Consider the following 144179-nt stretch of genomic DNA (forward strand, 5'->3'; position numbering starts at 1 on the left):
GGTGAGTCTGCCTGTTGATTTGAAAGACATTCCACAATAGCGTCACACTGTGACCACTATTGCATTGACTTTAACATGTTTAAAGATGTGTGTTCCAACAAACATGACCAGGGCCCACTTGCACAAAGCGATCTTAGCGCTACAACTATTGTAAGCCTATGTTAAAGTATGGGATTTACGATCATCTTAGCGCTAAGATTGCTTTGTGCAAGTGGGCCAAGGATTGGGCCTAAAGTGATTCACCTTCACTTTGGTTATGGTGGTGGATCGGGATGCTTTTTGTGCCACAATCTGTCATGAAGTCAGGTATCAATGCAAAATGGTTCATGAATATTCATGCGACATGTATAAAAATAAAGGGTGAAATAAAAAAATTTGAATGTGTTTACAAGGTCTTATGCTAGTTATTGCTACTTTACACTTAAAGGTAGCCAACGGGCAGATATTTGGGTTAGGCAATACAATGTTTACTCAATAATTGTTTTGCGAGATTCGTTTTATCAAGATGTTATATAGCTTATACAGATGATGAGTGCAGAAAGGGATTCCTACATGATGTACTTAGGTCATGTGTTACTTTAGGTCTTCCAGCCTTTTGAAACGGCTTGGTGGCTATCTCTTACTCATGTTTTGGGTTTTCCTGTATCATATCATGTATGTTATCATGCCATTGCTGTAGAAGTCCCCAGCAACCTATGCACGTCGTAAGATTGGGTGGCCGGGCTTAATGACTGGGTTGATGACATGTCATAGCCCAATTGCGTGGATCGATGCTCATGATTTTATCACAGGATTGCCTGGTCCATTATTATTTACAGATTGCTGTCATATAGCTGGAATATTGCTGAGTGCAGCCTTAAAAATCACACAAATCTACGGATATATACAAAGTGTACAAGGTACAAACTTTGTTGTGACAACACCAGCCCTATATGCATGCTGACATTCACTTGTTTGTATACTCCCTTCAGGGACACACAAAGACATTGAATTTCTTCCAAGTCGGGAAATCCTTTTCCTTGGTGGATATGCCTGGTTATGGCTACAACATGCCTGACCACTTCCAGGAGTCGGTGGAGAAGTATCTTCAGACTAGACGCAGGTAGGGCCATCAATATGCTGTTATTCTGCAACTTGCCAGTACCTTTTGTACCTATTTCATGATCCCACCACAATAGGGATTGGATGGCAGGGGCTGTGACTTGGCTGATGAAGTAACATCAGCACCCAACGATGTGGTTCATTGCTCATGATTTCAGTCACTGGTTTGCCTGATCCAGATTTGATTGTTTATGCCATGACGTAGCTGGATCATTGCTGACTGCAGTGTGAAATAATATTCACTCACCCACTCTCTTGTTCTTCAGTTGATAACCTATGAAGATCCGGGTTAGAATGTCTTCAGCAATCCATGGTTCTCAGAAGAGGCAGCCCCGTGAAGATTCCGGGGTAGAATAGGTCTTCAGCAACCCATGCTTGCCGTTGAAGGCGACTCTGCTTGTCGAAAGAGGCGACTAACTGGATCGGGTGATCAGGCTCACTGACTTGGTTGATACATGTCATCGATCCCAATTGCGTAGATCGATGCTCATATCAATAACTGGATTGTCTGGTCCAGACTCGATTATTTACAGACCGCCGTCATATAGCTAAAATATTGCTGAGTGCGGCGTTAAACAACCAACCATCCAAAAACCATCCAACCATCCAGAAGAGGCAGCTTATCTGAGGCTAACAGGATCAAGTGGTCAGACTCACTGACTTGGTTGATGCATGTCATTGTATCCCAAGTGCGTAGATTGATGTCATGATGTCAAAGACTGGATTGTCTGGTCCAGACATGGTTATTTACGGACCACCGTCTTATTGCTGCAATATTGCTGAGTGTTGCGTTAAACTACAAAACATCCAAACAATCAATCAATCTTCAGGTATTATCTGTTTAACATCTGGGGGTTGGCATGTCAACTTGTGAAAGGTAAACAGTATTTGGAGAAAAAGTATGAAGTTTGAAAATGTAGCTTGTCTGTTAAATATTATGGTGTTTTCAGATTGTGTCGAACATTTATATTGATTGACGGTCAGGTTGGTTTGACCAAAACTGATGAAGTTGGACTGAAAATGATGGAGGAGTTCAAGATTCCATATGTGGTGAGTTTTTATATGCTGAAGCCGTATCTGATGACAGGTGGGTGTGGCCTTATCTGATGACAGGAGGGTGTGGCCTTGTCTGATGACAGGTGGGTGGGGCCTTATCTGATGACAGGTGGGTGTGGCCTTGTCTGATGACAGGTGTGTGGGGCCTTATCTGATGACAAGTGGGTGGGGCCTTATCTGATGACAGGTGGGTGTGGCCTTGTCTGATGACAGGTGTGTGGGGCCTTATCTGATGACAGGTGTGTGGGGCCTTATCTGATGACAAGTGGGTGGGGCCTTATCTGATGACAGGTGGGTGTGGCCGTATCTGATGACAGGTGTGTGTGGCCTTGTCTGATGACAGGTGTGTGGGGCCTTATCTGATGACAAGTGGGTGGGGCCTTATCTGATGACTGGTAGGTGTGGCTTATCTGATGACAGGTGTGTGTGGTCTTATCTGATGACAGGTGGGTGTGGCTTTATCTGATGATGGGTGGGTGTGGCCTTGTCTGATGACGGGTGGGTGTGGCTGTATCTGATGACAGGTAGTTGTGGATATCTGATGATGGGTGGGTGTGGCTTATCTGATGACAGGTGGGTGTGGCATCACATCTAATGACATGCAGGTTTGGGGGGCTCATTTGATGACAGGTGGGTGTGGCATCATCTGATGACAGGTGGGTGTGGCTTTATCTGATGATGGGTGGGTGTGGCCTTGTCTGATGACGGGTGGGTGTGGCCGTATCTGATGACAGGTAGGTGTGGCTTATCTGATGATGGGTGGGTGTGGCTTATCTGATGACAGGTGGGTGTGGCATCACATCTAATCACATGCGGGTTTGAGGGGCTCATTTGATGACAGGTGGGTGTGGCATCATCTGATGACAGATGGTTGAGGCCTCATCTGTGGGGTCACATCAGATGATGGGTAGTGGGGGGGTTCTAGATATTATAACTGTATTATTCTTATAAATAGAAATGTTGTACTGTTGTTAATCACAAGACATGGCTGACTTAGATGATGTGACATTCCAGGTGGTGATGACAAAGATCGACAAGGCTGGGCGCCATACTTTAGTGTCAAACTTGCTCTCCTTCCTCGAGGTCAGAAATAACAGCACCGGTCACTGCTGCTTCCCACAGCCATTTCTAGTCAGGTAATGGGCAATTCTTGCAAGTTTCCAGTGTACATCGATCAATAGTTTCCATCACATCTAGCATGTCTAGTCTTCATGATAGTTACAGTATTTTAGGTTTTCCCTTCATGTTTATTTATGCTTGTTTCAGTTCCAAGAGCGGAGAAGGTCTTGCCTTACTACAGACGTTTATAGCATATATCACTGGTTGTATCCATGTTGAGGGCTTGTGATGAATACCCACACCCCTACAGATGTATTCTGCAGTGCTGATGTGTCGACAGTGACACTGTGACTGAAATAACATCAAAAGTAAATATCCATGTTGAGGGCTTGTGATGAATACCCACACCCCTACAGATGTATTCTGCAGTGCTGATGTGTCGACAGTGACACTGTGACTGAAATAACATCAAAAGTAAATATCATTGTTGAGGGCTTGTGATGAATACCTACTCCCCAACAGGTCCACATTGCTGTGTTTGCTTGAAGACAAGACATTTTGTGACAGACACCAGAAAAGATGCAAAGTATATCCATGTTATTGGCTTCTGGTGGACACAGTTTAGCCATATTTTTGGTACATAAATCAACAACAACAACAACAACAACAACAACAACAACAACAACAACAACAATAATAATAATAATAATAATAATAATAAACATGATAAAGCTTCTTATGTAACAAAACTCCATACTCGTGTATGCTGAAAACACTACGTTATTACCCCGTCAATGGATCTCAGCTCCCTGGGGAATATACCGTAATACAACACAAGCTGCCTGTGAGGTGCTTGAAGGTTAACAGTCACAGAACCATCTCAGCCTACTGTGTACCCATTCACTGCTTGGAGAACAGAGGAACTGTCACTTGCCTTAGGAGACACCTCATGTAACGTGAAGTGCAGACCGAAGTCCTAAAAGATCTCGGGAATCAGTCACAGTCACCCATCCACCTACTCACTGTGGCCGACATTGCGACTACGCTTTATATTTTACATGCTCTAAACAGACCGACACGCCAGCTCATGTACAGATATCATCTTGATTAGTTGCAGACCACCATCATATACCTGGAATCCTGCTGAGTGTGACATTAAACATCAGAAAGACGCCCACACACACACCTTTCTCAGCCATCCCTCTTGAATTATACTGAACATAATTTGCCATGGTAACAGTCTGTCGACTGTAGCATTGGATACTTTTTTTTTCGTTATTTGGTATTAGAAAAAAAATCATCAAATTCTAATGTATACAAAAAACAACAACAATGTATATCATTGTTTATTGGTTTATTAAAAACTTGAGACATGACAATTAGCTGTTTGCATTGATTTACAGATATTGACGGATATTGGACGAACAAGTGATTCTATGCAGTTTGAGTTCATTCGTATATAACTGACATCTGTATAACAAAACTAAATTGGTCCCAATATAGTAAACATGGTAAAATGCCATTTTACATCGTGAATAAAAAACACAGGACGGAATATGGTAATATATATGCACATGGTATAGCAAGCCTCCTGCTAGAGGATGTTAAACTTGTTGTTATGTCTTTACCTTTTAGAGTGAGTGAGTGAGTATGGTTTATTGTCGCTTTTAACAATATTCCAGCAAGATCACCAGAAATTGGCTGAGCGTGTACAGAAAGATCGTGAGAGTTATTAAAATGCAGTATAAGATTTAATTTTTTTGTAATTGACATTTCTTAACTTGTCCAGTGAAGCAGGGCTTCAATCGGCCAGCAATAAATTCACAGGGATGTCATGTCCGATTAGTAGTCAATTTCATTAAAATCAGATCTGAGTTCTCGCTGCTGCTAAACAAAGATCTGATTTTAATGAGATTGGATCAGTGGTATGCACCAATAACTAAACGTAGCATGGTTTAGCAATAAATAATAATATTTAATAATCTTAAAGGAACTACAGCACGACAACACAGCTACCTCAATATGAAAACAAATAAGCAATAAGACAAACCGTATTTGCCGTATTAAATGCCCCTGACCAACTTCTAGACCAATCTGTAAGTATTCTTTATAAGTGCCTCTGTATAACACCAAAATTTACATGACAGTAAATATTTTCTTGTGTACATAACACATTGTTTAGAGACAGCAGCTGTGTGGAAGGGGTGTAGAATTTCCTTTGGACTATTATTGAAAATGGTTTTAGTTTCAGAACTAAGATGGTTCACAACACAAACAGAATTATATCATTGTGTATGGTGTTAATAAGCGCTCCTCCTCGTCAATTTTCTAAACGCCTGGGATGCTTATTACGGCAAAAATGGTAAGTCTACGTTTGCCCCCTTAAATGCTATGACCTAAGGTTAAGTTATGTCTCAATGTAAATTACAAACCGACAACATATCCTAAGCTGACAAGAAGATTTATTAGGCATAGAAAATTCCATTATTAACTTACCTGATCTACAGTAGAATCAGTATCCCCTTTATTGTACTTTGTATAGAGAGAGTGAGTATTATTTTACGCTGCTTTTAGCAATATTCTAGCAATATCATGGCAGGGGGCACTAGAAATGAGCTTCACACAATGTACCCACGTGGCAATTGGACCCAAGTCTTCCGTGTGACGAGCGAAGGCGCTAACAACTAGGCTACTGTATAGAGACACATACAGCTAACTGAAGTATTTCGAAATGACATGCCATAATTTCCAATTAGCTGTGTTTTTAAGTGTATAAATGTTCCACATAATTAGGAGAACTTTGAGAATGATTGATCTGCCTCCAACACTATGATTATGATGCATCACAAAAGCCATATGAACTATTTCAAAATATTGAAATGTAACGTAAGTAAGAACTAAAAGAAAAACCTTTAAACTTGAATATTTATGATGGGGAAGCTCCAAACACAGGATCCACGAAATGATGATTGAGAATCTACACAAGCACAATTATACACTTAGAAGAGTAACAAGTGATTCTGTATAGTGCTTCACTATAAAAAATAAATAGTATAAGACTAGAGTTTGGTTAAAACAACCTTATAAATACACGTACAACAGTCTTAACAGAAGACTACACAACAAACATAAAATGCATAGGATTAACAGGTGCTTTTAACAAGAAAAACCTTTTCAATTTCAACTCTCATGTGATATACCAAACAAAAAACATTAGGGATCACCAATGTTTTCGGGGCAATTTATTACAAATTGTGTGCTCCGTCCTCATTACAAAAGAATATCCCCCCAAATATTCACAATCCTAAAGATTTTTGGTTCCATTTTGTCATCTTAAAACTCATATCTATCTTGCTGTTCAACATGTTCTGAAACTCCAGATAAGCTGTGATTTGTGTAACCACGCAGACTAAACCAACATGACCCAAATAATGTTGAGCTTATGGCATATAAACGCATAAATTATGTACGCATAAAGAAATTCGATAACCCAGTAGTGTAACAACACTTCATAATTACCCGATGTAGCTTTTTCAGGTTGTGTACATAGTGTCTTTAAAGATTATTTTTTTACTGACTGATTGCAGGCATCTGTGCACAAATGTGCAACATCTTGCTTTTTGTAACTTGGACATTTATCGCTGTTATGTTATGCAACATGTGACTCTTGAGACAGCACAAGCTGACTCGCTGATTAGACGCTACCTGAAACAGCATAGACGTAGAATAAACTTCGAAATGTCTACGGTTTACCAACCAAATAGACAGGACTCACCCAGGTAGAACTCACTGAGAACTGTCAATACCTTCCCAATGTGAATGATAAATGATAATAATGCTCAAAAACTGATCTGGAGCCCTGATGTTCAAGACTTCTGTAGAATACAGAAAAATAGGGCATTATAAGGTGATCCAAGAGATTATAAGATTCATGAGAGCATTTTTTAATTTCTAATTAGATAAAAGTCAAATACTAGCGACTTCAACTATTTTAAGATTGAGTTCACTCTCACTCTTCAAAATATTAAATCCACAACAATCATAATGGAAGCCCTGTGCACTAACGTAGAACACACCACCACAATAATCATTGGACACAGTCTTCAGAAGTGAACCTCAACATTTGAATCATTTCACATCAACTATAGCAGTATGAAAGAAAGTTCTATCATGGCATGACAAGTTAACTTTAGTAACATGACAGAATCGGCAATCCTTAACTTTTTTTGAGTAGTATAGCATACTGTCACTTGTCCTGTAGCTATCATGTCCATGATACAAGCAGTACTTCTTTCAGCATTTCTACACTCCCAGGCATTAGCAATGAAATAATTATGGTACAAGCCATTAACAACACTTACACATAGGCTAAAAAAATAATAGTATTGGTTCTCGAGCACCGCAATCATCATCATAAAGTTCGCCACACATTTCGTTTTTATTTCCATTTAAAAAAAACAAAAACGTCCTTAAATATTTCAAGTCAAACTGTAACCAAATACTGTATTCCAGTGTTTTACTCATCAAGGGATACATTTATGTAGGGAGGCCCTTTCCCACGTTGATGTACGCAACTATTTATTTGCTTACACAACATTTTATTTGGTTACATGCTATATTTTCAAAAGCCATTGACTGAAAACCAATTCTTTTACTTTTTTAAGCCATAGCACATAAACAACACTTTCACAAGATATACATTTACTTATATTGGAATTATGAGTCTCAGAAAAGAAGGACATTGCCGGGACAACATCATGAGACCTTGTGGATAGTACTGCAAGTTAGGCAAGATAAGCGCTCTATCAAAACCATCTAACCTGCTACAGATTGTGACGACACAAGTCATGCCGGAGATTCTAGCAAGTCACTGTGGAGAAACCATAGTCATCATGGCTGGTTATAGTGCTTCAAATAAATAATAATATAGAGAAACATTTGTCCATTTTCACAACCTGAAGCTCTGCCATAACTGTTCCTGCTAGCAGAACATCCAGAGTGGAGTCGGGATGAAACCTGTTTATGCACCAGCTGGTAAACATGTTTATCAACACTTATCCAGATGTGTATCAGCAGAACCAATCCTATTATTGTCAACTGGGACTACCATACCTCGTTCTGCGTAGATTAAAACATAAAACAATTGGATGTCTCATATGTGGCCCAATCTTTAACATTCTGAAAAGCGGTTCGTGACACACTAGTATCTATCTAGTACTGGGCAATCCAATCCAGCCAAAACACCATGATCACTTGTTTTTACTCTATCCTCCAGGAACAGATTGCTAAGGTACATGTTGGCATAGTATTGACACTCCCATTCAAATCCAAATGATGACAAGGACTGGATGGAACTGTCTAACATTTTTACATCTCTTGGGAAAGAGTTAAAAAACTGTTGGTTTGCACGTTGAGTTGTCTCCGTTTCCTGTACCAGTGAACAAGCACCTGTTTTCCTGTGTTGTCATGCTGGTATTTGCTGGCACATGGCTTAGAGGAATACACCTTGCTCCTGCAATATTATCACCATATCTCAAACAAAATAAGAATAAGAAGAGGAACCACACATTGTCTTGGATGTCAAGCATGACAATACCCATTCCACTGCCACAGTTACACTTATCATGCCAGAGTGTGCAAGAATTGTCTTCACATTGTACCCATGGAGAAATAGGAATGGTAGCCATGTAATGCTCTGATTTTATTATCTAGCATCTACTGTTACTCAGCTACAACCGATTTGGAAGTACCAATATGTCCGAGCTTGTGAGGCCGTTGCAGTATCAGCACTGGACTTGGGGAGGGAGTTATGATGACGTGACACGTAGCAATGTGGATGTGGGACAGTAAAAGCATAGCAGTAAATGGTTACGTTCTCGCATACTGTTGTCATGGTGATGAGGCAGGGCGTGGCCCATCATGAGGTGCACTGATCTGTAAGGGGCATTATGTTGTCCAGGACATCAAGTAATGGCACATTATGAAATGCAACAATAGTCCAAGGATAAGCCGCAGTGTTGCATGTTACCATGGTTACCTCAGTCATCTTGCGTGGACCAACTCAAGTCGGAATGGGCGTGGTCACAACTTGCTGAGAGATCCTCACCCATTGCAAACCTTCGTTCCGACATGGCCTGAAATCATAACAGAATAACTGACTTAATAAATATACAGTTTGCAATTTATTTCGTAAGAATGTTATTGTAAGTTCTGCCCATATACCATGATGGATCCAGGGTTTTTAATCAACATAAATTGGAGACGTATACCCTGGATTATCAAGGATGGATGAGGCCATATTAAGGCATCTGAGGCAAGGGAATTAACTGAATATAAAAGTCAAGTTTCCACCCTTGCCAAACTAGGCTGGAATTTCCAGGCTCGATTGTAGTGCCACCAATGGCTATTATGAGTTATGTCCCTTCTATGTTGCTCCTAATGACCAATCAGATTACATCTCTCATATCACTTGTATTTGCTTCAAACGAATTGGCATCGCACAGTCAAGACGATCTGATCGATAATCAAGATCTATATTGTAACAAAACAGGTCTTACCCTGCAAAATGCATCAAATCATGTGAGCACCTTGATTAAAAACATGAAAGAATTTGCAAAATATCTGTCGGAGGCCGGTTGGCAGAACACATGCTTTGCGAATCCTACAGTCGACCAAATTATGCATGTTGAAATCCATGTTGTTTACAAACCGGATGTCTAGTTTGTTACACACTTTTGATTGGACTATGCATGGCTCGTAAGTCCATCCAAAATGTAACTCCATAATTGCAACCTAGTTTGGCAAGGGTGGAAACTGGACTTCAGTTGACTCTCTTGCCTCAGGAAGATTCAGGTAATAAGACATCGAGTTTACTTACACCTCTGAGTATCTCGGCTATGGAGGACAGGGTTTTGCCATTCACTTGGGCCAGGTCCTCCAGCTGGTTAGGGTGGGGCTGTTGTGTTGGCTTCAGTTTGCCTCGTTGTTTCTGTAGATCTGATGCACCCACGACAAACAAAGCACTCCTCACCGGCTTCGGGGTGATTCTGGGCCTAGTTGCCCCCTTCTTTTGATCTCGATCTCTCTTTAAAGGTTTCAGTTTCTGAGTCCGTGCTTCCAGTATTTGAGGAGTAAGGACAACATTTTGATGTTTCTTACGCTGAGGCTCTACCTTTCCGGATTTGACTTTGACCGGATTTGGCGGTGGTGGGAGTGGTGGTGGGGGTGGAGGAGGGGGGGCAGGGGGAGGGGGGATGTGGTTGTGGGGGAAGTCTGGGGAAGTCGGACATGCTGGAATGTTCTCGGAAATCCATGCCTCTCTACTCCTCCTGGGGGTGGGTAGTTCAGAAAATTTGGACACAGCGCTTTCTGGCGATGATGATTGTCTTCCTCTCCTAGCACTGCCTTTGTCCTTGTCTCTTCTCCTCTGCCTTGGGGAATCTGATGCTGATGTTTTACATGTTTCTTGCAGCAGAGCTGCTTTTAACTGAGACTGGCTATTTTTCCTCTCCGATGAAGCTGGTATTTTGTCATCACCATCAGTATCATTCACATTTTGTTCATCTTCAACACTTTCTAGACTGAGTTTCTCAATTTTCCTTGTCAAACTAGAACTTGAGACAGAAGCCATTTCTTGACCTGACAACGTTATATCCTGTTTGTGTTCCCGGAGGGAACGAGCAGATGTTGTTCTTGAACGCACTGGAGAATCATCAGAGTTGTCTTTCTCCTCACTCTCCAAACTGTCATCACTCATATCAGACGACTCGTCAATATCTTCATCAATATCTCCGTCCATCTCAGATGATCCAGATTCTGAGACATCACTCAATTCGCACATCTCTTGATCTTGACCTTGACCTTGACCTGTTGCATCCAGGAGGCTGGCCAGCTTGGATGACTCCAGAGTTGATGTGACGAGTGAGATGATGTTGCGTGTAGAATGGACATCTTCCAGAGCTTCCTGGGGAACCCCAGCTTGCTGGAACAGAGCTCTCCAGTCAGGGGGGAAGGAAAGGCTCTCCAGTGTGGACAACACCTCCTGGAGAAACAAGAAAGATTTATCTTTAACTTCTGTTTTAGAGAGGCATCGAAACAAATTATGGTGGCCGGTAAATGATTGTGGCTGGACAAACCAGTGATTAACATTATGAGCAACGATCCACACCATGTGGGTATGATGAAACACAATTAAGTCACCAAGTCACTAAGCTTGACGGCCTGAACAATATGGTCGCCACCTTCCGACCAGCAACCAAGTTGCTGGGGACATACTGTAAATCATGAAATTAATGCGTCTCCAAAAGAATGTGACCGCTGGACCCTAGCCAAAAATGCAACTCAATATGAATGCGACACCCCCTCCTCTCAAGCATTATTGGATCTAAAGATGCCCCCAGCCTCTGCTCTACTTTGTTTTTGTTGAGTTTTAGCAGTCAAGTGAGGTTAATTATTTTTGTGATGTCAGAAAATTCATTCTAATTTTTGTTCAAAGGCAAAACAATTTAACACAATTTAAAATTTTATTATAAGAATTATGTCAATTTAAATTATGAGTAGTCTTAATGTACAGTACATATATTTGACAAAATATTTTTTTTCCAGTTTGTGCAGGAAGGCTTTTCACATGACACATAAATTCATCCCCATTTATTTAATGGTCAGTGCACTTGTTTGCCCTTGACAAATCCACAATAAAAAGGATTGTTGCAGTACCAGGAGTTAACATTTATATCTCAACATATACTGATGGAAATAAATAAGGGAACACGTACATTTAGACACAGTAAAATGATATGATATCATTGGTTCACAGCCATGCCTACCAAACAGGCGTTGGAAACAATGCACACAAACACATCTCAACATTGGATGTGACGTGTTTAATTCGTATGAGTAATTTCAGAAGTACTGACAGTTACGATTATTTCCTTATATTTTTCATTGTTCCCTTATTAATTTCCATCAGGAAGTAATCATGATAATAGATCCAAACTGCCTTTTCTTGGGATGATTTCTGTTGCATCACAAACCGTAATGGAACCTCCTAAGTGTATCCGTTGTGATGAAAGGTTCACCGTCAAGCATATTTTGTTTGACTGTGAGGACTTTGCATTTGCAAGGGATTCACATTATCAAACAGTAAATATGAAAGATATCTTTTCCCGTGTAAGCGGGCATCTCTTTCTAAGCTACTTGAAAGAAACTGGCCTGTATCATTATTTTTAACTAATTGCTTGTTTTTAAATTTGGTGTGATGCTTTTACAAATAAAAATTATAGAAAGCTCTGCCCAGGAGGTTCAAACAGTGTTTTAAGCCAACGTATTGCTGAGTATTTTTTAATATTGGCTAGTATTGAGCACAACACCAGCCAGACATGAATCCTGCTGGGGTAGCGTGCAGGAAGCTGAGGCACTGTAAGTCCTCATGACCCCCAGCGAGGTGGCCCACCCTTGGTTACTGGTGTTTTAAACTGTATAAATAATATTGTTATGCCCAAATATGTTTGACAAACTTGTTTTCAAATTTTACTTTGTATTCAAGACTCACTTCTTCTTCAACTTCTTCTCGTTGCTATATGGCTGAAGTAATGCCGATGCAACGTTAAATGTTAACTCCCTCCCCCCAAACCGTAATGATGCACCAAGTGGCACCCACCTTGAAGACCGGTCGCCGTGCAGGGTTGTTGTCCCAACATCTGGATATAAACCCGGCCAGCTCTACAGGACACTCACTTGGAATCTCAGGACGCTTGTTCAATCTCACCTTCTCCAGGATCTACAAACAAATCATCCACAGTAAAATATCACCCAGCTTCCTATTTCATCATTGAGTGAGTATGGTCTTGTGCTGTTTCATACAGAATTGCAGCACCTGATCACAACAGGAAACACCAAGAAAAGCTAAACAAATTGTACCTGTGCTGGGAATCAAACCGGGTGTTTGCTGTGAAAAGTCGACTCCTTAACCACTGGACCACCCCACTCACCCTTTCATTAGTCTTTTGATTATCATCTCCGCCTGTTTACCAACCAGTCCACCTCACATAAGTTTATTCTACCTGAAGTACACACAGACGAGTGCGTCCCCATCTTTCTTTACTTGATGAAATACTTATGAGTCGCCCTCCAAACATTCAAGTTTCATGTGAATCACATCTATCAATAGGTGATGCCCATAGATGTCTTGAACAGTTTGTTAAGATAATATAAGATACACAACAACAAAATGTATCAAATGTTTAGTGAGTGAGTATGGTTTTACGATGCTTTTAACAATATTCCAGCAATATCATGGCGGGGGACACCAGAAATGGGCTTCAAACATTGTACCCATGTCGGGAATCGATCCCAGGTCTTCGGAGTGATGAGCAAACGCTTTAACCACTAGGCTACCCGACTGCCCCGTATCAAATTTTTGAAATAATTAGATGGAAATATAATAATTGATTAATAGTTGCCTATAAGCACCTGGAACATGGAGCTCCCCTCATACGGGATCTTCCTGGTCAGCATCTCCCACAGGATGAGGCCAAAACTGTACACGTCTGCTTTGAGAGTTACCTCCCCTGCCTGGAGTAGTTCTGGTGCCATCCAAGCTGGAGACCCTTGAATCTGCTCCTTGACCTTGCTGGCCTTGGCGGCATTCTGATCAGCTTCATGTCTGCATACAGAAACACACATAAGAGTGAGTGAGTGAGTAGTTGGCTGTAGGTATTTCCCCTCCTCGCCACCTCAAGTCAGACTGTCAAACACTCCTTCATGCTGTCCCACCTACCGGTAGACATTTCCAGTCTCAGCTGACCTGTTCACATGAGGCAAGCATGAGACAGGGGTCACATTCTGCTCTGGAATTCCCATGATGGAGGATTAAGCATACTTTTAAGCAGTTTGTCAGGGTATAAAAATGTTAAGACATTGTTGAAAGGAGAAAAATTCAGTTTACATTTTGTTTTGGTTGAGAAATGACATATTAAGTTTTAGGCTGAATTTTTACAAATAGGAGTGACTATGCAAAAGGATCCATATCATATGTCTAAACAGTGGAATAGTATGAAAACTACATACTTGAGCTTCGAGAAGCCAAAGTCAGCAATCTTAGCTCGATCTCCTGTCCCAATGAGAACGTTCATGGACTTGAGATCAAGATGGAGGACTGACGGTCGATGGTTGTGAAGATACACCATCCCAGCAGCGATGTCTCGGGCTATCTGGTAGTATTCTGCATGGTCTAGAGACTCTCTTGGGATGGAATATTGAGGTCATGGTCACAATACATAGATACGGTATAGAAATAGGCACGACATGGCAATGTCAAGGTCACAAAATTTGGCAGGACATCAAAATTTCAATGTCGCTGCTGAATTTGGCAGGACATGTCAAGGTCAAAATATCGAATTTGGAGGGACACGACAATTTCGCAACATCTGGCAGGACGTGGGAATTTCAAGGTCACAGTCTAGAATTTGGCAAGATATAGCAATTTAAGAGGACACAATAGAGCACATGGCAAGGTATATCAAACAGTAGAATTCAAATGCGATGTGAATCAGTTTGTCACTCAGGGAGTCGTTGAGACAGTGCAGCATGTACCTGTTAGGATTATGCAGCAAGGCAAAGAGGTTTCCTTTAGACATGTACTCCAACACCATGAGCGGCAAACGTTGTGACGTGCAGACGCCAATCAGCATGACGACCCGTGGATGGCGAAGGTCACGCAGTAGGCATACCTACAAAAATAAGACAAGTCTTAATAGTTGTAAAGACTTCTATTGCCTCCAACTAATTTGACCACTAGATTGTAAGACTCATGGTCACCGATGGGCAGGGGATGTTCATTCTGGATAGACTCACTCACCCTATGGTGATTGGGTAGAATGTGTCCCAAGCACCTGTATGCTGGTAGCAAGAAGGGACTAAACTGAATCAGGTGATCAGGCTCTTTGTCTGGTATCATGGAGTCCAATGGTGTCAATCCTTGCTCATGTTTTAAGTCACTGGTTTGACTGGTGGATTATTTACAGGCTGTCATGACATACCTGGAATATCACTGAGTGCTGCATTAAAGACATTCACTCACTCACTCACTCACTCACTCACTCACTTACTTAACACAAACCTGATGTCTTGTGTCTCTTTGAATTTGTCATTTCATTTTTTTATTTTGATTCTGTAGCATTTTTTATGTACTTTTTGATTGTTAAATTACATAAACAAAAGTGGTGTAAATCCAATGGTTGAAATACCTAGTACACATGCCATGAAGATAGCAGCTGACCTGACGATGCCACAATGGAAATTCCATTTGGGACACTACACCATGTTTATTAAATGCATCATGCAAAACGGTAAAACTTTCAAGTAAGTAAAGGATTGTGTTACCTCTGCAGCGAAATAGTTCTTGTTCTGAGATGACAGCGGCACCTTGAGACATTTGACTGCCACGTCAGCTCCCTGATAGCGGGCTCGGTAAACATGGGAGAATGTTCCCTCGCCAATCAGATCTGAGAAAACAAATTTCATTAACATCAATGGGGCTGCATCTTCCCGAGGCAAGGGAAAATAAATATGTTAAACAGTCACCACAATATGATTTGAATTAACTTGAAAACTTTAATTTCCCTTATCATACAAAACCAGCCCTCCTCTTACCTGTCTCCTGGTACTGAAGGTCCTTGTAGTCCAGTTCCGACTTACGGACCGGGTCCTTGTGCTGCAGACGGGTCAGCTCAGACTGTAGGTGCCTAGGTGGGGAATAACAATAGCAGCATGAAGGAGTGGGTGACAGGGCTGTTGTGATACACATTGGTCTCAGACAGGAGGTGGAATTGGTCATAGGGCACCCTTGACTATCTCAGCCTTAGAACATCCTTTGCTATCTTAGTCCTAGCACCATTTACAAACATTTTACTCCCTTTTGGCTGTAGAAGCCATTGAACGCAGAGATGACAGGGTGTATAAAATGTTCACAACAACATAATGGTGCTGCATTCATTATGTGCAGTCGGGTAATTTTGTTTAAGGTCGTTCAGAGATACAGAAATCAGATATCCTGGTCTGAATGTTTCGCTCACTCACACCAAGAATTTAGAAGCCTTGAGGATCATTGGCTTATCAGAAAGTTCACCTGAAGCCACCTCCTATGGATGTGTCCTCAGATGTTCAAGCAGGGGGGTTTCAGAGTAACAGATCTGAATTTATTGAGTTTTAGAATTCACCATGAATCTCAGTCCTACCATGGATGTGATATATTCTACCATAGTCTGTCCCAGCTATCAGTCAACATATCTCATGGACACATATTGACATGTGTTATTGGCAATTCTGTAGACAAAGAGTCAGAGCCCTTCAAAACAGATGTTCACAAGTCAACATTTCTTAAGCACTAATGTGAACTTAAATCTCTTCTTCAACTTGAAATGCATAGAACACGTCTACATGATCGAATTAGAATTGGCATTAGAATTTCACTACCTAATTCTAAGATTTATAATTACCGCTTTCATTTACAGTATGTGAATCATGTAAGCATGCATTGAAGAATAATTGCATTAGTAAAATGTTTGTGAAAAATATAATAGTAACAGCCTTTGCTTAAGATATGTTCCTGTTCAGATAAACATGTATAGTGTGTAGTCTTCTAAATGCTACAAATGTTGCTGTAATGTTAATATAAATGCTTTATTTAACACTATCATGTGACATTTTATAATGTTCTACTACAATTGTACTGCAGGTCATAGGGCTCAAAATACTGAAATAAATTCTTGCTCAATTCTGATATGGACACTTTGATATCACTTCACATCTTACCTGATCTGCTTCCGGTGATCATCTTTCTCTTTTCGGATCTCATCTAGCAGTTCCCTCTTGCTCATCGACAAGGATGCCACTCCAGACGGCTGATGCACTTTTGACCTTGAACTCTGACCTTGCTTACTGACACTTGCACTGGTCAACAGATGCACTGCATCTTCTTTCCCTTTACATTTCCTGGGCACAAGGTCATTCACAAGGTCATGTAAGACATCACCAGAAGGTTCTTTAAGTGAAGTTTTCTTACTAGAAGTCATTTTTATATGTTTGGCACTTCTGTCTGAGGCAGGATTGTCTCTGGGACTAGACTGTTCGGGCAGTGTTTTGAGTCTCTGTGATTCCGTGTCAGACTTTGGACTAGAAACCTCCTCTGGTACCAGCTGCAACTCTTCATTAGTTCTTGAAGCCAGACCTTTTTCTATCTCCTCCAACTGTTTTTGAAGGTCGCGTACAATGTCAAGGGTAAGTTTTTGTTTATCCACAGATTTTCTTTGTAGATCCCTTACCTGAAAACATTTCAATTAAACATGTGACTAGTACTAGATATACTAGGACCAACACAAACTGCTAAGTTGTCTCTAAAAAACATTTTTTTACTTAGAAGTTAATATTAAACAACAAGCATATGAGTGTAAACTCCTTTCTAGTATGAACAATGTTTCTTTAATTAACTTGACACTACTAACAGTCTTTTAAAGCTGTTTAGATTTTCATGTGTTTCAATTTTCGTAAAAAAAATAACGAATGGCTCCAAGCCATTAGAACCACCATTGGTTGAACATGCATGCTTAAAGTTTCACCATCCAGCAGGTTGGTTGGTTGTTTTCGTTTAACGCCGCACTCGGCAATATTCCAGCTATATGACGGCAGTCTGTAAATAATCAAGTTTGGACCAGACAATCCAGCGATTGACATCATGAGCATCAATCCACGCAATTGGGATTGATGACGTGCATCAACCAAGTCAGTGAGTCTGACCACCCGATCCCTTTAGTCGCCTTTTACGACAAGCATAGTGGCCTTTTACAGCAAGCATGGGTTGCTGAAGACCTATTCTACCCCGGAATCCCATCCAGCAGGTGTGAGATAAAAAGATTTGTAGACAGCGACAAACAAACTGATCATCCAAAACAATGTCAAACTCACTTGTTCTTAAGGAGTACATCTTTATGGATTGTCTGGTCCAGACTTGAATATTTACAGACCGCCGTCATATACAGTAAACTACGGTTAAAACGAACTGAAAGGGACGACTGATTTTAGTTCATAATAACCGCAGTTCTTTATAAGTATATATACAGCATATATACAGCAAATGGCAGGGACCAAAAAATAAATTTGTTATATTCGTCAGTTCGTTATAAACCTGTTCGTTATAATAGTTTACTGTATACATAGTTTACTGTAGCTGGAATACTGCTGAGCGAGGCGTTAAACAACAAAGAAACAAAGAAACAAACACATCTTTATGAATAAATGAACAAGAGGGCTGGTGAATGTTAACTGATAACAACCCTCACCATTAAGTCCACATTTCTTATTTTCTCTCTCGCACTAAGAGACGTTTCAGTTGTTGAGTTGTCTCCCTTCCTTGGAGAGAGCGAAGCAGGAATTGGTGTCGAGAGAACTGTTTCCACTCTGATGGGGAAGTTATCGTTGATGGTGTCTCGGGGTGAGATCTGACTGGTCTCCTTGTTGCCTGGGTCTGCTGGCAAGGAGAAGAACTCGAGTGGGTCCTGGTCTGCCCCTTGAGGCCGGTGTGACAACTGGAATTGAAAAACGCATTTGATACTGTAATACATAGTTGATCACTGACTGGTTTCTGTTAGTTTGTTGTTTAACGCCACACTCAACAATATTCCAGGTATATCATGGCTCTCTGTAAAAAGGTTTCGAATCGTGTCTGGACCAGATGATACAATGACGTCATGAGCATCGATCTATGCAATTGAGAAAAGTTGACATGTATTAACCAAGTCAGCAAATCTGATGATCCAATTAGTCGTCTCTTATGACAAGCACGGGTAGCTGAAGACTAACTGGATCTTCACAGGGAAGTTGGTTCCTAGACTTTTGTATTGTTATGAAGATGGAGAGTGCGTGTCTGAAAGCATGTTTCCCAGGTATTTTGTGATTGTGTATCTCTATCATGTCTCTTGCACCGACTCATACTCAACATTGGTTTAAATAAATATAGAAGACTTTTAGCACATCTGAAACATCCTGCCTTGATCATATCTCAGGAAAATCAATTGTACAATACAATTGCAGAAAGTGAAACTGGACCACATCATTTTTCCATCTTCTACCCAGCTTGCTACTCCTCTTTATTATGACTCGAGAATAAATATATGCAACTAAACAATTTTCAATTTGAATACGAGATTAAATTGACTATATACCTGCACGGATCCCTTGCTGTCCAGTCTCCCTCTCCCAGTGTGCTTGGCAGCCATCTTGTCTCTCCTCTGACGTCTGCTCTCTTCCATTCGCTGCAGCTGCATCGTCTCCTTCTTTGTTTTAGTCTGAATGTCTTCTCGCTTCTGAGCTGCAGCAGAAATCCCTGCTTCTGCATGTTTCTTAATAACCTCCAAAGATCTTATCTTACTAGACTTTGCCTTACTGACTTTAGCCCTGCCATCAGCACTGTCATCTCTTGCAGCCATCTTCTTACCACTTGGTAACCGCTTAGGCACTGACTGCACTGACTTTTGGCGTGTGAGTTGTCTCCCCCTGGTTGAACCATCACTACTTAAACTCCTTTCCCTGTCAGATTGTACACGTGATGCTGAGGAGCTTCTTTGAAGCGGCGTCCTCTGTTTACGAGTCACTGCTTTTGATTCATCTAATGGCTGTTTTGTATCTTTCTGAGAGTCAAAAGAAGACTTTCTGTCTACTGGTGGTCTCCTATCCAACTCATGTTTTTCAACTACAAGATCAGTTCCTTTTTTCTCTGATGCTAAGAAAACTTCCTTTTCTAACCGTTCTGAAGTCAATGTCTTTGTATTCTGTTCCCTTAGTTTATTCTTTATCTCATCCTTTCCTTCCTCCCCAGCGAATACGGAAAAATCAAATTCATCCTTTGCCACCTTTCCTCGTAATCTCCCTCTTCTTTCATCAGTTCTAGACACCTCTGAGGTGTTTTGTTTCAGACTCGATCCTACAGCAGCCAGCAACTCATCTACTGTCATATTAGCCGAGGGAGGAGATGACTTGAGGGCTGACACTGCTCGGAGAATCTTGTTGACTGGTCCGACAGCTGTGATGCCCATCTGGTTCAGCTGGTCAGCTGTTAAATCCTTCACCGTCTCCATATCAATTTCATTCTCAGCAAACACCTCGATATACCGACTACACTCCCTCAGTCCTAGATCTTGTAGCCAGGAGACAACACCTGGGTCACATACCATCTTGTTCCCTGCCGAAGAGTCTCCAGATCCATTGGCAACATTTGGTTCCAGAAGAGAAACAGTGACACCTCTAGACCTCAAGTCCATCATCATTCCTCCTAGAACAGGTGTGTCCGAGACATCATCCGATGGTGGAGGACAGCGAGGTCGTCCCCCAGCATCACCAGCTTTGTGCAGTGAGGCCAACCATGCTTCCCGCTCAAAACATGCTCCTCCAAACTGAGGATCGTCCCAACGGTCAGGCGAGGTCTCCAGATCTGAGCTGTAATCACTTGTCAGAACCTCCCGTGATGGTTTAAACGATTTTGGATTGGAGGATACCGAATTATCCTCTACATTCACTCTTTCCACTTCATTAATAGCAAGCTTCACCTCATCAAATTTGGACCTATTCACAACCTTTGTTACTTTGGACTCATCGACTTTACCACCCACACCGTGCTTCAAGTTTTGTTTATTCTTCCTCATCTCCTTCTGGTCTGTATTATTTCTAACTTGTGCCCTTTTCGTCTTTTTAGCAGGAGTCTCACAAGACTTCGAATCATTGCCTGCAACCATATTGATATAATCTTCTACAGGAGCTCGAGCAGCTTTTCTAGAATCTTGTGTACGTCTACTGGCCTGTTCTGGTGGATTCACGTCACTCTGTCTCTTATCAGAGGCCATAACTTTAGGTTCAGTCACCTTCTCCCTGTTACCAGGAGTCCGGGATGGAAGGTGGTCCACAAGCACCTGCTCTACCATGACATCATCCTGAGGGTCCGGAGGGGGAGGCCTGCGGATGACGTTAGCACTGACTTTCTGAAGAACTTTATGTTTGAGACTATCAATCTTCAGAGGATCTGTAGGAAAGAGTTCTCCATCTAAATTTGCAGAGCCATCCTGAGACAGCTTTCCTTTTAAGACAGCATCTGTTGCTCTGGAACCACTGGGCTGTTTTGTGACAACAGTAGAGACAGACTCCTTGGTAGAGTTCCCCCTGACGGGTTGATGATTAGATGATGCTTTCCCGGAGGAAGGTCTCGATGAAGTCTTTTGTTGATCTGAAAGTAGGATGGATATATTTGAATTTCTGCAAAGCTTTGTTTGAATATGTCATGTATATATAAAGTGAAACCTCATTGATCTGGAACTTGTAAATCCAAAACCCACTTTCCGGATGATTGTTCTTATTACTCCGTAATCATGGTAATGATGATTCCTTCTTTAATCTGGAAATTGTAGGGTCCTGGCAGAATCTGCATTAGCACTGTACACTAACAATGGTACTTGTCTTGACCTACAGGTAAGACCAGACATTATTACATGGTTTACTAATCTGCCTATTCCAAAAATTGAAATGTGAAAAAAATAATTGCAAATAAAACCTCATTTACTGTCACTATCAATATAAATTAAATATTAAAATGCTATAATTACAACTAGTTGAAAAGTTACCTTAAAAAGTTGAAAACACAACAAGAATTATGATCAAAATATCACCGCAATATATATAGTCATGTCAGCCAAAAGAAAGCCTAATTCTCCCTCATGCATTACACCACATGACCACCCTAGAGTGGAGAAGTCTCCAATATATTACAATACAATAATACTTTTTAAGTTATACTACCCAAGGGAAGTTAAGAAGCACCTAATATGAAAGAATTGGGTGGTCCTTAACTTGTTTAATGTTTCTTCAAGTCACCTGACCTACCCCTCTGTCTTCGGTTATCTCTCCGTAGCCTGGCTGATGACCTCACTCGATCGACACTGCCGACTTTCACCAACTGTGGATCCTTCTCCTCCAGTGTATCCGGAGCTCCTCGCCTCCCCCCCACCCCTGCTGACATATCCCCTGGCTCAGCAGACACCTCCCCCAGGCTGTACCTCTCCTCCAGGTCCTTGCTGGATTTGTACGTCCTCAGCCTGCCCTGTCCACCGTGCTCCCACCTCGACCCGCCATCCTCCTTCCTGTAGGGAAAAGACGAAGAATCTCACCTCAGTAGCTTTGAATATTAAATATATCCACATGAGTTCTTCAAGAGAAAATGACAACTGTTTTCCCAATTAGCCTGCCAAGGACACATTGTTTGAAATCCTACATATAGCCCTGCTTGTTTCCTACTTGTCCAGCCAAGGACACAATGTTTGACATCCTAGATATAGCCCTGCTTGTTTCCGGTATGTCCAGCAAAGGACACATTGTTTGAAATCCTACATATAGCCCTGCTTGTTTCTGGTATGTCCAGCCAAGGACACAATGTTTGAAATCCTACATATAGCCCTGCTTGTTTCCTACTTGTCCAGCCAAGGACACAATGTTTGACATCCTAGATATAGCCCTGCTTGTTTCCTGTATGTCCAGCCAAGGACACATTGTTTGAAATCCTACATATAGCCCTGCTTGTTTCTGGTATGTCCAGCCAAGGACACATTGTTTGAAATCCTACATATAGCCCTGCTTGTTTCCTACTTGTCCAGCCAAGGACACAATGTTTGACATCCTAGATATAGCCCTGCTTGTTTCCACCATGTCCTGCCAAGGACACATTGTTTGAAATCCTACATATAGCCCTGCTTGTTTCCGGTATGTCCTGCCAAGGACACATTGTTTGAAATCCTAGATATAGCCCTGCCTGTTTCAACCATGTCCTGCCAAGGACACAATGTTTGAAATCCTAGATATAGCCCTGCCTGTTTCAACCATGTCCTGCCAAGGACACAATGTTTGAAATCCTAGATATAGCCCTGCTTGTTTCCACCTTGTTCTGCCAAGGACAAATTGTTTGAAATCCTAGATACCATAATTAGAAAACCTGGTAACCCCAACAAATTGAAGGGATTAAGATTCTTATATATATCAGACATCTGACTTCTCTGTTAAGCATTTTATGTGTTGAACACTTAAACAGACATGGCCACTGAACCCACCTGAGAGTGGAACGGATGCTGGCCTGGTCCGAGTTGTGGATGTGTTTGTGTAGCAGTAGAGCATCTTCCAGCTCCTCTATCTCACGCTCCAGCTTCTTGTTCTCACATTGGAGGCCAGTTCGTCTGTAAAAAACAATATTGGTATAACCACCTAGTGGCCCAGCAATATGTAAGGCCACAGTACTGGTCCAGCAATATGTATGGCAACAGTATTACAGCTGGTGGTCCAGAAATACATATGGCAACAGTATCACCAGCTGGTGGACCAGGAATAAGTATGGCAACAGTATTACCAGCTAGTGGCCCAGAAATACATATAGCAACAGTATTGGCCCAGGAATTGTACGGCAACAGTATTACCATCTATCGGCCCTGAAATATGTATGGCAACAGTGAACATGAGTGTGAATGAGTGTGAAATTGGTTTCACACCAATTTCAGCAATTTTCCAGCAATATCAAGGTGATGAACATCATAAATGGTCTTCACGAATTGTAACGAGAAATGGGCTTCAGACATGGTAACCATGTTGGGAATCAAACCCAGGCCTTTGGCATGAAAGGCAAAAACTTTAACCACTAGGCTACACCGCTGTGATAATAATGATTATCACCCAGAAGGTGATTGCAGTATCAAATAACAAGATCCACTAAATAAAATATAGGGTTTATCACAGCACCAATAACCCTCTGTCTGTTTACATTTTGGACAGATCAATCAATTACAAAGTTGAATCACTCCAATTTGATCATGTCTGATACCTCTCTCCACGAAGATCTTAGGACACTGCCACAGGAGGTCATGCCTAGTGAACCCTGAGCGAACTTTGACCCAATCAAAATGAAAGATGCATGAGGTTTATGCAATCTCATTAAAATCAGACCTTAGTTCTCACTACTGATAAACAAAGATCTGAAGACATTCTTTCATCCAACCAATCAGAGCGTCGCTAACCAGATTATGAAAGTGACAGACGAAATGTGATTTCTAATCATGCAACCTCGAAAACTTAAACACAGGGTATTCCGAACGATAGTAACAGGTTTAATGACTGAATCCATACAATCTAGACCATCTATAAGCCATTCCAGAATGTTCTTTTGTTCAGGTTTCAAATTTGTAATCAAGAATTGGTCAAAATATTTTTCGAATATTTATTAGTCAAAGAATATACTTACCTCTTGTCAGTCTTCCTCGACATTGTACATCACATCAGGACTGACAGGTGACCATGGTGACATTCAAATGTGTTTATCAAACCACCAGCGATCTGTGAATGAAATAAGTAAACGTTTTAGGTACCAGTGATTTTCTGAATATTTTGTTTTTACCTCAAAGTAAGATTTCCAAACCATTTTTTCATCAGTTCAATTTAACATAGGAAATCAAAAAAATCGCAAACCATGGTATTCATTACCCATCTCTGTACGAAGATATCGTTTGTGTGGAAACAAAAGGGGTCTCTCAACAGAGGAGTTGGCTTAAAATAGATTTATAAAAAACAACAACATAAATCTGTAAGAACACATAATAGTGAGTTAGTTGGGTTTAACGCCACACTTCTACATAATGTGAAAGGAAATCCCTTAATGATGCAGGTTTCAGATGTTCACCACAAGCATGGGTATGGCGTTGACAAACCTAGAAACACAATCAGGGCAACCAGGATTCGATCCCACGATCACAGGTTTGCACAGCAAGCTGCGGCACCTTAGATGACTTGGGCACTTGTGCCCCAGTTCATATAATAAACATATTCCACCACATACACTGCCAAGAACTAGGCTGTGTGAATGAATAGTGTAGGAAAAGTTTCACTAATATTAAAACTATTCTGACAATAATTCACATAGGCGGATCCAGAGGGGGGTCCAGACCCTAACCCCCTTTGAAAACCTAATGTAGTATGTTGTAGGCAGAGAGGGACGGTCAGGTAGCCTAGTAGCCACTGAAATGACCAACATGGAGTCGACATCAGCCAATTAAAAAGCAGCTTTCTCGAGCTTTACGGCACTCGTTTCAACCTGGCGACTTCCATTTCAGACTACGTTTGAAACTTATGTTGACACAGTTCTCAATTAAAATTTTGAAAACTGAACAAAACAACACTCCGGAATGTCTTATATATGGTTAAGATTGTATGGCAGTGCTTCCAACGTACTGTGCAACACCTCCTCCGTTCAAATGTTTATCCTACGGAAGCGAGAGACAGACGACAATTTTGACGGAATTAGTCATACGGGCCGTAACTGCCGTTCGGAATACCCTGTGTTAACGTTTTCAAGGTTGCATGATTAGAAACCACATTTTAATGAGATTGCATGTGGTCAGGCTTGCTGACTTGGTTAATGCATGTTATCATATACCAATTATGTAGAATGATGCTCATGATATCAATCACTGAATTGTCTGGTCCAGACTCAACTATTTACAGACCGCCTTCATATAGGTGGATAAATGCAGATTGTGGCGTTAAACAACCAATTTTTAACAAAACACAGATACAGTACAAAGGTAGATTTGGGAATGTGTCGGACATTTTTCATGGGTAGAAAGTAGCCAAATTTTAGTAATGATTGTTGTGGGCCTGTATTAACTATAACCTGATAACTCCTGTCTCTGAGCCAAAATCAATAACCTTTGCTTTACATAACTAAAATTAACATAAAACATTAAAAATTGGCATCTGTTTGCTTAGAAATATTTGTTTCAAATTGTGTGAGGTATATCTTTTCCATACATACATCAAAAGAAATAGGTAAGAAATCATTATTATGAATATATATATATATATATATGTATATATACCAGGATTTACCGGTATGTATCTGATGAAACACAAACCTCTTGTGCTTATACAAGCTCTACGGACATGGCATGTGTACACAAAATATCATATTCATTATCTGCAGCGGTAATATTATTCCATAATTCCTGGCACATGTTGTAAAAGCTTACAATTTTACAACAATGTATGAAACGTTATCAATTTCATCTCCCCAGCGAGGCTGGCCAAGCGGTTGACAAGTATTGACTTGACGTCTCAGTAATATACGCTCGGCTCACACATATACATATAGTGCTGTTTCACCTACCTAGTTGATATTTACCACCATAACAGCTATATATCCCATCACCCTAGTGCCATGTTTACGTAATAACGAGACAATGAAGTCAAACTAGATGCTCCCGTAATTTCGCATCAAAAGAATGTTTCCAATGTACACAACAGCGATAATCTAAGGGACGTAATCTAATTACACGCCTGTAGCACACCACTAAACAGAATTTCCAGACAGAATTTCTGCAATTTCTAACTTAAAGGGTGAAAAAATATAATTTTTTAAGCATTGAAATAAATTGTTAGCATGTTTTAAAAAATGTCAAAATCTTCAAAAATACATCTGAAGCTGCAGCAAGGAACAAAATTACACAATATTTGTCTGATTATAAAGTAGGCCTGCGTGCAACGGGATTTTTGTAATGGTAATTAATGCATAACAAACATTACATAAGTCATAGCAGGAGAACGACTCAGATTGAAGGTTCATTTGAAAGTTCATATTTCACATGTCACTATTAACTGAAGTATGTGTATTTATTTGTACGCGCAAATAAACAACAGTTAAAAAACAACATTTACTGTGGATTTGGAGGGAGTATTTCTCTGACATGAAGACTAGACGTAGATAGCCCTTAACGTCAACAATTCAAGACATGCACCACTTATCGTAACGCCACTAACATACCTTTTTGTTATTTCCCTGTAAACCTGACACACCTGTACATTATCACCTGAAGCCCACCTGTAATCACCTGCAGTATCTCGCAACATCTGCCACGCTGCTCGAACTGATTAACACCGATGCGTCCTGCCTCAAACGTTACTTATAATTAATGCAAAGGGACAATCTTGCTTTTCATTGATTTCTACTGCCGACTATTTAAGTGTATATTCAGAGTACTGCCGTTGTAGAAACAGTGCTTTGCCAGATGGGGTAGAGCAATGGCGCTGTCCCGTTGTTTGCAGAGCATTTAATTGGGGAAGGATGCCGGTGTTAGTCAGATACTGGAAGGAGCAATGGCGCGTGCAGCAACCACTTGCAAAACACGATTTCTTTAATATTTACTTCCACTTTTTATCATGTGTCTGAGAAGAGTGTATGAATGTTGATCACCGCCGAGGTCAGAACTATTCGATGTACATGGCAAAGAAAGTACACACTTGAAAACATTTTTAAACAAAAAATTACAAACGTTGCCAAAACGTTACCAGGCTGAAAACAGTGCAAATAGCGCCCAAAACACAACTGTGACACCCGTATCAAATACATCACCATCGAATAACCATTTTGTGCTTGCTTTGTTTTAGCCACCATCATATACGGGTGTATACTTGTTAATAATCGAGCCTGTCCAGGTAAACCAGTGACTGAAGGCATGAGCAACAACCCACTCCAGTGGCGCAGGGTGAAACGCAACCAGCCAATCAGATAGCTTGAAAACCCAATCTCTGTCTTAGTCGGCTCTTACAAGCACGACGTACTGGGGACTTGAACTAACCCGGAATTCCCATAGCCAGACATGCTGTTTGCCTGTTTTCATAAACAGATTTAGAGAAATCATCATAAAAAACAACATGTTTTTCTACTGGAACACAATACATGCTAAAGTCTCTATAGATATTAAATGGACGTGGTATATATACGCAAATATATCCATACCCATTATCTTCGGTGGTATATATATATATATACATATAGACCCGGAAAAAATGAAAAACATTTGTTACTATAAAATTATATTTCAATATAAAATAGTATTTTGCTTTAATGGGCGTCCTGTATTGATTTTCTAACAAAACAGGTTTGTTTTTGTTTATATAGTGGCATATTCACATAGCAATAAAGAAAACGAAATCGATAATCTAATGACATTGTTTGTAACCGTTTCAGGGCTGTCGTTATAGTGGACTACCCTTTCAGATGCCCCCTCTGCCTGTTTGCATCATGGGGTAGCCTTGTGGTTAAAGTGTTCGCTCGCCACGAAGACCCGGGTTCGATTCCTCACATGGTTACAATGTGTGAAGCCCACTTTTGATGCCCCCACTGTGATATTGTTTGAATAGCGTGAAGAGCTGAGTAAACAATAGTCACGCACTCAAACTTTACATCACATGATGTGAACCGGTACCTGATGTTCCTTTACCCAACTTTATCATGTATCCATATCTAAGAATTTATCCAAATGAGATCAGTGGCATATGCATAGATGTTTCCAAACGGTACACGGTAGTTCAGGATATAATAGGGATGGCTGAAATGTTCTGAGCCTAACTATGATGGGATACGTTGATGGAGTTGGTTGCTAATTAATATAATTTGTGTGTGTCGAGATTAGGTGTTTTTTCAAGCTACAAAACCAGATATGTTTTATATTTAAAACTATGAATCTGTGCTTTGAAAAGAATGCAACAATGTTATTTTTGTGGCAGGCAATTTTTGCTTCAACAGTCTGAAGCTTTATTATTTTTCTAACGAAATTGCGAGGACAATAGAATTTTTCGAGAAAATCCGAGAATGTTCTCACACAATCTCATTAAAATCAGACCTTAGTTCTCGCTACCGCTAAACAAAGATCTGAAGACACCCCATTAAGGGTCACGTCAGAACGACCTTTTATCCGACCAATCAGTGCGTTGCTTACCAGATTATGAAAGTGACAGTCGGAATGTGATTTCTAATCATTCAATCTCGAAAACTTGATTCCAAACGATAGTTACGGGTTTAACGACTGAATCCATACAATCTAGACCATCGATTAGCCATTCCAGAATGGTTTTTTTGTTCAGGTTTCAAATTTGTAATTGAGAATTTGTCAAAATATTTTTCGAAGCGTAGTCGCCAATTTGAAATTTGTGCCGTAAAGCACGAGAAAACTGCCTTCTGATTGGTCATTCCATTGGTCGGTCAAAGTTCTCGCTAGGTCGGCCTGACGTGACCCGTAATGGGATGTCCTCAGATCTTTGTTTAGCCACAGCGAGAACTAAGATCTGATTTTAATGAGATTGGTTCTCACATCTCTCGTGCTATATGCCTACTGTTTTGGTTAGATGACGCGTGGTAAGTGGCATCCATAATCGTTACATGTATTTTATCAACATGTTCCTTAGCGGTGGCTGTTGAAGGTCTTCCTCATATTGGATCATCTTCGATGCTCTCTTAGCAGTGAGGGGCGGTCGGGTAGCCCAGTGGTGAAAGCGTTCGCTCGTCACGCCGAAGACCCGGGTTCGATTCCCGATATGGGTACAATGTGTGAAGACCAATTCTGGTATCTCCCGCCGTGATATTGCTGGAATATTGCTAAAAGCGGCGTAAAAACAAACTCGCTCACTCTCTTAACAGTGACGCCCCTGAAGGTGACAACATGTCTGCACGGATGACTGTTGGACTTTCAGTTGGAGGTACTTGATGACAGTGCAGTAGCCAGGTGTGCCCATCCTTATCTACAGAGAATACCTAGTCACTCTGATCAGGGAATGAAACTCCCAAAAAATTCAGCCAGACCACAGGACTGGCTAGCTGAAATACTTGCCAGCCCTGACCAAAACCTGCCTGCCCACTATAATCATATGTTTCTCAGGATAATTTAATTAAAAATATGAAAACTGATTGCTTGTAGCATAAGTGCATCGCTAAATGTTAGGTTGTCTAAAAGCTAACGGGGTTTCTTTTTGGTTACATTTTATCATTCATCTGATTTAATGGTTATCATCGGGAAATATTTAGAATATTTTCACCTGTGAAATATAACCCGACCGTCGGGCAGGGGGATTTGAAAATCTCTCAGCCCGAGTTGAAATCAACCCGTCTCGGACGGTCGGGCAGGCAGGTATTTCGAACGCTGCTCTGATGCTTACACTAATATGAGTGAGTGAGTGAGTTGGGTTTAACGCCGCTTTTAACATTATTCCAGTTATATCACGGCGCGTCAGCTTAATGTGGGAGGAAAGCCCAAAGGGATGTAGGTCTCAGACGTTTACCACTTCGGTGAAACCCACGAGTGGGGGTCTGGTGCTGACAAACCTAGAAACATAATCGGGGTGAACCGGGATTCGAACCCACAATAATACTATTAGGTTTCTGGCGAGCCCAAGGGGAATTTGATGCCTGGATGTATATTTGGTTCAAATGCAGTCTGTATAAGGATGGAACTCAGAACATGCAAACTCTTAAGGTTGTACTATACATTCTTCGAAGTTAGGCTCAGAATTCTTCAGCTCTTCAGATTGTATCAAAATGAACATGAAGACATAAACATGTACAGATGCATCGCTGAGTTTTTTTTTATATTTCTTAATAATTTGTTTGTTTGTTTGTTGTTTAACGCCATACTCTGCAATATTCCAGCTGTTTGACAGCGGTCTGTAAAAATAATCGAGTCTGGACCAGATAATCCAGTGATTGATATTATGAGCATAGGTCAACGCAATTTGGTGGTGGTGAAATGGGGTTTAACGTCGTGTCCAAGATTATTGCACTTATATAGCGACGTGCATGTACGTGTGTGTGTGTGTTTGTGTGTCTGCTTGTACTAGCCCAGGCTGATGCCGATTTATAGTGCTAGCTCAGTGAGATACCATGCCGCAGTTTAACATGAATACCCAACTCAGACACAGTATACTGACTCCGAGCCGACCCGTCCTTGTTTTAGCCCCTTAATGCCGAGCGCCAGACAGGGTAGCAACGAGTACCATCTATTAACGTCTTTTGGTATGGCGCTCTCCGGGCGGACGCTCTACCACTAGACCACGGAGGCGGTCCACGCAATTTGAATACGACGACATGCGTCAACCATGTCAGCAAGCCTGACCACCAGATCCCGATTGTCGCCTCTTACGACAAGCATAGTCGTCTCTTACGGCAAGCAGCCATTGGTTGCTGAAGACGTATTCTACCCCGGATCTTTACGGGTCGATTTCTGAATAAATACAGAAAATGATGGTTGCTTCGTTTCATAATTGGCCTACTGTGAAGTTTTCGTTACTGAAATGAGTTCTCAGACTTGTCGTTATTCCAGCTAAACTACAAGTCTATAATTCCAGTCTAGTTCGACAAGGGTAGAAACTGGACTTTTATGGTCACTTAACCCCCTTGCCTCGGGAAGAGGACACGACAGTCAAAAAAACGATAGTTCTAAAATTATTCCACATTTGAGAAATTTTGGGTCGGCGGATCCGTAATTTTATAAAAAAAAACGCCATACGTTAAAAACAGGCCTGAAGTTATAACACGTGCAGAACATGCCCTGTCTGAATGAAACTCAAGCTGTGAATAGGGCGTGATTAAAATAATCGGCGGGTGGTCAGGCTCGCTGACTTGGTTGACGTATGTCATCGATCCCAATTGCGTGGATCGATGCTCATGATATCAATCACTGGATTGTCTGGTCCAGAATCGATTATTTACAGACCGCCGTCATATAGCTCGAGTATTGCTGTGGGCAGCGTTAAACAACAAACAAACGAAAAAATTAAATAATCGGTGTTTAGTGTAGTGTAAAAAAATAACCTAATCTGATGTCTATTCTTATCAGGGGCGGTCGGGTAGCCTAGTGGTTAAAGCGTTCGCTCGTCACGACGAAGACCCGGGTTCCATTCCCGACATGAGTACAATGTGTGAAGCCCATTTCTGGTGTCCCCCGCCGTGATATTGCTGGAATATTGCTAAAAGCGGCGTAAAACCATACTCACTCACTATTCTTATCAAGCTCCCCATGACATCGGTTTTTTGTAACACGCACCTATTAAATAAAACGTGCACTAATGTGGTATAACGTGTATATCGACCAGTGAACACACTGTCACTCAAACCAACGATTCACATTGTTCTAGTGGTAACAGATGTATATCGCTATTGTTATGTTCCTGCTGTGAACACTTATTGAACATGGCGTGTGTCCTGAAATGTTAAACCTCGGCAGGCACAGTAACACAGATTACAAGCCTAGAGGGGCCGTAAAGGCAAACACGAAGACAACTTTCTCTGGACAAGGTGAGTGTTTTGTGAATATGTTGATTGAGCACACGTATTATTACAGAAAACCAGGGAAAGGAGGTTTGGAGTTGAGGACCGGATTTTAAAGAGGGTATGCAATTAAACTAATGTCTTGTCATGGCGTTGAAACTGCTGACGGTGCGAGTAAACACAGGTTATAGAATGAATGCAGTCAAACCACAACACAGATGTTCCCTAATGACCAATACAAGCGCTAATCGTGTTTTGAGGTGAGGTGAAATGGGGTTTCACGTTGTGTTAAGTATTGTATGACTCGTATGCACGTGTGTGTGTGTGTGTGTGTGTGTGTGTGTGTGTGTGTGCTTGTTGTGTCTCAAGAGAAACCATGCCACAAGGTAACATGGATACCCAACTCAGAAACGTATACTTTCCGAGCTTGTTTTATCCAATTAATACCGAACACCAAGCTGGGTAACAACCAGAAGCGTCTATTGACATCTTTTGGTATGCCAAGGCGGAAGATTATCTCTTAAAGCAGCATTCGAAATGATTCAGCCGAAAGATAAGGTATCTTATTGTGTACGTTAATTATAATTTATACGAGTATGCGGATATTTGAAATATCACACATATGTCCTACGTTTAATGACTCGCCATTACACAAGTAAAAAATAACAACCTTTAAAAGAGCTGTCACTGGCGTTAGCTTCACGATGGATGTACGGCTCGATATATCACACTGGGTCTGTGCACAGCTGTCGCGGATAGCACAAAATACTCAGGGCATGTAAGGGGACACGGTTTGCCCAGTCGTCGGTGCATGGCGTCGCAATTCGCCGTGCAGGGTTGGGTCGATCAGGCTTGGCAGAAAGCTGCATGTGGGTTCGAATCCCAGGTTCGCCCTGATTATGTTTCTAGGTTTGTCAGCATCATGCCCGTGTTCATGGATACGCGTATAAGACCCGCATCACTCCTCACTTGGCAGTGTATGTGATTGATCATGTTTATTATGTGTTCGGGGACTCAAAGCTGCGCAAAGTTGCGTCCCTTGGGCATGTCTGAAACTTATGAATGTGGGTTCGAATCCCAGTTTGTCCCGATTATGTTTCCAGGTTTGTCAGCACCATACCCCTGCTCGTGGGTTTCAGCAAAGTAGTAAACGTCTGAGACCTGCATCACTTCGGGCTTTCCTCCCACATCAAGATAACACGCCGTGGTATAACTGGAATACTATTCAAAACGAGGGAAAACTGTCACACTTAACCTCGAAATTAAAACACACACCAAATCACCTTAACCCCTGGCTAGAAGTATTTAAAAAAACATGTATGTGGGGTTAGGGTTAGTTAGTTTCCCTAACTCAGGCAGAATTTCAAGTAGCTTTTTCTGGCGGAAATCTTTCCCAAGACGGCGCACGATACACTTATTGCCGAACAGTCAGCTATAGTCCGGGCACAAAGTACTAACAAATCAAACACACCACTTATATCCATCAGTATATATGTCATCCTCGTGTTCCAGGTGAGGTCCAAAAACACACACCGTGACATGAGCTGTCCCATATGTCTTGACCCCTTCAAGGATCCCGTGGTTCTCCCATGTGGCCACAGCTTCTGCCGGACCACGTGCACCAAGGGGCTTGTGAGGAAGGGCCGCATTGCATGCCCCACGTGCAGAAAGGTTCATTTGGCTCCAGGAGGGGTGAAAGGTTTACCCAAGAACTATGCTCTGGAGGAGGTCATTGAGGAGAAACCCACCTCTGGTGAGACTTTGCTTGGTTCATCCTGTGTTGCTTCTTACAGTGAGCGATCAGAAATGCACAGCTGAGCAGCACACTTGAGATCGAGCCAATTTTCCCATTAAACACTGCTTTGTAAGAAATTGAAATTTATACTGAAATATGCATGACATTTTGCATTAGAACAATATGTCAGATTAATGATATCCGTTCGAGTGGCCATTTCATAAACTGTTTGGGAGTAGATTTCGTTTAGATAAACATAAGGAAGTACAATGGTTACTTACTGTTTGTTTTGCGAGAAACGTTAATCATAAGGTACTGATGATTTACGCCACGTGTTACTTTAGGTCTTCAAGCCTTTCAGTATGAATCGATGACTATCTTTAATGCTGTCCAATTTGACACCATTTTGTGATTTCTGGATAAATACAAAAAAGGATGGATGCTTCGCTTCCAATATTGGCCGACTGTGACGTTTTCGTTACTGAAATGAGTTCACAGACCCGTCAGCACCTAGGCAAGGGAGTTTACTGACTGTAAAAGTCCAGTTACCACTCTTGCTGAACCAGGCTGGATTTTCTAGGTTCGACCGTAACGCCACCAGTGGAGTCTCCCATGGGACCTAGTGGGTGTGATCCTGTCCCAGCAGGGGTCATAATCTCGGCGAAGTTAGGAATCGAACAAACGACCGACCAATGGATCGCTGCGCAGCTACAGACCCAACTTGGAAAACTGTGATTCCTTATACCACTGGTGCTCCTTTAATAAAAATACTCTTGTTCCCTTAACCCACCAGACAGTTATTTTGCTACAATATTTGTTTTTGATAAAATAAAGTAATTGTAACACGTGCTGCACGTGACTAATGAATCTGTCTTGTAGACCCACTATGTCCTGATCACCTAGACGAGAGAGTGAACCTATTCTGCACACAGTGCTATGTGCCTGTGTGCGTCAAATGTTGCCTCTGCCGACGAGTCCGAGGTCATAGTGCTGGACATTGGGAACATCAAGTCATACCTCTTGATCAGATGAAGGACTACATACAGGTGAGTACGGGTTGGGACAGGTCCCCAGCAACCTATCCATCACCACTCGCATCGTTCCGTAATCTTCATTAAGGCCTGTCCCGGAATGGCTCGAGTTGGTGACGAATGTCTATAATCTTGTCGTAAGAGTCAATCTCATTAAAATCAGATCTTAGTTCTCGCTATCGCTAATCGGCAGCGAGAACTTAGATCTGATTTGATCTGACGAGTGGACTTAAGAGATCGGGTGGTCAGGCTCGGTGATTTACTTTATTGCTTGGCATCGTACCCCGACGTTGGAGGTTGCTCGTTTCAGTTACTCATTTAAATGAGGACCCGTGAAGATCCGGGGTAGAATAGGTCTTCAGTAGCCCATGCTTGCCGTAAATGCGAGTATGCTTGTTGTAAAAGACAACTTACGGGATCGGATGGTCAGACTCGCTGACTTGGTTGATGCATGATCATTTTCGTGACTCGATGCTCATGATGTCAACCAATGGATTGTCTGGTCAAGACTTGATTATTTACAGAACGCCGTCAAATTGCTGGACAATTACTGAGTGTGGCTTTAACAAAACAAAAACAAAAATATAATAAGATCTTAGCTCTCAGAGACGAACAGAAGGTTTATTCACAAAAATCACACAGTGGTGTAGTGAACATACAGCTATTTACATTTTCTATATACATATATAGCTGAACGAAGATATGAGAGATCCAATTACGAGTCACTCAGAACGACCTTTCATGCGACTAATCCGAGCGTCGCTTACCAGATCGAGAAGGTGACAATCGGAAAGTGATTTTTAATCATGCCACCTTGAATTGGTTAACATGGGGTATTTCGAACGATGGCCTGTATGACGTACTGATTCCGTCAAAATATCTCGCTCCAGTGGGATAAACAATTGAAATGGAACAGACTGTCCATAGCCCGTGGAAAGTGCTGTCATACAATCACGGCCATCTCCAAGAAATTTCCGAATTTTCTTTTCTTCAGTTTTCAAATTTTGAATCAATAGTTTTCAAACCGTAGGCTGTAATGGAAGTCGCGAGTTTGAATATGGTGCCGAACAGCTCGAGAAAACTTCTTTCTTATTGGCCATTAAAGTTAGTGATATCATTGGTCCCGGCAAAGTTCGCAAAAGGTCGTTCTGATGTGACCTGTAATGGAATGACATCAGATCTTTGTTTGGCGGTAGCGAGTTGGTTGGTTGGTTGGTTGTTTAACGCCACACTCAGCAATATTCCAGTTATACGACGGCCGTCTGCAAGTAATCGAGTCTGGACCAGACTATCCAGTGATTAATATCGTGAGCATCGATCCACGCAATTGGGATCGATGATATGTATCAACCAAGTCAGCGGGCCTGACCACCCGATCCCGTTAGTCGCCTTTTACGGCAAGCATGGGTTGCCGAAGACCTATTCTACCCCGGAATCTTCACGGATTTCCGGCGGTAGCGAGTACAAAGATCTGTTTGACCACATGCTAGTCTGTCGGTGACTTGGTGTCATTGTATCGCCTTGGCCTGGACCGTTGCTCATGCTAACCACCATTGGTTTGTCTTCTCCAGATTCGATTAATTACAGGTCGTCGCCATGTGGCTGGAAAAATGCGAAGTTCGGCGTTAAACAACAAACAAATATTTGTGTGTACGTAGTCGATGAAGGCAGGCAGGTAACGTGTTGCAGGGGCTGCTGTCGGTGGCGGAGGGGTACCTGGCATCACGGAGGAGGGAGGAATGTAATTACCTGGAGAAACTGATGGCAGCGGAGGAGAAAATACAGGTGAGAAGAAAATCACAGCGTCTTCATACCACACCGACTGGCGTGTTAATGTTTCAGGTCAAATTCATGACCAAGACGTCGTTCGGTGAGAACTAAAGTAACGTTGAGACTGGAAGATCAGTATTTGCATCTCTGCTTTCACATATACATCTATTGGCAGTGGTAGCCTCGTGGTTAAAGCGTTCGCGCGACGCGGCGAAACCGGGTTTTATTCAACACATGGGTACAACGAGTGATGTCCATTCTTGGTATACAACGTCGTAATATGGTTGGAATATTGATAAAAACAACGACAACCTCTTCCTACTTCCTCACTCTCTCGCTATAGATCAGTAAGGCGATTTGGAGGATTTGTGAATGCTAGTGCATAACGCCTCTCGGTTCCATTCCTTGTCTGGGCCCCGTTGGACAAAGCATTACGATAGCCGTAAGCCTGTGTTAAGTTTGGGAGTTACGGTCGTATTAGCACTGCGATCGCCTTGTGGAACGGGGCCCCAAGATTTCTTATCTCAACGTCAAACTGCGCGTATTTGTTTTACAGGAAGAAGAGGAACCAAACCGCCAGACATCTGGAGAGCATCCGCATGGTATCCCAGCAACCGGAAGCCCCCAAATGCAGCTAGACGGGTGCTGTGTTCACCACAGGGGTATTGGCGAGCAGGCCCAACAGGTCACTGACCGACTCATTCAATACGATCGTCTGCTGCGCCGCTGTCAGGAAATAGCTACGTCATCGGGAAACGAGGACGGCGTGTGGACAGTAGGCATCTATCTATAACTCAATCAGAGCTCTGCCCGTGAAGATCCGGGGTAGAATAGGTCTTCAACAACCCATGCTTGCCATAAAAGGCGACTATGCTTGTCGTAAAAGGCGGCTAACGGGATCGGGTGGTCAGGCTCGCTGACTTGGTTGATACAGGTTATCGATCACAACTGCGTGGATCGATGCTCATGATATCAATCATTGGATTGTCTGGTCCAAACTGGATTATTTTACAGACCGCCGTCATATAGCTGGAATATTGCTGAGTGCGGCGTAAAACAACAAACCAAACCAAAACCAAATCAATCAAAGCTCCAGATAGGCTACGTATTGGCGTGAAATACGCAAAATAAATCACCATAACCCGTTTAGAGTTGTTTGCGTAGAAAGGCGCATGAATTGGAAAATAGAATTCCAATGGTATATATAACAACATTCTTAATTACCCAATGTGGCCTATTCAGTTTGCCTACCTGACTATCTTAACGCATCTTTATTTACTGATCCAATGCACGCATCGCCTACACATAAACTCTACAGCAGTGAACCATGCACAAAAGTGCTTTGTTTCGCGGCACCAGACACGCGAGGCAGCACACGAGGCAGCACACCAGGCAAAAATAGAACTAGCATTTTAAGCAGAATTTATTTTTTATTTTTTTATTTCATTGTTTTGAAAATACCCAATTGTCTGGACTGAAGGGGGTAAAGATATAACATCTGAGGAAATCAGGGGAGGGTCACCAACAAATTTCTTTGGGACATAAAACTGTTACATATTTGGAGGAAGGTGTGTGCGTGCGTGGGAGGGGGGTGGGGGTTTCGTGACAAAACACACATTTTATAATATACTCAAAAGGGCTTTTGCATTTTTGTCTTTTCATGGAGTGTCATGAAAAAAGGTACAAGTATATGGAGAGGGTTATACAAAATATGACAATAGTTAGGGAGGGTAATGTATTTTCAGTACATTAGAACCTCAAAAAATCTCTGAACCACCCACCCCTGTAAATAAAAGACCGGTCCCTCACTATTGGAAGAGTTAATCCAGTTTGACAATATCACATTTTGTAGCTGACGGAAAATGTGACAGCGAGTTTTCAAAGAATCCCTTGTTCCGAGTAACCAGTCCGTCATCCATTAGGTCGGCTCTCGTGACTGGACTCGGGAGTCCTATTTACCGTCATGTTACTGTAAATGTAGATATATACACGTGTTTGCCTTTTTCCAGGGTTCTTACAAATTCGCTAGATCGAAGATTACATGTGACTATGTATTCATCACAGTTCGTGGAACGTATTATTTATTGCTCTTCATTTCATCTTTTCAGAAACTCCCAGAATTCCGCTGGTAAGTTCTGGATACTGAAAACTTCTGGAAATATTCCATTTTTATGACAAATTGAAAGACATCTCAAGTAGTTATATATTTTGTTAGTTAGTTAAGGCTGCATTCAGCATTATCCCAGCTATATGGCGACGGCATCCGTGTAATGAAGTCTGGACAAAACACACCTTTGATTGATATTGTGAGCAATGACGTGGGAGTACGATGACAGGCAATTAACCAGGTCACCGAACCTGACCCATTATGTAGTCTCCTACGATCAGCATAGGTGTATAACGTAGTTTGCTTATATATTGTACTGACACATATATTCTCAATTTATTCCATGTGCAGCCTTCTTCAGAGTCTTGACCACTTGCCGGACCCCCCTCCTCCGATCATGGACCCACCACCCCCGTTCATAGACCCACCCGATTCCCCTTCTCCTATCATGGCCCTACCCACCACAGACTCATCCGACCCCCTTCCTCCTCCCATCATGGACCCACCCAGCTCTGACATCCATCCACCAACCATCGACCTGTCAAAGGCTATAGCGGATGTCACCAAGTGCTTCATGCCTGTTCAAGGTACTGTCAAAATATGTTTTGAAGCGTAGTCGCCAATTTGAAATTAGTGCCGTAAAGGACGAGAACGCTGCCATCTGATTGGCTAATGTCGACTTCTTATCTGTCATTCCATTGGTCGGTCAAAGTTCGCGCATGGTCGGTCTGGCGTGACCCGTAATGGGATATATAATAGTATTTACAAAATATCCAGCTAATCCCGTTAAATCAAAACAATAGTACTGTAATCCATTACTTCACTCACCGACCCGTGCAGGATTGCTGACTTGGTTAATGCATGTCATTGTATCCCAATTGGATCGATGCTCATGATGTCAATCACTGGATTGTCTGATCCAGACTCAGTTATTTACAGACCGTCGTCATGTAGCTGAAATGTTGCTGAGTGTGGCATAAACAACTAACAAACTTCATTCACCGAATGATCTTCTTGGCCTCATCAGCTTTGATACATACGTTTAGTTATCGGATTATTAATTTATTTACAAAGGGTCTTACAAAAGGACTGTCAATGATATGGATAATATTACTTATTATAATTCACATCCAATATTTAGATGTCTACGAATTTTCTCCCGTAAGAAATACTCGTAAACGTTAGATAATGGTATCCATGCCTGTTTGTTTTGCCATGGGCGCCACCATCTTTGAGTGAGATTGGTTTTACGCCGCATTTAGCAATATTCCAGCAATATCACGGCGGGCGGACACCAGAAATGGGCTTCACGCATTGTACCCATGTCGGGATTCGAACCCGGGTCTTCGGCGTGACGAGCGAACGCTTTAACCACTAGGCTACCCGACCGCCCCTCACCATCTCTGAACCAAGCGTGAATGACAACTATTTGTGTTTGCATGTGCACCTGTGAATTTAATCACTGCCTGTATGCCGTTTCACCTAGCAATAATAGCCGTTTTGGCTTGGGCTAGGCGCCGTTTTCGCTCCGTGCCGTTTTGCTGTGGTGCCGTTTCAGGTGCAACCCCGGAAATAAACCTGTTGCATTGGGGTAGAAAATGTTGAGCAGACGCTCGCAATGGCCAAACGAAAGGCTGATGACCTTGGTCAGTCGGTGTCAACTAAGGCTAAGCTGTTAAAGCTGCGTGTTAAATCATCACAAGCATACAAGGATCCATACCATGACATCTGGCCGTCCCTTGCTGCCTCAAAGAGGGGGCAGTCATTGGTTCACTGTGACGTGTGTGATGTCGACTTCTCCTGCTCGCATGCTGGTAAAATTGACTACAGTACTGACAAAAAGCTGAAATTACTGACAGATTATTAATGAACAGCTAGTATGGCAAGTGAAGGGTAAACAGGTCTGAGGCACTGTAGCTCACTTGATAATTGTTACATACAGAATTTGTTTTATCTGTTACAATTTGGGGTTTAATTGGTCTCGGGGCAAATGGGGACTGTTGGTCCATAAACTAAATAGTAGACCCAAATATTGCCCAATATCTTTTCTGGAAATGAAGAAGAGGTCTTCTGCAATTCTTTAAAGTTAGAAGAGAAGTCTTGCTTTTGACCCAAATTCCCATTTGAAACATGCTTGCTTCCTTGTGCAGACCCTACTAATCTTTGAGGAGTGGTGGGGTAGCCTAGTGGTTTTAGCATTTGCTCGTCAGGATAAAGTTCACGTCACGTCTGGGTTCGATTCCCCATATGGGTACAAATTGTGAAGCTCATTTCATGATATTGCTGTAATGCATGTATTCCTATTTAAAAGCGGTGTAAAACTGTACTCAATAGAAGTGTTGGGGTGGGCTAGTGGTTAAAAAGTTCGCTTGTAACGCAAAAGACCTTGGTTCGATGGGTACAATGTGTGAAGCCCATTTTGGGTGTATGCTACCATGGCTGGAATAATGCTCAAAGCATTGAAATTCATATTCACTCGCTCACCCCATACTTCATAATGGGCCAAGTCAGTCATGCTTCCTTTACTTCAGTAAGTGCATGTGTTAAACTTCAAGCCTGTCTTGTATCTTCTAGACCGCCTCCGTGGTCTTGTGGTAGAGCGTCCGCCCGGAGAGCGGAAGGTTCGGGGTTCGATCCCCGGCCGTGTCATACCAAGAGACGTTAAAAGATGGTACTTGTTGTTACCCTATCTGGCGCTCGGCATTAAGGGGCTAAAACAAGGACTGGTCGGCTCGGAGTCAGTATACTGTGTCTGAGTGGGGTATTCATGTTAAACTGCGGCATGGTATCTCAGTGTGCTAGCACTATAAATCGGCATCAGTCCGGACTAGTACAAGCAGCCACACAAACACACACACACGTACATGCACGTCGCTCTATAAGTGCAATAATCTTGGACGCGACGTTAAACCCCATTTCACCTCACCATCTTGTATCTTCTCTTGACACAGGCAAGCCCTGCTCTCCCAAGCTCCTTCCCCAGGAGTGTGTGGTGGACCAGCGGTCCGTGTCTCTCACCTGGACATACGACCCTAGTGATCACATAGGATACTTCACAGTGTACTACGAGACTGCAATATTCACCAATGGCCTGTGTAGTAATATGACAAGTGTGACGGTGACAGACTTTGGCCCAAGTTTTGGTCATGTCACGCTCCATGACCTTGACCCTGAGACAAGGTATAAGATATCGGTGACGGCCAGCAATGAGTTCGGAGAAAGTTCTCCTACTGAGCATCTGTATTGTCGAACCTCTGCCACCAAAACTGAACTATGTTTGTTATAGTGTATATCCATTGGCCTTATACTTTTTATTGGTTGGTTTACAATTTGTTTTGTTTAAACTTCAATGTTGGTGGTCAACATTATTCCATACTGCTACGAATGAAAGAAGAACAAACTTGTCACGCCATTGAAGCATGATTGCCAAAAAATGCCGAAAGATAATTGATTAGGTTTTTGGGTTAGAATAAAGATTTTTATATTTGTTTTTAACCATTTCTTATGACAAACAGCTGTGCCAGATTCACATTTTTGTTTAGTTGACCTAACTGTAAAAATCTGACCTAAAATAATTGTCAAAAGTCATACAATTTTTTTTTTTTAATTTCATGGTTTTTTCGGTCAGTCTTGTATAGCAACTGAAAAATAATGTAAGGCCTAATTATTTGTATGATCAGAGTGAATTGGTACTTCTACATCTCACCTCAAAAAATTATGTACATAATTTCCATTAACAAGGGGTTCTTCTAGACATTTTCAGATACTGGTATTTAGCTCAAGATCTACAGCAGATGTAAGTGAATATTCCCCCAAAAGGTTGATAATAATAAGAAACCTTTTAGCTGGTTTACAGGACCAATAATAAGACGTGAGTGAGTGAGTGAGTTGGGTTTAACGCTGCTTTTAACAGTATTCCAGTTATATCACAGCGTGCCAGGTTGATGTGGGAGGAAAGCCGGAAGTGATGCAGGTCTCAGACGTTCACCACTTCGGTGAAACCCACGAGCACGGGTATGGTGCTGACAAACCTAGAAACATAATCGGGGTGAACTGGGATTCGAACCCACAATCATAGGTTTCTGGCATGCCCAAGGAACGCAACTCTGCACAGTGAATTGTGACGCCTTAGATGACTGGGCTACCCGTGCCCCCAATAACAAGAAAGGAAAGGGCTTTGACACATAGTTCGACAGTGAAATAAGGAAAGTATTGAACAAAATGTCCCAATTTGGTACCAATTAATGTTGCTTTCTTGATATTTGTCTGCCACATGAATTTAGTTTAAAATACTAGATAACTCCCTGGTATGCCAAATGTACAACATGTATCATAGTGACTGCATATCGCACTATGATGTTCTTGTTCAATATTTACCAATATCTAAATTCCATAATATGTGAAATGTTCTAGAGTATATATTAAATATGCCTTGTGATATTCCCCTTCAACCAGAACTGACTACCCAGGAAGATCTGGGTAAGAATAGGTCTTCAGCAACCTATGCTTGTCTAAGAGGCGACTAAAGGGATCGGGTGGTCAGGCTTGCTGACTTGGTTGATGTATGTCATTGTATCACAATTGCGTGATGTTGATGATCATGATGTCATTAATCCACTGGATTATTTACAGGCATCCTTGATATAGCTGGAATATTGCTGAGTTTGGCGTTAAACAACGTACAAATTATTGCAATGACAGCACCTACCTCATCTTCCTGAGGCGAGGGTGTTAACTGACTATGAAAGTCCAGTTTCCACCCTGGCCGAACTAGGCTGGAATTTCCAGGCTCAATTGTAGTGCCAACTGTGGCTATTACGAGTTACCTTCTACGTCCCATCAACTGACCTTCAACTCACTTGCATTTGTTTCAAACAAAATAGCAGCGCCCTGTCAAGATGATCTGATCGATAATCAAAATCTTTATTGTAATAAAACAGGCCTTACCTCATGAAATGCATCAGATCACTTGAGCAACTTGATTAAAAACATGAAAATATTAGAAAAATCAGTTGTTGGTACACATGCTTTGCAAAACCAGCAGCCAACCAAAATCTGCACCTGGAAATCCATGCTGTTTGTGAACCAGATGTCTAGCTCATCACATGATTTTGATTGGACTATGCACAGACTCTTTAGTCCAGACAAAATAAAACTCTGAAATTCCAGCCTAGTTTGGCAAGGGTGGAAACTGGACTTTTCATAGTCAGTAAAATGCCCTTGCCTCGGGAAGATGCACCTACCTTTACATAAACATAGACAACCTCAAATGTTATGTAATTTCAATAGAAAAACCATATCAGCGCCTTTGTGTGCAGGCAGGTTGCAGTGTGGACAGCATGTCCTGTGTCACATGACCAAGTACAGTTAGCATTACAGTTCTTGCAGACTGTAAAACAGAGCAAAGCTGCAATTGAAGGGTGTCCCACAGAGCAGTCCAGGCTGCAACTGAAGGGTGTCCCAAAGAGCAGTCCAGGCTGCAACTGAAGGGTGTCCCACAGAGCAGTCCAGGCTGCAATTGAAGGGTGTCCCACAGAGCAGCCCAGGCTGCCGATTCTTGTACTGTTGGAGTGCGAGGATAAACTACCAGCATAATTGTATTGTATACCTATACAGTACTAATGTATATTTTATATATATCATCACTATGATCTGATACAGATTTACCATTATGGAATATCATCTTTTATACCATATGTATACACACCCACAGCCAGTCACACTCAGTGCTCTGTAATTCCATCACATTTATTGCACATCAATAAAGTCTTGACAAATGTATATGATTCAACATTGTGTAATACGATATTAATGTACTGATGACATAAGGCTGACAACTAGTTTCAGGTCTCGCACATTGACTAGAGTACAGGGTCATCAGGAGGCCTTTACCTAAGTACTACACAGTAGCTTGTAGCACAGTTACAGCGTGTATTTACACAAGCAATATTTATATATTTTGGTTTGTTTTGCTGATGGGAACAGTGCCTAAGATGCAGTATTTCCATACCCTTACATTCAAGTATACAAACAGTACCTCAATCTCATTAAAATCAGATCTTAGTTCTCGCTACCGCTAAACAAAGATCTGAGGACATCCCATTACGGGTCACGTCAGACCGACCTTGGGTGAACTTTGACCGACCAATGGAATGACCACTCAGAAGGCAGCTTTCTCGTGCTTTACGGCACTATTTTCAAATTGGCGACAACGCTTCGAAACATATTGTCACAAATACTCGATTAAAAAATTGAAACCTGAACAAAAAGAACATTCTGGAATAGCTAATTGATGGTCTAGATTGTATGGATTCAATCGTTAAACCCGTAACTATCGTTCGGAATACCCTGTGTGAAAGTTTTCGAGGATGCATGATTAGAAATCACATTCCGGCTGTCACTTTCATGATCTGGTAAGTGACGCTCTGATTGGTCGGATGAAAGGTCGTTCTGACGTGACCTCAACTGGGATGTCCTCAGATCTTTGTTTAGCGGTAACGAGAACTAAGCTCTGATTTTAATGAGATTGACTGTACCTACACTTGTTCCTCTCTCAGAATATGTACAAACATTAGCAGGCAGATATGTACACCTTGATGGAAACACTAGGCCAGTGGATGATAGCTAATCCAACATGAGAGAGACACAAATTATGCAATATTACCAAGTGATTTATACATTCAAACTGTTCATTCACACGGAACACAAAGTCCTGCTTAGAGAAGCGAACAAGCTAGAGTGTGACCATGTAAATATACTACTCAAACGGAGTTAATGAACCCAATCTTTTCAAATAATGAATTCATGTTCATGACAGATTAACTATAAAAACATTGGCTGTTCCTTAACTTCATTGGAGTTGTATATGTGGGAATGTTGTTCCGCTCTATTATAGATGAGATACTATAAAGGATAACTCTTTTCCTTGGTGAAACATTTTAAAACCGCTTTCAGCATGTTCAGTAATACAGATTTCAACAAAGACATTCCGACTCCACATAGATGGAAGCTCACTCAGTAAGGACAGGGCCAAACCTTGATAAATACTTCGGACCCGAGATGGCTGAACATAACGCTTATTCTACTCTCTCCATCCATCCACTACTCTCTCAATCGACTAATCTCTTCCACCAGGGTACCTTAACTTCACTTAACTTGAGACTTCAGCCCTAGTATTGTTCCATAATACTAGTGTAAATCTTCACTTTGAACTCTACATGCGCAGATCTCCTCTGCTTCCAACAATAAATCCATATCACATATGAATCAGTCAATCAAGGAATGCATATCTTAATGATCCACTGAAGATTGATTTATACAAATCGCCAAATTAACAAGCATAGAATAAATAAAACAAACATTATACACAATGTACAAGAAATGATAACTTCAAGTCACAGTCGTCTCATAAACTGTTACAACAAAGCACTGAGTGCTCTCTAAGAAGGCATATTAAAATGCTCTATTGATGAACTGTTGATGTCATAGCTTCATCAACAGAAATGTATCTTTGTTTGCTGACATTTCAAGGAGAGCTCCCTAACAATTTGACTTCATGCAGGCATCACCAAGGATTTTCCAGTCGGCTGCAACAGGAAAAAACAAATGTTTTTAGATTCAACCATTCTTGTTCATTCCAATATCACAGTTCCATCACAATTATATAACCACCATATCAGTCCTATCAATTATATAACTACCGGTACCATATCAGTCCTATTACAATTATAAAACCGCCAAATCAGTCCTATCACAATTATATAATCGCCATATCAGTCCTATCAGAATTATATAACTGCCATATCAGTCCTATCACAATTATAAAATCGCCATATCAGTCCCATCAGAATGATATAACCACCATATCAGTCCTGCCACCATATAACCACCATATCAGTCCTACCACAATTATATAACAACCATGACAGTCCTATCACAATTATATAACCACAATATAAGTTATGTCAATTATATAGCAACAATTTCAGTCATGTCAATTATATAACCTCAATATTGCAGTCATATAAAAAATATATCACAACTCTATCAAATATATCACAGTATTATTATCCCAACTATCTCCCATCAATGCTAACCAGTTGCCAAGTATGCAGGTCAGATTTCTTCTGAAGTGCCTTGACCCGCAATACATCTGATTATATACACTTCAGCTATCTGCTGTTGTGTCAAATAGTCCATTTCCATCTGTGTGTTATACCTTAAAAGAAACCTTTCTTAAAAACATTGATGATGCTTTTAGAGAGGTCTAAGATTTAGTGTAAATTTTTACAAACCTGTAGAGGTTATGAATTCTCTGATGAAATCCTCCTTGGGGCACTTATTGCATTTTCCTGGCTCAAGAAAATCTACATGACATAGTTGTAACCATTTTCCTTAATAAAAATTGTTACCACACAAAAAACTTTGTTTTTGTATGATATACGTCCACCCTTATGGTGCCTCACCCTCCACGGCGCGTCACGCCAAGGGAAGCAACTCTCACCCAAATCACTTTCCATATGTCTAATGCTGACGGAATGTGGGGAGGCGGGTGGCCGTGCCCCAAGGAGGATTTCATCAGAGAATTCATAACCTCTACAGGTTTGTAAAATTCTCTTTCAGATTAAATCCTCCTTGGGGCACTTATTGCATCAAGATAGACTCCTAAAGATAATCTAGGAAGTGGCATCCGTCAGCAACAAGCGCGCATAAATACATCGTATTTTGATTATTTCAATGAATAAACAAGAGTTCAATAAATGGAACCAACCTTATCGTGAGGCACCACCGTCGAAAGGCGGGGGCTGGAGACAGGGCGTTATCGACCATACACCATGAAAAGAGCCATTCTTTGTGGCTTATCATATCGAGAACTCGAGACACACACACCCCCCACCCCCCACACTTTTTTTGAACAAGTGATATTGGGGCACAGATCACGAGAGCCTATAAACCCGCACAGAGCTAGGCCAGAGGGTCCCCGTAATCGAAGGAGTGCATGTGCAAATACGATGATTATCGAGTGGTAATGGCTGGTATTGTATCGACCGTAGAAGATAAAATCCGGACCGTTACTGAGCAGTGTTATAACCGGTCCGGGCGGTCTAAAATCTCGAAGGCTCAATCGGCTAGAGATGTAGAACTTTGCCCAGTTCGGAGAACTGACTGACCAAACTGAGCACGCTCGCTTGAGTGTTTGTCGAGTTGGTAATGTTTGATGAACGTGCTCGGCTGGCTCCAAATAGCCGCGGAGCAGATCTCCTCAATGGGCAGAGCCGCGGCATACGCTTGTGTCGTAGCCACTGCTCTAACCGAATGAGCCTTCAACTTGGTAGGGGGGTCCCTGCCTTGAAGTGTGTACGCCGTACATATAGTAGAGACTATCCACCTGGAGATTGTTTGTTTGCTCGCAGGTGAGCCAGCCTTCCTACCGCCATAACAGCAAAATAGTTGATTATCCTTACGGATACCCTTAGTTCTGCTGATATAGGACTTAAGGGTCCTGCGGACATCCAAGACATGAGCATGTCTTGTAGTGGTCCCCGACGAAGAAGGCTGTGAAAGAGCAGGTAGCTCAATAGGAGCCGTCACGTGGAAGGCGTGTGCGACCTTAGGACGGTAAGAGTCCGGCAGGCGAATACTGACCCTGTCCCGGTGAAAGACAGTTAGTTCGGGATCGGCTGACATTGCGTGAATGTCGCCTACCCGTCTGCCGGACGTTACCGCCACAAGGAACGCCGTCTTCCAGCTCAACAGCTGAAGAGAGAGAGACGACAGATCCCGAAAGGAAGGACCGGACAGCCAATCAAGAACGATTGACAATTCCCAAGGGGGACTGATCCGCCGGACAGGCGGTCGGATCCTGTCCACACCTGCTAAAAAACGCTGCACTAATGGGTGCGCACCCAAAAGTGCCCCGTCGACGGGGACGTGAAAAGCAGCGATAGCTGTAGAGTACCCCCGGACTGTCGATGCGGCCAGGCCGACATCTAGTCGCGACTGGAGGAACTCAAGTACGGCTACGAGATCTGCAGAAAAGGGATCTGCAATCCCTCTATCGACACACCAGCGCGCATAGCAGGCCCATCTATCCTCGTACTGAACGTTTGTCGAATCCCTCCGCGAAGCCAGTATTGTGTCTGCAACTCGTGCAGGAATACCGCTCTCCTGGAGGCGATTCCGGACAGTGGCCAAGCCACCCACTGAATCCTGGGATTCGGGTGGAGGGCCTCGTTCTGGGATAGGAGGTCCGGTCGTAAAGGTAATAGAACAGGAGGCTGAGCCAGAAACCTGAGTATGACTGGAAACCAACTCTGCGCCGACCAAAGGGGTGCCAGGAGCACAAGTAGTCGCGCAGGCTGAGTGGCTAGCTGAGACAGGACCTTGGAAATCAGAGGTACTGGGGGGAATGCCCACAGAATTCTGTCCGTCCAATCTAGCTGGAAGGCGTCCGGTGCCACCGACCTCGGGTCGGGGACTCGGGAGCAGAACGTTGGTGTCTGGTGATTCACCCCAGACGCAAACAGATCCACCTGGAACAACCCGTATAACTGGGAGATAATCCCGAATATCCCCGGGTCGAGCCTCCACTCGTGAGGAGCGAGGATCCGGCGAGACAGAGCGTCCGCACGGACGTTGTCTACCCCCGGGAGATAAACAGGTAGCACCCTGATAACGTGTGAGTCGCACCATAGGAGGAACTGCCACGTCTCTTGGAGAAGCGACGGAGACACCGTTCCCCCCTGCTTCCGGATGTAAGTCATCGCCGTTTGGTTGTCCATCTCTAGACGCACCACTTGGCCACGAAGCAGATCCAGGAAGCGTTGGAACACCAACCTGACCGCTCTCAGTTCTAGCACATTGATATGCAGTTTGATCTCCTGCTGGGACCATAGTCCCGAGGCAGTGTGATCGTTCAGAACGCCTCCCCAGCCGGAGAGTGACGCGTCTGTTTGAACTGTGAGAGACGGCACGGGAGTGTCGAGGGGGAGCCCCCGGGACAGATTCCCGACCTCGGTCCACCACTGAAGGTGTGCATTGAGCCACTGCGGAGTCTCGAGAACAGTCTCGAGATCTTCCGAGTTCACCCAAAGTCGACGGAGCGCTTGTTGAATGGGTCTCATTCTCAAGCGCGCCCGCCAAACCACATCCACTGTCGCCGCCATGTTGCCCAGTAACTGGAGCCATGTACGAGCAGTGTGACTGGCGGACAGAAGGAACTGAGAAGTAACACTTCTGACCTTGGTAATGCGATCTTGTGACAGAGATACAATTCCGCTCACCGTGTTGAAATTCGCCCCTAGGAAGACTAGATTCTGAGTAGGGCTCAGATCTGACTTCTTGAGATTGACTATCCACCCTAGAGTGATCAGAATATCTATCACTTGTTGTGTAGCTATCTGACTCAGGGATTGCGATAGAGCTCTTAGTAACCAGTCGTCGAGGTACGGATGGCAGAACCGACCTTTTGACCTGGCCACTTGGGCGGGAATCAACATCAGCTTGGTGAACACCCTCGGGGCCGTAGCGATCCCGAATGGTAGAACCCTGAACTGATAACACCTCCCGTCGAAAGAAAACCTGAGGTATTTCTTGAACTCGGGGTGTATGGGTACGTGGAGATAGGCGTCTTTTAGGTCTATTGACGTTAGCCATTCTCCGGTCTCGACAGCTGAGATCACCGAGCGCAGTGTCTCCATCCTGAAGGACGGTACCTCTATAAGTTTGTTCAGCCTTCTCAGATTGAGAATAGGCCTGAACCCTCCGTCTTTTTTGGTGACTAGGAAATATGTCGAGTAGAAGCCCTCGCTTTCCTGTCCCACGGGAACCGGTTCAATCGCAGCCTTCATAAGAAGTGCGTCGACCTCGGCACGGAGGAATTCCGCCCTCTCTAGGGTAGCAGGCACCGGAGTGTGCTTTATCCCGGAGAAGGGGGGCGGATGGTGTTTCCACCGAGGCAAATGGCCATCCCTTAGAGTGGACAGGGTCCAGGGATTGGATGTGACTGTCTCCCATTCCTGCAGGAATAGAGCCAGTCGGCCGCCTACGGGGACATCCGGCTTGAGGCAGTGGACCCCGGCTGTCGGCAGTTCGATAACATGCGACCGTGGGTCCGCCCGGGGCACTTCGGGCGCTAATGGGAACCCGATGGGTTCCCGGCCCCGCGAAAAGGCTGCTGGCCTCGACCAGCTGCCCTGCCCCGGCCCCTGCCTCTCTTGCTCCTCCCGGCGCCCTTACCTGAAGGAAGCGGCTGCTTCCAAGCAGGTGCAGACTTCTGACCCGGCGCATCAGCGTAGGAGGAAGCAAGTGGAGAGGTCCGCTTACGCGGTTTAACGCATGGTACCTCCAACAAGGCCTTAGAATCCTTGATGGAGGCATACAACTGTGCGGCCTCTCGGACCACCTGCTGAGCCCCAGGGAAGAGGGTGGCACCCATCTTATATGGCAAAGCAAGTAGATCCTGGCGTGTGGAAGCCGAGTATTTGGATACCGACATCCACAGCCTGCGCATGCCCATGACTGCGCACATCATCTGCGAGGCACAGCTACGAATAGCGTCCCTGGCAAGATGACTATGTACCTCCGTCAGTTGCGCGGCCAACTCCGAAGAGTCGGCCGGCCCCTCTCCCGCTAACTCCCTCTGTACGGCCGACAGATAAGCGGAGTGTACGGACACCCGGAGCTACTGACATGCGTTACGATATTGCTCCTCGAAGCAAACGTAAGCAGCCTTCAGCTCCGTACCGCACGCGGGAAAGGGTGGCAACCGCCGGCCCTGCTTGACCTTAGCCAAGTTGGGGGTCGAAGACCCCCCCAGGGTAACGGAGGTCCAGACGCATTCGTCCACCACCGGTACCTCAAAATCACCATCCTCTGCTAACGGGTACCGCTTAATAAGTTCGGGCAGGTCGAACTTCCTGCGGGCACCCGACAACAGAGGATTGATGACTTCATGCACCAATGAGGACAGAATACGGAGCCGCACCTGGGGCGCCTTGCTCGGAGCAAAAGCGTCCCCCGGAAGGCGGAACTCAGTCGGATCCGACTGGGGCATAGGCGCAGCCACCTGAGGCAGTACCTGGACAATCTTGTCCCGTACATGCCTCAACGAGGAAACGAAGGAAAATGTTCCCGAGGTCTCCGAGTCGTCTCCCCCCTCCTCCATCCACTCCTCCTCTCTCGATTCCGAGCCGAAATTAATCGACTCTTCCCCGAGAGAAGAGGCAGACGAAGTCGGAAGGGGACGCCCGAAGGCCTGGGCCTTCGCATCCCCGGGCTGCACCCGGCCCGAAGCCGAGTCCCGGTCCCGAGGTGCCGGGGGTTCAAGGGAACCCACCTGGCTCTGGGCTAGCAATCCGCTAGAGGAAGCCTCGGCCTCGGAAGAGGCGTCTGGCTCCGCTAGGGAGAACTGTGCGTCGGTAGTGAACGGGCCAGTGCCCGCCACCCCTCCGCTGGGGAGCGACCTCGAGCCGGCGCCGAAGCCCGGTCTGAGATCGTCCCCGAGACCAAGTGGCCTGCCTCGGCCGACGCCGGGCATATCACAAGGTCTCGAAGCCGCGTCCGGCGCCGACAACGGGGAAGGCTCGGTCCGCATCTCCTCTCGGAGCTGAGACTTTACCTCCTCCATCATTGACGCCATCTGCGACCTCAACAAGGCAGAGATGTCTGCCAAAGACGGTGCAGGAGAGGGTGCAGTGATTGTGACGGGGACCCTAGAGCCTTCTCCCCCGGCCCCCGGGGAGGGAGCGGAGGAGACAGTCTCAGCTGCTTTTTTCCCCTTTCTTACTTTTTTAGATGGGGGGGGGGGCGGTCTTTGCCGATCTAATGTCCACCCCCGCCTTCAATAGACCCTTAAAGTGTAAGAGGTCCACCTTCCTCTTTTTTTGCGCCCGTGGTGTGAATGCAACACAGATCGGGCATGACCCATCGTCATGCCCATCTTCGGCCAAACACTTTATGCAAGTATCATGCCTGTCTTGGGGGGGAATCGAAGCCGAGCACCCCGTACACAGTTTGAAGGTCTGTAAAAAAGACCGTAATTTTTTAGTTTGGCGGGAAGGGTAATAAAGTGTATCAGTGCGATTGAAAGATCGGAAAGATACGTGCATAAATTGTGCAACTAGAAGCAAAGGCGTAATTTAGAATGCGATTGGTAACGCGATACTAATAGCCAATGTCGTAGTATAATTATAACACCAAAGTGGGCGTGTTACGCGCGAAGGTGTAAAAAAAACCCGTAAAAAAGGTAAGTGTAATTTAAAAATAAATAACACACCACCTTGGGTTTATTAAAAGAAAAGATTGTAGGCTAAAGCCCGATGATATAACATTAAAAAACCCAAGCCGTTTTTGATGGCCCTGGTGTTACATGTATCATACGTGGCACTACAAAATGGACGCTACTACGGCCTTTGTTTTCAAAGGTATCGTACACGTGTCACATAATTACAACTTTATAACTTCACAATGCGATGTATTACGCCTTTGCATGAAAGAAATGTACCATACATACAGTTTGGTCTGCCATGGTTCTTGTACGAACGATTATCTTGTACTTTGTTTTGTCTTGAAAAAAACAGCACGTCTGTCTTAGTCAGATGACATAAGGAAAGTGATTTGGGTGAGAGTTGCTTCCCTTGGCGTGACGCGCCGTGGAGGGTGAGGCACCATAAGGGTGGACGTATATCATACAAAAACAAAGTTTTTTGTGTGGTAACAATTTTTATTAAGGAAAATGGTTACAACTATGTCATGTAGATTTTCTTGAGCCAGGAAAATGCAATAAGTGCCCCAAGGAGGATTTAATCTGAAAGAGAATTGACAGTGAGTGAAGGCTGTCTTGGACAGTATCCCAGTCCTATCACGGCAAGTCAGCTTGATGTCAGAGGAATGCCCTGCACGTCTCTGACATTTACCACTTTTGTGAAACCCAAAAGCATGGGGATGGTGCTGATAAACCTAGCAACAAAATCAGGCAAACTGGGATTGGAACCCACAATCCTAGATTTCAAGTTGCGGCACCTTAGACAACTGGGACACCTGTGACCCCTTTGAGCCACTGTCCAGCTATGTCAGGGTTGCCTGTAAATAATAACGTCTGGGCAAACAATAGGTGGTTGACAGCAATTCCTCAGTACAAAGATAGGGTGGTTGGGTAGCCTAGTGGTTAAAGTGTTCGCCCGTCACGCCGAAGACCCGGGTTCAATTCCCGACATGGGTACAATGTATGAAACCCATTTCTGGTGTCCCCCGTCATGATGGAATATTGCTAAAAGCCGCGTAAAACCATACTCACTCACTCAGTACAAAGTTTGACCATCATGTTGATTTAGATCAAATGTTACCATGTAGGGACGTACCTTGATAAATATGGATGTCGGCAGCATCTTCTGCACAATCTCATCCATGGTTCCCGGGTAGCGCAGCATGTTGACGTGCAGCTTGGGAAGGGTCACATGACCCGCGATGAGCGGGAAGAGGTTGTACATGAGCTGGTAGTCACTGTGGGGGAGAACACGGAAGTGGATCTGGAAAAAGAAGTCAAGGATATGTATCTCCACTGTCATCAACATACTGATGGTAATTAATAAGGGAACGGTTCAAATAGGAAGCATCTGTTTGATAGGACGCCCTCCTGATTATTCATAATCCCAAACTGGCTTTCACAGGAGATATCCATTGGTGAAATCTGGCAATGTTTCTTAGGGGACATTGCAGCAATGTACATGTAATGTCATCACAATGCTTTGCAGACCGTTGTGACATCATCAGTTACAAGTACCATGACATCACAATCAAATGACATCACTAGTTTCTCTGCCAACAGCCTGTTTATAAACTGAGAAAGATGGGAGAAAATGTTTGGATGATAAATAGAATATCACCCATGTGTATTCTGATATCAACACTTGGCAATCCTTAGAGTTTTAAAATTTTATCGAGGAGTGTTGATATATTTAATATCAACAGACACTTGGGGCAGATTCTCTATGTGTTACACAAGCCATTTGTCCAAACCTAGCTGTGGAATAGTTGGATTCAACTCACAATGTTGTATATTCCTACAATCTGTTCCTCAAATTTCTACCAGCCCCAACTTGGAACATATTAGCTGAGCTTACTAGAGCGAAGATAATGTTTTGTAACTACGGTTTTGGACTAGACTTCAGTTTTATGTAGTAGACCCAACTGGACACTGGAGATCTCAAGATGTCACTGTATTATGAAGCTTTGAGAGATAAATTCCAAAATATTTTCCAAAACTTTCTCAAAACAATTTTACCAGTTTATTGCCAGCAAACATGAAGCTGTCACTGGCATCCATCGAGACTTCCATCTCCTGCAGGTATGGAGTCCGGTTCTTGATGACGTAGCACAGCGACAGCAGAGTCTTCACGCAGCCGAACGCGGGTAGTTGCAGCCGCACTGAGATGGGGATGTGTTCAATGTTGACGGTAGGCAGGGGGAAGGAGGTGGTGACGTAGGGGATGTTGGCGGTGTCACTGTCGGCCTTCCTCCGCCAGTTGACTGTGTAGGTACCGAGCGTGACAGACAGATGGACAGACGCTTCGGCTAGCAGGCACAGACACTCAGCTGCACACTCATTCTTCTTTAAGCCAACTGAAACATAACATTATTGTTTCAATTCATCAGGGTGAAATATCAACACTCTCTCAAAGTAGGTGAGGTGCAATGGTATGTTGCACTTACATAGCGATGTGTGTTTGCGTGTTCGCCTGTTCGGACTTTTGTCGATTTTATTGTGCTAGCCTAGCAAGATCCCATGTCGCAGTTTTAACATGAATACTCCACTTAAACACAGTATGCTTCGAGCCACCCGGTCCTTGTTTCAGCCCCTTTATGCCAAGTGCCAGGGAGGGTAACAACAAGTACCATCTTTTTAAATCTTTTGGTATGACGTGGCCAGGGATCAAACCCTCGACCCTCCACTCTCCGTTATATTCATACTAGTAAAATCAAAACATGCAAAAGTTTCAAGTGTTCATGTTAAAGAAGTTCCTGTTAAACAACAAACAAGTCACTGCTAAACATAGTAAGCACTTCTCTATATACTTCAAAATGGTATCTGTAATATACAGAAATGGTTCTTATATGAGAAAGATCGAGTGGGGGAGGAGCTGTGCACGGGTGTGCTTCCCACCTTCTGAATCATGCTAATCATGTTAACATATAAAAAGCATATTCATAAGTGAATAATTTGGTGACATTTTGCAAACAAATATAATAATTTATTGCCTAAATTTTGGCTCAAAAGCAAATAGTGAATTGTTTTCACACATCTAGGATTCAAATAAGCTGTGCACTCCCCATCCATTTTAAAGAAAGAAAGGACACTGATAACCCAAACTCCTTTTAAACAAGCTGTAACCCCAATCCACTTAAAGAGCTGGCCTCCCCTGTGGTAGTGCAAAAATCATCTCACCTCCCTCAATCTGCGACTCAAACTGGTCACTGGCTGTCTTGATGTACTCTGTCTGAAATGAAGATATGTCACTGAGAGATCATCGGGATCCTGGCGATTCCTGTAGTACCTGGCATACTGAATGTGTATGTAGCTTATTTGCCGAATAAGTACCCTGGTCATTGAGAAAATTTACAAATTGATGCGCTTTACTAAGGATATACATAACACCACCAACTTGAACTGTCACATGACCTGTCACATGACCTACACTCACCAGTTCACTGATCTGTATCTCAATAGGCCATGCTGACGTACATCGTATATCTGGCATCACATGACCTATCACATGACCTACACTCACCAGTTCACTGGTCTGTATCTCAATATGCCACGCTGACGTACATCGTATCTCGGGCATCACATGACCTGTCACATGACCCTCACTCACCAGTTCACTGGTCTGTATCTCAATAGCCCACGCTGACGTACATCGTATCTCGGGCATCACATGACCTGTCACATGACCTACACTCACCAGCTGTACTTCACTTGTCTGTATCTCAATAGGCCACGCTGACGTACATCAAATCTCAGGCATCACATGACCTGTCACATGACCTACACTCACCAGCTGTACTTCACTGGTCTGTATCTCAATAGGCCACGCTGACGTACATCGTATCTCGGGCATCAAAAGGAATGGCTCCTCTGCCTGTACCACATCAACTGGCTCGAACTAGAACCAACAAATGATGTTCCACATTAGACATGGAGTATAAAATTTATTGTCTTCTCATATTATTTTCTTGTTGCAAACAATGCCTAAAATCTTTGCTTGTTTGTTTGTTGTTTAACACCACACTCAGCAATATTCCAGCTATATCATGTATATGAAGGTGGTCTGTAAATAATCAAGTCTGATCAGACAATCCAGTGATTGATATCATGAGCATCAGTCCACGCAATTGGGATACTATGACAAGTATCAATAAAGTCAGCAAGTCTGACCGCCCGATCCCGTTAGTCACCTCTTCCAACAACCATAGTCACCTCTTATGACAGGCATGGGTTGCTGAAGACCCATTCTAACCCAAATCTTCACGGGTGAGGCCTATAAGCAAGAAGTGCAGAGGAGAAATGATACTGGGTATTGCATATCTCACTTTAACTTAATATGTATTTTATTATACTTTTACAACACATTATTCTTGAAAATCTGTAATTATAGTATATCAGTATTCATCCAGGAACAAAATTGAATTTGATAACTTCACTCTTTTCACTGTTGGTGATAGTTATCAATGCCAGTGTCCCCCTCACCTTCATGGACTCGAGTTTGATGGACACCTCGAAGGGAGAGATGATGGATAGTGTGATGGTCTCCTCCTTGTCACACACACAGCTGATTCTGTCACTCCGGTGTTCCACCTCGATGTTGTACCGCACCTGGAACAAACAGACACTGCAGTCACACAGTCAGTCACAGGCACTATACAGTCACACAGTCAGACACAGACACTCTACAGTCACACAGTCAGTCACAGACACTCTACAGTCACACAGTCAGTCACAGACACTCTACAGTCACAGACACTACAGTCCCACACACTGATTCTGTCACTCCGGTGTTCCACCTCGATGTTGTACCGCACCTGGAACAAACAGACACTGCAGTCACACAGTCAGTCACAGACACTATACAGTCACACAGTCAGTCACAGACACTCTACAGTCACACAGTCAGTCACAGACACTACAGTCACACAGTCAGTCACAGACACTATACAGTCACACAGTCAGTCACAGACACTCTACAGTCACACAGTCAGTCACAGACACTATACAGTCACACAGTCAGTCACAGACACTCTACAGTCACACAGTCAGTCACAGACACTACAGTCAGACACAGACACTCTACAGTCACACAGTCAGTCACAGACACTATACAGTCACACAGTCAGTCACAGACACTATACAGTCACACAGTCAGTCACAGACACTATACAGTCACACAGTCAGACAGACACTCTACAGTCACACAGTCAGTCACAGACACTCTACAGTCACAGACACTACAGTCCCACACACTGATTCTGTCACTCCGGTGTTCCACCTCGATGTTGTACCGCACCTGGAACAAACAGACACTGCAGTCACACAGTCAGTCACAGACATTCTACAGTCACACAGTCAGTCACAGACACTCTACAGTCACAGACACTACAGTCCCACACACTGATTCTGTCACTCCGGTGTTCCACCTCGATGTTGTACCGCACCTGGAACAAACAGACACTGCAGTCACACAGTCAGTCACAGACACTCTACAGTCACACAGTCAGTCACAGACGCTCTACAGTCACACAGTCAGTCACAGACACTATACAGTCACACAGTCAGTCACAGACACTACAGTCACACAGTCAGTCACAGACACTCTACAGTCACACAGTCAGTCACAGACACTATACAGTCACACAGTCAGTCACAGACACTATACAGTCACAGACACTATACAGTCACACAGTCAGTCACAGACACTACAGTCACACAGTCAGTCACAGACACTCTACAGTCACATAGTCAGTCACAGACACTATACAGTCACACAGTCAGTCACAGACACTACAGTCCCACACACTGATTCTGTCGCTGTGTTGTTCCGCCTGGATCTGACACTATTTGAAGGTTCATTGAGCTGAGTTAGCCAGGTGTAGTTGGTGTATAGCCCAAACATTGCTACAGCGTGAGAAATACTGCAGCATGGTGAAAACTCACCTTAGTAAATACTGTTCTGTTGCCTGACTGCAAACTTTTCAGGTAGAATGTCCTCAGAATCTGAAACATGTAGTTACACCTGCCGGAATACATTCCAACACATCCCATATATGGTTGTAGCAATTGTAAGGACACCTCTCATCCTTGTGACAATGACTTGAACAACAAGCAGCGCCCGACTACCTCAACACTCACTCACACTAAACATTGCATTCAGAAATATTCCAACTATACGATGGTGGTCAAAATGGTCAACTCTGGACCAGACATTCCAGTGATTAACATTGTGAGCATCAATCCAATAACTGAAATAGTTTCTGGAGTGAGCGTGTGCTTTTAGCAATATGCCAGCAATATCACAGCGGGGAACACCAGAAAATGGCTTCACACATTGTACCCATGTCAGGAATCGCACCTGGATCTTAGGCGTGATGAGCGAATGCTTTAACCACTAGGCTACCCAACCCTAGTTTCTGATGTACTCAATCTGCTCTGTAGTTCATTCATTAGGGTCCAAATCAAAATCAGCTTTTTTCCAATCCAGCTTATGGACTGGTATCTCTGCATGTGCGGCACATGTACCTGTTGTCCTGGCAACATGGTTCCCAGCTCGATGTCCATCTTCTCTGACATCACTCGGCCATCAAATTCCGGCTGGTCAAAACTGATGTGAGCTGAAGGAAACATGGTGCTATCTTACAATACTTTCTGTACAGGACTTTCAACACTGCAACATCTATTACAGCTTACGCTACAAGAATTCATATCTTTTCAGATTTTTCCCTAGAATGGGGATGAAAACTTTATTGTGAAGAATGTTTATCATGCATCTCTAACACAAAATAAAAATGAAGCAACAATGATAAGTAAAAAGCATGTGAGTGAGCATGGCTTAACACTGTTTTGAACAGTTTTTTCAGTTATATCAAGGCATGTCAGCTTGGGAGAAAATCAAGAAGTGATGCAGGTCTTACACATACATCAATTTGGTGAAACCCATGAGCACAGGGTATGGTGCTGATAAACCAAGAAACATAATCAGGGCAAATCTGAGATTCAAACCCATGATCAAAGGATTCTGGCGCACTTATGGTACAAATCTGGACAGCAAACTGTAGTATCTTAGATGAGTGGGCAGCATTAGAAATTGGTACTAGTCCTGTAGTCCTTGCCAAACTGCCCAATAGTTAAGGTATCATAAGGACTGGTAGAAATTTGCCTTTTTTAAGGGTATATGTTATCATTATAAGGACCAGTGGCCTAAATATGTAAGTTTCTACCCCTGGTGGGCCACCTTAAAGAAAGTAAACTTGTAAACTAATATGTTGATACCTTGTTAACTCAAACTCCAGTAACCATGGTAACCTGCCGTATCGTTTAATTTGAGTTAACTTCATGGACTTATCAGATTATCCACACTACGTTCCACAAGTATCTATACTCTGGCTATCTCGAACCATGGAGAACTCTATTATCTTGACGTTACACAGGATTTCAAGTTGAGGTGACAATGTAACAGCATATCTGACAGGGATTCTAAAATATCTCAGTGTTAAAAGTAGATTTTGAAGTATAAGAGTTAGTACTGTGCATAAAGCTCTATGGAATCTACACTATCCAGGTTTGTGCAGTGGTTGAATATTTGCTCATTCGTGATATCGATTAACTAGCATGAGGTATATCTCAGTATGGGCTGCATATTCACATCATGACAATGTTAACCAGTCATTACATGTGTCTTGATGTACAACGAGAAGTACTTCAGGTCACTAGAAGTTACTTATTCACACCTTGATTTCACTCTATACAGTTGGTTTACAAATTTGGATGGCGAAACATGTGGTCGGTAGGTAAAAAACATAAAACTAAATAAAATTAATTGTACAGGAATTTTTTACTCATCTTACCATGACTGAAGGTATGTGATATAACCAAATGACTAAAGTTTACAAACTAAGTCTACAAAATGTGATAAGATAATCATGATAAATACAACTTCAATATTACATCTCCGGATGAAATAATCAGACTTAATCTATAGACAGGTATACAACAAAGTTACAACAAAATATGAAAAATTAATCATGATACTAAAATGCAGGTGATGTAGAAACTGTGATGGGGATATATACACAGTATGTAATAATGTTACTCGTGGTTTTGAGAAGATTATATCTGTGATGAGACAATGAAAGTATTATACACCAACTGTGCAATAACCTCCTCAACTTTGGATGCTGCTCAGAGGCACTATCCACATGGCAAATTGCATCAGTAATCTCAAGTTACGTTGCACTAATTCAGGTTTCTGATGTGAGTGAGTGAGTGAGTGAGTGAGTTTGGGTTAATGACATTTTGCCAAACTCACTTGCTCACTCTCCTTTATTGAAGAAGAACCACAATACATTTTTAAATTTCTGAGTGATGCAAAAATGTCTCCAAATGATGACCAAGTTTATTTCACCAATCACAGATATACACCTGCATCACATACCGACACATCTCCCCTTTATATCCCAGTATCTGGATATACATATATATACCTACTCTCTCTCTCTCTCTCTCATTCACTCACTCACTCACACACAGATCTGCCTATTACCCCAGTACCTGCATATAACACACATATCCCCCCCCCCCCCCCCCCCCCCCCCACACACACACACACACATGACATATCTCCCTTTTACCACAGTACCTGGATATAACACACATATCCTACACACACAGACATGACATATCTCCCTGTTACCCCACTACCTGGACATAACACACATATCCTACACACACACATGACATATCTCCCTGTTGCCCCACTACCTGGATATAACACACATATCCTACACACACATACACATGATAGTCTCCCCACTATGCCTGGATGCCATATCACCACAGTGCAGTGAAGAGTCTGTAGAGGGCACAGACAGACAGAGATACAACCGCTACTCTAGGATACGCCAGACATGCAGACTGTGCTACCAATGTCCAGTAATCATACCTGTTGGTGACAGTTCTGGTTTAGTTTCAAGCTTACTTGTTTTTTCGTGCTGTGCACTTTCTTGTGCCTCATGCACACCTGCTGACAATCTGAAACAGGTAGGTGACCTTCAACATCAACACGATGAAGACTTAGAAGCTGACTGAATGGAGGTGAGATGAAATGGGGTTTAACATTGCGTTAAGATTAGTTACATGTGTGTGTTACATGAATACCCCACTCAGACACAGTACACTAACTCTAAGCTGACCAGTCCTTGATTTAGCCCCTTAATGTCGAGTGCCAGGCAGGGTAACAACAAATACCATCTTTTAAAGTCTTTTGGTATAACACTGGAGGTGGTCCTGACTAAATGCAAGCTACAGTCGAGTGACATGTTTGTTTGTTTGTCTGGTGGTCTGTAGATAATCGAGTTTGGAACAGACAATCCAGTGATTGACATCATGAGCATCGATCCACGCAAATGGGATACGATGACATGCATCAACCAAGTCAGCAAGCCTGACCATCCGATCCCGTTAGTCACCTCTTACAACAAGCTGGGTTGCTGAAGGCCAATTCTAACCCGGATCTTCATGTGTTAGTGACTTATGATTTCATTGACCCCAAAATAAGAAATTTGAAATCTAAAAGTTCATTCTGTTTTCATGTCAGGTCCAACTGCTGCATCTCAATAAAGCAGACTTGGATGGTTCAAGTTCATATCATATGGAATGAAGACTTATTCATAAAACTAACATGCACATATGAAAGAGATAATTCAACTCAATCACACAGTACTTCAATTACCTGACGTCGGAGATAGTCTCAGTTTCCTTGTTTGTGATGGTAACATTGAACTTGTAGAACTCGTTGAGGAGGCTGGGAGGCTTGTGTTCCACCTGCAGGTCCAACTTGGCCTCCCGGGGGACCACTCTGAGGGGGGACACATGGAAGATGGTACACACACAGCTCCATACAGTGCTCACACCATTATGCTAGATAACACTGTTCAAAGACTTTTTATTCCTGACTGAAAATTTCATGTCAGTTACTCATTTTATTACATCTTCAAAACCAAACATTGTTAATCCGAACAAATATTTTCTCATTTTTATTTATTCACTTGCCTGATTACTTGATACACTTACGAAAGTTTCATAATCTTCGTAAGACCAATGTTATTATGTTTGAAAAGATGTCCCTTGCTTGTCACATCACAGTTGAACTGTTCACACTTCATGTTATCATATTAAAGACAAGATAGATTTCTTCGATTCCCATTTGTTTTGAACTCAATTTATAGTCCCCCCCAAATAAGTTAAAACTTTCCCTGATAAGTCAAACTTAATATTTTCGAAAAACACAACTGAGCACAAGATAAAACTTATAGCAATTATAATTATGATAACAGACAAAACATGATATGGCCTGAAACATAAAAGACAGGTACTGGGTAGCAACATGACTGAGCAATCTAGTAAAGGACCTGGCTTAACCAGAATATGGATTTGGGCCCACTTGCACAAAGCGACCTTAGCACTAAGACTATCGTAAGCCCATGTTAAAGTATGGGAGTTACGATCATCTCAGAGCTCAGATAGCTTTGTGCAAGTGGGCCCAGATGCTTCTCCACCGCAGACGGTAATAAGGTTGAATAGAATGTGACGCACCCCAGATAAATTGAACTATTTATCTGGTCCCCAGGACTTTGAGACAACGGGATTCGACTGTAAGTGTTGTGACTCTTGACAGAAGCATGATATAAATACAACAAGATGTGGTCACCTGATGACATGGCTGACGGAGAACTCCTCCCACAGCACCTTCCCGCTGGACGGGTGCTGGCGCCGCGACATGTTGGCCTGGGCACACAGCGGGGTGGAGATGACGTCACCGCCGCCACCAAGCCACCGCAACACAGCACAGCAGCCTCTTTCTGATCCCATCTCCACGGCAACGGATGATATCTACCAGAAATAATTCATATAATCATAATCAAATCGAGTCCTTAACAACACAGCATATTGCTAAGGGATTTTCACTTTCATAATGAGATTATTTCTATGATTTTCTAAATTCCGGTTTCACTATACGATACCTCTCTGCAAGAGTTGGTGAATGAGTGAGTTGGGTTTAACGCTGCTTTAAACAGTATTTAAGTTATATCACGGCGTGTCAGCTTAATGTGGGAGGAAAGCCCTAAGTCATGCAGGCCTCAGACGTTTACCACTTCGGTGAAACCCACAAGCACAGGTATGATGCTGACAAACCTAGAAACATAATCGGGGCAAACCGGGATTCGAACCCACAATCATAGAGGGTATATTTGTGGTATGTGGCTATGTGGCTTTAGCTATTATGGAAATCTCCGAATTATAGCCAAATTGTTGTGAAAGCTGCAATCTGATTGGCTCAAGAACCCTCACATCCTTCATTTTAATTGGGTGGTCATAATTTGCACAGGGTTCAACTGACACGACCTGCGGTGGCGTCGGATCTTCAAGCAGGATTATCAAAACGGAGCAAAAGATCTGATTTAAATGAGACTGCATTAAGTGGAGCTTTAGTTTAGAAAATCCATTTTTGTGAACCTACCAGCAAATTATCTGTTTACTGTTCTGCATCATCAAAGTCTACTCAACACCAGACACCCTCGGAAGTCAAGAGCCATCAAGTTTACCTCAATCTGGTTCCTGACATCTTCCTGGAGCGGCAGGAAGGTGAACCTGTAGATCCGAAGTTTCCCTGGCACCAGATAGAGGTCACCACCGTCACTGTCCCCCTCAGCCGCGGCATTCATCCCCCGCGTGTCCGTCATCTCACAGTGTTCATTGTATGCCTGCAGACACAAACAGCGCTTCGTCTATTACTGCCAGACTCATAGTGGTTGGTTGGTTGGTTGGTTTGTTGTTTAACGCCGCACTCAGCAATATTCCAGCCATATAACGGCAGTCTGTAAATAATCGAGTCTGGACCAGACAATCCAGTGATTGATATCATGAGCATCGATCCACGCAATTGGGATCGATGACATGCATCAACTAAGTCAGCGAGCCTGACCACCCGATCCCGTTAGTTGCCTTTTACGACAAGCATAGTCACCTTATACGGCAAGCATGGGTTGCTGAAGACCTATTCTACCCCGGAATCTTCACAGGTCTCATAGTGACTTGTCATATTCAGTCCATGCCAAACATTTCCGAGTCTACTTGCCCAAAATAGTCCCATGCCATCAGGGTAGGATGACAAGCAACCAATCATGTCAGTGAGCCTGCAGCCTGCTCTATTTAGTCCACACTTACAAAAAGAATAGGTTGATAACTATTCTTACCCAGAATCCTCACAGGGCTGAAAGAGTGAGTGAGTTGGGTTTACCGCCTCTTTCAACGGTATTCCAGTTATATCAAGGCGTGTCTGCTTAATGAGGTAGGAAAACCTTAAGTGATGCAGGTCTTTGACATTTTATGACTTTAGAGAACCCACGAGCACAGGTATGGAGCGGACAAATCCAGCATTCTTAGTGTCTGGCGTTCCCAAGGGAGGCAACTCTTCACAGCAAATCGTGGTGCCTTAGAGACTGGGGCCCCTGCGCCCCTCGGGTTGAAAGAACAACAAAAGTGGATGTGGATGTAGTTACCTGGTTGTTGAAGAGAATCGACAGCTTGGAGAAGCGAACTGGGAAGGGACAGCTGACTCTGAAAAACAAACCAACATCAGTTCCACTTACACCACCTCGTCCACAAACATCATACCCCTTTAGCTTTGGCCAGGTATTTTTCAAATTCTGTAACAATACACTTTGATAGTAAGCAATAGAGGATCTAACGCATACAAAAGACTGCGTGGCTGCCTGTCAAGGGAATAAGGATTTCTGCAACTCGTACAAAAACATCTCAAGTTATATTTATCAATATAAGACAGCTACGGAATAAATCGCAAAGAACAATGAAGAATGAAGCATGGTTTAGTTCACGATAAAACATTGTTCTACCATGACATCATATCTGGAGATTCGAACTTGATGACGTCATAAATTGGACCACATTGTTTTTTAAAGGGAGTTGTTCCCCATAGAGGTGGCCGAAAGTAGGAGAGATATGACAATCAGTATTGGAAGAAAAGGTGCAGATAATAAACGTGAAAATTGTGAGAATACCAAAGTTAACCCCCCTGTACACAAAATGGAGTTGTCCGACATTGCTGATGTCGGATTCTATTCAGGGAGACATCATTATTTAAATACACGTACACGTTATGGCTGCGAGGTCACGATACCTGATACAGCACATGAAAACTCTTCACTAGGAGACATATTCTTTCTTGAAAGGCAGTGAACACAAGCCCAACCAAAACACATGAAGTAGTTTTGAGTGAATTAATTTCACGATAACGAAAATATTAATTTCATACAATTTACATGCCACACTTATGTATATATGTACGACATTGTTGCGGGAAACAGCCTCATAGTACGATATTCATATCATGGCACAGAGTAACGTGATGGATCTCACCTGAGACAGACCTCAAGAGTGATCTCATTGTCAGCAGACACGGTCTCCCCAAGGAACCTGGCCTTGCACTCCACTAGAAATACAGTATGACGTGAGAGAAACACATGGAATAAACACATTTTAGAGTGAGTGAGTTGGGTTTACGACCGCTTTTAATAGTATTCCTGTTATATCACAGCGTGTGAGCTTAATGTAGGAGGAAAGCCCGAAGTGATGCAGGTCTCAGACCCTTATCACTTTGGTGAAACCCACGAGCACGGGTATGCTGCTGACAAACCTAGAAACAATCGGTGCTAACCGGGATTCGAACCCACGATCATAGGTTTCTGGCGTGCCCAAGGGACGCAACTCTGCACAGCAAATGGCGGCGCCTAAGACGACTGGGCAACCTGTGCCCCCCACAGTTTAAACGTGAGATAAGCAGATGTTATAAACACAGCATAGACAGGATATAAACACAGGATATAAACAGTACAGATGTGATATAAACACATGGTATAAACGAAGTATAGACATGAAATAAAGATGTGGTCTTAACACAGTATAAACCTGAGATAAACACATGGTATAAACACAGTTTAGACACGATATAAACACATGGTATAAACACTGTTTATAAGTGAGTGAGTGAGTGAGTATGGTTTTACGCCGCTTTTAGCAATATTCCAGTAATATCACAGCGGGGGACACCAGAAATGGGCTTCACACATTGTACCCATGTAGGGAATCGAACCCAGGTCTTCAGCGTGACGAGCGAACGCTTAAACCAATAGGCTACCTGACCGCCCCCTGTTTATAAGTGAGATAAACACATGCAGGATTTATCTTTGTTTCCAAAATAGGTGCCCTTGGCAGACAAATTGAGAAAACATTGTTTTTTTGTTCACATTTGCAATATTTCTTCAAAATCCTATTTTCCTACATTCAAAGAGAAGTTAATATTGCACTCAATGCAAAAATGTATAGCCAAGCATAAAATCATCTTCCTTCTTATTGGCCCAGTTACCAGTGGAATACAAGTCACCTTGACCAAGCCATCGCATTGGTAATAACTGTAACAGCAGGAAGTGAGAAATTTGGAATTTCAAATTGGGTTGGTTGGTTTGTTGTTTAACGCCACACTCAGCAATATTCCAGCTATATGACGGAGGTCTGTAAATAATCGAGTCTGGACCAGACAATCCAGTGATTGATATCATGAGCATCGATCCACGCAATTGGGATCGATGACAGCATCAAACAAGTCAGCGAGTCTGACCACCCGATCCCGTTAGTCGCCTTTTACGACAAGCATAGTCGCCTTTTACGGCAAGCATGGGCTGCTGAAGACCTATTCTACCCCGGATCTTCATGGGTCTCCAAATTGGGAATTGTCTTAGACATTTGCTGCTGACATGGAGCAGATCTAGATAAATCCCTGACACCATATCGCAGTGATGTGTTTTGTTTGTTGATTTTTACACCACAGTCAGTAAGAATCCAGCCATATCATGGCACCCTGATAATAATCATGTTTGGGTTTGCTAAACCAGAGGTTGATATCATGAGTAACATCCAACACTGTTGGGGTATGATTGCACGCTTTATAACAAGTCACTGAACCTAACCACCAAATGTAGTCTCCTAGGACAAGCAACAGAGTGCTAGAGAAGTATTCCAACCTGAAGCACCAAGGGGCAGTTCGTATAAATAATAAGTCAACAGTAATATCTTCACAGGCTGCTTATTTAATCCATGCGCGAAGATCCAGGGTAGAATAGGTCTTCAAACCCATGTTTGTCGTAAGAGACGATTTTGCTTGTCGTAAGAGGCAACTGACTGGATCGGGTGGTCAGGCTCGCTGACTTGGTTGATGCATGTCATTGTATCCAAATTGCGTAGATCAAAGCTCATATCAATCACTGGATTGTCTGGTCCAGACTCAATTTACAGAGAGCCGTCATATAGCTGAGTGTGGCATTAAACAACATGCAACTAAACAAGCTTATTTAATCTCTAAAACACACAAAATGTAGACAACAATTTGAAATCAGCGTCATAGTTCAATGCAATGATGCAACACAAGCCGTGCCCACCCTGTTATTAGCCAATCAGGGAACAGCAGCTGGTGCATGTTTAGTGGTCTTGGCCTAATTAATTCATTACTGACAACGTGTGAAACTAGACCCCATCTGTAAACTGACCGAACGGAACGAGACTCTGCATCTCCACCGTGAAGACCGTGGGCTCCAGCATGGCCTCTGTCCACTCCGTGTGGGCTGCCTCTAACCCATCCTTCTCTAAAACAGGTTCCGGCTCAGGAAGGTCATTCTGGAATGAAACAAATAAAGGGTCAAGCAAACAACACTGAGTGTTACAGAAACTGCAATGATTTCTCCCTGCAACAACACAATCAGCCTGATCACTCTGACTATATGACGGTGATATCCAATTTAAGAAGTCTTGAGTCATATCAGTGAACACAGCTGGTGTACATTAGACTGGGCGTTTCACATAGAATGCATGACCATGCATGCTCATAAGCTTTGAGCTAAGTACCCCATCGATTTGTCACTCTTTGCAAGAAAAAGAGACGAAAATAAATTTCAACATTTAAATATTGATGATCGCATACCTGTTAAAGATTTCATGGCATACCGTGTAGAAGTGTACTGCACTGCGTCATCTGGACTAACACTTACCGTATTCGATGTAATAAGCGCCCTGCTCTAATAACCACCCACGGTGATATTTGCTAATATATTGGCCAGTGAACGATCCCAATTAGCACCCCTTCTGATTGATCAATGTACACAAGACTTATTTATTCGCGCATAATACACACTCGTGTGTTATGTGCACAGTTAATTATGGGCAATTAAATTCTGGAAAAATATATCTGTCATACATAAACATTTAGGGTGTCAGCATAAACCACGATATTTATCTTTCAACTCTGTTTTGTTCACTAAAATAATATTCCAATAAGAGCCCCCTATTTCTAATTTTGAGAGTGCCCTGGGCGCTTATTACGTCAAATACGGTAACAGGGTTTGGATCCAGTGTATCAAAAGGGGGTTGACACCCTCTTATATAAGAAGACAGCACCAGCTATCTTGGCACTTCTTTTGGGCAAACTGTCAGCCAGTATACACATGTATGTACACATATGCAAGCTTGATAACAGTGTTCTAATCTCCTTGACACATCGCTACATTTGTAATCAACAATCTGATCATGCAATGATCCATATTATTTTGACCTTGTGGACATCAGTTACATATCCATCTTGTAAATGCTGCTCAAAGATCATGCCCTTATTTACATTTCAGCTTCTAAAGTTTGTGTCAAAATAGGAGTTAAGCCGCTTGTGGCCATTTCCTGGTTAAGAAGCTGCTATGTATAGACTCATCAGTTGTTTAGCATATCTATACCATGTCTCCTTAAGCAAGTAACTTACAGACATGACTCGGATCAGGTTCATCTGAATTCGAGTCTTCTCCTCAGGGCTGCACAGACAATCTGCCCTTGTTAAAGAAGTCAACATTAAATTTGATACATGTCATACAGAATCAAGCAGTCTGCGAATTTAAGCTTCAGTCCATGGCCTGAGTCTAACACAAGTATTTATGGTCCAGTTAAGGATAGTAGATATCATGTAATATGTTTAATTAAACTGTGAAAATGACGATAAGCAACAACTTTTATCCAGCTGTCCAGGGATGGAAATTAACTCAAAAACCAAACAAGCCCACAGGGCTGGTGCCCTTTTTTTCTGCTAACACTGCAAAAAGGTTACAAATCATAATAAAATAAAAAGACTTTTAAATTTCAGTCCTTATCTTAAGTTTGTGCCAATGTCTAGTGTGACAGGGGGAATCAAGATGAATATATATTTTACAGCATGTGTAAAAAAACCTTGGTCCAACAAGCGAGTAGAATCATAATTTCATTAGCCATACAGACGAGTCCTATTTTCCATCTCTGCTGTCAATGGTGCAAATTCTGCATCTAACCAATGACCGTGTTTCATTTGAATATTCTGCTGAATGAAAAAAAGGGAAATTTGTATTTGACAGTTGCTGCAAACAGGTCAAGATACATCCCTGGAACTAGTCTGTGCTATGAGTACTAACAGTCAAAATCTTGGCACTAAGGTGATCGTAACTCCCATACCTTAACAAAGACTTACGACAGTCATAGCGCTAAGGTTGTTTTGTACAACGGCAAACTGTACAAACTGGATTTGTGGCATTAACGATTCATTGATTCAGTAAGAAGGATACATTTTCCGATGAGCTCGATACAGTTGGAGACATATTCCTGGAGTCTTGCAGTGAGGTAGGCACACTTGAGAGACAGTGACAAGATGGAGGTCAGCAAAATCCACCAGCGCTCCACTCGGTAGTCCCACATCACCTTGTTCAGCAGCCTGGGTCACAGACAGACATCATTAGTTCATACCTCACACAAACCACACACTGATGTTACAGGTATCAAATCAACCAATAAGAGATATAACACCCTACACTCAGTTCTGATACCTCGGCATATACCTGATAGAACACAGTACATTTAGTTCTGCTACCTGGGCTTATACCTGATAGAACACTACATACAGTTCTGATACCTGGGCTTATACCTGATAGAACACTACATACAGTTCTGATACCTGGGCTTATACCTGATAGAACAGAGTACATTCAGTTCTGATACCTGGTCTTATACCTGATAGAACACAGTACATTCAGTTCTGATACCTCGGCATATACCTGATAGAACACAGTACATTCAGTTCTGATACCTCGGCATATACCTGACAGAACACAGTACATTCAGTTCTGATACCTCGGCATATACCTGACAGAACACAGTACATTCAGTTCTGATACCTCGGCATATACCTGATAGAACACTACACACAGTTCTGATACCTTGGCTTATACCTGATAGAACACTACATACAGTTCTGATACCTCGGCTTATACCTGATAGAACACAATACATTCAGTTCTGATACCTGGGCTTATACCTGATCAATGCTGATAGAACACAGTACACTTAGTTCTGACACCTGGGCTTATACCTGATAGAACACAGTACATTCAGTTCTGATACCTGGGCTTATACCTGATAGAACACAGTACACTACTTCTGATACCTGGGCTTATACCTGATAGAACACAGTACACTACTTCTGATACCTGGGCTTATACATGATAGAACACAGTACACTACTTCTGATACCTGGGCTTATACCTGATAGAACACAGTACATTTAGTTATGACACCTGGGCTTATACCTGATTATATAGGAAATAAACTCACATCAGTCCCTTACTGTAGTCTTTGGCGTGGAAGTACTCCTCTCCCATTTGGACCACTGGAAAATTGGACACGCAATTTGTTCTACAGATTAACGAAACTTAATGACATAAATCAGTGATAATCATAATAATGTGCATATTTCTAATATTTACATTAAAAGTGTACTTTATCAATTAAGATGATTAATATGTGACTCATCTATCACACACTCATAAGCTAGCGCAGTATGGATAGCCTCAATCTCATTAAAATCAGATCTTGTAGAATTTTCCTATTCGGAATATTCTATAAGTAATACATTACCACTGTTATACCGAGGCTGTTGTCTCCCACAACTGCTGCTATAGCAGAGATCTCAATTACCTCATGCAGCACGTGCGTAGCCACCTAGCTGCCATGTGACACCCTTCACTCTTGTCTCTTGCGAGAGCAAGTGCTCAGGGGACGGACGGGCGGGCAGCAGCCCAGTGGTAACGTATTACTTATAGAATATTCCGAATAGGAAAATTCTACAAATTACATTAAGTAATAGGTTACCACTGTTATACCGAGGCTGACTACCACAGTAGGCGGTGGGGAGCACCTACAACCCGAATCCTGACTGCTAGCGTTCCTTCCGACCAGCGGAAGTAAACACCAAGGCGGAAGCACTCGATGCGCATGCACCTAGCTAGGCGTTACCCTATAGGAATACCAAAGCACTGTCAAGCGCATACCGTAAGGCTCAATCGTCATTGCCAAAACGATTGGTGACTCCAAACGGCCCCACTGGATAGGTATTTCATCGCCGCAGCGGATGAGAACACTGTATCCGCGTGAGCTTAATCTTAGATCAGGTTAAACAGTCGAAAAGAGGGAAATTAATTTCATTCAGACCGTATATCCCAGAGCAAGCCTACTTAAAGTATGCATTAGGCGCGTGACCTAATTCCAGTATTTGTAAGCATGCATCACAAGGTTGGGATACACGACAGACAATTAAATACATAATTGTCAAAATACAAATAAGGACAAAGCACACAAAAAGCCGCCCTCACCTGTGGTGTGAGTGCGCTGGTTTGCGGGACCTCAACTCCTGTACCCACGGCAGTGGGAACATTGGAGACGACCCAGATTGACCACCGTGCAAGGTCTGACGCCTGAGGAGTTCGGAATTGCGCTGGGCACACCCCTTAGGTGCCCGCTTGCGCCGCGATCCGCGGGCCAAGACGGTGCACACTCTCCACGACGGCATCAGCGACCTGTTTGAGGTAATGATTGGCAAAAACCGAGTCAGAACGCCAGTAACAACCTCGTAATATTCTGCGAACAGAGATATTTGAGTGTAGGGCAAATGTTGCCGCTAGCGCCCTGATCTCGTGCGGGTTTGACCCCGCTACCGGTAACCCCCGAGACCGGTACGCCAGATTGATGACAGAACGAAGCCACAACGCAATCGAGTTGCGAGTTATGTCAACCGTGACATATTAGGGTTACACGATATGAACAGACGGTCACGCCCTTGTCTACGTTCATTCGAAGCCTTAAGATAATACTTAAGGGCCCTAACCGGACACAGCGCTCTGTCCTCAGTATCAGCAGGATGTAAGATTTCTTTGAGTGATCTTACAGTGAATTCTCTCTCCGTTTGCCCGATTCTCGGCGTCGAAGCCCATGAGCAGGCCCAGGCGGACCGCTCCTTCGTCACCCCTATCGAATCGTACCTTGGCGACATCGAGTGCATGAATTTCGGATACACGTGCCGCCGTGGCAAAGGAGAGGAGAAATGCTGTTTTCTAAGTCACATGCCGGAACGAAGCACTATGCAAGGGTTCATACGGAGCTTCCGTAAGTGATTGCAACACTAGGGAAAGATCCCAGGCCGGTGCCCGAAGGCAGCCCTTCTTAAGATCGTGCTGTTTGAAACCCTTGATAATACCCCGTATAACCGGCACTTTGGAGAGACTGGTACCCATAGCAACGTCCCGTACCGTAGCAACGGACGAGACATGGTTGGCAATGGAACCCCCGGAGAGTTTCCGGGTCTCTCACAAGTGAGACATGAAACGAGCAATATCCTGCACAGATACCTTATCTGGCGAATGAATGTGATGTTTACAACACCACTTCGTGAAAATAACCCAACGTGCATTATACACCTTCTGGGTAGAATCACGATGCATACTAACGTATGCCCGAGATGCCCGGCGAGAAAAACCTTTACTCCTCAGACGCTCGGTGACAACATCCACGCGTGCAGATTGAACTGCCCTGCGTTTGGATGAAGCTGACGGTGTGAGGGTGGATCAAGAGATCCGGTCTCACAGGCAGTGGAAGTGGCGACTGCGTGACCTGGGTCAGCAAGTCGGGGTACCACGATCTGTTCGGCCACATGGGCGCGATCAGTAACATTCGACAGCGAACTCCTGGGAGCCGGCTTAGAATGTGTGGTATCAACGCTGTCGGCGGATAAGCATAAGCGTCCAAGCCCGTCCAGTCTAACGCGAGAGCATCGTGATCGATGGCCCTCGGGTCCGGGACTGGTGATACAAACAACGGACGACCCAAACGTTCGCACAGCCACTGAAACACTACTGGGTTCAGCATCCACTCTGTGGGGCTCGGATCCTGAGGCCTCGATAGAGCGTCGGCCAGTACGTTCCGCACACCTGGGATGTGACAGGCGCGTATCTGGCACGGGACACTGTCCACCAGAGCGTAAAACTCGAACGTGAGATCGAGTAGCGAGTGACTGTGGGTTCCCCCCAGTTTGTTCACATAGGACACTACCGTCGTGTTGTCTGTCGCCAGCATAAGCCGGGCGTCGACGAGACGATGCTTCCAGTGATTGACTGCGTTGATCACTGCCTTGAACTCGAGACAATTGATGTGAAGACCTAGTTCGTCTACGCACCACAGCCCCGAGCTCACCTCCCCCTCTAGATGGGCGCCCCAGCCCACTAGAGAGGCGTCTGTATACAGGTTCAACGTGGCCCGGTAGGGCCGCATAGAGACTCCTGATACGACATTGTAAGGGACCGTCCACCACTCCAGATGCGGTCGGAGCCGATCCGGGAGGGCGACGGTCGCACTGTTCACCTCCGTAGCTAACAACTGGATTAAAAACCGTTGGAGTTGGAGCCGACCCCGTTCGGTGCAGGCCTGGGCTGATACAAGTAGCCCTAACAGCTGTTCCCAAAAGTGAACAGTCTGTTGCACCGCTAAGACTTTGGCAATCAACGCCTGAATTTTGTGCCACCGGTCTGGGGGGACAAAGAGGCGATGGGACACCGTGTTGAACCGACCTCCAATGAACTGCAAGTTCTGAGAAGGGGTTAACTCGCTCTTGGGGAGATTGACAATCCACCCCAATTGCTCCAAGAGCCGACGTGCGAAAACGAGATGGCGTGACAGGGTGTCCGTCATTCGATTTGCTACTAGTGAGTCGTCCAGGTACGCGAAGTACCGGACACCCCTCCGGTGGAGGAACCCCACTATGGGGGTGGTTAACCGGGTGAACAGCCAGGGAGCGGATGAAAGACCGAATGGGAGTACAACCCATTCGTAGTGCCTGCCTTGAAAGACAAACCTGAGATACTTGTGATGATCCGGGTGAATCGGAACATGCAGATAAGCATCCTTCAGGTCGATCGAAGCGAGCCAGTCGGCCGGCATGATCAGTGCTTTCAGGTCCGCCAAGCTCAACATTCTGAACTAGGGCGGCTTGCGCAGGTAGAACTCGTTGAACGATTTCAAGTTGTGAATCATTCTGAGTTCGGCACTGTCCTTCTTGGGAACTAGAAATATCCTGGAGTAAAACCCTGGTGTTATTTCTGGTAGAGCTAACTCCCGAACTGCCCTCTTCTCCACCAACCTGCCGATGGCATCGGCGAGGAAGGGAAGATCGGTTTCCGAATAGAAACCTGCCGACGGGGCAACTGTGAGCGGCGGATTCGCTTTGAGATCGAGCCGATAGCCGTACCGAATCGTGTTGACCACCCACGGGTCGTCGAACACTTGTTCCCAATTCTCCCAGTAAGTCTGGACTCTGGCTCCCACTGGGGAAGGAAAGGGGGGCCTGACAGGCTGCGGCAGGCGCAACTGTTCAGGGCCAAGTGACTCGGGTTCGCCTTAGGGCCAACCGAAGTTGGCGCTGTCGGCATACGAACCCCTCCAATGAGAGTCACCTGGAGGGGCCCTTGCCGTCCTTAGACGACTTGGGCTTCCCCCAGTTCCCCGTCTTCCCGCGAAAGGGCAGCTGATTGCCCATACCGGAGCCCTCAGGGCGGGGCTACTTCACAGAGGAAGAAGAACCCGACCCCTTAGACCTACCGGCCGCAGCAGCCTGGGGCGCGCTCCGGTTAGGAGCGGCACCCAGGCGCCTATGCAGGGACCCAACAAGAGCAAGTGTGTGCCGAGAGTCCTCGGCAACGTACTCCAGGGAAGCATTTAAACTGAGCAGGCAGTTGTAAATGCGCTGGTCACGGTCCGTGGGAGAACCTTCGACCAGACTGGCCGCTGCAGCCAAGTTAGTGTCTCCGTGAGACATGGAGTGCCGAGCGAGGGCGTCCAGCTGGTGCAAGGTAGCTTGCGTTACCGTAGCAGCCGGTGGGGCACGGACACCCAACCGCTCAACATGGGCCTCTGCGGTAGGACCAGCCTCGGGAAAGGCAAGGTCATGTACCGGGAATAAACCCTTTCTCCACGACGTCGGAGGCAACGGGAGACCCCGACCGGAGGCCGCCGCGAAGGCGTTCTCCAAGGAAGGCTTGATACCGCGCAGCAAGGTTGATGCGGGGAAAGCCATGTCGGGAGACTCATCGTATACCTCGGAGGAACCCACAGTCGTGGATTCCCCGCGGTACCGGCTGGGGCATGTCCTCAAAGAGGTCATAAACCATGGCCACGCGGTCCTTAACCGATAGCGGGAGCAACGGTTCGGGGGAAGGACCGGTGACCACGGGAGCCGCCGCCGTACCGGTGGACCCCGCGTCCGACCCCGCGGGCACCAAAGTGGCCGGAGACGGAACAGCCAGCGGCCTATCCTGAGATAAGGCCGCCAGCTTGGAGTCCACAAGTTATGCAAGTAATGCAGCGACGGAATCCCCTGACAGCCCACGGGCCGCCAAGGGATCCGCCGCAGCCGTGGTGGTGGTACCCGCAAGGGGACCCCGACCGGACAAGCCGGCCACCACAGGGGTGGAAACGGACTGCACATACAGCCGGTAGCGCTCGCTTGCGGCACACCCCGCAGCTCCTGGTTGCGGGGGTAGAGGGGGTGGAGGACGGCGAAACATCCATGTCAGACATTTTGTTTGTACTATGAACAAAGAGAAAAACATGGTTACAACACACGCACCACAAATAGTCACAAACGAGTATTTTCACAAGAAAATAAACGAGCAATGGGAATATAGAACATACACATATAACATATAGAGGAATAAGTGATGTAAAAACCCCAAGATATACTAGAACAGGGGAACGTAAGACGCAACGTGCATACGAGACACCCCGCAAGTATATAGAAAAAAAGGGCGGGAAAAATATTTCCTTTTGGCGGGAAAAATATTTCCAAGCGTAGTTACAGCAAACGCCCCGTAAAAGCACAGTTTATTAGAGAGAATAAACAGTAATAAATATCACCGAATGGTCGGAGAAACAGGAACGCTTGAGCAGTTTATTGTACGTCTTGCTAGAGCAAGCGAAGAGACAAGAGTGAAGGGTGTCACATGGCAGCTAGGTGGCTACGCACGTGCTGCATGAGGTAATTGAGATCTCTGTGGTAGATTTCGCTATAGCAGCAGTTGTGGGAGACAACAGCCTCGGTATAACAGTGGTAACGTATTACTTAATGTAATTTAGTTCTCGCTACCACTAAACAAAGATCTAAAGACATCCCATTCGGGGTCACGTCAGAATGACCTTTCATCCGACCAATCAGAGCGTCGCTTACCAGATTATGAAAGTGACAGTCGGAATGTGATTTCTAATCATACAACCTCGAAAACTTTAACAAGGGGTATTCCGAACAATAGTTACGGGTTTGACGAATGAATCCTTACAATCTAGACCATATATTAGCCATTCCAGAATGTTTTTTTGTTCAGGTTTCAAATTTGTAATCTAGAATTTGTCAAAATATGTTTCGAAGCCGCCAATTTGAAATTTGTGCCGTAAAGCACGAGAAAGCTGCCTTCTGATTGGTCATTCCATTGGTCGGTCAAAGTTCGCGCACGGTCGGTCTTACGTCTCCTGTAATGGGATGTCCTCAAATCTTTGTTTAGTGGTAGCGAGAACTAAGATCTGATTTTAATGAGATTGGGATAGCCTTATAGGATAATCAGTTCCATTCTGAAAGAGTAAGTGAGTTGGGGTTAAACATAGTCCAGGTCACTTTCAGCAATATTCCAGCCATTTCACAACAGGGAACAAGAACTGGGCTTCACAGATAGTTCTCATGTCGGGATTTAAACCCGGTTCTCGGTGAGATGAACCAATGCTTTAACCACTAGGCTACCTCACTCTTACATCTCTTAGGAAAGTTGTTGTTTCGTGGAACGAAAAAGGGGACATTAACTATGAAAAGCACTTGTTATTTTCACACTGGCATTCAGGAAAGATTAGGTTCAGGTGCTTACTCAGACTCCTCTTCAGTCTGGGAGACTTGTACTTCTTGAACTGACTGACAGCACTGCTCAACAGGGGTATTATCAGCCACTGTAATGTTGATTCAGTTCAATTGTAAAATAACTGTCAATTATGATTAAAAATCAGATTTGATAGAAACATTGGTATGCATTCATACTGCCAGGTACTACCTGAATCAGAAAAGACACCCAATAGGTGTATATATTTTCGTAGCATGTCCAAGACAAAACAGAACATATTGACTCCTATGAACACCCTAAAACAAAAAATAAGTTTTGACACCTGTGTAGCACTCTAGTCCATGCTAAAACAAAGAGTAGGTGCTTTTAACTGTATTTAAATAAGTATGTGCATGAACATGGTGCTAACAAACCAAGGATCCTAATACAGGCAACTCTGGGATCAGAATCCACAAACAGCACATCCTTGCAGTTAAGGGAGACAACTCTGCAACGGGTTGTGGTGCCTTACAAGCGCAACTACAAATGAGTTGGTGAGTAGGGTTTTATGTCGCTTTTAGCAATATTCCAGCAATATCTTATTGTACCATTGTGGGGAATCAAACCTCAGTCTTCAGGTTGACGAGGGAACGCTTTAGCCACTAGGCTACCCCAACAACATATGAACATCCCAAGAAATCTAATGGAGCAGAACTGCTGATCGTCACTTCATTCAAAAATGGTTTTCTGAGAGCCATGTGTATTAGTACTGTCAGTTGGTGCAGCCCTCATTTCACGTCCATACATGCGAGAGTGTATACAGGGCATATTGTAACGTGAACTCACAGAGTGGTCGACTTGCTTCTCCAGACACTGCAAGCCTGTAATCCCTTCCTTCTCCTTCTGGGCATCAGGGGGGTCAATACCTGGCAAGTCAGTCACATATCTCAATCAGTCTGTGCCCAAAACTTTACATTATTTTCACTAGATCTTAGTTTTAAAGTATGGACTGTTATAAGCAAAGCTTAAGACCAAAAGACATTTTATGTGACTCTGGCTTTGGACTAGTGGCTAAAGTCACAGACTGCTCAATACTATCCTGTAGACAACTGTTGTATATGATCTGTATATAATTAATGGGTAAGTTTTCTGGGGTTTAGGAAGCAGTGTAATATGTACCACTGTGGGTACTAGTACTACATACAGGTAAAGCCGATATAAGACAACACTGTTCTTACTCTGATGGCCTTGTCTCCAGGGTCGCTGGCCGTAGTATTCCAGCCGAGACACGTTTTGGAACGGGTCTGGCGTGGGTGGCTCACTGCTTGGCTGAAATACATACATATCTTATCATTAGGACAAGCTCCTCTTCATCACATGCCAGTAGTGACTGTTGTCATGGAGACTACAAAGAGGAAGGGGTGCCATGGGGTTTACCAATAAATGGTTTGTTTTCTTGTTAAACGCAGCACTCAGCAATATTCCAGCTATATGATGGCGGTCTGTAAATAATTGAATCTGGACCAGACAATCTAGTGACTGATATCATGAGCATCGGCCTACACAATTGGGATATGATGACATGCATCAACCAAGTCAGCGAGCCTGACCACCCGATCCCGTCAGTCGCCTCTTACGACAAGCATGGGTTGCTTAAGACCCACTCTTACCTGGATCTCCACAGGTAGTAACTGGTATTGAACAATGAATTAATGTAATGGTAAATGTTTGTATTGATCATGTTGATGGAAATGGCACTGTCATATTAGAGTGTTAGAGTGAGTGTTAGAGTGAGTGTTAGAGTGAGTGTTAGAGTGAGTGAGTGTTAGAGTGAGTGAGTGTTAGAGAGAGTGTTAGAGTGAGTGAGTGTTAGAGTGAGTGTTAGAGTGAGTGAGTGTTAGAGTGAGTGTTAGAGTGAGTGTTAGAGTGAGTGAGTGTTAGAGTGAGTGTTAGAGTGAGTGAGTGTTAGAGTGAGTGAGTGAGTGTTAGAGTGAGTGAGTGTTAGAGTGAGTGAGTGAGTGTTAGAATGAGTAAGTGTTAGAGTGAGTGTTAGAGTGAGTGTTAGAGTGAGTGAGTGAGTGTTGTGTTCTTTAATGCCACAGTCAGCATTGTTCCAGTTATGCCATTATTCGAATCTGAGTCAGACAAGTCAGCACATGATCAACATGACCAACAACCCAAGCCATTGGGGTACCTTAATAGGCAATCAACCAGGTTACACATTGTAACATGTAATATTGCTTATTTCAATATTTTATCGGTGAACATCCAGGTTAGTACTGGTCTTCAGCAACCCATGCTTATTGTAAAAAGTGACTAACAGAATTGGGCAGTCAGGTATGCTGACTTGGTTGATGCATGTCATCATATCCCAATGGCGTGGATCGATGCTCATGATGTCAATCACTGGATTGTCTAGTCCAGACCACTGTCATACAACTGAAATATTGCTGAGTGCAGTGTTAAACAAACAAACAAATATTTCAATATTTCACTTAGCTCTTCGACAAGCATGGCATCATGGGAACTGGAATTTGGCCCATGAATTCCCAAAGCATATTCTATATCTACTAAAGTTTTCCCCAATTCTACAAACGATGACTACCTGGCATAGTTCTTCACAGAGGTGTTTTCGGGCGATGGCGTGGTTGGCAGCCTGCTGGTAGTAGAACCCGGGGTGCTGAGTCTGTATGGCTGTCAGTCCCAGCTTTATCGCCTCGTCAAACAGATCACCGAACACCTGGAATCTAAACAGCCATCGCCCACACAGCTTAGAGTAAACAAACTAACCAGTGTCTCTTGTACAACTGTCTCTCTGTAATATCGGGGTAAAATCATTAATAAAGGGTGAAAAAGATCTGCAAGAATATTGATGATCTTAACATTTGGTCTCCAAGCAGAATTCTGTTTCACATATAATTAAGATTGACTTTTTTCATAGCTTAGATATGTCAGTGCTTAACCATTACACATTTGTTACTCATGCTCAGTGACAAGCTCCTCACAGCGATATCCCGTTCGCGGAGCTCTCTCCTACTATCGCTGCCCCCAGTCAAAACTCCCCACAGTGATAGATGATTATAACCATGCTTGGAGTTGAACTCGCAGCCAATTGACCGTTATATTGACAAACAAGTGACGACTGTCGTGACACTGAATACACTTACCCCCTGCTAAATTACTTTCTTTGTTTGTCAATTTGAATTTCCATTTCATTAAAACTATCATGTAATTGATATAGTAAGAATGTAAGGGAGAAGTTGGTTGATTTTCCGTTAGTCTGCAATCTCGAACTAATCTGATTATACAAACAACAAAGTAAATTCATCTGGAAAACATGGTCAGTCGTTAACCTTTTCAAAATGAACTATGATGGCATTAACAAACACAAAAACAAAAGTATGAACATGACTACATTTGGGGTCAGAGGCCAAATTTCAAGATTCTTGTAATGGCCACTCCCAAACTGGCGGCAGTGATGTTACCGAGAGTGTAACGAAGGTGTCACGCGCTGGGAAGGAGCTTGGCTAAGTGATTAAGAAAGCATTGATCAAAATGCCTTTCATAAGTTTAAGTTGATGAAGGAAATATACAACAATACTGTAAGAGTACTTAAATACAAACACATAAAATACACAGAATATTCATCATGGTCGATAATGAACAACAGATATCTGACACTCACTGTTTAGACATCCAGGCACTGTGTTCAAATGCCAGTTCAGCGGTGCTTGGTTTGCTCTTGAAGAAGTCAATGTGTTTCCGGAACTGAGCAATGGCATCTAGAGGAGCGTTGTGTTGGAACGATAGCCGACAGATCTGACAGAAAATAGCATTGGAGTGAGTGAGTATGGTTTTACGCCGCTTTTAGCAATATTCCAGCAATATCATGGCAGGGGACACCAGAAATGGGCTTCACACATTGTACCCATGTCGGGAATCGAAACCCGGGTCTTCGGCATGACAAGCGAACGCTTTAACCACTAGGCTACCCGACCTCCCTAAATAGCATTGGAAAACTATGAAACAAAACCTAAATGCTGTGAAACTTCTAAAATGATATTTTTTCACAATCACTGAAATATGATTGCACACCAACACTTGAAATATCTAACCTTTCATTGTACAATCATTGGATTACTGGAGAAAACATTCAGAGTGAGTTATTTGGTTTTACACTCCAATGAAGGGGCCTCAGGGAATTGAACCCTGGTCTTCAGTGTGATGAGTAAATACTTCAACCACTGGGCTACCACATACCAGAATACCCTTCAGCTGGTTATGGTATGTCTATAAAATCACGATCCCTTAAAAAACAAATTCTGAGATTTAATATTATCATTGGTCACACACAGGCTGCAACCCTCCAGTTTACCTTGTAATTGACAAATCCGGCTATCGTCTTGATCTCCATCATGTTTGTATCATACATGCGCAGGTCCAGGATGTGACCATAGGCCTGCTTGTAGTGTCTGCAGCACAAACAGACTGGGCATGTTAACAGTCCACAACAAGAATAAAACAAGGGTAAAAGTGAGTGTGGCTCACTAATACCCCCGACCCGCCTAGTGTGTCAGTAGTTTCAAATTAAATAATGGATAGGGTTAGGGTTTGAAAAATTAATAAAAAAATGAAAAATTAATAAAAACTATTTTTTTCTTTTGCCTGCACCCTCCATATGACACAGATTATATGTACTAAGTTTGAGATGAATCCACTGAATAGTTTGAGAGAAATGTGCGGACAAAGTTTTCAGACGTACGACAGACAGACGGACGGTCGGAACCTTGGTATAACTATATACCCCCGACCTAAAAGGTCGGGGTAGGTCGGGGGTATAATCATAATAATAAAATTTTAGGCGTTAACACATTCAGAGTCAACTTCTTAAATCAATTCTAGATAGGGTGGGCATGAACATGGAGAACATGTGTCGAGATACACAATTAATCCCAACATAAAAGATACAGCAAAGAGTGTTAGTTATCTTTGAGAGGCAAAATATTTTGAAGTTCAGCAAGTTTTAAGGAAGAAAAGGCAACATTGGTATTGGTCAGGTATTATTTAAAAAAAAATACTTCGGTGATGTTGACAAGTTACTTACTTGAGGGCAGTATGGGTGTCCTGTTTCAACTCATTGAAGAAGGCTATCTTGAACTGGTGACGCACAAACAGCAACTGTAAATATCCAAGTGATACATGAGTGAGTCAGAGAGATGGTTTTAATGCCGCATTAAACAGTATTCTAGTTATATCATGGTGTGTCAGCTACATGTGGGAGGAAAGCCCAAAGTGATGCAGGTCTCAGACGTTTACTACTTTGGTGAAACCCACGAGCACGGGTATGGTGCTGACAAACTGAGAGACATAGGCTTAACCCCACCATCACACCTTTGTGTCTGACAAACCTACAAAACATAATCTGGGCGAACCGGGATTCGAACCCACGATCACAGGTTTCTGGCGTACCCAAGGGACACAACTCTGCACAGTGAATTGCGGTGTCTTAGACGACTGGGCCATCTGTGTCCTTTCGCTTGTAGGGAGTGAGTTTAACACGAGAAACACATGGTGTAAACACAGTTTAGAGTGAGTGAGTTGGGTTTAATAGCGCTTTTAACAGTATTCCAGTCATATCACGGCGTGTCAGCTTAATGTGGGAGGAAAGCCCAAAGTGGTGCAGGTCTCAGACGTTTACTACTTTGGTGAAACCCAAGAGCACGGGTATGGAGCTGACAAACCTAGAAACATAATCAGGGCTAACTGGGGTTCAAACCAACGAGTGAGTGAGTGAGCTAGTCAGTTACACATATTATTAAGTTTCATGCCACTTTGAACAGTATTTCAGTTACAATTATGGCATGTCAGATTGATGTGGAAAGCCAGAAGTGATGCACGTTAACCACTTTGGTGAAACCCAAGAACATGGGTGTGATGCTGACAAACCTAGAAACACAAGCAGGGCAGAACTGGAACAGTCATAGGTTTCTGCACAGCAAATCGCAGCACCTGAGACAACTACGCCACCAGTACCCCCGGTCAATATACAGCAGTACATACATACCTGGTGTGTGGTCTTGTTGAGGAAGTCCTTGTGGGACTTCACCTTCCTGGCCTCGGTGTGGTAGTAGCCTTGGGCCAGCTCATAGAAGGCATTCTCAAGCCTGAAACAATAAGGTCATAGGTCAGGCTGGGATGGGTTACTCGGGTACTCGGCTCGTGGTTAGTCATGTGAAATATTGTTTAATGACAATATTATCTAAAACTCTATAGTCACACTACAAGTCACTAATGTTCGTATTTCTTCTGACTATACAACCATTCCTTCTGACTTTTATATGTTTGAATAAAGATGAAACTTCATGCAGTAAACTTCAGTGTATGCATGACCAGATTGTTTTATACGTGTATCTAAATACATTTTGCAAAGCAAACTTTTCCCAATAGGACAGTTTGTACCTATCTCTTAAGACCTACAGCGGGTACCCGGGTAGGGTCAGGTAATAGGGGGGTGGGTAACCAGGTAGTAAATTTTGACTTGTCCCAGCCCTAGATATATGTGTTCAGTAGTCTTGGGCCAGCTCATAGAAGGCATTCTCAAGCCTGAAACAATAAGGTCATAGGTCAGGCTGGGATGGGTTACTCGGGTACTCGGCTCGTGGTTAGTCATGTGAAATATTGTTTAATGACAATATTATCTAAAACTCTATAGTCACACTACAAGTCACTTATGTTCGTATTTCTTCTGACAATACAACCATTCCTTCACAAACTTACAGCACATACTCTAATATTCACATCTGTGGTTTTTTTTAACAAAAGTAAAAGCAGTAATTGATGCATCTGTCACGTCAATGGAATAGACAGCCCCTTAACATGATACTATGTTGAATGTTGTACCATGTTGTACTATTAACAATACATACAAGCAGCTGGATACAGACTTTCGGAAGGGGAGGTCTGCATTAGATCACATTCAGTAATCGTGTTATTTTGTTGAAAATATAACCCCAACCTATTGAGTGAGTCATAGTGTTGTTATACATTCACTCTTGGTATGTCTGGGGCCATGGGTAGCCCATCCATATAAGGAGCCACAATTTGTTGTGCAGAGTTGCGTCCCTTGGGCAGACTAGAAAGCTATGATCAAGTGTTCGAATTCCACTATTATACTTCTAGGTTTGTCAGCACCATACCCATGCTCATGGGCTTTAACCAAAGTGGTAAATGTCTGAGTGAGTGAGTATGGTTTTACACCATTTTTAGGAATATTCCAGCAATATCAAGGTGGGGGACACCAGAAATGGGCTTCACACATTGTACCCATGCCGGGAATTGAACCCGGGTCTTCGGCATGATGAGCAAACGCTTTAACCACTAGGCTACCCGACTGCCCCGGTAAATGTCTGAGACCTGCATGACATCAGGCTTGCTTCCCACATCAAGCTGACACGTCGTGACATAACTGGAATACTGTTCGAAGAAGAGCTAAACACAACTCACTTACTTTAAGTATACCTGATTACCTATAAAATGTACTGAGTGAATACATGTTTAATGTTCTTCCAAAGGGGGTGTGGGGGGCACACACCACCTCTTGATCCAGTGATAAGTAACTGAGTACCAACACATGAGCTGCAACACACAGTGTGACGTCCCACAGTACCTGATGGTGTAGCCGATGAGATGGTCGGTGTGGGGCAGGACATACAGAGACTTGGCCGATATGTCACACATACTGCATATAGATGCAGCTCTCTCCGCCGCAACAACATCCTCACCTGCAACACACACACAACATCGGTTACAACACCCTGTCCCAGATTCTAGGGATGTGTCTTTACATAATGTAACATAGTTAACCAAACAAAAATGCATGTATTTCAAGTTCTATTTGTTCAAAAGTTCCAGACACTGGTGATATCAAAATAACATTTCAAAAAGTAGGATGTCATCTGATAGCTCGGCCTTTATATATTTACAGGTTTATACACAAAATACTGATTCTAAGTTGACCAGTCCTTGTTTTATCCCCTAAATGCAGAGCACAAGCAAGGTTTAACATTAGCCATCTTTTAACGACCTGTCCGGGTAATGGAACCACCGACCTCTAACCAGTCAGGCAATCTATCTACAGACTATGGAGGCATCACCACAAGGACAAAACCATACTTCCTCACTCACAAGAGTTTTCCTGTGAACAGATGTTACCACATCCAGGCACTGCACCTGTTTCTATCACACAACTCACCTGGTGGGAGAGGTGTGTTTCTCTGTATGAGGACGACCGCCACCTTCGTGCCCCGAGCATGCAGGCTATTCCTGAAAAACAAACCAGACACAAGTTCAGTTCAATCGCTGCATGATAGGTCAAGGATTGTTAATACATTTCCAGCACTTTTCAATCACTTTGAAAATAAATAATACTTTTCACTGAACATGTTGAACAGCACTAACTTCAACGCCCTTTCAAGTTTGCAAGAACCCAGTCAATGATTGGTGATGAAATCCCAAACCGAGTCCAGACACTTGTATTCACCTGACAATCTCCACTCGTGTTGCACACTCCATCTGCCTCTCCTTCCACATGGTCTCATCCCAGTCCAGGTCGAAGAAGATCACCACCACTGCAGGAACCTCATTCAAGTGCTTGTTCATCCACGATGTCTTCAGTACACCTTTGGGGATGTACCATTCGTACGACGTTCTCTGTAAATAATAATAAAAAAAAAGCCACTGGGCCATGAATCAAACCTGAATTTAGATTTGGTTGGTTGGTTGGTTTGTTGTTTAACGCCACACTCAACAATATTCCAGCTATGTGACGGCGGTCTGTAAATAATCGTGTCTGGACCAGACAATCCAGTGATTGATATCATGAGCATTGATTTACACAATTGGGATCGATAACAGGCATCAACCAAGTCAGCGAGCCTGACCATCTGTTAGTCGCCTATTACAACAAGCATAGTCACCTTTTAAGGTAAGCATGGGTTGCTGAAGACCTATTCTAACCCAGATCTTCAGGGGTTCCTGAATTTAGAAGAAATAAAGTCAGTCATGTTTGAAATCAAATTCAGTCAGAGATTTAGAGACACCATAACTGTGATCATTCATACTAAGTTTCAGCTAAATAGGCCTTGTAGTTTCAGAGAAGTTGGTTTATGATTCACGGACATACAGGTGAGCTGAAATATGTCAATTTTCATCCATTTCATCTATAGAAGGTAAATGTTATTCGTCTTTTGGGCAAATATTGAAAGAACACTTTAATAGATCTCATCATTCATTATTAAAACCATTGATCATGGTCATACTGTTAAACACATGTATCTCGTAATGGATAGTACTGCTCATGTGAAAAACCAATCCGATATATTTACAAATGTTAACCTCTGTTAAAGAACCAACCTTAGATTTGCACTTAGGATATTCATAGTCCCCTTCCCTGACTCGGAATTGTAGGGGAACTCTGTCTGGACGACGGTTGTTACAAAACGAGTCCCAGATGAGTTTATGTACAGCATTGTAGGTGACGTCAAGTCCAGTCAGGACAACCAGGCCTGTCGGTCGACACAGAAGCTCCTGCGGGAGTTCACTTGACCAAGACATTGTTGAGATATACCTCACTGAAATATGCAGGATGCATTGAGTGATTCAGTATCAAAACATACACTTGATCAGTGATTATCACTTTATCAGAAATATAAATCGTTTAAAGAAATGGGAATAGTGCACTTTACCAGGCGCACTTTTTCAGATCCAATTCGTGCTGCAGGGCTCAAACGCGCTTCAACGGCTTACCGGCTTGGCTAGTTAGTGCATTAATTAACCGATCCTTTACCACTGGACCACGAGTGCCATCACATGTGAATATGTAAATAGTGCTCATTTATCGGGTCATTAGCACCTCATGCAAATACAGTCGTGCCTCGTTTATACGGACACTTGCATCATTTCACAATTCGTCCGTATAAACAAATTTCTGTATAACTGAAACCAGCTTCTTACTGGAAGAGTTACTTCCCTTCAATTATGCAACTCATGACAGATGACAAAGCAAACAGATACATCGACTCAATCTTTATTCAAACACGTTTCAAAAAGTCTGTCATGGAAGTTTGAACTGTCACCAATTGTCGATTTTCCTATGGTATGTCCAAATTCAGTGCCATAATGCTTACTGATGTGACACTTGGTTAATTGACTTCTCACGAATCAAAGGATTACCACCAGCGGAAGTGTATTGTCCGGGTAAGTGAGACAATTTTGTGTGCATTTCAGTGTTTTGTGTATGAAAATGACCGTCCGGTTCCGGAAACTGAATTTCCTGATATACGGTAAATTTATATAGTACTTATTTCGTTCTGAATGAAAATCGTCCGGGAACCGAGGTTTCCAGATATCTGAAGTCCATATAAGCGGGGCATGACTGTAGTAAACAATGAATTGTGCATGTGTCAGTACTGTCACTGACATCACACCCTCTCCATCCATCTTATTGAGGAAGCCACGCTTGCCATTGTCCATCAAAATGAGAAACCAGTCGAGTGATGAAACATGTTAAAATGGATTACCCTAATATGATTACCCTCATTGGATTATTGGACACACCATGAAAAGGTAAGAATTTAGTGATAATTCTAAACTTTACCAGACAAACCCAAAGGATCGAGAAGGGATGTTGGATCGGACAGGCGTGTCAGTTCCCTTAGATCGAAAAGGGATGCTGGACTGCCAAGGTGTGTCAGCTCCCTAAGACTGAAAAGGGGTGTTGGATTGCCAAGGCGGGTCAGCTCGCAAAGACGAGTGCAAGTGCACAATATATAGGAAGACATCGGTAGCGCTATAGCGCAGTAGTGAAGATACTGGTAGCTGGCGAAGTTGTGCCTGGTAAACTGCATTGTTGCCAAATAAATAGCTATCTTACATCTCTTAATGTATTTCCAAAGCTATTCTAATGTAAATTGAAGTAAATCCGTATTTTTTAAAAATCTAATTTTTAGTAAAAACATGCATGCACACACAAATGTTTAACAAAAACATTGAAGATCAATGTGACTATTAAATATCCTCCCAATTATGACAATAACGTGTACTGATCATCATGATTGATTGAATGTACTGATGAAAACACTTAGGGGGAGGGACGACAAGCAGAACTCTATTAATCGATTTATTCGTTAATTTAAAGCCCTACGCATGCGTCTACCATACCAAAACGTTACCTTATGGCTGAGAACAAACAGATTCCAACGCATGCGGTACAATGATATAAATCTACCGCTGAAATGTGTTGTTAAATGCTTCTCTGATGATTATTTGTGAGAATCCGTCATTTTGTCCTCTCGCGTTTAACATAACCGGAAGTGTAAACAGCGCGATTCATTCAAAAGAATGAGTGACAATAAAACGAAATATGACAACCTGAAACGAAACGTAAGCAATCCCAATTTTGTTTCGAGAAAGGGTTTGATTAGTCATCATTCTGTTTTTCGGCGGCGTCCTGAGAGTCTTGTAAAAGTTAAATTACCAGTTCAATTATTTTTTTACTGGACATGATGGACGTTAATTTATTAAGTATTTATAACATGCAGTTAATCTTGCAGTTATTTTGGTTTTTTAAATTGGAGAAAAATAAAAATATGTGGTTTTTTTTTCATTTATTCTCCTGGCTCAAGATTGTGTTTAATAGAGTGAGTGAGTTGGGTTTTACGCCGCTTTTAGCAATATTGCATCAATATTACGTCGGGGGCCACCAGAAATGGGCTTCACGCAGGCCAGGCGAACCCACCACCACAGGATCGACACAACACACTGGCCAGGCGAACCAACCACCACAGGATCGACACAACACACTGGCCAGGCGAACCAACCACCACAGGATCGACACAACAAACTGGCCAGGCGAACCAACCACCACAGGATCCACACAACACACTGGCAAGGCGAACCCACCACAACAGGACCGACAAAACACAATGACCAGGCGAACCCACCACAACAGGACCGACAAAACACACTGGCCAGGCGAACCCACCACCACAGGATCGACAAAACACACTGGTCAGGCGAACCCACCACCACAGGGTCCACACAACACACTGACCAGGCGAACCCACCACCACAGGATCGACAAAACAAACTGGCCAGGCGAACCCACGACCACAGGATCGACAAAACACACTGGCCAGGCGAACCCACCACCACAGGATCGACAAAACACACTGGCCAGGCGAACCAACCACCACGGGATCGACAAAACACACTGGCCAGGCGAACCCACCACCACAGGATCGACAAAACACACTGGCCAGGCGAACCAACCACCACGGGATCGACAAAACACACTGGACAGGCGAACCCACGACCACAGGATCGACACAACACACTGACCAGGAGAACACACGACCACGGGATCGACCCAACACACTGGTCAGGCGAACCCACGACCGCAGGATCGCCACAACACACTGGACAGGCAAACCCACCACCACATGATCGACAACACACTGGACAGGCGAACCCACCACCACAGGATCCACACAACACACTGGTCAGGCGAACCCACGACCACAGGATCGACACTACACACGGGCCAGGCGAACCCACCACCACAGGATCGACACTACACACTGACCAGCCCCAGTCGACTGTTAGGTCATATGAGTGTATCTCAGTGTTCAGTGAAGAGCATTCTTTACGTATCTTTGTTATGAGTTATGAGGACTCGAACATACGATCGCTACACTTAGTAAAATACGACGGTTACCATGGTGATATACATTCGGGTGTCGTGTTCTCACAATGCTTCTATCGTATATTTTGTTGTGCCAACATTACTTGTGAATAAATTCTATATATGTATATCAATGTATTTAATACTCACCCTCTTTTACTCCGATATACCCATTTCAGTTGTATTATAAGTCACTTTTTGAATCTTTATTCTGCATGAATAGGCCATCTTCCCATGGCGCACTCCAGTGTACATTTGCAGTAGTTATGCACGATATAAACGGCCACCCATCTTATTGTGCTATTCCACTTTCATTAGACATTAGACATGTTTATTCAGTGCTGTAGGCCGTTTTAACATAGCGCAATATCGGTTGCTGTACAAGATGCGCGCATCTAAAAACTAGTCGTGCATAAAGAGCACGTGCAGGGTTACGATATTTTACGTGCGCTTCAGTTATATATTCTACAGATGGCACATTCAGCCATTAATGAATACAGGGTATCTCAGGGTAAGAACCTTGTCTGTCTCCCAGACCCTAGAGAAAAAAATGAAAAGGAATCCAACTCATGTCTAGAATGATTTGGCAAGTGTAGATTGTGATTGTCCTCGGCTCTATTTGGATTTGATTCTTTTTATTTTTTAGATATATATTTTTAAATACAATATCTGTGTTACTGGACTAAATACCAGTCTAGCAAGAACCCACCTGTGCGTGAAACAGATATTGAAATGAAGGTTTTGTTGATTTGGTTCAACCGGGCCAGATTTACACAAACAACGAAAAGAAAGACAGTAAACACTAGCTGTATACACTCTCTTCATTGTTGAATGGTCAACTTGACCAAGGAGACAAAATAACATCTTATCTTTTGTGGACTGATATATCCTGGCTATTTCTCATAGTACGACCCACACAGATTGTAAGACAAAACCATATATAAGTTGTAACCCAGGTTTCTTCCTAGAGGATATTTGCTACAACTATCGTAAAGTTGGTTGTTGTGGCTCTAGTAGCCTTGCTCCAAGGCTGTACTGAAAGATAAGTCCATGGGTGTGTAGTAATTCAATCTCCTAAAAGGCAAGTCTAGATAAGTGGACAGTAAGGGCGACAATCTCTTATAAAGACAACTTGTTCTTATCAATCATATACTCTAGAAATTATGATTTAAACTAATAAGTATTGCCTTAGAGACTTATGCAAGTCTAGGGCTATAGAATTGGACCACTTGGCAGTCTTACAAGGTTGATTCAAGGCCTATGGCATATGGGTGACCAGTTCTAACCCGAAATCATCACGGGGTCTGGACCACGAAATAAGTTTATTTAAACACTGTAACTCCTATACTGAACACCCGAAGAGATAAGATCGCTTTGGAACAAAATGTTGGCAGCGCTGGAGAGCTATTACGGTGCATCGTCATCCGTCTGTCGTGCGCTCGTCTCTACGTCATCTTGTTTGTTGACACAAACCCAAAGCACGTGAACAAAGAAAATGATAGTACTGGTGGATTTGGACCATATTGGTGCATGTCCATTTTTCGAATTGTGAATGGTTGAATGTTGCTGTCACACACAGACTTCTTCCATTCGTCCATTGACCACGCAATTATCATATGGATGTAGCTAATGAATAATATTATTATTGTGTGATCCCCATGGAGCTGAGAATATTATGGGAATGTACACATTAATACTGTCGTGCTCTTTAACACATATTATGACAAATTATTAGGATGGACGAATAACTGATTAACGTGCGTAATAATATAATAAACTGTGACCGAAAAACAGGGTGTAACAGGGGTCCTTTCTGGCCCACAGAATCTGAATAATTTATGAAATGAGCGAAACGTTTTGAAATTGTTGTGGAAGTTATCAGACGTGTTCATGTGAACGAGAACTAGACTTTGATCTTTTCAACGCCTCTTGTTTTTGGACTTAAGCAACACTAAACGCTAAAACGTGAACCACTGATTTAATGTTTGAACAAGAGCAAGTCTTTGACCCAAGATAGTGTACTTATGGAGATATTTTTGCTTGTTTGTTTGTTCGCTGTTTAACGCCGCACTCAGCAATATTCCAGCTATATGACGGCGGTCTGTAAACAATCGAGTCTGGATAGATAATCCAGTGAGTGATATCATGAGCATCGATCCACACAATTAGGGTACGATGACATATGCATCAACCAAGTCAAGGAGCCTGACCACCCGATCCCGTAAGACGCCTCCTACATGGGTTGCTGAAGACCTATTCTACCCCGGAACTTCACGGATGTATGGGGATGTAGATAAAGACAGTACAAACAAAGTAAGACATTCATCTTAAAGTTGGACAAATCGGACCTTTTTTCACACATTTGGTCCGTTTTTTGTGAACTTGATCATGACAGAATTCCAAAATGTGAACACGAAAGGAGAAGCAGTGCTAGTTGTCGGCCATTTGAAAGTGATTCATAATTTTCGTACCAATATTTCAAAGTTTTCAATAACCGTTATCATTTATAATCTATTTTATGGTCTCTGTCTTTATAATGGACATTTCCAGTGAGACCATGTCCTACCTCGTCCTTCACCTGTAAAAATAGTTGCAAATAGAGCTACCAGGGCTAAGGAAGTGAGGAGTGTATGGGGAAATAACATTGTGTGCTATGTACTATATAAACATTACGACTAGTCTCGGTCAGTCCCATTCTCTCACGCACGTCATCACTATATCAACAAACCCAAAGAGGGCCCCGCATGTAGTTAGACTGGTTCTGCAACGTACATCGCATTACGATAGTGGCCAGCATGGCGGAAGCAAGTTGGCGAAAGAAGACCAGCGGCAAAGACGAACGTGCCAAAATGGGGGATGTGCAGACAACAAGCGCGAAGACACTTATCAGAGACACTATTAACGGTATGTTTGTTTAAATAGAAATCATTTCTCACTGACATGCTCACATAACGAACCACCTATACACGCAACATCACCGAGACAAGGAAGTCGGACTAGGTGAACATCAAAGGCAGATAACTCTGTCTTGTTACAAGTCAATGGAAAGGGTTGTCAGTTTCAGCAACTGAAATCTTTTTTTTTATGCACAATGCCCGCTGACAATGATAGAGATGATGGAATCACGTTATCGGTAATTTAATTTTCTGGGGATATCCAAGTCGATTACTGTTTACCGACACTGACTGATTATGAAATAAATATTCACTGTATCAACAAGTCCACTTAGTCACTTAGTGTTTAGACTTACCTTAGTTCCAGAAATAAGTTATCGTATTTAAAAATATGTATCTATACAAATTCAATTAAAAATATAATCCAAATGGAGCCCCCTGACAATTCCTATAGCTGAGGCTATCTGGACTCGCCAAATAATCCTTGACTTAAGTTGGATGAATATCATTTAAACATGTTTAACTAGTACATATTTTCTTGAATATAGATGCTGTCAGATGTATCAAGATATATGTCAGGAGTGAAGCGATAGACCAGTGCATCGTGAGATTTGATGCGACGATAAGATACACAATATGTTTTGTTTCTGTATCGATACAAGACGATACGCTTGTGTTGTAATAAGCATATCATGTTCAATAATACAAATAGCCGCTCAAACATGTGTCTACAGCTTGCTTTTCCTTTTGAACCTGCTCTGAAATATGAAAAGTCAAATGTTTCCATGTGCTTGACATTAAAGGGGCACTGATCTAACGCAATTCCCCGGGACTGGTTGTTGCCTTTGTTATTGTTTTTTCCCAGTGAGTACCCGGATGTAGAGCAGAAATCTAGACTAGCTCGCGACCTCTGTTGCGCCATTCGTAAGCGCATTAGTCACTTTTATGGATACCGGTAGTAATAAGAGCGTATGGTCACATTGATCAACAAAATGAAATACAGTTTTCGAGATAATAAGGAAATGTAGGTATCTTTGTGGGTAGCATCGGTAATGGTGGCGAAGTTTTGATAAGTCACTTGCTTGGTAATTTTGCGATTTTCGTTTACACTATTTTGACTTGCAACACAAAGTAAATATTTCATCTGAGCATTGCTTTTTTTATAGTGTGTATATTTTTTTACTGTCAAAATGTGTAACATATTTATTGAACGTACAAATATTCAGTTATTTTACAAAGTGACTGAAAAACATTTCCATCTGTATTATTATGATAACGAATTCCAAACATTTTGATGTTTAATGTCATCACCAAGAGACTGAAAATGTTACGTTGAAAAGTACATTTCTATGTAGTTTAGCTTCTAATCCTACATAATAATCTGTTGTGATGTTTGTAGGCCCTTTGATCGTCTTAATCAATCTGGACAGATTTTTTAGTCAAAATGACTGAAATATTTACACATTTTATAAATTGCCTGAGAGAATCACATTTTACAAATTGACGGTAATCTATACACGCTTACAAAGAAATGACCTGTGAAAACAACGTCTATCGCGCATTGAAGAATTTCCCAACCAAGACGTAGAGAAACAAGAACGAATCGGTTCAAATGAAGGAAAACAAAATGCAAATACCATAATTACAACTTACCAAATTTATGTGTATAAATAGGCAGCTTCCTTGTTCGAGGAATGTATCCGTGAATATCCACACAAAGGAATAATGTCCCACTCATCTGCAGCTATACAAAATAACTTATTCGATGTCACGTGTCTCTGTAACTATCAAATATTCTAAAAGATATATATCGTTTCGGGATATTATAACCAGTGTTCGTTTCTCAACTGATCACTTGGATTGTTTCAGGTGTTTCACATAGGTGTCAAGTCTCAAGGGTTGGCTGAGAAAGGCCACGTGACAACTATTTTCATTACGTCCACGGTTCCTAAAAAATCCACTGAGTTTGATAACAATGAGCAACCAATCAACGTATTATCAGTTAACCCTTTGAACAAAGTATGTTGTTTTTTCATCGGCACTTCACGCCATGATATGAGTGTATTCCCTTTGTTTTAGTAAACCTAGACATGTAAACACTCACTTTTGACATATCCACTGTGCAAGATAACAGTGATTAATCAATCAACGTATTTTCTGTTAATCCTTTGATGACTAGGAACGATCCGTTGATTTACCTAAAAAAGTAAATCAACTGATCTTTCATCTCTTGCTGGGCTGCCACGTGCATATTACATAACGCACATTTCACCTCACTTCAAACCTGGATTTAGATTGAATAATTACCCCAGACACAATAAATGCCAAATGAGAACCTTTGTCAGGTAATCTAAGTGGTGCTACCACTATATTGTACCTGTAATAAATTCATTAACTGAGCATCAAGTGAATGACAACAAATACACATGTGTAGGGTTATACGAGAAAACGTGGATGACAACAAGGGAGTAGTAATCGTATTATCGACGCAATCCGAAATCCGAAAATGCTTTCACTGCATGGATACTTTTTTTTAGTATTAAACTATAACCATCTGGGGTATTTCAAAATGACGACTTCCGATGAGCTCCGCCGTTCTTTTTGTCTGTTTGTTTAGGCTGAAGAAATTAATTAACATGCGCCCTTTGTCGAATCTTTATATATCACATTTAACCAATCAGTGTTTATTCAAAAATGCGTAAAACAAATATTGCCTCCAGCCTCCAAGTTTATTTAGCTGTCCTTGCAGACGGTAGCCCAGTCTCTGGTCACGCTCAGTTGCGTTGCGTATCATCCGGGTACTCACGGGGGAAAAAACAATAACAAAGGCAACAACCAGTCCGGGGAATGGCGTTAGATTAGTGCCCCTTTAATATGGGTATCGCGATACATATTGTATCATGACCTATGTATCGTCTCACCCCTAATATATGTTTACTAAACACTTTACTGAACAAAGTGAATATTATAGAGGGCTATTCACTGAGTCAGAGAATATAATTAATAACGTTTCATTTTCTTGAAAACATAAGTTGTCAGATGCAGATGTAGGATGTAATGTAAAAAACTCAATAGTCTTTTCACAACATCTAACAATCCTTCAAAATTCACGATAGTCCTTTAGCCCGAGACAACTAAAATGTGCTGAGGTCAAGTAAAAATCTAATGATGATAGTCCTCATTAATGAGTAGTATTTGAGGTCTATAATTCTGAACCAGTTGTCAATGCTTCAATTTTGCTAAAAATTGCAACTGAATAAAACTGACAGAAAATAAAAGCATAGTCAATATATTTGTCTTGTTCAAGCAGGACTAACTACAAACTCTGAGGACTAAGGTTTACACAAGTCCTCTGGACTGGTCATAAGACAAAACAAATTTCTAAGGCTGTCCAGTTGTAGCCTGTGCCAAACAGAAATGCTTCACATTCATGTTATTCAGCTCCAGGGGGGGATGGCCTAAAAGTCGGGCCGGGCCGGGCCGAGACTGGCCAAAGTTGAATTGGCTAATTACTCCATTATCGGTGGCCATACCAACATATCATTGATGCAACACACACACATGACATTAATGAACAATCATCAACCAAGAACGTGCACCATAATTAAGTGAATCGGAGTAAATCGTTTGGAAACCAGAAAGTGGAGTTGTGTGTTAGCGTCGCTGATCTAGGTAACATGCAAAAGGGCAATCGTTAACCGAAATAGGATTTGAAACGTAACAAGTACTTCTAGCTATCGTGATACAAATTTCCATCTGTCGGCATAGCGTTTAAATTTATAGGACAGTACTATATCTAAGTAAATACCACTTAATAATGTCACTGTTCATCGTATTTAAAGCAGACATGTTGGTGATAGTAGACCTCTTCTCCCCATACTCTCAACAGTCTGACAAGTGTTCGGTCCGACTTGGCCCGGGCTGTCAAAATCAACACACACAGACGTATCATCAAATATGTTTACATCTATAGATTAGTATTATATCTACCTTTATTCTACTTTATAATGTCACAGATAGCGGTATTTAAAGAGTGTAAGGAGCTCAAAGTGAAGCCCTTTTCCCTCTACATTCTGAACATAGACTCTATCAGAAGTGTTTGGCTCAATTCTCATATTGTTTCCACATTATTATAATACACTTGTTTTAAAATAAACTTGTTATAATGTGCCTTCTCTGTATGTTGAATGTTCTGATTATGTGTTTTGCACTTATTGTGCATATATTTTGTAGTTTGTAATATTGCCACTGTTTCTTCATCATGTTCATGGAATGTTACGCAATACATATCTCATCTTCAACATCTTTATTGTATGATAGTTTGTTACAGTTTTGTACAAGGGCATGGTTGGTCAAAGTCGCCTTATGCGCTGCAATTCGCTATGCAGAGTGGTGTCCCTTGGGCACGCCAGAAACCTATGACAGTGTGTTCGAATCCCGGTTCGCCCCAATTATAATGTCAGCACTATACCCGTGCTCATGGGTTTCACCAAAGTGGTGAACGTCTAATACCTGCATCGCTTCGGGCTTTCCTTCCACATCAACTGATATAACTGGAATTATACTATTCAAAGCGGTGTTAAACCCAACCAACTCACTCACTCACTACTCTTGTGTACGGTTCCGTTTGGTTAACTGGGTTTGTGTTGTGATTACTTCTGGCTTAAATTTGAAGTATGTTCAGAAGAATGTTACTATGTTCAAGCCAAACATCGTGAATATATCATGCAACCGCATTATTTTTCAGGAGAATAATTGCAAACTAAGGATCAACATATTGATTTCCCATGTATCCAGAAGCAAAGATCTCATACGGGTGTATAATCTCTGCAGGAAGTTAAAACAACTGTCAATACAATAAACCATGCAGAACCATAAACCGCCGTATGAAACGGTATGAATCATATTTTACATACAGTGAACTACTTGAAACTTTGCTCAAATCTGCACAGAAAGCACCATACATGTGATCATGAAGACAACTTATTACAAATATCTGATATCAAACCCGTTGTTTTACATGTGTTGTTTATTGAACAAAGTCATGCTTCATAGAAGCCTGGTATTTAATTGTTTTGAACAATAATTTGCAATAGCAGTGTGAAAGGGGAACGACATGCTTGACCTTAATTCTCGATGGCTGCCTGAATAACATACGATACATTGCATAGGTAGTGCGCAAAAGAGCTTTTCGGGTAAGGGAGATAATCACTCACTCTCCGTGATACAGCTTGAATAAGATATGATGTACAGCATTGCAAGGTCACGCGTAATAAAGCTCTATACTACGCATACAGCTAAAGGAGATAATTGCTCAATGCGCAATAGGTAGATTTGTTAGTAAATTTATTGAACCTAATAAAGTCGATATTTTTAATTTGATAACATAGATACAAATATGAAATTTTGGAGTCCGATAGTCACATGTTGTCGTTGTTCAAAGGCATTGAAAACTGTTCATTGTCACGTCACATAAGACCACAAGGGTTCGCTGAACTCAGTATCTCGTGTGACCGCTCTTGGCAGCAATCACGGCTCAATCACCAGCTGTCAATTTACAAAACAGAATAATACATCAAGATGACAGTTTTCATGTAAAAATTAAGTATTTCTGAGCAAATTAAAGATACATATATCTAGATATTGTACATATCTTTAAGTTGTTTAGAAATACTTAATCGTTACATGGAAACTGCCATCTTGATGTATTATAATGTATTATTTATTGACAGCTTGTGATTAATTGTTACCAGATGGCTCCAGCTGGGGTAGCAGACGACACACTTTCGAACAATGGGGAACAGGGTAAAAATATGAGTAGGCTGGTTATCATCGAGCAGACGACTCACCAGTCTAAGATGTATTGAAAACACACACTTAATTCTCAACCTTATCTAATGTGAATTCAACAATTTATCATATACTAAGCAGTGGGATATTCTGTTAATAATCTCTCATAATTCTATTGAATGGTTCTGTACATTCTATCCATGTTTATTTGTACAAAGCTGTTTTATGTATATACAGAAGTGAGACATTAATAAATTATTGTCTGTCTGTCTACAAGGTATACCGTACAATTAAACCGATTACACACAGGATCCTCACTTTGAGCTCCTTGTTTTCTTTAAATACCGCGATCTGAGACACTATAAAGTGGTATTTAGGTAGACATAATACTTGTCTATAGATATAAACACATTTGTTGTTTCATCTGTGATGTTTAAGTTGATTTTGACAGCCCGGACCAAGTCAGACCCAACACAAGCCAAACACTTCTGATAGAGACTATGTTGAGAATGTAGAGGGAAAAGGGCTTCACTTTGAACACCTTGTTTTCTGTAAATATCTGAGACACTATGAACATGATGAAGTGGTAAATATACTGAACCAACTTAAAAAATTCACAATTCTAAAATTTTAACATTTTGACCAGTTATCATTGTGGGTCCTTATTGTGTATTTAAACAGTAATGGCCACGTATTGTCTTCAGATAACACCCGTTTTTGTGCAGGTGAATCGATCAAAATCATGTGCACAGCACTATAGTCATTGATAGTGGCAAAAGTGGTTTTTCTCACGTGCAACTGGTCGCATGGCCATAATACCGCACATGTTTTCAGCCATACTTATTAGCAGTCATTAACAAAAAAGAAAAACACAAGAAAACAAAAGTCTTTACGGCCATTTGTCATGCCACGCCTTTCAAATGTGCAACGTGAACATGCCATCAGCATGTTGCAGACGGGAACGTCCGTAGCTGAAGTCACAAGGATGATGGGTTGTAGTCGACGGACTGTGTATGATTTACAGACGCAAACAGGTACCACCGCTGATCGCCCTCGGCCAGGTCGACCACATGTGACATCACATGCTGAGGATCGTCAGATTGTCCTACGTCACCTCCGTAACCGATTTTTGACGCCTATACCAACCATAAATGAACTGTTTAGGGGTAGACTGAGTGCGCAAACTGTTCGAAACCGTCTGAGAACTGCTCACCTTCAAGCACAACGGCCATACTGCGGGCCGATTCTGACTTAGTTACACAGACGTCAACGTCAATTGTGGGCACAGCGATGGACTCAAAATCAGATCTTAGTTCTCGCTGCCACTAAACAAAGATCTGAGGACATCCCAATAGGAGTCACATCAGAACGACCTTTCATCCGACCAATCAGAGCATCACTAGCTTCAGCATGTATACATGTTGGGCTGTTGAATATTCCAGTTCATGTTGATATAGTCATAACTACTCATAGGCTTTTTGAAAGATAAGTGGGGCGGTCTGGTAGCCTAGTGGTTAAAGCGTTCACTCGTCACGCCAAAGACCTGGGTTCTATTCCTGACATGGGTTTGATGTGTGAAGCCCATTTCTGGTGTCCCCCGCCGTGATATTGCTGAAATATTTCTAAGAGTGGCGTAAAACCATACTCACTCACTCACTCTAAAGATAAGTTGTGCATCCAGAGCTCTAGATAACTTTTTGAGGAATTGAGTTTTTACTCTAGGGTGTCTATCTTAATTGGGTTATTAGATTTTTCATTGGGTAATCAATATTTTTTCACTCATCTATTTTTTACTCTATTTGGTTTTCCCCAAAATTAGGGAACATGTTAAGATTCTGAAAAAAATGAAATAATGTTTTAGATGAATATAACTGTTCTAAATGTATAGGCTTGACTCGGAAAGTAAATAAGCTTGTAATTGTATTTCAGAAATGCGCTCCTTTGTACGCATGCTGTTTTTATACATATGTGTGTCTCTGTGTGTGTCTGTGTGTGTCTGTGTGTGTCTGTGTGTGTGTGTGTGAGAGAGAGAGAGAGAAAGAGAAAGAGGGGGGAATATTTTATGTAAATACGCTACTTATCTGTAGCTCTGATATCACTGATAACAGGACCAAAGAAGTAGAGGTTTTAATGCTTAGTTTTACATTATTGCACTGAGTACAATGTTAAAATACCTGAGAATTTTGGAAAATAAGAACTTTCCTTGTATTCCTTGAACTGAAACATTGTGTGTAGCAGTCATTAACTGCTAGGTTTTAATCAAACTCCTAGGACTGCCAGTGACTGAGCCTATGGTAGATTTATGCTCAAATGCTTACTATGTGGCCTGTTAGCATGGTTGGTATCACCACTTTACATTTGGGACCTAGTTTTGTGTATTGGGATATTTTGTGTTGCAAAACACGGTCAGTGGGTTTTAAAACAAGCCAGTTGGCCGTATAACTATAACATGGTGGCCTGTGTGATTACTTTCTTATAATTGTAACTTTAACTATTTTGCACACTCATAAATATTATCATTCCCAAAGAGCAAAAAAGGTAAAAAATTACAGTAAGCACCATTATTGTTTATTCCTGAGTCCTTTTAATCAAGGGGCAGTCGGGTAGCCTAGTGGTTAAAGCGTTTGCTTGTCATGCTGAAGACACAGGTTTGATTCCCCACATGGGTACAATGTGTGAAGCCCATTTCTGGTGTCCCCCGCTGTGATAATGCTGGAATATTGCTAAATGTGGCGTAAAATCAAACTCACTCACTCACCCTTTAATCAATTTCTGGAATACATAAAAGTTATTCAGTGGTTGAACAAGCATGTAAATTACATTGTAATGCGTAACCCTAATGTGGAAATGATATAGGATCCCTAAATTCTATACTATTGCAACAACAAATCTTCAGCCTCCCCACCCCCACTCCCCCTTTATTTGTACACTGGTATTTCTTCAAGGACTAAGTATATGTTGTTTGGGTTTTCAGGCTTTGTGTTCTGGAGCTTGTTCCAGGCACTGGCTCCCATGATTTGGTTCTACCCTCTCAACGAGCTGGAGATATCGGGGTACGAAGCCTTTGCTGCTGTGTGGTTCTGTCCCATATTCTGCATCCTCCCCGGCTTCCTGTGCCTGATACAGAACCGATGGGTCCTTGGTCTGCTGCGGCTAGTATGTGTTGGATGTCTTGCGTCCTTTCAGATGCCAACAACACTGTCACGGTTAGTGACACTAGCTGTCGGATCTGGAACAGCGACACTTGTCATGGCTGCTCTGCTCTTCAGTCCAAGTACAAGGATCAGGTATATTAGTTATTATGCACTGGGTCTTGTGTGATGTCGCTGAACTTATCACTGATTGGTGGACATAAGACTTAATTAGCATGTTATAAACGTTTTATACAATGTTATACATAAACATGTTTTTTGAGTTTTAAACATTGGCAACCGAAATAACAATTCAAATATGGATTGGATATAAAAAGACCTCACCTATGTCTTTGTTATAAAAACTAACTCTCTCATCAATAAACACATGTTAAAAGTTTAGGAGTTTTGCTTTTTATAATGCATCAACCACTGCAGATATGTGTGATATGGTGAGATTGAAAATTTGTAATTCATCCACTTGTACTTGTAGCATGTGTAGGTGGCTATGATTATTGTCCAAATGCTGTTTTTGGTTTTTTTAGGTCCCAGTTCTACTGGAGTTTGATGTTAGGGATGTTTGCATTCCTGTCCAGTCGGATATGGCTGACATCATTTGTCCCCACCTGGTGGTCAAACTCAACAAACACAGCAGTTATCTCCCTTGGCGCTATTGCTGCTCTTGATCAGATCATGTCAGGTAATTATGAACATCCACCGATGAAATCACCTGTCCTCAATATTTGGATAGAATAACATATATACTGGTAGTCAACATGGTCAAGATGAAAATTGATCCCAGACAGGGATAGTGTACAATAGCTCTATAATGGTGCCATTTTGTACGGTCGTAATACAAATAATAATATTACTAAGGTATTTTTTGATGCACCTGATTCTATTCACCAAATGAATGGTCATGGTGCTACAGTATTATTAACCTGGTCAATGGATCAATGTGCACTTGATGGTTTCATTCTCAGCTTCCTGGGGAGTATAAAACCCAGGTGCTAGAAGCTTAGCGGTCACATATATAACTGGATATCGTGGTGTCTCAGACTAATCTACACAATGGGATGTAAATTAAAGATATGATCAAGCAAGATTGGTTTCTTTTTCTTATTTTCAGGGGATGACAGAATCGAAGATGGCTCGAAACGACTATCAAAAGCAGAGCGGCCATATTGGATCCCAGCATCTCTTGGGTTTGGCAGTCTGTTGTATGTGACACATGCCTGTTTTGGGGAGGTGTCACTGATCCTCCGATGGGTGGTGAAAGGTTACCCTGACCATGGCCCTATGCCTTATCCATGGGGGTGAGTATCATCCAACCATTTCCTGTAACCATGGTCACCAGTGTAGCACTGTTTTACATGTAATTTTGGAATTTGCTCTCTGATTTTTATGCCTTGGTAAATATGTCTTGTGAAAACTTTTCTTTATTTTCTTTTTCAAGATGTGGAAGAGAGACCATTAAAAAACAAAATCGTGTGCATGTTTTGTAGATAAAGAGAACTTGGCACTGTGAGAAATTGAGAAAATGAGTTACAGTTTCACAGACTTGTTCTCTGTTTTCAGGGGCCTTGTACTGCTGAGTCTGGCGTTCGGCGCCTACATGTCACAGTGCCACCATGTCTCCAACACCACCTGGTGGTGGGTGTGTGGCCTCCTTGGCTTCTTCGCGATGTACTTCCTGCCTAGGTGGATGGGTTTTGGAGGTGAGAGAGGGATTTTGATTGGTCCTTGATAACACATGTATATTGCAGGCATGGGTGGTTTACCCTGTAGCTGAGAGTGGAGTGATTGGACTGATTTTTGTTTACAAGCTGAAACTTTGTATGAATATTTCTGAAAAGGACTCAGAGAATTCCAGTCCAATTTTAGACGTTTTTTTAACGTTTTTGCCAATTTGACTACTAAATCAATTGCCCATTAGCTGTTCAAATGCAAAACACTCATTGCTTTGGACCACTTTGGCAAGGTCTACGGACCTATAGAACTTTAAAGAGTCACCTCTTTCCTATGACGGACTGCTGAATAGGTACATGGCCCACTTACCTCCAGCAACCATGACAATGACCTCAGCATTTGAAAGACATTTGCACTTTAACTATATTTTTGAACTTGTCCCTCCACAACGGTATGCAATATTCCTTCTTGCTTCGATCATATAACAGTTTTGAACAATGTAAAATAATCACCGGAACACACCCTCCGACTACCTCGCTCCCAGCCTAATCCTGTACTTCTTGTCGATATGCAATATTCCTTCTTGCTTCGATCATATAACAGTTTTGAACAATGTAAAATAATCACCGGAACACACCCTCCGACTACCTCGCTCCCAGCATAATCCTGTACTACTTGTCAATATGCAATGTTCCCTCTTGCTTCGATCATATAACAGTTTTGAACAATGTAAAATAATCACCGGAACACCCCCTCTGACTACCTCGCTCCCAGCCTAATCCTGTACTTCTTGTCAATATGCAATGTTCCCTCTTGCTTCGATCATATAACAGTTTTGAACAATGTAAAATAATCACCGGAACACACCCTCCGACTACCTCGCTCCCAGCATAATCCTGTACTACTTGTCACTTTTCCCTTCAATATCCCATAGACAGGGTGGGCAGTCATGACGTGTTGTGTCAGGATAAGTAAATAAGGGGATATGTTTAACTTATCCCTCCACGACAGTGTAATTATCCCTTGGTAGGACAACGGGTTGGATCAACTGTATATCCCCTTCTGGGATATGGTGGTCGAGCCAGAGCAGGGACTAGACAAGACTGCCACTTTGTCTTCAACCCATGGGTGTGTTCAGCTTCACCAGTCCTGTAATACATCACCACCATGCCTGGTGACAGGTAAGGCTGGGTCTGAAATAATGTTGCAACTGGAGGTACATGTACTTGAAAGATCAGGAACCGTAGTTACCCTCACGATACGTAGTACCCTCGGTAAGGAAATCATTCCGTAGAAAGGAAGACAAAACATGCAGGAGTACCGGTATGGGTGTCCTTGATGGCAGTTGCTCCATTCCCACCCTGTCAGCGGCAATGTGGAGGTGGTACGAGTTGTTGGGTGGAGGTGAGAGGACCCAGCTTGTGTTGACATCCTCAACTGACAGATCCTGGAGTAGAAGTAAATTCGCTTTGCATGGTTGCGCCACTTGGCGCGCCAGAAACCTACGATGGTTGGTTGGAATCCCAGTTTGCCCTGATTATGTTTCTAGGTCTGTCAGAACCATACCCGTGGGTTTCCCCGAAGTGGGAAACGTCTGCATGTGGGATTTCCTCCCACATTTAGCTGACACGCTGCATCATAACTGGAATACTGTTTGTAGTGATATTAAACTCAGCTCACTCACTAATTGAATCACTTGGCTTTCCTCTCTCATCAAGCTGAAGGGCATAGGTTAGTCTAGGGGTTAAAAGGACTTTGTTCCTCATGCTGAAGACCCAGGTTCGATTCCCAACATGAGTACAATGGAATATTGCTAAACGCAGCGCTAAACCATACTCACTCACTCACTCACTCACTCACTCACTCACTCACTCACTCACTCTCATCGAGTTAGAACACCATGATACAATTGTTTGATAGGCATTACTTAGAAGTTGACAAATGACAAAGTCGACTCAATTTCAGGATAACAACTTCTTTATTTACTGTAAAAGGCTACGTTTTGGTATAGATCCTTATACAGTTGTCAAGCAAGGCTCATGATCTGTACCGAAACATCACCTTTTGCAGTAAATAAAGAAGTTGTTATCCATTGATTGTGTGTACTTTAACATGAAATGACTGAAATACTCAAAGCAGCAATATATTAAATATCAGGGATGTGAAATCTCCGCAGAAACGCGGAAAATCATGTTGTTTAAAACAGTAGTCCTCAGGTAAAAATCATCTTCCGCATAAAAATATAATTTAAAAAACCACGCCGAAAAATTACTACTTTTCTTGGTTTGAATATTGTCCAAACTGCACGAAATTGCTTGAGATGCAATCAGATGTTTAAAAAATTTCTGGACTTTTCCTCTTTTTGGGGGGGAAAACCTGCTCACATCCCTGAAATATATTAAATCCAACTGATATATACATTGTAATGCATGTATGTATCCATCATGTCCACGTTTATTCTATTTTCAGGTGGCCTGGTTTTAGCAGTGTATGTAATGTCTGTCTGGCCGAAACTATTTGACCAGATGTCTGGTTGCCCGGCAACAAGCCTCACTCTTGCCATGGTGGTGTATGTTGCCGAAGTATTATTTGGTGTGTGGACGGTAGCTTACAACTTTGTCCCTGGGGGCGTGTACACCAGGGAGCACACTGATTGGCTGATAGGATTCGTCATGGTGATGATCCTGTTTGGACTGTATTCGCGTATGTCTTTTGACCTTTTAGATGTCATTTAATGTTTTGTATGACCACTTTCCTTGATCATCTTGAGATAGGGTAGACAAGCACCACACTGAAGACTTGGGTTTAGTTCTCAGAAGGAAGCATGTGAAGTGGTGCACGGGTGGCCCAGTTTCGGAGGCAACAGAAGTCGCTGGGACCGCAAAAAACTTCTGTTTGTTGATTTGAATCCCGGTTTGCCCCGATTAGGTTTCTAGGTTTGTCAGCACCATGCCCGTGTTAGTGATTTTCACGAAAGATGTAATGTCTGAGAACTGCATCACTTTGGTCTTTCCTCCCTCATTAAGCTGACACACTGTGATTTAACTGGAATACTGTTAGAAGCAGCGTCAAACCCAACTCACTCACTTTTAAAACCATTCCTGTGTTCCTTCTGTGATATATGATTGAGAACAAGTGACAGGACTTTATCAAGTAATAAAGGGACAGTAACTGTTGCGATAGGAAAGGGCGGAACAAAGCCGAACAACAGTTCCTTTTGTATCCAGACAGATTGCCATCACAATCTTCAATCTTCAATCTTCCTAAGAGAGGTGGGGTGAGGTGAAATTGGGTTTAACGTCGCATGCATGCGTGCGTGCGTGGTAACAACAAGTACCATCTTTTAACATCTTTTGGTATGCCGCGGCCTGGGATCGAACCCTGGACCTTCCGCTCTCTGGGCGGACGCTCTACCACAAGACCACGGAGGCGGTCCTGCCTAAGATAACATTTCCTTACTGGGGATTCAAGGTTAGAATAGGTCCCCAGCAAATTAGGCTGGTTGTAAGAGTTGACAAAATGGATTGAGTGGTCTGGGTCAGTGACTTGGTTGATTGCATGTCATCGTACCCTGACGGCGTGGATCACCACGCTTATATGAATTGTTGGTCCAGACTTGATTATTTACAGGCAGCCATCGTATGTCTTGAATATTGCTGAGTTTTGTGTCTAACAACAAACAAACATAACCAAACAACCAAATACTCTCAGTTTCCACAAATAGCATATCAGTGTTAATCGCGCAGAAAACATCCTTTTCATTTTCCACTCATAAAGGCCCACATAACTAACAGCCCCAGTGTCCATGTGAATATATAATAGATTCATTGTCTTTCAGGTGGTAAAATAACGGAGAGCAGAGCTGCCTTTGTCACCATCAACAAAACAAAGATGCCATCTACATCGCATAGCATTTGTGAGAACATATTGACGCTTTATGTTTGATCAGATATCTGACAGAAAGATCTGTTTACAAGTATTTACTATATGACCATTAGCTGATCAGCTGAAAATGATTTTGATATAATATAATATATCATTGATACACTACATTTTCATCCCAAACTGTCTTCCACGGGAGTTATTGGTTGAGATAAAAATGAAATTGCATCACAATCCTTTACAGACCATTGTGATGTCATCGGTTACCATGTCACAATCAAATGACATCACTTTGCGCTCAAGACGCTCAAAAGTTAGTGGAATGATTTGGTGTAATATATAGAACCTCATTCTTGCGTCTTTTGATACCAAAAATGTTAAGTTTGAGACTCCAAGGCTAAAAATGAGATATCAAAAGACACTTGGGTGAGATTTGTATTTATCCTGAAATACTTTTGATAATAGTTGTGTCTATGTTTAAAAGTAATTTGTGTAATTGTTTCTTTATTTCAGTGTTATTTCTCCTAGTCATGGCTGGCCTGGGGGGCTTGGGTGCAAGGTACAACCCTCGTCAATACGACCATGCACCTAAGGTGAGTATGGCTTGTTATTGAAGGGAGGTAACTCTAACTACTCTATGTTATTGTATGCCTGATTCCCATCTCTTGACAGTTGCATTTTGTAGAAGTAATGCAATGTTTTGATGCCCATCCATTGTTCTAGTTTTGAACAAATATTTATTATTCTAGACAGAATTCGATGTTTTACACATTTATAAATATTATTGCAATGTTAAAATTTTGGATCAAGTTATATCTATTGGTAATGCATATATGTATTTATAGAGATAATTGGAAATGATGCTCATGATATCAATCACTGGATTGTCTAGTCCAGACTCGATTACTTACAGACCTCCGTCATATAGCTGGAATATTGCTGTTAAACAACAAACAAACAAACATGATTTTGTCAGCTTTTGATAGGACATTCTTATAAATCATTACCAAATTGGAAAAAAAATCTTTAGGACATTTTGGATGAAAATCACTCAACGTCCTAGAAAATGAACTAATCTGAAACTAATTATAAAACAATTTGAAAGTTTTGATTGTAATATTTGCATGTGTCTTATAATCCACCTTCCTGTGTGTGTGTGTGCTGCAGACCGCCCCGCATGAATTCACCGCTGCCATCTGGACCTACCACTTTGGCTATGATAACAAGGGCTGGCCCAGCCTGGAGAGAGGGGCCCAGTTACTTAGTGATACAGGTAACACCTGACCCGTGAAGATCCGGGGTAGAATAGGTCTTCAGCAACCCATGCTTGCCGTAAAAGGCGACATGCTTATTGTAAGTGATGACTAACGGGATTGGGTGGTCAGACTCACTGACTTTGCTGATGCATGACATTGTATCCCAATTGTGTGGATTGATGCTCATGATGTCAATTGTCTGGTCTAAACTCTATTATTTACAGACTGTTGCCAGAGGCCACTATCGGGATCGGGTGGTCAGGCTCGCTGACTTGATTAATGCATGTCATCGATCCCAATTGCGTGGACCGATGCTCATGATGTCAATCACTGGATTGTCTGGTCCAAACTCGACTATTTAGAGACCGCCGTCATAAAGCTGGAATATTGCTGAGTGCGGCGTAAAACAACAAACCAAACCAAAAAACAGGTAACACCTCAGGGATTCATCTAGACCTCTGGCTTTTTGGGAGTACAAATTATTTCAGACACTGATACTAAAAGCTGCAGGTACTAAAAGCTGCATAAAATCTCACTCACTCTGAGTTTCGTGTCACAAACAGATCTCAGGTATGCTACTGTCATGACTACCATGCTTCATCATAGATTTACAATAATCATAAAAGAATTGATTACTGATGTTAACAAAAGATAAACAAAACAATAATGTAACAAGCAACAAGATCCAGTGTTATACCGGTAAACTTACTTTCTTTGAGGGCAGTCGGGTAGCCTAGTGGTTAAAGCGTTCGCTTGTCATGCCGAAGACCCGGGTTTTATTCCTGACATGTGTACAATGTATGAAGCCCATTTCTGGTGTCCCTGCTGTGATATTGCCGGAATTTTCTAAAAGCAGCGTAAAAACGTACTCACTCACTACTTACTTTGACTATTAAACGATACTTGAAACATCAGAAAATACTGACTTGGCTGTGAGGATTCCCCAGCAACCTGTGCTGGTCGTAAGAGACTCCAAATGGATTGTATGGTCAGTCTCAGCGACTTGGTTGATAATATGTCGTCGTACCCTTATGAATTGCATAGTTGCTCACTATATTGATCACTGGATTGTCTGGCCATCATAGAGCTGGAATGCTTGCCGTAAGAGGTGATTAAAGGGATCGGGTGCTCGGGCCTGCTGACTTGGTTTATGCCTATAATCATATCCCAATTGCGTAGATTGATGCTCATGATGTCAATCACTGGATTGTCTGGTCCAGACTTGATTATTTACAGAACATTGTCATATGACTGGAATATTGCTGAGTGCGGCATTAAACAACAAACAAACAATGACTATTTTGATCACTGGATTGTCTGACCAGTCAGCTGCCATCATAGAGCTGGAATGTTTCTTAGTGTGGCATTAAACAACAAACAAACAAAACAAAAAACAAAGAAAATTTGTGACAGGTCTGGATTAGACCATTAGAACCTGTAAAATAATACATACGTCTGCTTAATACAATCATCGATTTCATCTGGTTTGATAATGTGAAAATATGTGTGACATTCTGCATGTTTCAGGTGCTGACTTCATCACGCTGCTGGAAAGTGACGCCTCCAAGCCGTTCCTAGGCAACAATGACCTGGGGATGTGGCTGGGCGAGCGTCTGGGGATGTACGTTGACTTCGGAGTGTCCACTAAAGACCACACTTGGGGGTAAGGATGTTGCCTCATGTGCAGCCATGTCATTGTTCAAAAGTTTACAGCTTTGAATGACACCCTGTAATATTTGACCACCTGCTTGGTAGAGCATTGGCCCGGAGAACGGAAGGTCATGGGTTTGATCACCGGCCACATCATACCAAAAGACATTTAAAGATAGTATTTTTTTGTTACCCTGCATTAAGGGTCTAGAACATGTACTGGTCTGCTCGGAGTCGGAATGGCGGAATGCAGAACGGTATGTCAATGGTCTAGCACTAGAAAACCGACATAAACTCAGACTAGTACAAATACGCACGCACACGCACGCATACACATCACAATATAAGTGCAATAACGCGACATATACTGTGTCTGAGTGGCGTATTGATTTTAAACTGCGACTTGGTATCTTAGTAGGCTAGCACTATAAAACCCAGCATTAGACCAGGCAAGTATAGTTTCAGTTCAGTGTATTCTCAGACAAAAAACACCATTCCGGAATAGTACATGCATGCACGCACGCACCTTCCCTTAAGGTGCCAGAAACCTATGTATGATCTTAGGTTCAAATTCCAGATCTGAGGATAACTTCTTGGTTTGTCTGCACCATGCCAATGTTCTTGGGTTTCACCAACTTGTAATCATTTAGGACCTTCATTTCTTGTTGGCTTACCTTCCACATCGAGCCGACACGCCTTGATATAACTGAAATACTTTTCAAATGGTGTTAAACCAAAAACTGACTGTCACAGACTTAAAATAATATAATAGATACCAGTCAGTGATATTATGAATTTATTGAACCCACAGATTTCTAATTTCATTGATGTAAAGTGTGCATGTCTGAGGTGATCTTGTATATCAAATTCTTTTTTTCTTATTCGTAGGAATTTGATTCTGTCGAAGTATCCTATCGTGAAGTCCACACATCATCTGCTTCCATCGCCCCACGGTTAGTGTCGATGCTACATATTGTATATTCATACAAAAAGTTTGTTGTTGTATAACACCGCACTCAGCAACATACCTGCCATATGACAGTGGTCTTCATATAATTGAGTTTGGACCAGACAATCCAGCGATTGACATCATGAGCATCGATCCACACAATTGGGATATGATGATATGCATCAGCCAAGTCGGCGAGCATGAGCATGACAGGCATAGTTGCTTTTTACGGCAAGCATGGGTTGCTGAAGACCTATTCTAACCCAGATATTCTCATACAACAAGTAAAGAATTGGCAGCAATTTGGGTACGCTTTAGGAATTGACAACCAATTTTTAAAGAATAAATTTAGCTGTTGAGAGCCGATAACCAGTGGTAACAAGTATTCATATCTAGTACAGAAGGGTTCTATTGGTTAGATGTTTGCATTATTTGTATTGTGGTGTCATGTGATCTCCTACGAATACAGATGGTGTCCGCTCCCAGCTATTAGCGATTTTCCAACAATACTGCAACAAGGTCACCAGAAATGGGCTTGGGTGGGTAACAGAACCCAGGGCTTGATGTGACACGGACACCACTATTCCATATGCTGATGAACAAAAATAAAGGAACATAGGAATCAAAGGCGAATCCAGCTTTTTTGAAAGGGAGGGGTCTAAAATTTCAAAATCCTCTCTCAGTCAATTCTACTGCCTAAATCATACTACTACATTTGGTTTTCAAGGTGGGTGGGTCAGACCCCCTACCCCCTCTGGGTCTGCCTATGTCCATATCGCAGATTAACAGTTACTGCAGAGTTCAAATAAAATATGTCATATGAACCAGTTAGTTTACTGAATGAAATGATAGTGTCTGATGATCTTATTGTGTTGTATTACCAGATAATCCTTCATTATCTTCGAGATACATGTCAGTAACATGCTTCCCTTTATTGGGGATCTGTTATTTCCTCCCTCGTGGAGATTCTGGATCAGAATTAATCCCCAGTACCTCATTCGTATCATAGGACTGATTGATTGATTGTTGTTAAGTGCCGTACTAAACAATATTCCTGCTACATTTGTAAAGAAACTAATCTGGACCAGACAGTCCAGTGATTGACATCATGAACATCGATCTTCGTAATTGGGATACAATGACATGCATCAACCAAGTCTGCGAGGCTGACTGCCAGAATCCGTTAGTTGCCACTTACAGCAAGCATTGCTCGCTGAAGGATAATCGTAGCCAGGATCTTCTCAAGGCTTGTCATAAGAGATGATTCTACTTGGGATCAGGGTGTCAGTCAGTGAGTCTCTGATGATGGGGGTTGGATCACTCATTCACTGGTTTGCCTGGCCCATTTATTGACAAGCTGCTGTAGTGTAGCTGTAATATTGCACACTGTGGCATTAAACAATGTTCACTCAACCCGGACCCTAACTTCGGTCCATCCGTACTATGGCAGTGAATATAATAACCATTTTGCATAATATTTTGGGGGGATTGTTCTTCTCTAGGTGAGCTTGCACCAGCCATCACCGCCACAGTCAACTACACCGGTAAACTTGTAGACTTCGTCGTGACGCACATGGGCAATGACCGCGATGTGCTGGACAGAGAGCTTCAGGCAAAATTCCTGTCAACTGAACTACGTAATGCGTATGTAATCATTTGTTCATTTCATCAAACATAATTTGAAAATGTTTCCAAAAATATTTTCTGTCTCTGTGGTGGGGCAATGTGGCCCAGAGGCTAAGTGTGGTTGGGTAGTTGAGTAGATGTAGTGTTGGCTCAACCCTTGTTCAATTCCCAACATCAGCAAAGTGTGTGATATGTTCTTCAGTATGGCTCCTTAATCTCTTCCTATACCTGTGGAAAATTGGTAAGAGCGGCATTAAACGTCATTCCCTCACTCACAATAAACTCAATGTCGTATTGAGATTTGCTCTTCAGTATGGCTGCTGAAGCATTCACAACTGATCATGGTCAAGTGAAACTGGTTGATAAAGTTTGGGGTGGGTGTGTGGAGAATATGTGTGTTTCTGGTTTCCCAACCTTCTCTAGTCTGGAGCACCGGACCCTTAACCATTTTTCTTGATTTCCTTAAGTTCCACCGTAACTTACATCACCATCCTAGTTTTGTCAGTGGTTATGCCATTAATGTACATTTGTTGCGCAAATACTGCTTTGAAAAAATAGAAAGAAACCCTGACCTATGTACCTCAGTCTTATGTTCGGATGAAATAGGAAGCATATTTTGTGGGGTGATGGTCTGCAAAATTGCTGAGGATGTTGAGCAGGGGCGACTATTTTCTGTTTTGCTCTTCTCAGATTTTCATGAAAATTCATTGTAATATTACCAGTGAGAATCCTGCTGTGTTCCTGGGGTATGTGACATCCCAGCCTAGGAGCCGCGATTACTACCAGCTGATCAACCATGGGAAGGTCAAGGACATCGATGAGACGGATCAGGACCGGTGGTGTGAATACATCATGTATAAAGGGTTAATAAGGTGACTGATGAGGACCGGCAGTGTGAAAATGTCATGTATACAGGGTTAATAAGGTTACTAATGAGGACCGATGGTGTGAATAAATCATGTTTAAAGGGTTAAAAAGGTGATTGATGAGGACTGGCAGTGTGAATACATCATGTATTAAGGGTTAATGACGTGACTGATGGCGTGAATACATCATGTATAAAGGGTTAATAAGGTGACTGATGAGGACCGATGGTGTGAATACATCAGGTATAAAGGGTTAATAAGGTGGCTGATGAAGACTGGCAGTGGGAATACATCATGTATAAAGGGTTAATAAGGTGACAGATGAAGACTGGCAGTGGGAATACATCATGTATAAAGGGTTAATAAGGTGACAGATGAAGACTGTCAGTATGAATACATCATGTATATAGAGGTTATCACGCGAGTGTTTTGATTGGTAAATATCCTGCATTAATAACCATGAAGAGTTAACACAAATGCACAATTATCACTTGTAATTTGACAATTGTAGACTGGGATATGCTCGGATCACGCATGGCGGTCTGAGTGATACAGAAGTCCAGGTAGCGAGGTTCCGCATCCCAGGAGATCCGCAAAAATATTCCGACCACGCCAAGACGTCCAGCGATGGTAAAAAGGTGGAAGAGAGAATACGGTTTAATTCCAAGTAAGGACTCTTTCACAGAAAGATTATATAAATCAATAATTTGTGGTACACCATGTGAAGGATATTTCATTGTTCCAATTGGAATATTCCTCGTTAAGAATTGCGAGAAAGAATCTTTCCTCAGTACCCTATCATTGATATAAAGATGATGTAACATTGATGTCAGACGCCACATGCAGCAATATTCCTGCTATATGACGATATTCTGTCAATATTCAAGTCTGCACCAGACAATCCACTAATTGGCACAATGACCATTGATCTAGGCAATGTGTGATATGATGACATGCATCAACCAAGTCAGCACGCCTGACCACCCGATCCCGTTAGTCACCTCTTTTGACAAGCATAGTCGCCTTTTGCGACAAGTATGGGTTACTGAAGACCGGCATCTTCATGGAGACAAATGTTAGTGAATCCTTTGTGACCTTATCCTCACACTATCGAGCACTAATGTGAGGGGATAAAACTTGATTACTACTGGCAGTCACTTTAGTCTTATAGTTATAATACGGTTCGCCCCGATTATGTTTCTAGGTTTGTCAGCACCATACCCGTGTTTCACCGAAGTGGTAAATGTCTTAGACCTGCATCACTTCGGGCTTTCCTCCCACATTAAGCCGACACGCCGTGATATAACTGGAATACTGTTAAAAGTGGAGTTAAATCAAACTCACTCACTCACTATAGTTATAATATTGTTGATTAAAACTCAATTCACTCAATCACTCACAATTATGGTATATTCTGTTCCAGGTTTGGCTCCTACCATGTAGGTCACGGCTATTTCAATGGCCATGGGTTCCACATGAGTACTCCCAAGTATTTCCTACCTTGAAGTATGTCTCACCCTGAAGTATGTCTCACCCTGAAGTATTTCTCACCCTGAAGTATATCAGGCTAGGGCTTCAACAAGTACTCGAGTACTCGGGGCCGAGTCAGTTTCAGAAAAATTTGAGTCGACTCGAGTGCATGCTAAGGGGAGATATCTCTAATTCAAGTAATTTGTTAATTTCAATACACATGATGAATAAAGATTTATTAAGTCAAGCAATCTATGCTACAAGTGAAAGCTGGTGTATATATAGATTACTACTAATAGTGTTGTCATTGCCTTGTACCAGCAATCTCATTAAAATCAGATCTTAGTTTTTGCTACCCCTAAACAAAGATCTGAGGACATCCCATTACGGGTCACGTCAGAACGACCTTCGTGAATTTTGACCGACCAATGAAATGACTGACAAGAAATCGACATTAGCCAATCAAAAGGCAGCTTTCTCGAGCTTTACAACACTAGTTTGAAACTGGCAACTACGCTTCGAAACATATTTTGACGTATTCTCAATTTTAAGAAAATATAACTGATAAGAAGAACATTCTGGAATGGCTTATAGATGGCCTAGATTGTATGGATATAATCATAAAGCCCGTAACCGTAGTTCGGAATACCCTGTGTTAAATATTTCGTGGTTGGATGTTTAGAAAACCCATTCTGACAGTCAATGTGTTTAGGTTTTCGAGATGGTGTGATTGGGAAAAACATTCCAACTGTCACCGTCATGATCTGGTAAGCGACGCTCTGATTGGTTGGATGAAAGGTCGTTCTGATGTGAGCCCTAAAGGGACGTCCTGAGATCTTTGTTTAGCAATAGCGAGAACTAAGATCTGATTTTAATGAGATTGATGGCAAGTATGAGTTGCTGAAGACCTATTCTACCCCAGATCTTCACGGGTCTCATTGCCTTGTACCAGGTACATGGGTCAACATGTCCCAGAAAGTTACGATAATGAAAATCTAACACAGCTGACTTTATTTAGGCTTTACTTATATATCATGTGCCTTTATTCGCTAGAGAAAGGAGGCTACATAAGCATACACGATCAACTCTTATTCATAAATATAATTGTGTTATCAGAAGGGTCTTAGTATCGGGTACTCAAGCGCCTCCCGGGTACTCGAGTGGAAAAATTAGGACCTGTTGAAGCCCTGTATCCTACCCAGAAGGACCTCCTGCCCTGAACTAAGTCTCTAGTAGTTATAGGCAGATAATGCACTCTGGTCTACAGATGGTATCTCCATAGCAAAAGTTGACATGTGTATTAGAATGATTTTACACCAAGCACTAGTTCCCTATTAGTCATAGACAGTGTACAGTGGTATATTAGATAGTATCTCCTAGCAAAAGTTGTTTAGTATATTATAATACTTTTACACCTAGCACTAGTTCCCTATTAGTCATAGGCAGACAATGCACAATGATATATTAGATAGTATCTCCCAGACATAACACCTGTGTACTGCTGTCTGAACAACAACCCATCATTCTCCTGATGTGAAGTGATAACCATCATGGCAGAGAAATCATAATACATGTAGTTACCAGTAACCATGGTAACTGTTTCATTTACTTTTTTGAGCTACTTGTGATACAATAAGCATATTAAATTGTTTTATAGGCATTACTTAGAAGTTGACGGATGACAAGATAGATAATAAGCATATTAAGTGAATTTTACAAGCAGAATTCAATTGTTGCTGTAACGAAATATTACTAAAATTCAAATGTGTGTTGTTTGTTTGTAAAGTAGTTTTTATTAGGTATTGTTACAAAGTATTGATAATTCATGTCTTGACATTGATATATACATATCCTTGGTCAGTAATATAGGGCATATAATGACTGCTCTTCTGATAAACATTGTATCCAGTATGTCAGGGTCAACATAAGGCTGAGTCTAATGTTGGGTCTTATACACACTGTTATCTTCTCAATGCCGTGGGGGCAGTGGCTAAAGTATTAGCTGGTCACGTTGAAGGCCTGGGTTCGAATCCCTCCTCATGTGGGAAGCCCATTTCTGGTGCCTCCCACCAACCATGATCTTGCTGGAATATTACTAAAAACAGCGTAAAAACACACTCAACAGTGTGATTTGTTTCTTTGTTTGTTTGTTTGATATTTAGCTAGCACTTGGCAATATTCCAGCTATATTATGGCGGTCTGTCAATAATTGAGTCTGGTCCAGACAGTCCAGACATGATCATCGATCTGCCCTGTTGAGATATGTCATCAACAAAGTCATCGAGTCTGACCACCTCATGTGTGAAATCAGTGTTCCACACATGCAATAAATCTTTTATTGCCCCTAGCAGATCAGTGCTAATATTGTTTGTATACGGAACAGAACCAAGAATGATATGATTCCATCCATCGTGTAGATTCCTTTGCCAAACCGATCATGGCTGGTATTAAAATAACCTCTGCATGCTTGTTCTCATACTAGTTATGTTATTGGTTTCAATTTCATAAATAAATGTCCGAGTTCAGTCATTTACATGTGGTATTATGAGTGTACGAAAGGTTTGGTAGTTGATCATGAACATTCAAAAGACATGGATATGAAGCTAAACGTGTTTGAATCTCATGCATGTTAGTCTTACCTACATCAAGTTTTCCTTGGCTACATGTGTGAATGTTGATGGAAGATATCTTTAGCTCACCATCCCTAATAGTATTGACAATTAGAATATTCAAGTTTTTCATGACACCATGATTTGCACTCAACCATTTTGGATTATGGTGTTTTTCTTTTCCTAGAATTGTTTGCCAGAGTTTTTCTGAAACTCACTGTAGATGTTAGTCACCTTAATAAAACATTATCAATTTTATTTTTTTTCATAATTGAGTTGAGCTACAGAGGTTTGTGGCTCTATGTTTACTACTACAGTGCTTGTATGAGAGCAGCTTGGCAATAAGGTTGTTATGGTGAATACTCCATATAACTGCGCTGAATTGAATTTTGAACCAAAAGCACAGTGTGAGGTTTTAATTGTTAATGTGAATACATATATGTTTAAATCTACAGTAAGCCAACTCTACATTGAAAGCATTGTATGTGTATCTCCTTTCTACCATGACAAAATTATTGTGAATTATTGTGAATTATTGTGGGTTTTCCATGTCTATCAAGGACACACAGACAATAGCCTTTTAACAAAGTATGGCCCTTTATATGCTCAAACACTTTTTGTTAACAGTTAGACGTTTAGGGCATATATAACAGGCATTTAAAGTGTGTAGCATACCTACTTCGTAAGCTAACGTGGGCATGTGTAAAGAAAGCCTTACAAGGTTTGGTTGTGTACTTCGTGTCACTATTGTGACGTCATACTGCCCATTGTGTCACAAAAGATATGACATCACAGTCGATATAAAAGAGGACAAAGTTTCAAGCTCTGTTCTCAAGTGTCTAAGTGTAACTGCAAGTAGTTATTCAGGGCTCCAAGCTGCCCACTTGGTCAAATTGTTTCACCAGGTCCAGTATCTTCATATTCTGTGAAAAGATGATCACCTGTTCGTCAAGTATTTAATAAATACTTCATTGGTTTATGTATTTTTATGTTAATTATGTATTATCACAATGATGAGTAGCTATGTATTTGTAGCAATGGTCTACATGTTGATTTTGTGTAAATGGTATTATCTTGGTATTATTATATTTTTGCTGCATATAATTTGTACCTTTGTTTGCTAATTGACAATACATTAAGTAATAAAGATATTGCCTTACAAAACATTTGTTTTTCTGTATTGAACTTAATCGTGGACTATGCGATAGGGTAGCCATGTGGTTAAAGCGTTTGCTCGTTACGCATTCGGTCCAGGTTCTGTTCCTTGTATGGATACATCGTGTGAAGCACATTTCTGGTGCTCCCTGCGAAGATATTGCCGGAATATTGCTAAAAAAGTGTCAACCATATTTTCTGGTTTGCTCCCTTGCTTAATCATCAGGGATTAACACAGGAGATACAAGGAAATAATTAAAAGAAATTCAGAAAAAGCACTGTAAATAAATATTGGTGTATACCAGGGAATTGTTTGTTGGACTGCGAACCATGACATACTTACACCTTCCCAGATTGTTGTTTACACGATTGCCTCAACAACTGAATGGCAATAATATTGGCGTGTACCCATAGCATTGGCTGTTCGACCACGAATCCACACCATTCTTGCTGAACTGCCTGGCGACATTGAAGATTAGGGACACAGAAACCAGATAGTTTTGTTTTGGACCTCGACTGCATTATATCCATATTCTATACAAGAGAAAAAATATGAAAACAACAACCAGTAAATTGAACATGAGACGTGAACAAATTGCGTTCTGATTTTTCCAGTTTCTTCATGGACGAGAACTGATTTGAATGACAATGCGTCTTCAGCCCTTCCGGCCGCTTTTAGCAATTTTCCCGCAATATCACGGCCGGGTACAACTGAAATGTGTTTCACACATTGTATCCATGTGGGGAATCGAATCCGGGTCTTCGCGAACGTTTTAACCACTATGATACCCCGTCGCCCCAATAGGTTGAGGGGCCCGGGTTAGAATAGGTCTTCAGCAACCCGTGCTTGCTATAAAAGGCGACTATGCCTGTCGTAAGAGGCCACTAACGGGATCAGGTGGTCAGGCTCGCTGATTTGGGTGAAACATGTCATCGTCTCCCAATTGCATGGATCGATGCTCATGATGTCAATCACTGGATTGTCTGGAATAGACTCGATTATTTTACAGACCGCCGTCATATAGTTGTGCGGCGTTAAACAACAATTAAACAAACACTTAGTTGATGGACCACGATCTACACATCCAGCCACGCGGTCGAAGGGAAGGAAATATTTTCATAAAAGGCATTTGAGATTTTTTTTTTTTAAAGCGCGTTTCCTATTATGTCAAGGCACTTAAAACGTTGGATACGGTAGTTGTTATTACACTCGTTATTCCAGTCGTTGTCTCGCACATCCATAATATGGCAATATAATAACTCAAAATTGACAAAGCCAAAGCTAAAATCTTTACTCCTGTATAAAAATTGTGATACGAGGGGCGTTCAATAAGTTTTGCAACTTCAATATAAGACCAAGTCGCTGAATATCTTTTGCACTATTATTTTTCAATATAATCTCCATTCACCTCAATACACTTATTCCATTTGTCCTTCAAGCCTTTATTACCACTTTTATAGAAATCCGCAGATTGGCCCTCTAACCACGCCTCTGTGGAGGCCTTTATGTCCTCGTCATCCTGGAACCGTCTTCCACGTAGGGCAGATTTCATTTGCCAGAACAGGAAATAGTCACTGGGGGCTAAGTCTGGGCTGTAGGGTGGGTGATTTAACTGTACAGCCCAGACGTTTGTGAACAGCTTAAACATTTCCAAAGATGGTATTGATGATTTTAGAAAAGGATTTCACATCTTTTACTCTAATACTGGAAAAAAACGTATTTTCGGTTTATACATATTAGGCCATTCGGAGAGATCTTTTTATAGTACACACCCTTGAAACTCTCAGTAATCGAACTGTGTCAGTTCTGCAGGAACTGGTCTTTCAATATTTCTTCAACTTTTAAAGCTAACCATCACGAAGAACAGATTGTGTTGTCAAATATTTAACCGAGTCCACAGTTGTTTAATATTTACTTGACGAATGTTGTTCATGGAGGTTTATCAGAGATGCCAGCAAAGTTATGAGTAATAATTATTTAAATAATATTTGTTAATTTTGGAGTTTGATTATAGACTGCCATTTTATGCCAGGATAGATTAAAACGTTTGTACATTTTGTTATACAGGGTTCCCTTCCGAGTTCTCCATAAATCATGTAGTTTGGTGTTATATTTCGAAGACCTGCTAGCAGTTTAAGAAATTTTAAATGAACCTTTTCAAATAGTTTAATGTTTTCAAATGCCAAGATTTCAGAACAGTACATTAGGATCGGAGCAATCAAAGTGTCAAATGCGGATATGAAACAATATAATGAGAACATAGCTTTTTCTGCATTTTCTGTTAAATTTTTTATGGATTTTACAAATCTCCCGTTTCTCTGCAATATCATTCCAAGGTAGGTATAATTATATGCTGAAGACCACACGCACACGCGTTTCACGCACGTCGCTATATAAGTGTGATAATCTTCAACCATACCAAACCCAATAACACCCAACCTCGCCGTATGAAAATGAGCATGTTCATTATAACATTGATTCTCGATCCAATAATCTTTCAGAGTTATTGATAATTGATACTTGTCTTCAGCATTCATGTTAACAAGTACCAATCGTCAAGTTTCCCCGCAGGTGACAACCGTTATGTGCCATTTCGATTTCCTTTCTCAGAGAAACAAAGCCTTTGGTCAACACAATGATTTCCGAGCCTCACACTACAACCTTACAAGATCATACAATCAATAATTAACTGTATAGATAACGGTTAGTTAGCTCTATTTGCTCCGAGTCAGAGCTGAGCGACTACCATGACAACGTTTAGCATCCGGAAGACCCCCAACAGAGCGCGGAGTCACGCGACCAATGGCAGTGCGTGACGTTCCGCAATTGTGACGTCATAGACGCATCTTCGCCCAAGGGGTAGTTGTTCATTAACAGAACGGAACAAGCGGAAGGTAGGTGTGTTTAGATATATATTTAGTTTGTCAGTTGTACTTATGTGTTAATACCCACTGTACACGCAATCTGAGGGCAACTTGTTCAACCTGATTTCTAATGGCAAATCGTAAGTACAAATGTTTGGAGTCGCGGGACATACATAATATTTTATTTTTTTTAAATCTAACTTTGTATTGATGTAAAGATCAATTTCTGAATCATGAATGTGTATAATGTATTTACAATTTCAAATTCAAATCTATTCCGTTTCTATTTCATAATGAATACGACACAAACATATTCTTGTTGATAGAGTAAACACACCAAAAAGATGAAGTGAAAATCCCTTTCTCATATCTGTTTCGGTTGGAAATGAATTTCTCTCATGTATGTTTGATTATGATCTTATGGTACTCCATTTTACTTGATTATTGATACAGCGAGATTTGACAAATATTTGACTATGGTATTCAATGACATAGCACACTGTATTCACGCCGTATCCAAGCTACGCGAATCATCATCGATCTCCATTACGCGTTCACGTATGTCGAGCCATATACAAAAGTGTCTTCCTTCGGTCGATAGATGTTACGGTGCAATCTCTGTATCTCTGTAAGAATTTATCGCTGCACAGGTCGTGGAATACAATATACCCATGTGCCTCTTGTGTAATGGGCTCTACAGTAAACATAGGTTCAGTCATAGACGGGCCCTCATAAAACGCTTAGCAGTTTGTGTGTTCAATTTTCATTCCATTTATGAACCCTACATGGTGATCCGCAAGTGGTGTCGCACAAGAAATAAATCACTGTGTACTTGGCCAAGATGTTTCATACTCAGTGTGATTCAATACCCGTAATAAACTGTTGGAATTGGGTCTAATTCGAGTCGCGTATGCTTGCCGTAAAAGGCGACTATGCTTGTCGTAAGAGGCGAATAACGGGATCGGATGGTCAGGCTCGCTGACTTGGTTGATGCAGGTCATCGATCCCAATTGCGTGGATTGATGCGCATGATGTCAATCACTGGTTTGCCTGGTCCAGATTCGATTATTTAAAGACCGCCGTCATACAGCTGGAATATTACTGAGTGCGGCGTTAAACAACAAACAAACAAACAAATAAGACATTACTAAACTACTCAGTAAGAGTCAACCGGAGACATTTTGGGTTTTAGTTTAATCTTCTTTTAATATTGATTTGATTTGATTTACAAAACGCATACACTGTAAACATGTGTTCAGATGCTAAACACAAACTAAAGCTCGTTCCCTGTCCCACACTGACTCGTTTATGATCTGAACATATTTATGTGCATAACAGGTAAAGAGTTTAGGGTCTAAATGTGGGGACTTTCTAAACAACCCCAAATTCTAATTATGTTTAGATTTTGGAGATGTTGTGTTTAGGCTGTGAGAAGACAGCTCATTTCATGTGTTTAGACCTTAAACTTTTAGATAGAATACGCCAAATGAGTATTGCGTTTAGGTTTTAACAGATTCAGAAACATGTTTACATCTAATCATCTTGTATGTGTTTACATTCTCAACACATTATTTACAGTGTATGAGGGTCATAAATAAGGCATACATTGAAGGTCAGTATACATGACATTATCTTGGGGACTGATTTGACAGTAATGTTGTTTTGTTTCGCTCATTTATTAGGGCGTGGAATGTTCCAGTGACACCCCAAACAGGTCCGTTGTTTGAATCCCAGCATGCATGTGACTGGGGCAGTATATGGTCGCTTCGAACACTTCCTTCAATCTGCCCTTCGCATGGTGTATCCCGAAGAACATATGATATATAGCATTATAATTACTTACATTTTGAAATAGGGATAGGACCGTTACGACGTCACATTTTCATCTATTCCAATTTCTTTGCATGAGTGAGTGAGTGAGTTAATATTTAAAGTCACATCGGCATTGTTTCAGCCATATCGTGACTTGGGCAAGTTTGCATTTCTATAATATCTTAAGACCTGTCGTCGAAGGACAGTATAACAACTAGCAAAATATCACAGATTATAATTGTAAAACTAGTTTTAGAACAATAAAATAATCAGATTATAACAGACGACACAATATAAAAACGGGCTATAGATCGTCAGCAACTGAAGGCAGACCACCATACTGGGGACTTACAGTACCTTTTCCTACCTGCATGGACCCCAGCAGGATTTACATCATACCTTCAGCTTTCTTTGCATGAAGCACGTACATTGATAGATGACATATAATTACAATCGGCCACAGAGAATATTAGAATTAATGATTTCAAGAGATTTTCCAAATTCAGTGTCTCAGGAGCTGAAATTGTTGCATCCCTTAGTCGTGCCAGTGGTGGCTTAAAATCCTAGGTTGGCTCCGATTTTAATCCTTGACGTATCGCCATTTTATACCCCGTTCGCATGCACAACATTTACTCACGTGAGTAATTTTACTCATGTGTAACTATACATACGTGTGAATATGTAAATTTACTATGCGTTCACATGAAAAGCAACTTAGGTGTGCAAATAAAGTATGTAAATGGTGTAAGGCACATATATTCATCAGTTTTTTTCACGACTTTCAACACAAAATAGGTTGTTTTCCAGTCAGAGTTGAATTATTTGCTTTGGTTTGTTGTTTAACGCCGCACTAGCTGAGCAATATTCCAGCTATATGACGGCGGTCTGTAAATAATCGAGTAATGGCCCAGACAATCCAGTGATTTACATCATGAACATCGATCCACGCCATTGGGATCGATGACATGCATCGACCAAGTCAGCGAGCCTGACCACCCGATCCCATTAGTCGCCTCTTACGACAAGCATAGTCGCCTTTTACGGCAAGCATGGGTGGCTGAAGACCTGTTCTACCACTGATCTTCACGGGTCAGAGTTGAATGAGAAGAGAGTTACTTTACCGAAAATGTTTGCGTGAAGCAACTTGTATTTGAATTAATTTGTACACAAAGTTTTGAAACCAAAAGAAAACACCGTCCGCCCAACTCTGTACATATGTATAAAAGTTGGAAACTTCAGAATACAGAACTGTTGACAATTTGTTTGGTATTGGTAAATCAACAAATAAATACACAACGACAGCAGAAACGCGAGTACTAGACATGTTGGTTAATGTATGAAGAATAACTCATATTAGGAAATATAAGATTGGTTCGACGCCAAAACAAACATAATGCTTTGCTGTGTGAACCGACTCTCATTTACGCATCACAAGTGACGTCATAGATCTATTACTAGCGATGCACCATTTGTCTCGTGCGGGATTAGCTTGTAAAGTTTGGAAACACGTGCAGCATATCGTGATAAAAATAAAGACACTTTGGGGTCACATTTGACTGATTGTTAGTTTTGTCATTAAGTGGTACCCATAAGAAAAATCTCTTCTTAACGCACATTCTTCTCTATATGTTTCTGTGATTCACGTTTCTTTTGGCCGTGAGTATATTAATTCGATCGTCCTCTGACGTTGGCATAAACGTTCACATTGCAACATATACACACAGTGCAAATTTACATTTACATTTGCACCTGCTCCAGACATGCAAATTTGCTACTGGTGTAAATATACACACACGAGTAAACGCGTTCACATGACAAGCATACTCACGTATGTATTTCTATGCAAATATGCACATATATGTATAGAGGTGCATGTGAACGGGGGGATCACCAGTGGTTGGCTTCAAAAGTCGGTTGTTAGCAGACAGTGACTCAGCGTTCCTCCTATCTTATGTGTATTTTACTTATATGCTTGTGGCTAAAACACTACATATAATATCTACATTTCAATACAAATACTTGTAATAGATCAATGATATCAATATAGAAATCACTAATATTAAAATGGCTTTCGCAACAAATGCAGAAACAGGTCAAATTTCTTATTACGAAATGTGTTAAAATTTATATCTTTGGGTACGAGTGCCCAGGTGTATGAACATCATGACCTATAACAGTATACTTGTCATCAAGCTGATACTGTCAACTTCAGGTTTAGTGAAGTCAAGTATAACGAATAGTCAGGTACTTGTAATTGTAAATAAATGGAATTAGAGAAGTACCATCATCAAAACTTGGTTGTGAAGCAAATCTTCATTATAAACTATAATTCCCGGCGTTGGAATTGAAGTCCCGGTGGGAAACGAAGTTGTGCCCCTTTGTAGTGCCAGGATCCGCCTATCACGGGCTCGAAAACCCTATATTCTATAATGTGGTAAATGTCTACCACCTGCGTCATTTTCCTGGACATTTAGTTGAGACTAGTGTTATAAAAAAGAAAACTTATATTCAAAGTAGCGTAAAACTCACTCACTCACTCTAACTCACTCGCACTATATATATGGTACAAGACATGATTGGCCTGTTGAGTATGGCTATAACTCCTGGTTGAGGGACTAATTCCAAGCTAAACGTAACGTTAACTCTATCTATCTGATATAGTGTTCTAAATAAACGTATATTCTTCAATCACGTGAACCGATGCTGGCAATACGACGATGAATTGGTTTGCATGTCCCCTAGTTTTGTACTCTTTGTGTGTGTGAACGATGCTATGAGTTAGTGAGTAATGTCGTGGCTCTCGGCGCCGGTCGATGCTCATGCAATCTGCCTCAGGTTTGCCTGGTCCATACGTTACCCCACCGCGATATTGCTGAAAACGGCAAAACCACTCACGCATTCCACACGACACAGGACCCAAATTCATAAAGCGTTCAAAGGGCTACGACAGTTATTCTATGCTAAAAAAATGGAGTTACGATTTTCGAAGCGCTACAGTCTTTAGTTGAACAGGGCCCAGGCCGCGAAGAAAGCTGGGATAGTGCTTGGAGGGAATGAATGAATGGCGTGAATCGCAACAGTCCGCAATACAGCATCACGGCTACATGTTCGTATTTGTATCTATGTATCCTGATGTCTGAATACTACGATAGACCCTTCATTTTTCTTAAAAGGACCCCCTTACTTTCACATCACCATTAAATGCTATAAAAAACTATAGAGAGCGACCCTTTTTATATAGCCTATGATGCACTTCTAGGGAGGGATGCGGGTCTTTCCCATACTTAGACCTTAAACACGTTTAGCTCCTAAACAATTTCAGATCCAAAACTAGACCTGAAGTACAGAACACGTCGCAATGAACAATGAACGTGTAAAGGCTTGTGTTTGGGATCTAAACACATTTTAGTTGGTTGTTTGTTTGTTGTTTTACGCCGCACTCAGCAATATTACAGCCATATGACGGCGGTCTGTAAATAATCGGGTCTGGACCAGACAATCCAGTGACTAATATCATGAGCGTCGATCCACGCAATTGGGATCGATGACATGCATCAACAAAGTCAGCAAGCCTGACCACCCAATCCCGTTATTCGACTTTTACGACAAGCAAAGTCGCCTTTTGCGGGAAGCATGGGTTGCTGAAGACCTATTCTACCCTATTCTACCCCGGATCTTCACGGGAATAAACACATTTAAAATGTAGGCAATCCGCCCAGGCTGTCTGGGAACTATGACACGCAATCAGCATGTTTAAACCATTGGATAATCATTTTAGTCTGTTTGTACGATGACACAATTCTGGACATCAGCAATATCCCGGAAACCCTACGAGTGATGACTTTTGAAAAAAAGAATCTACTCTATGTGAGACCTACCCGTTAAGATCTGGGTTAGAATTGGTCTTCAGCAACCTTGCTTGCCGTAATAAGCGATTATGCTTGTCGTAAGAGGCGACTTACGGGATCGGGTGGTCATGCTCGTTGACTTGGTTGATACATGTCATCCTATCCCAGTTACGTGGATCGATGCTCATGATGTCAATCACTGGATTGTCTGGCCCAGACTCGATTATTTCCATTAAAGCTGGAATATTGCCGAGTGCGTCGTTAAACAACAAACAAACAAACTATATGAGAACACCCATGTCGAGTTTGACAAAAGAATACAGGATTCCACTATAATTACTATCCTCTGAAGAAACGATCCGCGTTTCCATAGGAATTGCTTGTGAACAATCTATTTGAGTTGCTTACGTAGATAATGTAAAGTGTATGCGTCTATGGCTGGTTTAATGTCTTGATGACTTTCCAAGGTGAATCAATCTACCACCACTTGTTTACTCATTCAGTAGAAATATATTTCCGGTATTATGCCAGGGTCGGTGTTGAAGACCTTTTGTTTATTGTCAGCGAAATAACGATAACGTTGTTACAGCACGGCAGGAATGCCAGACTTTAAGAAAGAGAAGATTGTTCCGTTACCAATGCTGCGTTCTGGCGGTGCGCCCAATCGAAGGAAACATTTGCCAAGGAATATATTCATGCTTGTTTCAATGTCTCCAACATTATAATTTAGTTATATCATGGCGTGCCAGCTTGAAGTGCGAGAAAAGCCGAATTGTTACAGCTTTAGACGTTTACCACTTTCGTGAAACCCATGAGCATGGGTATGATGCTGACAAACCTAGAAAGATAGTCTGGGTGAATCTGGGATTCGAACACCAACCATAATTGTCTGGCACAACTCTCAGCATATGAAATTTCTGCCATCCCCGAACAAGGAACCTCACATGTACATTGTATGGTGTCGTGCAAAACTGCTCACTTAATTCAAGTTCCATTTTTAAATAGGGACACCATGGCAACCACATTGATCGAGTCGGTACCACCATTCAGCCATTCCTGTAACAATGTGGTGTATAGTATGTACAGCATGAGGGTGGTATGAGTTGACAAAGACCGTTTTCACTTTGTGAGACTGGGTACATCAATATTTTAATGCACTAAGAATGACAGACATGTGAGATGCACACGCTATTCATCTTCACACGGCTCGTATTTTTACAAATAGCAATGCATAATAGGCAGGTAATAGGCGTCTGCGCTCTTGCGAACCCGTGAAGATCCGGGCCAGACTATATAGGTCTTCAGCAACCCATGCTTGCCGTAGGAGGCGACTACGGGATCGGGTGGTCAAACTTGCGGACTTGGTTGATGCATGTCATCGTATCCCAATTGCGGGGATCGATGCCCATGACATCAATCACTGGATTGTCTCGTTGACCGCCGTCAACTACCTGGGATTTTGCTGAGTGCGGCGTTAAACAACAAACAAACGAACAAACAAACATTCGCGACGAGCTGTCCGATGTGACGAGGTCATCATTAGTCTGTTGTGGGGGCGGTCGGGTAGCCTAGTGTTTAAAGCGTTCGTTCGTCACGCCGAAGGCCCGGGTTCGATTCCCGACATGGGTACAATGTGTGAAGCCCATTTCTTGTGTCCCCCGCCGTGATATTACTGGAATATTGCTAAAAGCGGCGTAAAAACATACTCACTCACTCACTCTACATAGCCGTACAGGCGACTATATTTGCCTCGGTCAGCCTCTGTGACCTGATTGCGTATCACCGTTGGGTGGATCGTTGCTCCTAATGACAACCACTGCATGCACGGCGTGTCAAGACCATACTCGAATTACTGGTGAGTGAACTGGGGGATTATTGCACGTGTATAGCGACGTGCATGCACGGGTATGATGTATTAAAACAGACACATCATCACGGCGAATCTGAGATTTTGAACCCACGATCATAAGTTTCTAACACGCCTAATGGTGCAACTACATATATCTAATATTTCCTTTGACAACTGTGCCACTCAGGCACACACACACACACACACACACACACACACACACACACACACACACACACACGTGCATGCACGTCGCTATATAAATGCAATCATCTTGAACGCGACGTTAAACCCCATTTCACCTCACCTCACCTCCAGTAAATTGACTGAAAGGTGGCTTGTGTTACCGATTCCGGCTTGATCAACCTTTTTCAGAAAGTATCCAGACGGTTTGTTCCAAATGGACTTCGAGACAAATACGTTTCTTTCTGCCCTTTGCTCGGGTGCCTTTCATCGCCACGATTAGTTGATAGGGAAACAGCACTGCTGGGATATGCTTGTGGATCGATATCGTATGCGTCAATAATAAACAATAACACCTAGCAAAGATTGAGATTAGCGTCGATAAATCAAACGCTGATGGTGGTTATACCGTAGTTGATCAGCGAACCATTAACAGCATGTGTTCAATTGAATCACGATTCGTGTCAGGAGAATTCGAAATGTACATAATATTCATAATATAACGCTTGCTGACTTATCGATCGCCATCGATTTAGCATGTTTAGTGTGTCTTGAACCACGTCGGGTCTAAACGCCTTAAGTGCAATGGTCATTGTATCCGTTGTTTGTGAGAAAGGCAATCACCTGACGGGCCGGTCTTTTTCTACCTGTGTTGACGATCTTCTGGTTTTGTCTCATCTCTTAAGTGAACCTGACTATAGGTTCATGAACTTCATTAGAAAGCCAGCGGGGGCATTAATATATATTGTGTGTATTGGCTGTAAGTGCTAGCGCTGGTGGTGTTTGTGGCGGTGTGACAGTTGTTGTTGCATGTAAAGCGATATAACGATGGTGTGAGTGAGGTAGACTAACATTTAGTTTATGAAACAGTAAGTCTTATATTACACAACATCCTTCTTGACTCTAAAAAAATAAATTAATTTCCCTACGCTGATTTCATGTGGAATAGAGCTAGCTACAGCTGGCTAGGCTTGCTTTTGTATGCGTTTCTAGATTTATTTATTTTTCATAAAATAAATACATTCCACAGTCATGGTGCAGGACTATGAGTGAGGCTCTACCCCGCTTTCAGCAATATTTCAGCAATAAAAAGCCGAGTGGTGTATGACGAGCGAATGCTTTAACCACTGGGTTACACAACAGCCCCTAATAACGATAGATATGCCACTGGAAACTAGTAAGGCACCACTATATCCATGTAATTTTTGAAATGGTATTTATTTCGTCACAAAATTAATACAGGATAATAATAAACATTGTTTTTTGCAGGGAAATAGATAGTGATCTGTGCTCATTAATTTCAAGGTGTATAATTTCTTTTCGAAACTTGATAAAACTACAAGGATTTGCACTTCCATTTTAAGATTTTGTCCACTGTTGTCTATAATAGTTCAACAAATGATATTACAAACGCCTAACTCAGATCATGGGTATCCTTAGCATCAACGCGTACTGGGTTAACTACGGTATTTAATCTGCGCTCCATCTTGTTGCCTGGTAGTGTATCGATACAAGGAGTTTCTGTTGGTACAAATATCAACCTGCATACACATCTCGTGTATCAATGCTGGAATATTGCTTAACGTGATTGTGTAACCCAAGCCTGAACTGACGGACGGACGGACAAACGCCGGCAACATGACGTCCGCACAGCTTCAGTATATCTATAACGAGGTGAGGGGTTTTGTTTGTGGGTCCGTGTGACTTTATGGTGTCTTGTAACAAGATGTGAGTTTCTTATAATGTTACATAAATTTATTAGATTTAAAAATTTGAATAAAATAATTCTTTGAATTTGAAATATCTTTTAAATAGTGTTTCTAAAAAATGCAGAACCATGTTTCTTGGTATCAGCTGTCAGTTGTTTTCGCCTTTGACTCAGACATGTAAAAACTACACGTGTGGTCGTCTTATATTATAAATATAATAATTAATTGAAAGTGGTGATCCCATTAAACATGTCTAAACTTAAGAAGCTTATTGTATACATCAGTCAAAATATATTTTTACAACAGTTGTAGGAATGTTTGGAATAGTAATATGGTTTTAATAGTAATATGCCCCGACCAATAAAATGGTTAATAAAAAGTATTTCTCAAGTTTATGATAAATGCACGACTACTGTTTTTACCGTTACTACGTGTATGTTTGTACAATGTTCCTCTATAGATTCCTGGTTTATCTTGGTTAGTGTATAAGTTGTAAATAATACACTGTGTAGTGAAAGCTGCATGCTATACGTGCAGAGTGCTACTTTTATATATCCTGGTACCTCGCTTAGAAACACGCACATACCTGTAGTATCGAGCAACCACCGGCCACGCGACTATATATATATACCCATTGTACATACTCAATGATTTGACGGGTTTATAATAAACATCAACAAATTATTATGAAAATTAGTAGATATCTATAATAGTTCGTTTCATCGTAAGTTTATGTTGGGTGATCTATTGTCTCTACCTTACGTGCGTGGTTTAACATGGACAGAGGGAAAATGAAACTGTCCCTTTGTTTCACAAGTGTTTACTTTCTGTCACCGATCGCGACGAGATGCCACGCCCCCTAACGACAAGAAAGCGTCCTGTGACAACACGATTGTGACGTCACATAATAGGCCCTCGTTCAAGCCAATCTGCGATCAATTGCGTGAAACATGCATGCTATTTGCTTTACGACTATCAATCTTTGATGATATTTCCGTGAGAGTGTGATTTGATGATATTTGTGTGCGTAAATATTGCATGAGCAGCGAGATTGGAAACACCTTGATTAAACATAACTTGTTGTTCATCGCATACTAAAGTCGTTCAGTCAATTATGTCTAATGTAAACAAATGTCTTCTGCTGAAATAATTGAATAGTTACTTGTTTTTGTCACCTTTCCAAGGCAGAATGTATGCAAACAGCCATCTGTTTTTAATGAGCAATATGCTATCTATATCTATAATTTAAAGATATTTACGAAAATAATTCGTACAATCAGTACATGCGTAGCTTAAATCAGGAAATTATGTAAATATAAATAAAGTGCGTCGGTCATCCTACGCGGTCACAGTGGGTTGGAGTAGGGGAGTCGGGGTGGTGGGGAAGTTGGGGTGGGGTGTGTGGGGGGGGGTGGGGGTGGGGGGGGGGGGGGTGGGGGTCGGTGGCATTTTTAAAGACTCATTACGTTCCCTTTAAATGATTACATATATAACTATGTTCATCAATTGATATTTCATGAAGACTGAGAGAAAAAGAAATGCTAGTCGAACTCATAGAGTGGTTTTTAGAGAGATTGAATTGCGCAAAAACAATAACATCCAAAAATACTGAACAGTTCAACATATTCGATTGACAGTATATTTTTTCAAGTAATACATCAGTTGAGATAAATTAAATATTTACCAAATCGTTATAATATCGATTCCCTTCTGTCTGGTATATTGTTTGTCTGACTGAGATAGCTAAATACACAACGAAACGATGGGGCGAATATCGTATAAATGTCACATTGATCAATACATTTCGTTATAAAATGTTAATCAGTTTTCTAGTCGGTTATGGTGAGTAAAGTAAAACGATATCATAAAAATCAATATTCTATCCGTTGTGCGAGACCGCCCAACCCGACCCCGCGTACGAAGTATAACTAGTCGTAGGAAAACAGCAGTAGCACACTTACGGTTTAATAGGATTTCTGTTCGGTAGAAATGGCGACCGACGTAATGTCTCGATTACAAAGTCCCTACACGGGCCTTGTAAACATCGACACTCGGGTAAGTTACACTTGATCAGTTAAAAGATTGTCTCGGGCATGTGTTTTGTTTCGAAATACATCTTTTGAAATACCTTTTCAGCTGGGAGAAGAAACACTGTCACCAACGTTTGTCAAGCATTTAGAACACTATTACGACCGGGCACCTGTCTCGGATAAGGCCAGGTGTTTGGAGCTGATCACTTCTATCAAACTCGGAGAAGAGGTGAAGAGGTCACAGGTTCGCCGGCCAAAAACAGCAATGCCTGCATTAGGTATATATCCCTATAATGAAAATACAGAAGTTACTCTAGTATTTAAAAGTATTGATTACCTCTGAGTAATGGCGAACTTTGAAAATTATTTAGTGTGAGAAATTATATGAAAGTGTGAATCGTTATTGGCATTAGTTATATTTCCTTGTATATTACACCATGTCAGATGTAAGTTTTATATTTAGTTTGATCCGACATTTGTCTTAGTAATTTTCGGATGAATTCATATTTTCTTTTTTATAACTTTTTGACGGAGAATTGTGGCGAATCGGAGTTAAACATTCATTTTCATCATTCAATGCGATTAAAAATGTGTGGGTCTATTATTGAAATCACACACTATTGCAACTTGCGATAGATAGATTAATTCAATCGGAATGAGGACTTTGTTCTGAAGCTAAATTGTTTGTTTTTCATCAGCGAACATAATCGCATGCATTGTTCAATAAATGTTCACATTCTCCCCGCAGGGGGATCTGAGACTATGGAGGACATACTAAGTCCCTACAAGACTACTTACAAGCGGGAGTACATCAAACGAAGGGACCCAGAGGTCCGAGCGCTCAGGTAAGTACTCATACCTGTGACCAATAAATACACTCACGTTGATCGAAACTGTAAAATATATTTTTTTTATTTGTTAAGGATGAGTTGATCGTTTATTTATTTTGATATACGCAGGACAAAAGAATAAATATAAACAACAGAAATAAAAGTACCAAAACATATTAGTGAACATGTATAGTATAGAATCGAACCTTACCATCGTTTCTATAGTGACGACCATTATGAGTATGGACATAATCGATGACGCTTTTGTCAGTTTGGATGTTTCTCTATGTTTACTCATGATTGATTTAGCAAAATCAACAGTTTGTTTATATAAGTGTGTATGCCAGCCCGCAGATCTAAACAACCGGAACTCCTTAGTTTACCTTATACAAGTAGACCCAAACGTGTTTCAAAGTAAATAATCAATCAGTATATGATTATAGAAGATAAATATTGACCTATGCATGTGTGCCGCTGTGCGTGTACTAAATTAGTTGTCTTATTACCAGTTTTGTAAGGAACGATGTATGTTAACATTAAATGTTGGTATTTTGCACAGTCATTATTCGAATTATCAGTGTTTAAACATCACAACATACTCCCAGTTGGAGTACTTCACATTTTTTTCGACAGGATACTATATTTTTCCAAACACTTCAAACAAACTGATGAAATGACTATATTACAAACAAACGTTCGAATAGCTGTCTTACGTCAATCGGGGCGGTCGGGTAGCCTAGAGGGTAAAGCGTTGGATCGTCACGCCGAAGACCTGGGTTCGATTTCCGACATGGGTACAATGTGTGAAGCCCATTTCTGGTGTCCCCCGCCGTGATATTGCTGGAATATTGCTAAAAGCGGCGTAAAACCATACTCACTCACTCACTCTAACGTCAATCACCCACAAAGACGAGTCACCAGTCTTGAAAAGATATTTCCACTATTGACATAAACCTTCTCAGCCTCGAGTTCAGACCTACTTGCAATGATTGGTTTATGAAACAAATAATGTGCAGTTTATAACTCGGAGGCACTTGAAATGCGTCCGCCCTCCACCTTGAGCACATTTAGCTTTGTCAGGAGTTCTTACTTTGACATAAAACCCTCTCAGGGCCCCTGGTATTGCTGAAGTAAATTGTGCAAGGGAACATCTACGCTCATATCACGACCTCAGCTTGAAGTAGTATGCTGTTATTGCATTGACAACTTACCTTTGGCTGGGTGTTGAGGGCAGAAAGGTATTACCGAGGACAAACGCTGTACTGTTATCTTATTTCTTCAGTACCATCTCAGACTCTATTTCTTTGCACTACTATTGTTTTTAACATATATAATATATGGTTTTAGTATTCACATGAGAAAAACCTTCCCTATAAAAACTAGGACGTATTAACACTATAAATAATGAACCGATAAGACAGGTGCACGTAATTGTGTTACGTCTATTGTTTAGGGTCTGTATACAAGATATTTCGTAAATTTGAATAAATCGTTATGATTTGTTGTTATAAATATGTTCTTTTACTATTTCATACCCCATGAGACAGTTGTATGGAAACTGACATGGATTTTGTTGTAACCATGATGTTCAAACAAATGATATGATTTGAGCAACTATTTCAAACAAAAAGTGCAAGGTAGCTTTTGAAACAGCCAGATTATTTGCCGACTGTGTGTGGCTAGGATTGTGTGTGAACCGTGGTTGAGCAGAACGTTTGAATGCAACTGTATATATCGATCTCGCTATCGATCCATGTCTGCCCTCTCATCAGATCAGCAATTGATCTATGTCAAAATCATAGCTCCTCGAGCAGTTCAATATCCCCTATTGACACGGAACTCTCATTGGTAACCGTCCTCACGCTCCGTCTGAAATGAACAGCCGGTTCTATAATATATTGAAATGGCTTCAACATGCTGATCAGGTTGACGGTATTATATACGGTTCGCTTCATTGCATTTTGAATTAATATTTCTGGAAACAATTTATGTAGATGTTGTCCACACAATGGTTCAAAGAAAAGGAATCTTAACACATTGTCAAATATAGGCAACGAGAATTTTTTTTAATAAATATTTAATTTTGCCAACGTGGGCGGTTAGAGTTAAGACATATCACAATGAAATATGGTGACCTGAAAGTTTATTTTAGATAGGAGCTGGTGTTGTTGCGAGATTTTTCATAATCGTTCTTTCAACACTGGCCATTTTAAGAACAAATATTTTTAACATCAGTTATTTTACCATCGTAAAAGAGCAACATGTTTTTGGTTACAAATTTACTACAATAATCTGAACATCTCATCTTCCATATGGCAAAAAATTTTAATTACCCTCAATTTAATTTTTCTCACTGTCTCCTTAGATGGGCTATTTTTTTCGAAAATATTACAGATACATATTCTCCAAATATTCCTTTACTCTACACCCTGGTCAGTGTTCGCGACGCGGTATGAACCAATGCCAGCGTGTCAGTTACCATAGTTACTAGAAAAACAGTAAAATTCCGAAGTACATGTATGTGAACGTATATCCGTTATCGTCATAGCAAGGTCATGTACGGCGTATAACAGCGTTAATTACATAACGGCTGCCGATTATCAGCTTCAAACTCCTATAAAGTGGTAATTATACACGAGATCGGCGTTCTGATCGAGATAAGGAACTACATGATACGGCCATAAACGGTGGCATTATGAATATACAGTATAATGTGATCATAATCTCGAGCTTATCGTGTGTCCCAATCTTAAGGTCACTGAACAAAGAAGTTTAAGCTTTGAAATTACTTTGATTTTACACCCCTTTGACTTTTTTGTTTTTATTCATAATTGGACTTGGAACTTCAGAGACCTCTGCTTGGAGACATCGAGTGCAGATACACATAACTCTACATTAAACACACTGCATGCAAAAATGACCGTATGTTTGAGACAGCAGTCATTCGATGAGTCTGGGACTATCTGACCTCTTATGATTTAAGTTCAACGTGGAACACGTGTTTTCCTCACGTTCTTGCAAAGCCGGATTGTTTTTCGACCTTCTTCATTGTTATGAAACTTTTATCATCGAACCCGCGTTGCAAGCGAATATTTTAACCATGTACTGTGCTACCCAACCGCCCTGGTTCGTATGAATGCATGTACTTAGATCATAGTTATTGGCGACATCAAATCCTCAGATAAGACCTGGGTGATCGTGTCATCGTAACTCGATCCCTGCCTACACTATCAACGACAACATGGCTTGTCTGGTCCGGACGCGATCGCTCTTGGTTTTGCTCGACTTGAAATATATTTACTCACTCATAGCGTCTTCACATTCGATACTGTGGCTGTCAAATTATTCTTATTCAAAAGCCCACCAACTAATGCTCACGTCTCCACAGACCCATGACGTCCCAGGCTTACACCAACGCCTACAGCCTTAGCGGCCCTGTGGGCAATACCACCTACCAAACGGAGTACCACTCAAAGAGGGAGTCGCAGCAAGAGCAAGTCAGAAGCGGGTCGGCTTCCGGTTCACGGAAAAACAGACCACACCCTTCAAATGTGAGTCTGTATTCGGAATCTGTACTCGTACCCTATATCGAACCCATTTTGTGGTTCGAAGATTGGTGCGCTTATTTTCATGTCATTTTCTGGTACTATATCCAAAATTTAAACCATGACGTGTTTGGTAGGGTTGGACATATTTGGTGGTGTAACTCAAGGAACTCAATTTAAAGGGAGACTACACTCAGATCAATGGCAGTCCTATCAAATTGTATTGAAATCATTCCAAAATGACTTTCTCTGTCCCCTCCTTGATCCTACATTTTCCAGTTTCTTTCCACTAGAAACCTAATATTCGACATAAATACCCAGTGCCCTATGCAGTAATATTAAAGGTAACCACATATATGGAATAAAATGTTTAATTTCTGATGTATGGTCGGTGTCGGAGTCTTGAAAAGACAGTCCAGTGATTGACAGTATGCGCATCGATCCACGCAATTGGGATACGATGACATGCATCAAACCAAGTCATCGAGCCTGACCACCCGATCCCGTTAGTCTTCGGTCCCACGGCAAGCATGGGTTGCCGAAGACCCATTCTACCCCGGATCTTCACGGGTCTTGTTTTTCAGAGGCAAAGTACGGCCAACGGCAACATGCTGGAGAATTGAGGATTAAATGGAGGGAAGAGTCGCGTTGTGCATGCGATAGCAGAAACATGCAAATGTAGTTTACATATTGTATAATATTGTTTATCACACTTTTTTTTATATTCTATCAAGGCGTTCATGGTCTGGAGGTTCCCGTCCAATAAGAACCCTGTACCGGATGTCATACCATGGACAGAGGAAGTGACGAACGAGAAGCTGAACCAGGTCCACAGAAGGCTGTGCTCCTCCACATACCAGAACGACTACCTCGGTATACCGCAAGGTCGGGACACAAACATAATCTGCTCATCTATGACCAGCACTTACGATAATGACGTCGGGTATAACAACGCAGCTGTTTTCTAACGGGTGGTTCAATATGTAAAACATCGCATCTTCAAAATAATACGAAAGCAAGGACATTTGTTTTTCTTAATCTGTAATTTTCACAACGAAGTACAATGTAGGTAAATGCATGTCGGTTTTGTTATATATATTTTTCAGTTATATTTCGTTCACTCGTCATGCTGAAAACACGTGTTCAATTCCCAAACATGTATCAGATACGTGTCTCCTCCGAAATATTGTTGGAAAATTTCCACTCACCTAATCTTTGTTGTTCAAAAGGTTTTCAGGTACGAAGTGCATATAACCTTCCGGGAGATTGGCGGGAAAATATACCATACACACTAGACTCCGTACAGCGATACTCCTACCAAGGCGCTGCCCCACAGAATGAGCTCCGAGTTCCAACAACGAGATACGGAAGCAACCGAAAGAAGCAACTTCCGGCCAACGGCGGAAGTAAGTACAGTCAGAATCTGCTTTGCAAAGGCTGGACCCGGGCGGTGGGGTAGCTTAGTGGTTTAGTGGTTAAATCACGGTTCTATTCTACAAATGGGTAAAATGTGTGTTTCTGGTGTGTCCCTCGTGATATTGCTGGAATACTACTAAAAGTGGCTTAAAACATCACTAACTCTAATGCACCCTGTATCGCTGAATGCCATATCTACCATATAGTGGTTTCCTTGCTCGGGGCCAATATCACCCAGTAAGCAAAAGCTGTAAAGCTGTAGAAAATAACTATTATTGGATGTATATACGTGTATATTACATACACTCCTTAACTCACCTTATATACATGTGACTCATAAAGATTCCAGGTTAGAATTGGTCTTCAGCGACCCATGCTTGCAAGAAGAGACTAATAGGATCAGCCGGTCAGACACGTTGACTTGGTTGATGCATGTGATTGTATCCCAATTGCGTATATTGGTGCTCATGGTGTCAATCACTGGATTGCCTGGTCCAGACTATTGTTTCCAATACTGACCCCATGAAAAGATCCATAAATAAAGTGATTAGAAAATCAAACTTTATAAAGTTCTAAAGTGTCGGGCAGAAGAAAGTATACACTCACGTTTGATGGTGGCTAAGAAATGAAACAAACAAGAAATGGTTATTTATTCCATGGTGATGTATTTGATACGGGTATCATAGTTGTACCTTAGACCTCAAGTTCACAGTGTCCAGCGACTGTTTTCAGCCTAGTAACGTTCGGATAGTGAGTGAGTGAGTTGCGTTTAACACCGCTTTTAACAGTATTCCAGTTATATCACGGCGTGTCAGCTTAATATGGGAGGAAAGCCCGAAGTGATGCAGGTCTCAGACGTTTACCACTTCGGTGAAACCCACGTGTTGACAAACCTAGAAACATAATCGGGGCGAACCGGGATTCGAACCCATAATCATAGGTTTCTGGCGTGCCCAAGGGACGCGACTCTGCACAGCGAATCGCGGCGCCTTAGACGACTGGGCCACCCGTGCCCCCTAACGTTCTCATAAGTATGTATGACATTGCAATAAGCTTAGCACCCTCGAATTTTAACTTTGTTCAGATGGACCTTTTAATAAACCACCATCCCCTCTTCCAGATAGACTTTGCCCCTAATGTTTTAAACAGTTTAATAAGAATTTTTTGAAGATGAATTACATTTTTTATAACATGTCCTTTTTATGAAGACTTAAGACAAGCAATTTTTAAATATTGCATGTTAATAAATCCCACCTTTACAAATCTGACTGATTTGAACAAACTGATATTTATTTTAAAGTCAGAAAATGTACAAGTCTTATTAGCAAGCACATCTTATAAGATGTATAAACGTAAACAATGATTTAATTCATGAACATTATGTTAACTATGAATATTATCATGTATAAAAATGTTTTGTTCAGGATACAAACATTACATTCATATGTTTTATAAAATATATGATGTCTTTATTGTTTTCTTGTGTCGCAGAAGCCTGATGGCTGGGCGTTACTTTTACATTATATGTCCATTTTTATGTTTTGTTTATACACAGCCTATATAACGATTGACATATAAATGGCAAAATTCAGTTTTCAAGCAAGAACTTTCCTTCGCCGGGCAGTTTATATCGTACAGAAAACACTTTATGAAATAGGCCGCATAAGCTAGGATTAGTTAATCTCTAGAATAAGTCATTGTAGGCAGTGTCGTAACCTGCTTATCCTTCTTATTAGCCGGCCTCTCCTCTCCGTTAACCCGACTGAGCACATTATCCCGAACCTTGCCTGAGAAACCCCATTGAACAAAACCGATCTCCGGTCATATCAGATTAGTTGACTTCAACAAATCGATATCCTAATCCGAATATCTCTGTGGCAAAGGCAATTAAATCGCTGCGTTTATTAGCTTGATTTCCCCCTTTGTATAGCCACCTACTCAATCTGTCGTAATTCGATTCGGATCGTTGTCGTAAAGAATTCAGCTCCGATGTCGTGATTGAAATTACATGTACCCGTGACGTCACCCGCTTCGCTGATTATGCGGATGGTAAATCGCATTTAATTGGGATATGTCGTATTTGTCAGCAGCGCAATCCTATTTCAGTCAGAATTACGTGATGATAAATGATATAATGACCGCGACAGTTCTCGCGTCGTGATGGAATGTTTTCCCGTCTTGGCATATTTTTATACAATGTTAACGACATTAAGTTGGTGAAGACGCCAAGAAGTGCAGACAAGCTATCGTTTGAAACGCCAGTAACTACTACAATATGATTGATTTAAAAGTGCCTTTTCCTGAAAGTGTAACAAGGAAAGGAAAATCAAGCTAAAACCAAAAAGTGAAACGCTTAATTAAAGCAAAGTTGTTTATGGTGCTGCTCTGTGGAGAATAATCAAGATTAACCACGATGTTTTTAAATATTTGTCCCGAATTGATTAAAGTTTTTAATTACTTTGAATGGTACTTTTATTGGCGCATTTGTTGACCAGACACAGTTAATACATAATTTCAAGTTTCGCGAAAGTTATTCTATATATACAGAACAAATCAAGTCAGGGATCTTGAAATATTTTTATATATACAGAACGCATTTACAGAAACGGTTTTCACAACAAAAACGTATCCCCTCTATATTCAACTAACCTTCTTGTTCAGTATATTACCGTTGTGATTTCAAGAATGACACTGAATGACAATGTATGAGTTGTCAACAATATACAAAAGGTAACCTACTGTTTTGATGACGTATTTTTATCACTCTTATACAATATGAATAATTGTTACTGTCATAGCATATTGTTCCTATCAAAACATATTTCTACAACTGATGAATCAGCTTAAAAAATCGCTTAAATTCATAAATTCTCCTTAAAAGCACATTCATTACATTCAACCATACACCTTATTGGGCACTTCCGGTCTTGTTACTGCGTGGACTTGAGACAACCACTGGCTGCACGTGACCTAACTACAAGTGCGCGTGTTCCCGACTAAAGGGATGGGTCATGTACCTGCCCAGGCAAACCCAGTATTCTGGTTTTGTAACATAGCTTTCGAATCTGTAGTTTCTTGAAATAATAATGCTTCGGAATAAAAATGAACCTTTTGACTTCATTCTTAGCTGAACATACACGTAGTTATTATTTTTATAAATGCCAGTAATATCCAGGGGTATTGTGATGTACGGTGTAGATGTGGGAACCGTATCTCTGTGCTACTTCCCATAACCCTTTTTGATTTTGACTGTCACTATATACACTCGTTTATAGGGACCAGCCCAGTGGTTAGGTTACCACGGCTCTGGGTGATATCCTTAGACCGAGCTTCGTCATCGGGAGATATTCCTATATTCTGTTTATTACCTAAATTCCCACACTAAACCCAAACCCAAGATCAATTTGAACTCTAAATATGATTTCTTTTGACACCTTTCCTTGTCTTCAGTTCCAACAGCGAACAACTACTTGAACAGCATCAAGTCGCGAACTACGTACGACCGCCACTACAACGAGAACGTCGGCCCCATCGTACGCCAGATCCGAGATGTCGGGAATAAGTTGGGCATAGAGACTCTCCGAAGACAGTACGAGAGAGCTTCAGGTGAAGGTGAGTATGGGAGATAACCGTGTTGTGTTTTGTGCAAGCTCCTTCCCAGCGCGTGACACCTTCGTTACACTCTCGGTAACATCGCTGCCACCAGTGTGGTCGCGGCAATTACAAGAATCTTGAAATTTGCCCTCTAACCCCAAATGTAGTAACGTTCATACTTTTGTTTATG

The 144179-nt window shown here is 42.0% G+C and overlaps 6 protein-coding genes across 9 annotated transcripts in view; 4 read left to right on the forward strand and 2 right to left on the reverse strand.

Moving 5' to 3' along the window:
- LOC139449576 (GTP-binding protein 8-like) overlaps positions 1-4582 on the forward strand; it is a 7946-nt gene extending 3364 nt beyond the window's left edge. The window contains exons 3-7 of the mRNA XM_071231034.1: position 1; positions 972-1102; positions 2052-2151; positions 3172-3293; positions 3424-4582. The exon at position 1 is cut by the window's left edge and continues 98 nt beyond it. Coding sequence (XP_071087135.1) covers position 1; positions 972-1102; positions 2052-2151; positions 3172-3293; positions 3424-3505 — 436 coding nt within the window. The 3' untranslated portion in view covers positions 3506-4582. The remainder of the gene's footprint in view (positions 2-971; positions 1103-2051; positions 2152-3171; positions 3294-3423) is intronic.
- A 3802-nt stretch (positions 4583-8384) lies between these two features.
- Positions 8385-24596, reverse strand: LOC139449703 (uncharacterized). Its single transcript, XM_071231209.1, has 14 exons — positions 24533-24596; positions 23355-23477; positions 22138-22394; positions 19434-21484; positions 18552-18797; positions 17029-17537; positions 15868-15959; positions 15598-15719; positions 14809-14945; positions 14284-14457; positions 13687-13879; positions 12875-12994; positions 10094-11257; positions 8385-9350 (listed from the first exon to the last, which is right to left on the reverse strand). The coding sequence occupies exons 1-14, from the start codon at positions 24553-24555 to the stop codon at positions 9255-9257; spliced, it is 5307 nt and encodes a 1768-aa protein (XP_071087310.1). The 5' UTR covers positions 24556-24596; the 3' UTR covers positions 8385-9254.
- Positions 24597-36849: 12253 nt separating this feature from the next.
- Positions 36850-44904, forward strand: LOC139449479 (uncharacterized). Its single transcript, XM_071230896.1, has 5 exons — positions 36850-36931; positions 37473-37691; positions 39025-39044; positions 39375-39610; positions 41975-44904. The coding sequence occupies exons 1-5, from the start codon at positions 36908-36910 to the stop codon at positions 42307-42309; spliced, it is 834 nt and encodes a 277-aa protein (XP_071086997.1). The 5' UTR covers positions 36850-36907; the 3' UTR covers positions 42310-44904.
- A 614-nt stretch (positions 44905-45518) lies between these two features.
- Positions 45519-89942, reverse strand: LOC139449478 (trafficking protein particle complex subunit 11-like). 2 transcript variants are annotated; one of them, XM_071230895.1, is made up of 31 exons: positions 89831-89942; positions 88014-88231; positions 87142-87311; positions 86854-86924; positions 86269-86383; positions 84667-84766; positions 83707-83780; positions 82978-83074; positions 82288-82421; positions 81208-81349; positions 79841-79931; positions 79449-79528; positions 78654-78732; positions 72034-72088; positions 70992-71137; positions 70166-70227; positions 68910-69036; positions 66727-66799; positions 65850-65907; positions 64893-65051; positions 63998-64179; positions 63020-63145; positions 62267-62319; positions 59812-59903; positions 59230-59289; positions 57769-57894; positions 57077-57184; positions 56467-56518; positions 55306-55643; positions 54383-54550; positions 45519-46609 (listed from the first exon to the last, which is right to left on the reverse strand). In XM_071230895.1, exons 2-31 carry the CDS (start codon positions 88212-88214, stop codon positions 46577-46579), a joined length of 3372 nt encoding a protein of 1123 aa, XP_071086996.1. In that variant the 5' UTR covers positions 88215-88231; positions 89831-89942; the 3' UTR covers positions 45519-46576. The 2 variants fall into 2 exon arrangements, with proteins under 2 accessions (XP_071086996.1, XP_071086995.1); XM_071230894.1 differs by having other exon boundaries at positions 62231-62319.
- A 4194-nt stretch (positions 89943-94136) lies between these two features.
- Positions 94137-120243, forward strand: LOC139450070 (PGAP2-interacting protein-like). The gene is made up of 15 exons (XM_071231710.1): positions 94137-94245; positions 103000-103312; positions 103702-103856; positions 104286-104472; positions 104735-104874; positions 107315-107548; positions 108684-108761; positions 109241-109320; positions 109895-110000; positions 111511-111646; positions 112522-112586; positions 114085-114226; positions 114931-115080; positions 115586-115741; positions 116498-120243. The coding sequence occupies exons 1-15, from the start codon at positions 94137-94139 to the stop codon at positions 116577-116579; spliced, it is 2133 nt and encodes a 710-aa protein (XP_071087811.1). The 3' UTR covers positions 116580-120243.
- Positions 120244-132468: 12225 nt separating this feature from the next.
- LOC139449542 (uncharacterized) overlaps positions 132469-144179 on the forward strand; it is a 15879-nt gene continuing 4168 nt past the window's right edge. For 2 of the 3 annotated variants that reach the window (XM_071230981.1, XM_071230979.1), the window contains exons 1-7: positions 134552-134629; positions 134711-134882; positions 135353-135449; positions 138823-138985; positions 139714-139864; positions 140209-140385; positions 143846-144007. In XM_071230981.1, coding sequence (XP_071087082.1) covers positions 134564-134629; positions 134711-134882; positions 135353-135449; positions 138823-138985; positions 139714-139864; positions 140209-140385; positions 143846-144007 — 988 coding nt within the window. In that variant the 5' untranslated portion in view covers positions 134552-134563. Of the gene's footprint in view, positions 132540-134551; positions 134630-134710; positions 134883-135352; positions 135450-138822; positions 138986-139713; positions 139865-140208; positions 140386-143845; positions 144008-144179 lie in introns of those variants that run through there. The other variant, XM_071230980.1, reaches the window with a different exon arrangement.

The sequence above is a fragment of the Haliotis cracherodii genome, unplaced genomic scaffold, assembly GCF_022045235.1.
Source record: "Haliotis cracherodii isolate W230 unplaced genomic scaffold, xgHalCrac1.p SCAF_8, whole genome shotgun sequence".
NCBI lineage: Eukaryota > Metazoa > Mollusca > Gastropoda > Lepetellida > Haliotidae > Haliotis > Haliotis cracherodii.

Coding starts and splice junctions, on each gene's coding strand:
- LOC139449703 (XM_071231209.1), bottom strand. CDS start 24,555: ATGTCGAGGAAGACTGACAAGAG. Junction 22,395..23,354: donor AGCATCCGTTCCACTCTCAG/GTGGGTTCAGTG, acceptor TTTTCCCTACAG/GAAGGAGGATGGCGGGTCGA. Junction 18,798..19,433: donor ACAGCAAGGGATCCGTGCAG/GTATATAGTCAA, acceptor TTTCAATTCCAG/TTGTCACACCGGCCTCAAGG.
- LOC139449479 (XM_071230896.1), top strand. CDS start 36,908: ATGGCAGCGGAGGAGAAAATACAG. Junction 37,692..39,024: donor ACGAGGACGGCGTGTGGACA/GTAGGCATCTAT, acceptor TCATCTTTTCAG/AAACTCCCAGAATTCCGCTG. Junction 39,045..39,374: donor AAACTCCCAGAATTCCGCTG/GTAAGTTCTGGA, acceptor TTCCATGTGCAG/CCTTCTTCAGAGTCTTGACC.
- LOC139449478 (XM_071230894.1), bottom strand. CDS start 88,214: ATGTCTTGGTCAAGTGAACTCCCGCAGGAGCTTCTGTGTCGACCGACA. Junction 64,180..64,892: donor ATGTCAGGAACCAGATTGAG/GTAAACTTGATG, acceptor TATTTCTGGTAG/ATATCATCCGTTGCCGTGGA. Junction 54,551..55,305: donor TGTTTGCTGGCAATAAACTG/GTAAAATTGTTT, acceptor TTCTTTTTCCAG/ATCCACTTCCGTGTTCTCCC.
- LOC139450070 (XM_071231710.1), top strand. CDS start 94,137: ATGGCGGAAGCAAGTTGGCGAAAGAAGACCAGCGGCAAAGACGAACGT. Junction 94,246..102,999: donor TATCAGAGACACTATTAACG/GTATGTTTGTTT, acceptor TTGGGTTTTCAG/GCTTTGTGTTCTGGAGCTTG. Junction 115,742..116,497: donor AGAATACGGTTTAATTCCAA/GTAAGGACTCTT, acceptor ATTCTGTTCCAG/GTTTGGCTCCTACCATGTAG.